The sequence below is a fragment of the Brachionichthys hirsutus genome, unplaced genomic scaffold, assembly GCF_040956055.1.
Source record: "Brachionichthys hirsutus isolate HB-005 unplaced genomic scaffold, CSIRO-AGI_Bhir_v1 contig_795, whole genome shotgun sequence".
NCBI lineage: Eukaryota > Metazoa > Chordata > Actinopteri > Lophiiformes > Brachionichthyidae > Brachionichthys > Brachionichthys hirsutus.
In genome coordinates this window covers 1-125,000 of record NW_027180477.1, presented here as the reverse complement: position 1 = coordinate 125,000, position 125,000 = coordinate 1, and the positions used below count along the sequence as shown (strand labels likewise).

Below are 125,000 nucleotides of genomic sequence, written 5' to 3'. Positions count from 1 at the left end.
AAGTTATATGTTAGAAAATGAATGAAGTTGATTCCTACATTTGTTATAGTCAGGTAATAAAAATTCATAAATATAACAATACAGCAACCATTAATACATACCTTGAAATGTGTCCAGGTGAAATGTGCCCCTCAAGACAATATAAACTGGGTTCCGCAAAAACCACGGAGAGAACAATTAATGATAACGAGCAGCTATCCCTGTCCCTAAACCATAATGAGATGGATTTAGAATGCATGATTCCAATCTGGAATTCCACAGAATCTTTAATTTAGCATGGCATGCATTACGTTCCAATAGCAAATGAACATATTTTGCAAGTAAGAAGTCATTTTCTTTGAATTAGTGTGTTAGAGGTTAGGCAAATCGCTTCACGCGCAGGAAATGACAAAGTAATTATTGAGACAAGTGCAGCATCCTGAAGACCTGCTTTATCTCAGCATTCAGCTGTAAAAACAAACAGGCTCAGCCCCCAAATATGACTTGTCATGCCTTTGTTAGAGAGCATGCAACACATAGGACTATAAGTCAACTCATCATAGTCAGTAAGAGGATTTCCTACTATAAATCCCACCCGTGTATTGATTTTTTGCTACACATAGGACAGAAAATAAGTTTTGAATGTTGTATCAGATGCTCCAGATTCACGCTGTGTAAGATTTATAAGATTAAAAACAAGAAGACCATAATGATAATTTATAAATGAGTTTTGTCTGCTTACTTTAGCTCCCAGGGAGTTTGCGTAGCCTGTTTAGCACTGCTGCTGCAGCATAGCTGTGCTTGAGGAGTCTGTTTTTTTGTTGTCAGCAGGATTTTTTTTTCTCCACTGCTGCATAATTCATAACTCTGTCCTTCACTTTCATATAGTTCTACTTGAACGCAAGTCAACCCCCTACACACAGACACAAAAATAGATTTTAGTTCACAGCATCCTTTCCCTGCGATAGTGCAGCTCAAAAATACTTGTAAACTCTACCATAAGGCTGTGTTAATTGGGGATAAAAGGTTATGGTAAATCAACTTTTCAAATATGGCATGCCTTCAACATTTGAATGTCTTTCACATTTACCAAAATCAAACAAAATCTGTGCCGTTGGCCTTAACATGACTGTGGTGTCAATCGCTGCAGTTACTGTAAAAGAATAAACACGAAAGTAGTATTCTTATAAATATTATATAAAGCAACAATTGTGTAATTTAAGAATAATATTATTTTCTTTTTTCATGTTATGACATCTTGTCCAGCATAGGAACCCCAATAAAGCCAAATGCATTGTCCATCTAAATATATTAAATCTGTCATTGCAATGAATGTGTTCCCAGAATCGGTCAAATCATGTTGCCATTAATATTTCAAAAACGCTAAATGGAAAAAGATGTTCATATGGTCACAGTGTCCAAATAGCTGGCCTTTTTTCTAAACAGGTAGTATATATGAGAGACAATGTCCTATATCACATCGGGAAGATGGCTCTATTTCTTGTTGAGCCATTTATCTTACCAAAATTGTTGAATTCATTATGGTGACAATTCCTGTCACTATAATGAAATGCCACCCGAAGATTGGCCTCTGGTTGGACTAGAGTGCAGAGATATCTAACTTAATAAATGTAAACATTTCACTCCTGAGGAAACCCATCCTTCTTCTGCAAGTTCGTACTATTCATCGCACTGTTGTGGCTGCTGCTGCTGACGTGCAACCACTTTCCTTTAATTGTGCCCTTTACACGTTTAGAAAAGGATATGAAACTTTGATTAAACGTCATTATGGACCAAACCTTTATCTTAAGTACCAGTTAATGTTTCCATTGTAGCATATTATCAGGTTGAATTGGCTATCGGTTTTAGATAAATGAGTTTCGAGAGAAAGGCCGTTATTGATCACAAATATATACCCTGATTTGTTACCGTTTAATCACTTGCATTAAGAAATTAACTGGAACCATCCCCAAATTTTGCTTCCCTATATGATATTTAATCAGAAAAAAATAAAGATGATACATATGAAGTCAAATCAATCCTAATGAGATTTGAGGAATCAATCTATGTAGGCGTTTAATACATGAAGCTGCTGTTACAATATGAGTACAAAAGCAATACATTCACAAACTGAATTGGAAAAACCTCCTCAATGCATTCCTCTTAAGAAGGTCCCAACACGTTTTGTCACTCTCCATTGCACAGTGCTGGAAAGGTTTTGATGAGATATATGTCACTGGATTATCTCACCTACATCCCTCCAAGGCTTTTACTGTAGGTCTGTGACATGGACACAGACATTTAGTGCAACTCCCAAGTGTCGCTGGCAGCACAGCAGGGCCTTGTAAGGCTCCAGGAAACACCATCTATCACTGTCGTAAGGCCAATCATCCACATCAGCAGGCCCTCTCTTTCAGCGGGGACCATGACACCCATTAAGCAGTCTCACTGACCCTGTTCTGGTATATTTTATCTCCCTGTTTTTATTTTGCTTTGCCATCTGTGGTTGCAAAGATTACAGTAAAAACATCAAGTGTAAAAACTATCAAATTTGTTGCTTTTTTATTTTATGCTTCTATTTAAAAAGACTATGCAGAAACAATCACAAGCCCAATGTAATTGCTCATGACCCTAGGACATGCTTTAAGCTAAGTGGTAATTGCCTACTAGTGTCAAGTTAGATTTGGATACTTAATGTAGCAGTTGAGGTCATTCAGAATCGCAATTGCATGAATAAATGATCTGTTTCTGTGATAAGATATATTAGACAACATAACTTCAATACATGCCGATGATTGAACATTATGGCTGTGACAAACTCTGGAAAACTATACATCGCATTGTGGAACCCATAGGATTTTTTTTTTTCCATGTGAAGACAGACTAATGAGGAGCAAAGAGGACAGTGTCCAATATTTATAAGCATAGAAATGCATATATTACAAGGATGAGATGAACAGAATACACTGGGATGCTTTAAATCTCTGACTAAGATGAAATACAATGATAAATCAGGCCTCCAAAATATTTATAAACTTATCTGCGAGCGACAGCTGGCGTGGCAGCTGATTAGCTCAGTATCATGCTGGTTTAATCTTAATTTTATGCAGTAAACACAGACCCAGTCATCTGCGTGTGTCTCGACTGCACAGACAGGGTGGTGGTCAAGATAAACAAAAGCAATCCAGATACCAGTTTCATCAACACAGTTAAAAATGTCTGATTCAACATAGTTGTGCACATTTATGAGGCAGTTCTTGACATGTGTTCCCTTCACAAAGCTACGTTTTTTTGCTGCCTTCATTCATTCATTTGCCCAACCGCTTTATCCGAAAGATGGGTCACAGGTGTTGTCAGAGCCTATTCCACCTGTATATGGGCAACAGGCGGGGTACACCCTGGACAAGCTGCCAGTTCATCACAGGGCCTCACATTGACAAACAATCATTCACACAAACACTCACAAGGACAATTTAGAGTAACCAATTCACCAAAGCGGCGTGTTTTTGGTGGTGAGAGGAAGCCGGAGAACCCAGAGAGAACCCAAGTAGACAGGGAGAACATGCAAACTTCTCAAAAAAAAGGCCCCAAGTTGGATTTGAACCCGTGACCTTCTTGCTGTGAGGTAACTCTACCCACTCAACCCAATCTAATTTGTCTAAGCATCATATGGTGAAGCCACCACAATCTTCGATGCTTTCTTTATAGTTTTAAAAAAAACTTGGCTAGAAAATTTGTTAGCAAAAGTTGAAAATCACTAGCTGGAGTGCCTAGTGAACCGGGAAATTAATTTAAAGCCATGTTGGACATACGAAAATGTAATGCTGCTCATTTTGGTCATAGCCTGTATTTGTTGCACGCTTGCATTGTACTTTCAACAGCCGGAAGCGCAACCATGAAATCCAGATGCAATTTTTTTTATTAGTGGTCAATCAAGGTGGTCACAAGCCTCATAGTACAGGCTGAACTTCTGCCCACACTGTTCCCTCAGCTTGATAATGCAGATTCCAATGAGGGAGACCTCAGGTCTTATCATCTCGGTGCAGATCATGAAATAGAACGTTAGTTCATTCAGTTTGATGGAGCTTGATGTTCTGGCTAAGCTGGAGAGAACACGCCTCATTCAATTTCTCTGTTAAGATGATCTCTGGCTGCATACGTCTGGAAATAGTCCTCTACACCTCTGGACAGTGGTTCAAATCAGGTCACACAGACATGTATTTGTTGACCCATGTCGAAAACTGCTTAAAAGCAGGATCATGCATCATTTTCTTTGGTCGTTCACAGGGCAAATGGACATTGTCGTCTTCCATGTGGATGGTCATGCGTATTTCATAAAAAAAAAAAAAAAGATCCCAAATACTTCCTATATATGGGACATATTGTCCTGTTTTGTCATAAAAATATTTTACAATTTAAAATATATCACCACTGTTTAACTGAATAAATAGTAACTATTTTATTCATCTAGTAACATTAACTTTGATGGATTGTGTACATTTTTCATAAATGAGTGCATGACTGCAGAAGACAGCTGCATTGCCCCAAGCTGAAGAATAAATGCTCTCGCGCCGTCCCTTTCGAAGCATTGGCTGTGAGGAACTCTGTCAAACAGCAGCGCAAGAAAACATCCTCAGGCCTAAAAACCATAAACAGGATTGATGTCTGCAACTGAGACGTTTGACTTTATCCGGTCGAGCTTGAGACTGATCATTCAGCTTCATCGAGCTGAACGGAGGCTTTGACCGAATTGTTTTACCCCCTATAATATTTGCTTTACCCGTTACCAGCCGTTATCAATGGATGCTACCGTTTGTCCCAGGAAGATCAAATCAATAGCATTATTATCTTAAAGCTACATTATGAGGTGCCATTTAGCCTGAGGTGATAGTATTTCTTATTGGGACAGAGTGAAGGTTATAACACAATTTTCTGTACGTTTGGGTATTTCATGGAGAGGTCTGATCCAGGCTCACACCCTCCTAATGGGACAGCATCACTTTATTAATCTGTCAACATATGAATATGGAGGATTTTCCAAAATCAAGATTTACTAACAGATTCCAAAACAACTGAAGCGCTGTACAAAACATGATCAAAGATAAAGGAACACAATTGTGTCCAAGTGTGCCCCTATTCCAACGTGTCTGAAACATGTTGCTGCCATTAAATTTAGAAGAATATAATTTCACAATTTGTTAAAGCATAAACTGCATAGGATTCCAAGCTAACCCAATAGATATGCAGAATGGCAGTCAAAATAACGGCTCAAATATAAAAACACAACTACAGCGCACAGCTGTTTACACTGTGGGTTCTTCTTTATTTATAATAATGAATCAATCATAACGTGAATTTAATTTACGCTCACTGGTGTTTGTTATTTTAGGAAAAGTAGGACTCATCCTAAGACAGTTGTGTTTGCTTAGCACTGTGCCTGGAGGCATGAGAATCCAGCAGTATGAATTTATCATGAGTTGTCTCTGTGCTCCATTGGATGGGTCTGGTGAAATATCTCATAACATCCATGATACCCACTCAGTCATGCAAACTGTTGTTTGCCATGAGTTGGATGTTCATACTTGATTATGTTTAAGTGCATTCATTGCAAATTGAATGCTTTCTTTATTTTTTACAGACTGTAATCAATCATAATTTAGAAAATAGCCAACCGACAGTACCTCTGCTTCTTTTCTGGATTTTAGGAGTTTGCAAATTTTATAAACATATTATTTGATTGAAGCTGACAAAGAAAATTATTTTTTAATGGCTTACGATTCTGGCAATTATGCTTATCATTTGGTGACAATGTTACCAAAGAAACACATTTATTTTAATTCTTATGGTTCTGGCAGATTATGCAATTTAATAGATTCATATTTTCATTCACAATTCGTTCATGCATTTTAATTCCATGTTATTAAATAGAGGGCAACCATGCATCTTTAGAACACCCTCTATTTTGCTCTAAGTGAACAACAATCTAGGAAAAACAAAAGTGTATAACCATAAAAGCACTCAGAGAGTGCAGACTTCTGCCAAGCAGCGTATTCAGAATCAGAATAGATTTTATTGCCAGTGAAAAGGATTCCTAGGAATCTTTTTCCTCTGAACCAATGTGCTACATGAAACATAAAAAATCGGATGAAAATAAACTAAGATAAAAAATATCTTAGTCTATTATTGTTATCTTATAGTTATCTATAGTCAACATTTGCATGTGTGTTTCAGACTTCACCAGTGAGGGATACATCTCAAATCTAAATATGCAGTCTCTGACTCAGTTTCCTTACTCCTTGGCAAGCTGTGCTTCTGGGGTGAGCATGGAAATGAGTGACTGTTATAATCGGCAGCAGTATGAGCATACTCCCATTCCTAGTCTCTATTTATACAAAGATATTGGGCCTACCTGCCACATTCATTTACCATCTATACAAGAAAAGAAGAACTAGGGTGAAACCATTTATCCCAAAGCTGAATTTTTAATACATAATTAACCCAGATTCTCTGTGTTACTTCATCCTATTATTCCCAGAAGTTGGATGTAACAGAGAAGCATTAAAATAAAATGTTTCACACTTTCCCTGATTCATTACTTTGTCATTTCAAATATTATAAAAGTTCTGCTCAGACTTGATTCCATCTGAATCATGAGATTTTCAATGGAAATGAGGGCACAGAGACTTCAGAAGCAGAAAGGAAGTCAAATCAAGAAGAAGAAGAAGAAGAAGAAAATTAAAATGCATGACCATGTTTCCCAGAACCCTGGAACACCACATACATTATATAAAGTCTACTATGTAATGCACTTTTGTTGTGTGCTGTTGCCAAAAACCTTCATCCACAATGATGTTTGACAGTTGCACCAACTGTCTTTCTCTGTGTCTCATTACCTCATTTTATTTTTCATTTCACACAGGACCTCACAAACAAAAGAAAGAAGAAAAGATTTAATTGCCAATAAGTGCACAAGACAAATTACTGGATCATCCTGGAGGACGGAAGACTGAGACCCTGCTGTATTTAATTGAGTAAATGTTATCTATCTCTGTTGTAGTAAATGTTGATTGCTGATTCCATGTCCTGGGTGAATACTTGGATGTAATCAAAACAACCTTATCTAATCATTAGTTTAAAGATTACAGCAAATTATGGCAACAGGCTTCAAGAGGAAAGGCCCAGCAGTCAGGAATTACACTAAGTGTTGCAAAACACATTGGTTGCAATAAAAGCAAAGAATCCACTGCTGCTTTGTGTTGTGGACATTTAGTGAGTGATAGCAGCAAGTACAGAAGCTGATCATGGAGATTAAACAGAAACAATTACAGTATATGTCTAACCATCTACGACGTGTTTACTCAGAACCTCTGAAGATTCATGACCATCACTAGTGTGCTGAAGAATCAGCCACAATCAATAAGGCAGCCTTTGATACAAAAAGGGAAGAAAAAAAATAGCTTTCATGTTAAAATGTACATTTCAAGCCTGGTGATTGTGTTTGCAGTTGACCTCACATAAAGGAGCATTTTTTGTAAATTAGTTAATACTGTAACTTCATCATGCCTCAAATAGATAAAGAAGAATCAAGAAATTGAGTCAGGTATTTTTCTCAGCACATCAATACTAAAAGGTTAATGAATAATTAATAGCTCCATTTAATGCTAGAAGAATGCAGATGAAATACTGGACCAAATACCTAAAGTCATTTATACCCTACATTAATATAAATTGGAAAAGGAGTGCATTAATAAAGATTGGCATTTTCTGTTCTGGTCAGTTTAAATGGTCAAACAGCATTCATGAAATCCAGGATTAGAAACAGCATTGGCCAGTTTCGATACAGACTTTGGGGTTTCGGTTCATTTACAAAACACAGAATCCAGATCCTGTTATAGACATGTGACACAAATCACTGAAAGCAGTAAGTTCAGTGGCATTCATTTTAGAAACAACAACTATGACAACAACAACATAATAAATAATAAGTAGAAAAGCACCTCCGGCTCCCTATATTGTGATTTACATCAAAAATAATGGCTCTACATTTATTTGATCTATATATTTTGATTCCTTAACCATGAAAACAAACCTTTAGCATTTGTGTTCATGTTGATATCATTATTAGTTTAGAAGTCTTTCACAAAAAGCCCACGTTCAGTAATGGCAGATTCTTCTGGATCCGGATCCATAGCTTTTGAAAATGCAGCAAATCCATTTGCCCACTACTAATTCCACAGTGTCTTGGTAAAGGCCAGCAAAAACAGAACCTCCTTTGTGGAGGTAGTAAGAGAGAGATCATTGAAAGTGTCCAAAAACAAAATTGTTTTGTTGTGAAAACTTACCCCGATTTCAACTGGATCTGTCTCCTCAGGTATTAAAGATAGAACTAGGGAATACGGGACGACGGATAGAATGTTAGAGCCTGAAAATACTCAGGAAACAGAGAGGCTATTCTGGCAGAGGCGGGAGCTGATTAGGTGAGATGTGTAACAGGTGCGTCTCTTTCAGTTCAACAACATAGCAAACCTCACTAAGAGGGTTTCAATGTTAAACTTTCATTCTAGGGGTTTGTCAACAGTCGTTAGCAGGCCTCTTTGTATGGCATCACACAAATAAATACAAGTCGAATCTGTGAAATTGTGAACCTCACATATATTGCATAGTGTCATGTAATAAACCTTGATATACAATTTAAAATAAAATTTGCAGAGAAATTATTATTACTCAATATATTTACTTTTTTTTTTATTCTTACCATTCTCATCCCTGTCATGGTGGTTAAAAACGCCTTCCACCTACCCAGTGGTTATGTGCCATATCTACCCACGTTAAAGCTCCCTGTACAGATACTTAAAGGATATGATCACATTCGTTACATTTTGAAAAATGGGGAGATTCCTTCTTTTTCTTTATAAAGCCTGCTAAAGATAATGCACTTCCCTATTTTCTGCACTTCCTCATTGAGGTGAGCATTGAAGTGGATAATTAAATGTAAACTGCCCAGTGTAATTTGTCATGTCATGTGAAGGACCCAAGGCATTTTCACAGCAAGCAGATGCTACTCAGCACTTCGCTAACAAAATCTTTCATGTGGGTCACAGTTTTCTTTTGCTGTTGTTTGTGCCAGATGGCTAAATTAGAGGGATTTGCCTTTCAAAAACACCTTTGTTCACATTTTCATAGCTTCTATGTGTAACATTAATGGGACCCAAGCATGTAGATTTGTTGCCTGGATGCACCAAATGTTCAGTTATCAACAGTGATGTTGTGGTTATACTGGATAAATAATGGGCATGTCTTGGTTAGGATGAAGAAGACAAAAAGAAACGCTTGGATACATAAAATGACAAATACGAGTTACATGTTTTTCATCATGATATAAAAAAGGTTAAAACATAACCTGCAAGTATACATTTTGTACCTGAGCAGTGGCTGTAATTATAGATTTTGTTTTCCATGATTCCTTCAGTTAAAATGCCGATCAGTATGTCTTCCATTACATAAAGAGTTAACACTGTTTCCTTGGTGCATTATGCAGGCACATGTAGCAGATGCAGAATGTGTCTTATGAATTGCATCTAAATGGTCTGTAGCTGCCGTTCAAGGTATATCTAATATTTATGTGTAATTAATTTGACTATAAACATGGAAGTAAGGGGGGAACCAAAATTTAGTTCCGCATGTTCGTGTACCCCCACGGGATAAGATTATTTGCGCGCTCCATGAGCAAAACTAGGCACGCAACCGTCGATGTCTGCAAAGGGGCAAGTCAAAAGAACTGGACCAAGAAATTGCAAAGTAATCTCTTTAAGAAGTCGTTAAACCTCATCTTTACTCCCCTTGAGTCTATGTGGCCAATGAGGTACAGTTTGTTTGCTTTTCTGTGATAATTAGTGTTCATGTGAAGCCAATCTTTAAGCCTGTGATTTTATATTTGTGCTGATTTGTTTAATGCGCATTTATATGTCATTTGTTGTCAGTTCTAATCCGTAAGTTAATTTAAGTCTTTATATTGTATCTTGTTTTAGTTCTGACGGCATTGTTTGGGCATCATTCGACACTATTGGGACAAGCTCAAGACCTGTTGTCCAAATAAATGGCAGTTAAAAACCAAAGAACGAAGTTGATTTTTGATTGAACTCTGAGGGAGTAACATGGTCATCTCGTATGTTATTTTTCTATATGCTGTTCTGTCCTACCTGTTTGTCAATGTGTGCACGCCTGTTTGGTGACGTCATCGCGCGGCTGTATTGTGCGCGCTCCGACCAGATATGCTTTGGATAAGGTCGGAGGAAAGGTGTGTTGCAGGAGAACGAGAAGCACACACTGACTGTATTTTGTTTAACAGCAATAAACGACTGAAGCTGAGCACGGTCTTCTGGTGGTCCTTGAAATAACAAGAACACAACACAGAGGGAACAACCACAGACGGGTTACACACAGATTAGCTTGTGGTAGTTTCATGTCTTGATGGGGGGGGGGGTTCACACACTGAAACCAGGTCCATAATACTGCTCAATGAGCTGCATTGTACTAACCTGCAAAAATCAATAGCCTGAGCTATAAAGCTGTTAAATAATTGGTAATAAATAGACTGATCAGCACATTAAGAGTAAACAGGCAAACTGCCCATTAATTATCCACACCCTAATATAAGATGTTGAAATTGGCCTTTTCTTATCAAAGCTAATGTTGTAATAATAATGATGTCAAGTGTACATTATTTATGATACTGTTTTCATTCATGACATCCATTTTAGCATTCTGTGTTTATTCCAATATTATTGAATTGAAATTGTAGAATGTGAAATATGGTGTACATGTGGCTTCCCTATTTCCTCAACATTGTGTATAGTATAAATAGTGAAAACGCCTTCAATTAAATTATTCCTTGATACTGTTGACATTTGCTTGGGGCTTTTATGTGTTAAGCCATTACTGAAAGTGTGAAGTTTTGTTTTCAAAGTAATTTTGATATAGTAAAAGGAGATGCAAAAAAGAAAAACCTCCATTGCTCTTAAAGGTAAAGGCTGTCTGGTTTAGCCCACAGCGTGGCTGCTACATATTGGAGTTTATTCTGTGAATGCTCTTTATATGAGATAATAAAAGCAAAAGCTGTAGCCTGCAGTAAAACTCATGCAATCTCTTTTGTCACCATTTGCATCAGCCTGAAATCACATTTTGACCACTTACTGCTTACTTTTACAATTCAGCGGGAAACATATAAGCAATATGGGCTCAGAGAGCAGACTTATTCTTCTGCAAACTCTGTTCTGTGAACCCACTGAATGAGATTGTTCTTCTAATTGGTCTTCTTTGGCATGTCACTGCCAAAATAACAAATGTCACTTTAACCCACAAAATACACCACATACAATTTACAATTTTTTCCCACAGTAAGAGACACTACAGTTGACTTCAATATTGAAATTGAATCTTCTTCAACCATCCAGAATCACAAATCACATCTGAAGAAGGCCTGTGTGCAATGCAATGTCACAAAAGAAGAGGACACATTGTGTAATGTAATGTGAAATCTACTCACGTTTGTAATGCTTTCAGCAGCACAAGCTAAATTGTATTTAAATCAAGAGAGAATAATGGTGGAAATGATTCAGAATGTTTATTACATTGAATGTCATGTGTTTAATAGTATGTCAGAAAGTCTTATACTCGTCCGATAGCTTGAGATCGGAGAGCATGTGTTCTGAGAAGCAGCAAGATGATTATCCCCCGTCTGGAGTCACGACACTGGTGGTGGTGGTGGTGGCTGATGACCCTGGTGATGACACAGACTATGATAGCAGGAATATAAAATGAACCACAGAGAATGAATGTGAATGACAGAGAAGGAGGAGAAATAAATTATTTCCTGTGTGTCAAGATTTATTCTTCCCTACTGACTATTGCAGTAGGGAATCTTAAAGATTGGTGGTCGTGCGCAGTCAGAACAGCTGCCATTATTGATCCACTAGACTCTAATGTCCTTCTGATCCGTATCACTGTAAGGCCTTATCAGTGACATACAGGAATTTTCTTTGATGCTTATAGTCTCCACTAAGGTTTTGGATATAAATGCCAGAATGGATCAAGAATATTAATAAAGCTTCTTTCAAGCCCAACTGAATAAAGATAGTCAAGTATAACCATGCAAGACTTAGTCATCACATAATCATTGTATAATGATGTAGGATTTGGCTTTGTCTTGTGCAAGTGGCCACATTTTGTATTTTTAAATCAAAACTTCATAAATCTTTAAAAATTAAAAATATACCTTTTCCTCCCGTCCCTTCAGCTGAAGTTTCCAAAAAGAACTACTTCTTCTAAAGATATATTCATTTAAAACAACACTGTCAATGTATTAAAGTTCTTATATATTTCTGACTTCATTCCCATTATTCATTTGCAGGTATATTTGGGTCAGGACTTTAACAATATCACAATATTAGAGAATCTGTGGTCAGATGCTCTGCTCCTTCTCACAGCAACTCAGTTTGAATGAACAAGATGCAGCTGTTCCCATGGCAATGCCAACTCTTAATTTTCCTTTATATGTATATGTTTTGTTATGTCTTCATCCACTTGTGAGCTGAAGTATTTCCGCTGATTAGCCTGTGAGTTTTATTGTTATTTTAGTGCAGAAACCTGAAGCCATCTCTTAAAATATAGAAAGAGATTATAGAAAATATTAAAAAGATATCCAGTATAATTGCCACTTTAAAATTTGTTTTATATTAAAAAGGCATGTATAAGCAAATATGTGATTGGTCTTCTAGATATTCCAAAGGGGAAAAAAACATAAAAAGTAATATATTCCTGCAATATTCAGACAAACAAGTAATTCTTGAGTAATTATTTGAATATTATGGAAAAGATGCTTTTCAAGATATGAGAGGAAGAATATTCTTCAAAATATCATCTGTTAAATTGAATAGATGATTTTACAAAATGTTATACAGATGCAAACTGAAGTGAGGCGATTTGATAAAATGTTGTGTTTCGACAGCAGAATGTTTCAGATGCCGTCGTCTTGGTCGAGACAGCAAACCTTACTTTTTGTGTAGGCCAACTCCTTGCATCAAAGCTCTGATGCCTTGAGACAATATTTTTAAGAAACCTAATCTAGCCCATTTAAACTTTTGAAATCAATGCTAGAGTTTATGTAAATAGTTAATGATCTTGCATGGACTCAAATCTGCTAAACACTCGCAGGATCCTGAAGCACAACACATTCACCCATTCAAACACAGTTTTGTACACGACTGTCGTGCAACGTGCCGATCTGCTCGTCGGGAGAAATACAGTGCTTACAATTCACAATTTACGCCTATTATCACACACCATTGAGCTGCAATTTAAAGCTTAAGAGGTTCAGTATCCTACACGGGGGCATTTCAACATCCAGTCTGATCTGAAACCACAGACATTCCAACAAGTGAACCCCTTTAACTCATGAGCCTCAGAAATAAGGCCCCATCAGCCACTTACAGTATAGCCTTAACGCACGTTGCCATCAAGTTCTGGTCATGGCTGTGGCCACATTGCATGCTACCTTCTGTTTGGCTTCAGGATAATCATAGCAGTTCATTTCGATTACAAAGAAGCTCTAGTTATCAGTTGATTATTATCTATGTTACAAGTCAGGCTGTTTTCAATAAAAACTGAAGTTGTAGGCCTACATACTATTTGCATAATATACTGTTGTCTTTTGTCGAAGGCCAGTGACTCATTGGCAGCATAGTATATAGATTCATTGAAAATATTAATGTGTCTCTGAGCCTTTTAAGTCTCGCCAAGTTAACACTTGCAGAACACCTAACCCCCCCCGCCATATCAAACAGCAGCTGCAGAGAAACCCAAAGCCACCTCAGCCTAATCCAATTTGAGTGGCCATTGCTGTGGGCGATGCTGGATGGAACATTATGTGAGGTGGATAGAGCTTTTTCCTGCGCATTAGTGGAAAGGGACTTATCATTCCACTTTTGACTTTTGCTGTGAAAAAATGAAATGGTCAAATGGTATGGTAATATTTTTGCTGCTATGTCCCATCACATGGCAATTTGAGTATTGAATTGAATAGTCAATCATTCATCAGTATTAGTGACACAGAGAAGATAAGTCATATTTTCACCCATAAATGAATAATTAACAACAACAAAATAGTTAAAAAAAACTATTATTCATTATTATTCAAGCTCCTTGACCTTGAAATAGAATTCTGCATTTCTTTGATGCGCATGATGAACAATCTCAGTTTCTTTTGTGCTTGACAGACTGTGCATAATTTAGAAACTGATGAATTGTCTGATGAGTCTGACTTCCAATGACAGATAAGGTGCAGAAATAAGCTTTTTACTAATCCATGCGAAATATAAGACATCTGTCACTTGCAGTCGCTGCCAGCTTTCTGCCTCACAATCTCATTTGGCACCCGAAACTAAAGATTTCTGTGACAATCTTTAGATTACTCTGCTGTATTTCTGTGTCTGCGCCTTCATGGTACATGCACTTTATTGTTGCTGCCAACATATCAGGGGCTCCCTGTGGTACAAATGTCAGGTGGATGCTCATTCCGTCCGACAGAATTAACTTGCAGTCAGCTCAGCAGACAGTGCCTCCAAATGATAGGATGCACCATCAGGAAATTATGCTATTCACCTGAGCTTCAGTACACTGAGTACAGCTCAGATATGAACAGAGGCACTCCGTGGCATTGTGATGACCTAACAAACATGTCGGAATTGTCGCGTGAGAGAAAATAAGGCACAATATGGAATCCTGTTTGACAAGACCAATGACAAAAAAAGCTTGAACAGGAATCATTAATTTGTTTTCACACTCTCAAAACATACTTTATATTCTCTCACCTCTTCTCGTTGCCCCTCTGTTTTCCCTTCTCTCACAGCAGATGGTGAGAGGGATTCACGCCTGCGCCAGATGCAGACACAGAACAGGTAGCATTGAACGTAGTACAGTCATTCAAAACAATTCACTACAGTTTTATTGATCACATTTCACCAATGCTCAATTTCAAGAACAAACGTTTTCTTGCACGGGCAACCTGCAATATTATCACTACTTGACACTTTTGTCTTATTGCAGCAACTGCTGCTTCACAAGTGAGTTCTAATGATCAGAAATAGATGCATTCAGTGTCTTGCCAACACGTGGCAGCAATACAAGTGTCTCTGTATGTGTAGCGCTGAGGTTTTCCTCATTGGAATACTGTTTTGAAATTAGTCTGGATGACAAAGAAATGGACTCACAAAGGAAGAGGAAATGTAAGACGGACAGCAGAGCATTAAGTGCACGGTAATAGGGTAAGGGCGTTAGAGCTCCTCAACAACAGAAACATCCCATTATATAAACAGAGGAATAAGTTCGCTTTTAAATGATCTGGGAATGAAATATGCTGAGAGCAGCTCGCAGTGATTATGTAATGTGTTGATGGTTTGTTTGACAACAATTTGTTGAGAGAGCTCCGGTAGAGTAGATTTTTTTTTCCCCTTACATCACCCCCCCCCCCCCCCCCCCCACCCAATTAAGTCGGTTCAGTTGGTTTGATTGAGCAAATCGTATTTCTTTAAACTGTGAAACGGAAGCCTGAACTCGTGACTAAATTGAGAAGTTTAAAGGCGATGAGATGCAGTCGGACTCTAAATACAAAACTGCAAAGCTTTGGCACCCTCTGCTGTTAAAGGGATTTCCAGATGGCAGCTATTCACACAGACCTGTTGTAGTACTGCAAACGTAGCAGAGGGCAGGAAGAATGCCCAGCATCTTGGCACAGGCAGATGAAAAGACAGCTTCTTTTATGGGATTTTAGGACACATTTATGCTCTATTTTGCCCTCCTGTTCAGATGCTTTTGAATCAGCTGTTCTTTAGGACATGAAACCGAAAATACTAAAACGGTTTCTCTAGTTTCGTTTCTGTTGTGCATCCTGTGTGATGACTCCCAGGGGAATGCCAGACTAATTGTTGTTGCTGATATTCACCTATTACCTCCCATCCCATGCCCTGGAACACTGCATGTTTGATCTTACGTGTTGGCTTTGCCTGCATGGTGCATAGTGTGCTCTGGATAGGGAGAGTGAACAAAGGCAAGCATTAATTGGTGGCACTGGATCCCCAGCTTTGTACCTGCTGTGGGCCCATGCCATGCACCGGTGTGGTAAACCCATCATCTCTCCAATCCACAATCTCCTCTGACAGGGCCAGCAGCACCAAGCTCCTGCTTATCATTTATCATCCCTGCAGATTGGCTCGTGTAAAGCACAACAGGCTGATGGGTCATCCTCATGCTGGGGACCTGGCTGAAATAAAGCCGTGGTGAGATGTCGGCATGATTGGAGCACACTTCTAATGAATCTAACACGTCATCGTTCTGCAGTATAAGTGCCTCAGACAGTTCCAATATCGTATTAGCACACCTGCACAGGCCTCAGGAGGGAAGAATAGGACTTCTTAGTGGTGTTCCCCACTAATTCCCTTGGAGATGTACACTAGAGATTACCCCATTAATATATCCCACCGCTCACTGGGGGGCGGTTAGCTCCCCTCTAATGCACAGCTGTAAGATACCACAGGTGGTAGCAGAAAGCACCCTGGTTGTTTTTCAGGACTAATCGGACCAGTTTTGTGGGTTTTGTTGGCTGTAATGACACACGTGTGGAGTGGTGTGAGCAAATCATTCGTCCCATTCTGAGTGAAATGCTTGTGTGCTGTTAAACCAACACTCCGCATCTTCACCTCGGTTCATTTCTTGTGGCTGTCTGGAGTTGATCAAAGGATGGTGGTTGACAAGCCATGATTAAATGATTCTCCTTTGTAGTTCTTATGATCTTGGGCAAAGCCATAAATACACACTTATGAGCACAGACTGTTGTCCTGAAAAGGTCAAACCCACCATGCTAATAAATTATAAGGCAAACAGAAATGAGCTGCTCTATGAACCAGGGGGTGACTTTGTTGACTCATGGGAATATTTATTTTCTCTTCTAAAGATTAATTAACTTAATTCCATATAAATCCAAAGATGTCAGATTCAATATTGGCTGGTTTTCATCTGCTCCAGAAGAAATATGGCATCAAACACAAGACAGGATTCACTGTTGAATTGTATAGAAGTAATATGCAACAGATTTTAAAGTGGATTTTTATCTTAATAGAAATAACTTTTGTATTTCCCTCTTTGACATCCGTCAGCTCAGCTGTCTCTGTTACTCATCTCCCGGGATGGACGGACTCTGAAAGGTCCTAGTAGATATTGTGAGGTGAGTGAATCGTGCCAGATACTGTATTTCACCGGGTTTATTAAAGTGCACAAATAATCATTTGAATGGCATTGTTAAATAGCACCTGGAGGATTTCATTATTACAACCTTTAAAATTACAATTTAATTCATGCTGCTGCCAAATACTTTGTGAGTGTTTAAAACCCCAGCTTCCCTCTCTAAAGAGCAAATTCAAGAGCAAATTTTTTACCAGAAGGGAAACACGCAAGATTCTCTAAGTTGTGTGGTGTGACTGAAATGCGCTGTCTGCTTGTGTTGACAGAGGCACAGTTTACCATTACCATTCATGCTGTTGAAAGCAGCTCTCTGGCCAGATGTGATCAGTGGAGGCAGTGTCTCCCTCCAGCCCAGATTGACAAGCCAGACCAGACTCAGGAGATGGATATCACAAGGGACAGCTGAGCTGCCGGAAACCAGTGGCACAGACAGATTTCAGCCAGCCTCATTACAGTGGACAGGTTGATTCAGGCAATCGCTTCTCACTGGAGGTTGACTCCTGAGCACTATTTGCGTAATACAGTGTACAATGATGATTATAATATAGTTCCCTGGCATAAATGTTAGGGGATGTATGAGTTGTGACTGAACAAGTGTGAGGATTTATAGTTAGATGTAAACACATTTCCATTGTGCATTATTTCAGACAGGCAACATTAATCAAAGGTAATGCAGTGACGCAACAAATTGCAAATTCATTTGAACTTTGAAGACTTCATTCTCAAACTGCATTGCACGTTTAAAAAATTATAAATGAATAAATGCACCAGATCAATTATCATCCATGCACTTTGTCTGTATTTCAGTATGCTCTCATGTGTCTCACTAACCGTGAAAAGACCATAATCTCGCCACATTAATCTTTATTATTCAGTAGCGCCACAGAAGAATTTAAATCACCAACCATATATTCAAGGTCATGCAATAAAAAATAGAAGGAAAAATAATAACATTTTACACAGTTTAATAAATCATAGTGTGTGTCACCGATCAAAATGTAAGTGGAACACTCAATATTGATTGAGATATCTTTATTTTACTTAATAAGACCATACTGAATACATATTTCATAACACATCCAAAAGCACTAAACGGATTCAGATGAAAAATGTTGCCTGTTCACTTCCTACATTTTCTATGAATCTGGAGATTACGTATCCGAAGGCAATAGTTTCCATCCAGTGTACATTGGGAATACAAACTACACAAGACAAGTAGTCTTCCTCAAAGCTGCTATGGGAGGAAGCAGATCACTGGTTTCAGATGAAATGCACATGTGCACTGAGTTATAGAAGACAACCACATTACACACAAGACAAAATTAGGAGAGATGTGTTCCCTTACATTGACAACATTAGCTTTAATTACATTTTTAGTTTCCTAATTTCTCCCTTTCAGTCATCCTGTGCAACTGGGCCAACACTGGTGGCATAACCTCCTATGACTCACTGAGCTCCTCCTTCTCGATCTAGTTGTTCACGTTATAAATATATCAATAATTGCTCTCTCATCCCCGTAGTCTTGTGCTCTTTTCCCCCTCTGTTTGTCCCTCTTTGTGTCTCAGTTTGCAGTTCCTTTTATTCGTGGCGATGCAGAACCTGGACTGTCAATCGCTAGTATTAGCATTTATAGCTTTATATAGCTCCTTAGTCAGTGGTTTCATCAGCAGCCTATATGTTGTACATCACTGGATGGAGTGTAAATACATTATGTTTTTGCTTGCTCTCGCTCGCCCTCTCTCTCTCTACCCAACAGGCCCTAATAGTCTTAAGTTCTGTTCAAGGTTTCTGCCTGTTAAAGTGAAGTTTTTCCTTGCCTCCGTTGCCGAAGTGCTTGCTCTTGTGGATCAAGTTGGGTCTTGTCTTTCTCTGCAGGTCTTTCCCTGCACCTGTAAAGTGCCTTGTGATAACTTTCTGTTGTATGGCGCTATAGAAATAAAAATGAATTAAATCGAATTGATTAATGCAAATATAACCCTGTCACTTTTGCAATCTGGAATAATTTATTTTATTGGTCTGCATAACATACCAGTAATAGTGTCACAGCAAGTTTTATTAAAATAATAATAATTATTATCTTAATAATAATAATAATAATAATAATAATAATAATAATAATGATAATAAAATCATGTCTGCTAGTGAAAATTAGAGTTGCGGTTATGATGACAAATTATTCAGTGTTTGAAATGTTTCTTATCAGTTCATTTGAGCGATTATGAAATAATTTCCATCTCCATTGTGTGCCAGGGAGGCTAATTATTTTATCATAGCAATTTTAATTAGCTACATCTCAGAGCAGTCCAAGGAGTTGCAAAAGCTGGCCTGTATGTGATGCTTTTCACAGGAAGCTTGACACGAAATAATGAAAAGACACAGACTGTAGAGGATGTTTATTCCATGTTTTACATAAAAAGGTGTCTTAGTTACTCACATTATTTGATATCTGAAATATATCTTAAAGGTATAGGATTATAGAGCTTCAAAGATTATACAATTAATCAATAATATGTCTATAGCCTGCATCAGTCTGTGGTTCCATTAATCTTCAAATTGCAATTTAAAAAAATATATATTTCAGTAAAATAATAAGGAAAAATTACAAACAAGTAATTACAAACACAGTCATATCTTTAGTAAATCCAGCTCTGCTGAAACTGAAAAAATACCTGAAATTTATGGTGAAGTCAATTTCATTTCAGTAGAGGAGGCATTAGTGCTTAAACTGGATGTGAGTAGATGCGGATTGGAAGGAGATTGTCTTGTTACTCATGATTGAGCTTTCACTGCATCCTATAGAACACAATAGACATGCTGATGACAGCGACAAAAATATAACATCTACGACTTCAAATTGTTAGTGTTTCAGTTCCGCCCCATTTCTTGATCACAGGGAAAAATAAATGATAGATGGACAAATGAATGTGGCTGATGATTTCTTTGAAATATAGTTTTCTATCAGAATTGATCATTACCAAGGTGATCAATGATCTCTTTGATTAGCAAGGGCACAGCTCTATATTCCTGGTTTTTCCAGAGCTCTTTATCAGCATGATTTCTCTGTTTTTTCTACTAAATGAATCACACAGATACAGATCAGTCATCCGTAGTTTGTCCCCTGTACAATAAAGAACCCTCATGAAATGATGAAAATTATGATTTTCTTGTCCTGAGTGGGCTGTTTCATGTTAATTGACACCAGCGCTTGTAAAATAAAGCTTGAGTGCGGTAGGTTTACGTCTGCCATTCAAAGTCACTGTTAAAGATGGAGTTTTAAAGTCAGAAGGATTGTCAGTATGCAGTAAGTAGGCAGTGGCTCATGGAATATTTACACAGCCAGGGATGGGAGTTTGCTGGATTCTAAGGCATGGTGGTTGGAACTGCATTCAAAGGAAACAGATAAAGGCCCTGAGGATTCGTGTGGTGCAGTATTGTCTCTAAAAGAAGAAGAAAAAAAACCAGGAACAATACTGTGAAAAAGGCATGGAAAAGGCAAATAGAAATGTGAGGGGAATGTAAAGCAGAGCTGTATGCACCAGATTGCGATAGTTTGGGTCACACATGCATGACAGACATTAGATATGTTTTCTGCAGGATAAAGAAATTGTGCGTGTTGAGATATTTACATACATGCATACAGGCATTTACAAAGCTCAGTAGCAGTTTTCCTCACATTTTTCCTTTCTTGTTTTATAATAATCTTCTTGGAAGTTATCTGAATTTTGCCTGGTTTCCACATGTAACCAAAATGAAACTGGTTTTAATTCATGCTTATAATGAACCATTTGGTATAAAAAAGTGATTCTGTTGCAAGGAGATTTGGTCTGGATCAGTGATGTCAGCAGTATCTGTTTGAAGTGAGTAAACAGCAAGCTGTTATATTTAACTTCAAAAAGACCTGAGAAGGAAAATCATGAAAAATACTGATAGGAAGTGCATTTTTTTTTTATCACGGGGATTACGCGACTCTGTCAAAGTCCGATTGGCTGTTTTGTGATAGAGCAACCACTGATGACGCAAAAGTCCAATGGAATGTTAAATTAAGAATATTTCTTCTCTATTATAATAATTATCCATGTTATGAAGCTCATTTTTCATCAATAAATGTCAAAAACATGATCAAAACAACCAAATGTTTATTTTCAAAAGCACCAGGCATTATAAGAAGTACATGAAACAATTAAATTACAGACTTGAGCGCCTCTATTATCCTCCAGGCCTCCCTGTGTATCAAACCCAGCAAAACCGTGAACCTCCTGGCTGCTCGTGTGTGTTTACATTGAAGAATCAGCATTATTATTTCCGCCTGAACATTCTGCTTATTCCAGACATATTTAAAGCCTCTGAAGCAAGACGACATCCATCTCCCTCTGATTGTGAATACTGCATCCACTCTTGAGAAGCTCTGCTTATTTGAATGCCGGCCGCTTTGAATGGGTGCCTGCTTGCTCAGCTGTGCAGTTAAAATAACTTTACAGTGATTAATTAAAGACAACATCTACACTATTTGAGCACCCAGACTCATTTTAAGCATCATCATCTTTACTCTATAAACGCTCCATTGTTGGCAGGCTGTCATCAAGTAAGACAACATTTATTTAGGCATAAAATCAAATGGAATACAAATTCCAGTCATCCAAATTAACAAGCCACCTTCAGATAAAACCGGACTCCGATACAACCCCTGGACTTCATTTTCTTTATAGACCCATATGCATTATCAACGTCACAATTACCATTTTAGCTTTCATTTCCTTGCTGTAAGATACAACTGCATGGTTTAAAAGTAGTGCAGTGGAGGTGATATCACCCTTATACATCATTTTTACACTGTTGACTGACTTCGGATTCCCCTGATTACTGCAAAGACGCTGTAGGATCAGCAGTCATATTTCACCTGCAAACACCACGTAAAGCAGACTCTGATTGGTGTCTCTGAGAGAGATGTTCCACAGTGGACATCAGAGTGCAGCATGTCAGCACACGATGTGTTTCACTTCATTTATCAGGCAAGGTTATCCCAAAGTTCAAGTCGGGTTGTAAGTCAAAAGATTGTGGCGCAGCTAAAGTTCTTTTAATGGCATGTTGCATTCCTAAGTGTCTCAGAGTTTCTCACTCGATGTCACAATGAAAGCAAAGGATTAACAATATTAATGTCATTTTTAGAAATGTGTGTGAACCTTTTTAAGCTTTATCGTAAAATAAAAAAAATGATGTTGCTAGCAAAAAAAAAAACATTTTGGTTCGTAACGCATTTGGCTTGCAAGGATTACCTGGGAGTCGAACACTTTTTGACAGTCATTGATTGCATCATACAGTAAATGTACATTTCCCTTTGCACTCATTTGTATGCCATACAGGAAGAACTGCAAGAATGGCCCTCAGCACTTAACCTCATCTCAGCATCGGTACACTGCAATATCGGCTACAGTTTTTAATGAAATATGAAAAGAAAATGGAAAACAGCCCATGAAGGGATGCAAGAGAAGTGGCCACACTTTCATTTGTTAATAAAGTAGCACATCATTAGTGTAGTGATTGAATCGAACTGTAAGACCCAAGCCTGCATACGCTGATAGTGACATCAAATTGACGTGATGCATGAAATACATTACTGTAAGCAGGAATCCATAATGCAAATAGTTTGTGTGAGTATACGCAGTCATACTCACAGTGTTTGTTGATATCTGTGCTGATCTTCACTATCTTTGTTTTGTAGACTTATCATGCTAACATTGTTAACACTGTTTTAAATGCATAAAATATACAGGTTGATGGGAATGCAATTCGTTTAGAAATTTGCTTGTAAACAAAAGCATAATCCGTTTAACATTTAGTTATCATATATAGCATAAAATGTAATCTGATGATATCCCTGTATGTGAGGTCAGTGGATTACCAGAGATTTAAAAACTGTCTGAGGTCACTGTTCACCTGTGAATTCTCTAACCAGTTGTGGAGACATTTCAACTGATCTCAGCTTCATGGAGATGCTGGAGGAACAGTCATTGAATTAATAAATTCAACACAACTCTATGTTGAGGGAACATTGTTAACTTTCTATGTTATCTTTATCAATTTATCTATATTTAAATATGCAAAGCTGCACCAAAGGAACAGCCTTCAGAATATACAAGCCGGTGTATAGCATATTATGACAATTTATAATTTAATTTTGTTTTATATTCAAATTTCCATTTATGAAGCCACCATGATTTTGTTGACAAAAAACATTAAAATGCCACTTTAAATACACAAGTTCTATTTATGCATTAATCGTTCGTACATACAGTTGGGCAGATGCACGCTTCTGCAGTGCAATGTGTTGGAAGGAGAAAAAAATAAGAGCATCGCTTTAATGATAACAACACAGCCTCGGATCTGACTATTAAAGAAAGATACCATTCACTGGAATACCAATTTATTCAACTACAGTTGGGGAAAAACACAATAATTCAGTACCTCATGGAAAATGGCTTTCAGATGTGCTCGTCTGGAGTTTTCCAATAACTCATCCAGCAGTGATTAGCACAGAGAGGAGCCCATTATTGTGTCTTCTGACAAATGTAACATGTGGACTACCTGGTGCTGGCTGAGTCTGAATGCATTTGACTGCTGTGAGGAAAATCTCCCTTGTCTGCCTGCTCGTGTTGAGGGGTCTGCACTGCCTGCATGCACCGCTAACTACAAAGAATAGCAATCATTCTTTTTCTATCAGAATGAGGTTCATATATTCTTAGAGCAGTTATGCCATAATGATTCACAATGGTGGGTTAGAGCCAATAAACCAATGTTTTACACATGATCAATAGACTGGTGCTTATCACGTTGCATCATATTTTGTCATGGACGCGAGCGAGTACACTGTTTGACTGCCATTATATCAAACAGACTGTTTTCCACACACATATCCCACGCATACACTTGTAGCAGTAGCAGGCAGTAATGGCACTATACTTTATTACTTTATATGGGGTCATGAATAATTCTAAATTTATGTGCTCAAACAGATTCTTCAGTTGACAGAATAATAGGAGACTCTACAACTGCTATTTGATGAGAAATAACATCACTTCTTTTAGGGATTCAAGCAAAGGATCAATCGATGTGTTGTGTGTGCCTCGAGTAAACTCTGAGAAAGACATGCCATAAAGATATTTCAGAATATCTGAAACATATTAATCTATCTATAGTGATAATTGTCCATAATTATACCTCACTATTCTTGATTTAAACATGCTGTCCCTTGGACAGACCATGTGATGTTATTTGAATCATTTTATTCATCGCAGGGATTAAATATTTTACATGAGACATCACACTGCCATTGCACTGCTACGCACACCATTCCACCTTATAGCTGACACATTTCCACATGAACTTTATCTGTTAAACTACTTGCAACCATTCCAAAGCATGCATGAAGGGTGCCATTTAGATTCTGGAGACATCTTTGCATGGGAGACTGATGGCAGGATTTCTAAATCTTGGCAATTGGCCTCCCCAATAGTCAGTGGAGATATTCTTAGGGTTTTCACTGTTCAATAAGGCTTTGCATGAATTTTTTCCACCTCTCGGCTTACTGAGCCAAAAGCTCCCGCAGCACCAAAGTCTTCATTATGGCCATGGTAAGTGGGCTGGCTCGAGGTCACCCCTGATGTTCCACTGGCTGCCAGGGGAAGACCGGAATTAGAAAGCTACCGCTGTAACAGGCCATGACGACCAACTGTGCTGAATGACTCCAATCTCCTTTAAAAGTTTGGCAACAGATTAACAATGTTGTAAACATTGCTTGGAACAGGATGTTGGGGAAATAGACATGTTCCTTCAGATTATTACACTGCTGTGGCGGATACTGATATTCTGGAGCATTCTTTGGGATGGCTGGCTCAAAACAGTTTACAGTGAAACTTCTAGGAAATAAACAAACAAACAGGCTCTTCATTGCAGCATCTGCTCAGATGGAGCAAATTCAGTCAAGGCCGGAAAAACATGGCCCGGCTAATGAGAGTAAACTGCGTACAGCAAAATGAGTTGTGCAGCTGGCCCAGCCTTCCAAAAGCAAAAATAAAAAAGTACTTTTATAGAGTCAAATCGTGTTTTGATCTGAATTAAGCAGCGTCATGCCTGCCTTTTGTATACGCATATATTTCTAAATGTGGACCTCCCACATGTGTGAAGGTCATACACATGAATTTCTCACTCAAAATCGTAAAACTATAATTGTGAATCTGATGCTGTATTTGCACCTGATAAAATTGAGCTTTCACGTGAACAAAGACACCCACATTCCCTAACGGGAAGGCTGTGCAATCAACAGCCAATTCTGGTGACTGTGTAACTCCCCATATGTCCATCATGTTTCCATTCTTCCCGTGAATTCAACCAGCAGGCAGTGAAGGATGTGACACGACTGGTGCAGTATTGTCAGTGACCGACTAAAGATCCGAGATTAGTGGATTTAATAGACTCTTGGTTGTGAAAGGAATGTCTTTTTGAATGTCAGGGCAAGGAATGGGAGGGAAATCAATGCTGAAGCTGACAGGTTTCTTTTAGCCTGTCAAGTAAATGCATTTTTCTTCCTACCTTCATTAGAGTATGGCAAGTGGGCAAAAATAAACACTAAACAGGTCTGCACCTCATAAAGTGCAAGAACTTTAGAACACACGTTGCCCCATAAGCATTTGTTCTTCCAGCAGCATGAAGCCGAGGATCAGGAGAGCCTGCACCCTCCAGTGAAGAAACCCAAACAGCGGTGGTCGCCCATCAGGAGAGGAAGCCAAAAATGAGGAAACACACCAGCTCTCCTCTGATAGGTCACACGGGCTGTAAGGATGCCCCATCTCTTTCTCATGCACTTCCATTTCCCCTCACAAAAGAAAGAAAATAAAAGTCCATGAAATGATATTCCTGTGTTGGAGACGTGCGGCAGCAAAGCCCGGCGTGGTCTGTGCGCAACTGAGAGGGTCCAGTTTAGGGGGTTGGGGGGGGGGGGGGGGGGGGGCTCTTTAGAATCGCATTAAGTATAGGCATCGGTGGAGAAAGAAAGAAAGGAAGAAAGGAGGAGGGCAGGGAAGAAAGTATTGGCGGTTCCAGACGCAGCGGCACTAAGACGCGTACGTGCGTGCGCTCTCTGAGCGGCTGACTGCGTGACGTGATATTGCAGCCTGCTGCTCCCGGAGCTCTGCAAGCACCGAGCAAAGCGCGTCTATTTCTCTCTCTGTTGTAACTCACAAGCCTCCACAACATTTTACATCCACCCACTACAGATCTTTTTTTTTTCTCCCCTCCCCGCTTTTTTCAGAGGGAGGGTGCGCGACTTGCGGGAGAAAACAGAAGTCTGTCGTGGGAACAGCGACGTGGATTCAGCCGAATTATTTTTCATGGTCATACTGTAAGAATTGTTATCTTCTTTTCATCACTCCAAGAATTATTCCGACTCTTTGTGTGTCTCGGTTTTCTAACCTCTCTCTCTCTCTCTCTCCCCCCCTCTCTCTCTCTCTCGCTGGCTGGTGTGTGTTGTTGCGCTCCGTTTTGATGGGAAAAACCCAGAAGAAGAAGAGGAAGACGGGGGGATATGAGCGGGCAGCCTGGAGTGTAACGCATTTTATTTTCATTCATTGAACCATCTTGTTGCGCCGCGGACTTCTATTGCCAGGAATGGGGAGCATCGATTCATTGGAAGGCTGCAGAATTTATTTATAAAGGATGTGGCCAAGTATGTTGGAAAAATAGCCATAGCTTCCGCAGTGTAAGGTAAGGTTATTGTTATTATTGTAAATATTATTGGTGTCATTATTAATACATGGAGCGAGAGAGAATTCACCTGTCAGTCAAAGTTTACCATCCCCTTTCTACCGTGTCTGTTCAACGTGATGCCTTTGAAGCTTCCGTCCCCTCGTATTTTTTCCAGGGTGATGCTTAATAGACGATTTTTTTTTAAGTGTCGATCTCTCTAAGAGGCAGAAATCACTTTAAACCACTGCGCGTTCAGCCGCCACCGCATGAGATTTAGACAGTCTCCAGATTCTAATGTCCCCTCGAGACGAAATTGCTTCGAAAAGCACCGGCAGCAAAAATCAGCATCTCTTGAAGAGCAGTTTCCCGTCTCCAGAATACTGATTTTCCTTTTATTTTTAAGGTCTTGGGCATGAATCTAGAGAAATCCCTCGGATTCCCTGCGACCAGAAGCTTTTTACCCGTCGCTGCTTCTAAAGATCTTTATGTAACACGTTTTATTATCCTATAATGCGGCGAGGAGCGCAGCTTTCACCACCCAGAGGGGAATAAGTTAGGAACATGCACATGTATAGAATCTGGATGATGTCTATATGCAGTTTACTTGGGAAATTAACGCCCCCACACACGCGCACACACAGTTTTAGGGCGCGCACGTACATACGCACGTTGTGCTGTGACACTGCTCACAGCTGCATTGCCTGTAGGATTAAAGCAATCAGGACATCGCATTGAATTCTCTCTCTCTCTCTCTCACCCATTCTCTCGCTCGCTCTCGCTCTCTCTCTCACACACACACACAGGCGCGCGTGCAAGCGCAATGGCACATAGACACACACACACTCACACGCTGGCTCTGTCAAATTGCATTGTCAAATATGTCAAGCCCTGAATTTCGGAGACGTGCAGGTCGTGTTGCAAAGACGCGCGGGAGGCGAGGAGGACAGACATTTTCAGCAGGAATTCGTCTTCCTCATATTATCTACGTGCCGTGTGAGGAAACAGATCAAATCACGAAGAAACAATAATAATTGGAGAAAGAAAGATGCGAGATTCTCGAGCGTCCCCATAAACTCGTGAAATCCGCACGGACTGATCCAGCTTCCCCCGTTTGCCTTAGATATTCTAATCTGCACGTGAACATCCCCAAGGATTCTAACATATCAAATACAATCTAATTCTGACTAAATGACTCACATTATTGCACCCACCTCCACTAAAAAAACAATGCATAAATAAATAAATAACAGCTGAAACAACCACAAGGTGGCAATGTTTGCACGAAATATAGGAATAACGACCGCAGGATGGGGATGCTGAGGCCAATGTGTCATATTTTTTTGTTTATTCCCATCTCCCCAACCTCTTGGTATTACCTCACAATACATGCATGAAGCTCATCTACCATGCTTCCTGTGTCCCTTGGTTTAAATATAAATCACTTGTGTTATTCTCTCCATCTCTCCATCTCTCCTTTCAGGCCAAATGACATAGGATGAAGGCTGTTCGAAACCTGTTGATTTATATATTTTCCACCTATCTTCTGGTTATGTTTGGATTAACTGGTGCCCAAGATTATTGGTGTTCCACTCTGGTCAAGGGGGTCATTTATGGATCATATTCGGTGACTGAAATGTTTCCCAAGAACTACACAAACTGTACATGGACGCTGGAGAACCCAGACCCAACCAAATACAGCATCTACCTGAAGCTATACAAGCAAGACTTGAGCTGCTCCGAATACTCTTTGCTTGCTTATCAGTTTGATCATTACTCACACGAAAAGATCAACGAGTTGCTGAAAGTCAATGAGTCTATAGTGTACCTGTGCGACTCCAAGAATATTTATGTATTTTTGCTGTATGACAAGAATTTCGTTCAACTACGAAGAGTTTTCCCATACGATTACAATGGATTGATGCCGCAGAAGCTCGATGAGGAGGAGAAGTCGATCGTGGAGTTTTTGGTGTTGAATAAGGCGAGCCCCAGCCAGTTTGGGTGTCAAGTCCTATGTACGTGGCTGGAAAACTGCCTGAAATTGGAGAAAGGGACGGTGGAGACGTGTGGGATTGTGTACACAAAATGCACATGTCCTCAGCACTTAGGTGATGGAGAATCGGAGAGTATGCTCCTGCTCAACAATGTGGTTTTACCCTTAAATCCACAAACGGAAGGCTGCTTGTCACCACAGCTACAAGCTGGGCAGATCTGCAATCTGAGTGCAGAAGTGAAGCGGCCCCCTAAAGAAGGTGAGTATCACGTCATCTTCCTTCTCTCTGCTTAAATAGAAGTACTATATGGATTACTGTGTAATGTCAGTCAAATGTGCATGTCAATCACTCCCTTTCTCTGCCCTGATTGCATGTTTGAAGTGCGATGGCCCATGAAACAAAGAGCACACATAGTTGAATAGACGGTAGTTGGCCCACAAATGTGTCAACTGCCAGAGGAGTTGGGTGTAGTAAAGTTCGCAGCGGCACAAAAACCAAACCTCCGAGGAGGCTTTCATTCAGTTAGACTGAATTCAAAATGCCACGTCATTGGTGTGAATTTAAAATGGCTGTTTTGTTTTTTTTTCTTTGTTTTTTTTTGACATCAGAACCAGGATAAAATGGCTGCAGACACAAATATATGATCTGTATGTTATACAGTGTCACCCACTCAAAGCCAATGTGGATATCATCTGTGTGATATGGGGTGAATGCCTGGGCTCATGGGCATAGTTATATCACACTGGGTCATGTTGCTCATACAATGCAACTTTTTAAATTTGTGAAAATGACTGATTTCAGAGTTTAGCAATCGCTCAAATCTGCAGCAACTGATCATTAATCCCAGTGTTCACGGCTGTTCTACTATACGAGGGTGCTACTTAGCCAGAGGAATACGACACATTTCACAGTTTGTTTGAATTGAGCAATCATTTATGTGTAGTAAAGAGAAGATGTGCATTACAAGTAGACCTGCTTGAAGCTACACTTGATGCCTGGGATTAAATGCATACATGTAACTCCTGCACATAACATGTGTGGTAAATGAGAAGGTCCCAGGGGGGGGGGCAGTGAGGTTACAAGGAATAGACGTAAAGAAGGTGGATGACTTCAGGTACCTCGGGTCAACAGTGCAGAGTGATGGAGAATGTGGAAAGGAAGTGAAGAATCATGTGCAGGCAGGCTGGAACGGGGGGAAGAAAGTATCAGGTGTGTTATGTGATAGGAGAGTGTCAGCGAGGATGAAGGGAAAGGTCTACAAGACAGTGGTGAGGTCATCCATGATGTACGGCTTAGAGACGCTGAGGAAAAGACAGGAGCTGGAGCTAGAAGTGGTGGAGATGAAGATGCTGAGGTTCTCCTTGGGCGCGACCAGGTTGGATGGTTTAGAAATGAGGCAATAAGCGGGACAGTGAGGGTTAGACATTTTGGAGACAAGGTGAGAGAGGACAGACTTCGATTGTTTGGACATGTCCAGAGGAGAGACGGGGACTATATCGGTAGAAGGATGCTGAGGATGGAACTGCCAGGGAACAGGGCTAGAGGTCGACCCGGGAGAAGATACATGGACGTAGTGAGGGAGGACATGAGAGTAGCTGGTGTTGGGGAGGATGATGCAAAGGACAGGGTGAAGTGGAGAAGGTTGATTTGCTGTGGCGAACCCTCATCAGTTAGTAAATGCTTACGTTCAGGTCAAACTGCTTCTGTTTATAAGTGTCACCATGCAGCAGGGGGGGGTTCGAGCAGCTCACACATTTGTGTAGCTTTTTCAATTACAACCGGGGCACTTCTCGATACAGAGCAAGGAGGGAAAGACCCAAAGGAATATGCTGTATATTTTAGAGGTGAGGCGCATTTACGCTGAGACACAGAGGAGGGGCATTCATCATGACTTACTGAACAAAAATTATGAACCAACCTTTATTTTTATTTTTTTAGGGAAAATAAGGATAGCTATCTAAGAGTAATGTGGAGAACAGGTGGCAGTTTTCTAATCAATAAGAGCAGGTGCACTTGGATTGCAGTAATTCAGTTTGTTTTACTCCTGCTGAGTGTTGCTGTATCACACGGTCCGAAGGCAGACGTATGACTGAACTCCATAATGTCACCATTTAATTTAATTCCATATCCGAATAATAAATATCACTAGGAATATAGCTTTGATTATTTTTACAGAAAGTTCTACAATCCTTTATAACATTTGACATTTTTCTATCAGGATGTTAATGACAGTTTAAGAGTACAGCTTATTTCTCCCCCCCCTTCTCTCAGAAGATTTTCCACAAGCTTCTATTTATAGGGTCAGTTGATGGGGGGTTTGAATAAATCCGTTTACATCTGGATAACGCGGCGGGGGGGGGTCACCGCTGGGTTTTAAAAGAGCACAGTGTCTCTTGCGGCATCCTGGTGATACAGAGTGGGTGTTGCCTATGAAGACCAAAGCATTACTAACCGTCGACAAGGGCTCCATTTGATAAAATCTGGCGCGTTTGATCTTTTGAGTTCCTGTAGAGGATGGCTTCAGACGATCAAAAGAAGCAAGGCGTGAGGTTGTAAAGTGTGGCCAAGCCACTGAAAGGCCCCGTCAGGGTCTGACACTGACTGACACAAACAGCATTTAAAAGTTCAAGCCCTTGACTATTTAAGGCAATTGTTTAGACAAAGAGACAGGCCTCAATCTTTGCGATCGTGGCATCTTGACAACCGCAGTGACACAACGACATCGTAAACTGCTCAGATGAGACATTCATGCAGTTGCATTTTGATCAAATTCAAGGATTTCATGAATCGAAGTTGCCAAACGTGGCGACACAGTGGTACTCACAGCAAAGCAGACTTCATTGTTTGTGTTTTGTGTATGCGTGGCTTTCCTCGCACGTCCCACACATGTAAGTCAAGTGGGCCGATGACTCTGAGGTGCCCACGTGACCGAATGGCTGTGCGTCAGCACCGTGATGTACTTGAGATGCGTTCCGGTTATTTTCAGCCTAATATAAACTCAGATTGGCTCCAGCCGGCGCTTTTAAGGTACACAAATGAAAACAACTGTTTAGGCAAAGTAAATGTTTTACTGATTCTCTACGCTGTCACAAATGTTAATTTCCCTGGTGCATTTAATTTGAATAGATTTATCAAGGGCATGAAGAGGCATTAAGTCACCATGCACATAACCACAAGCAGAGATTTTAGCGTATGCTCTCACAGAGATGCCAGCCCTTTCCCTCCAAAATCCTATGCCGATTATATTTTATAATCCTTAAACTCAGAATGTACTCTTCACATCATCCAAAAAATGTGCTTGGCTCTGGGAAGTAAGCATGATGATGTTTTGTATCTAACTCTGGGAGTTTGAACTTGCTTGTCTTTTTGAAGGATCATGTTTAAATATATATTTTTTTCATTTAAGTAAAAAGTACTTTCCTTATGTCTTTCAAGGGATTCAGTGTAAATGGAGCCTCAAAAAGTGGACTTACTTTCAATATTGCTACGAAAGAGTGTAAAATCAAACTCTATGTTCTCTCTAATATCGCCACTGAAAAGTATTTTGCTAAGTTATTTCTTTTATTATGAGGAAGGTGTTGTTTTGTGCAAACATTATTGTCATTCTGTCAGATATCTCCAATAACTCATTTCTGGCCACGCTTCCTATTTTCCAAGTTGTTATCGACTTGGAGTTAATAATAGAGAAAGATGACACATTGTGACAGTGACAGTAAGACACTTGCTGGAGATAAGTATATGTAATTCATTTCAGACCCGATAACGCTACATAAATCGCAAAGTATTTAAAGGGCGGGCTTCTAAATTCATTGTTAGTATAAGAAGTAGGTCAGAGAAAACTGTGACGTTACAGATTTGAGTCCTGTTCCTTCATTTTTCACTTAAAAACAAACTTGAATTGATTTAACATGCACTAATACATAATTAAAAATACGATATAAATATATTTTCTTTATTCCAATTATCCAGCATTATAGAATAATTTTTCAAGTTGGCCCCCATGAAGTTGACAAAGCGGGGCAAGAATACAAAACCTATTTGCAACACAAATCATTTATCCAAGAAAGAGCCTGAACTCAGACAAATATTTGTGAAACTACAGATGTGTATCTGATCATTACACTTTGTGATGACATAACCCATGTGCCATGTGGCAAATGGCAATAGGATTATATTGGCAAATGAAATGTGTGTGAAGCGTTCTAATGCACTGTCACCCTCCAACGTTCTGAGCACTGCAGCAGCTCAGCCTCGCTGCTGCACATAGTGAGGCCTTTTATTCACTTTGGATCTCAGTCAAGTCACTCAGTAGTCACACTGCATTATACTCGGCCCCATTGTTCAGTACACTTGGAGGCCATTTTAGTTCCAATTCAGTGAAGGAAAGAGTTCATCTTAACAGCTCAGAATATGTTTGTTTTATCTTAGACATTCATTATTTGTCTATCTTGTCTTACCCCCCCTAAAATCCCACGTTAAATTATTCTACCTTGTAGCCTCTGTAAATATCATTCCCATGCAAAGTGGTTGGGTTTTATAATTATCTTCTGTGTCTTTTCTTTTTTCTAAATTCAATTTTCCGAGGCAACTCTGCTGAAAAATGCAAACGAAAGTTGCTGCTGAATGACAAGGTCAACACGAAGAGAGTGATAGAATACACGACCCTGAAGAATCAGTGTGAAAGTGCCAGCTATCTTCCTTTCTTCAATAAGTGCGTATTAAATTTTGCCTATTAAAAAAAGAATGGTGCAGAGTTGAGAGCTATTAAATTTAATGCTTAAATCAATTACACAGCTTCAGTTTCCCCAAAAATGCTAAAATGAGGTCAAAATTAAATCAGAATATGCAAGAATGTGATTGTCAGGATAAGATAATGGAGTCTGGATGTGAGCGAGTTCTTTTCTGTGCAGAGGTAAAAAATACATATGTAAACGGTGTATTCTTCTGTATTGGCAATAGAATAATTACTAAGCATAATGACAATTATATAAATTGATAAATGCAAGAGCAATCAAGTAATCATTAAGTGGTGATTAAACAATGTTAAGTAACTTTGATCTACAGGGACGGTTAGTAGGACAATAACTGTCTGCAGAGGTTCCCATTCACACTTCAACGAAAAACCTTTGTGTGCCGCAGATTTTTTGTGATAAACAGTTCTGGACTGCATCTCCGTGTTTGACACTTAGAAATTATGACTTCCTCCCACATTGTTACTTAGAATTTCCCTTGTATAAACACCTGCCTGCTGTTCCAAGAACCAAAGAATGTGTGCCTATATAAGCGAGATGTGCTCACTGCCCTTGGCTTCAGCCGGCCAACCGGTGTTCTGCTTGTATGACTGAAGTCCTAGAGCCCTCGTAAAATAATTGGAGACCAAACTAACATGATCATGTCTTTATTATACATTTATTTAAATTAAAAGAAAACTGCCAACACACTTCAAATGGCCCAGGTCCATTCCTGGGGGTTTAAAAAATCATGAAGGTATGATGTGACTGTCATATTACACAGGCATAACATCACAGAAACTGCTGCCATGTTTAGAGTTCAGTTTAATCCACTCGTTCTGTCACACATGGATGCAAATTGGCTGTTTGGACCAAGAAATATCACAGTTTTCCAGCTATTACAACATTATGATGCAAATGGAACTACCACAGGAGGCCTGATATGGTTTTTATTTTGCACATCAATGCAAGTTAACGGATTAAGAAGATAAAACTTGTGCTTCTGCTGTCATGTATAATATCAAATGACACTTTCTGTTAATTGCATCATAAAAGCCCCTAAAAATCCGTTCTTCCCAATTAACTTCCTCGAGCAAAATATGGGGTCTGAAACAAACAGCATCGGCTTGAGGACTGGTGATAAAATAAAAAAGAGATTCAGATGCAGATAACGTGATTTACTGAGGTTCATTTTGCATGGATTTATTACTAAGAGCTCCGTTTCTGCTGTGTGACAAACTCGCAGTGATAGCCCTCCCCAGTCTGTTGAACTACAGACAAGGCAATTCATCGATGTGAGGCTGGAGCAAAATCTGAAATAGTATTTTAAAATAATTTACTTAATTAATGGCTTTCAAACACAGCAAGCTTTATCGATAGTACAAGTATTGTTGACTGTATTGTAAAAAAAAACTGCACTAATAAAATACTTTTCTTTTTTTTTTTTTATGTCTCTCAAATGCACATTTGTTATGTTAATTTCTGAATTAAATAAAGTCAGATTTTTGAGAGCTAATTTTGTTAGGTTCCGATTAGGAACAAGCAGGAATCAGGAGCCCAAAATGTGGAGAGGCACGAAAAACAGTTTAAAAGTCTTTAATAATGAATGACTCTGAGAGGGGACAGACTGGAAGTCCAAAAACCAAAAATGTCAACCAAAAATCACAGTCGAGATAAATATACAAAAAAAGGCACCTAACCTTGGCGGAGACTGGCATCACGGAGCAAAACACAAGAATCATGGCACGGGGACGGCACAAGAGACTAAGCATAATCCGGTGAGCGGCGATCGGGTGAGCAGTGATTTTAAAGCAGTCGGATTATGGGAAGATGAATCACAGGTGTGTCTGCTCCGCTCTGCCAACCTGTCCTCCGCCACTCCCACTGCTGAAAGAGAGAGAACAGAATGAATGAAGGGAAATACCCGGAACGCAAATGATCAAATAAAACTATCAAATGCATAACCCTGACAAATTTGAATCTAAATAAAGTTAAAGGATGTCAGTATTATTTATTTAACATATCTCTAATAGTGTAGTAAAATTGTACATGTGAGTCAAACTGTTCTAAATTATGATCTTCTTTTATCCTATACCCGATATGTCATAATTTAGGTCATAATTGATTAAGTTTGAGCTCATTTTCAAAATGTAACTATTTATCATTTTGAATAAATGAATGTCTGAAGAGCACAGAACAGTAGAGTAATATTCCCTAAATATATAAAATATTATTTAAATGTAATTATATTAAATATAATGGAGCGAGCAGGTATTTCACGTTTATACATAACATAGGTGTCTTGAGTAAATGTAGCTGATGTTAATTTACAGCACACCATTGAAAATTACACATTAAAGCAAAATAGAAGAAAGACGTAGAACTGCACTGTCCCCATCTGCACCACCTACGTTTTTAACTTTGCATCCTTCAATAGATTGAATTATAATAAAAACTCTAACACTGTCGTCTCTCATCTTACAGCATGAATCACAACCAGAACAATGGCTTATGTAATGCAGGGTTTAATTCTCTGTTGTAAGGCAGGTGCACCCCTCCGTAGCGCTGCCTAAGCCACAATGAAACATGAATGTATGATTTATTACAATGCATTTCTCACCTGTATGTATGTTTCCTGCAATGAATTCCAAACAATGCTGGGTTTATATGCTCATATATCCGTCAGATGTGTGCAGCTTAGACATAAAGCTGATAATATATATATTTCCTTACAATGAACGGTGGATCAAGGCCACTATCCAGGAGGAAACTGCATCCCTCCAAGAGTACATCAAGAAAATGGAAAAGGCAGGACCGAAAGATGGCACAGAGGCACTAATCATGGCAGGCCCTAAACACAAGATCAATAGAGGCCGGGGTCTCCCACACCAGACAGGATCCCAGGTGCAGGCTGTGCAAAGAAGCTCCTGAGAGAGTGCAGCACATCACAACAGGGTGTAAGATGCTGGCAGGCAAGGCATACATGAACATAACCAGGCTGCGGGCATAGTGTACAGGAACATCTGTACCTAGTACGGACTGGAGGCCCCAGAGCCAAGATGGAAGACACCTCCAAAGGTGGTCGAGGACAATCAAGCCAAGATCCTGTGGGACTTTCAGATCCAGACGGACAAACTGGTGACGGCCAACCAGCCTGACATAGTGGTGATGGATAAACTTCAGAAGACAGCGGTAGCGATAGGTGTAGCAATCCCGAGCGATAGCAACATCAGGAAGAAAGAACACGAAAAGATTGAGAAATACCAAGGACTGAAGGAAGAGCTGGAGAAAATGTGGGCAGTGAAGGCAACAGGGGTGCCAGTATAGTGAACGGGGCACTGGGGGCAGTAACACCCAAGCTGGGTGAACGGCTCCAGCAGATACCAGGAACAACGTCCGACATCTCCGTCCAGAAGATTGGCGTCTTAGGGACAGCTACGATCCTGCTAGAACCCTGAAGCCTCTGGCAGAGGAACCGAGCTTGAAGGAGACACCACACCGCCCGGGTGAGCAAGACAACAATTTTTATTTTAACAACACAGTCCGCTGTCTTCTGATGTTTATCCACCACCACTATAACACAAACACACGCACATGTGTGTGGGAGGAGGTCTTGAACCATTTGTGTTGATGAAACTGGGTGGAAGACTGGGGCATGTGTTTAGGAACTTTTTTTACTATTCCAATAAAGGGCTTTTTTCAGCATATTTTTTTAATTGCACATTAACTGCTTGGCAGGTTTTCTTGAAGCTTGTTAGATTAGGTTAATGATCGGAATTTAGATTAGGGTTTAATTTAATTAAAAGAGACAGTTAGGCCTTCACATCTTGCAATTTAAACTGAAGACCATTGGAAAGAACTTGGCCATCTCATTGTTGTCACACTCATGCGAGTCATTGTTTTGCCCTAACTTGTGCATTGCATGAAAGTGATTTTTTTCTTTGTCAAAATCTCCCACTGTGCCGTTTCATCACCAACACCACCAACACATGCTCATCGTGAAACATTTCCATATGTAATTACATGTTTTGCTTTGACGTTACAGCTTCCAGTGTCTATTTTGCAATTTATGAGTTAAAGATAACTGAGCCTTGTAAATCAAAGGAATCACCACCATTGTGCTCGTATTTCCTTTGACCTCAAAAAGGTTTCTATGTGAATGCAAACACAATAATGAGTCTCTGTAGATGAAGAAGACTGTCTCATCTTCTTATTATACAAATTAGATTTTCTTTCACCACCGTCATATGCATAATTCAGTAGTAAGCATTGGCATCATTTTTGATTTTCTTAATTAAAATAAAATAAAATTATATTGCATATGAGAAAAGAGGGAACACTATGAACTTGTTTCCATTCAATTCAACTACAACAGAATGTTGAATGACTGTCTGGTATCCTTGAGTGACAGCAGAAAAAATGGATCCAACTCATTATAAAAAACAAGTCTGGACAATGACAATAGTGATTCTTATATGGCGAATTCATTAAGAATCCTAAACCTTTCAGTGCAAGCTCATTCATCCTTCTAAGGAAACATTCATGTCAGTCCGTTACTGATTTACTCACTTCTGAAATTTGTGTCTTTTGAGCTCTTGCTGTGGATGAATGCTGTCAGATGACTGGAACATTTCTGCAAAAATGTTTTTTCTTTTTTTTTATTAAATAGGCACAAAACAGCATATTCTAACTTTTATGCGGCCTTGGATAAAGTGGTACATATTCATCCAGCCCCTGCTGTGCGGGGCTACAGACGTTAATGTAAATGATGCGCTGCTTTCAGGCTCTCAGTTGCATGTTCCTGCATTTCAACCCAGTTAGATTTGGCCTGTCACCGCCATGGCTATTTCAGCCCACAGAGGAGCGGCATTTGCATAAACATCCACCCACAAAACCTGGCAAATGACTCTGTCACTCAAAGACACTGTCTATGTGGTAAAGTGGAAGCAAAAATCAAATTTCTGTCCTCAAGGGGCTTCCATAACTGCTCCCACTGGCAGTCTCTCTGCAGAGAATGGCAAGTGTCCTCATGTAGCTGTAATTGATGCTGCCTTTAAACTCACATGTTATGCTGTGATCTAGGCCAGCATGCATACTTAACCAGTGAGAAACAATATAATGTAGTTAATTTCTTCAGGAACCTAAATACTGTAGTACTTAAGAAATTAAAACAGAATATTTCATTTAGTCAGTTATCTCAAGCACACGAGATAAAGGTGAAGGTGAATATTCAAAAATTCACATGGTGTTCCTTTAATCCAAGATTGTATGGATTAAACAAATACTTTATCCTTACATCACAATGAAGGGAATCCAGACTGGTTTGTCAGATTCAGGAAAATCCAGACTGACTTTTATCTATTTTTATGTCCAGGTCTACCGCACACATTTTTATTCAGTGCCCTCTTTTCTAGTAGATCTGTATTTGCAGGGTTTTTTCTTCTTAAATTAGAATACACTAGAAGTAATGAGGATGTAAAAAAAAAAGAACAAAATTGAAGGCTTTCACTTTGATGTAAAAACACAGCCGTAAACAACTAAGGATGAGTGAAGATGAAAAACAGTAAATATAGTAAGACCACAAGAATTACATCATCCAAAATAGGACTTACGAACATTAAAATGTTTATCTAATCATGTTAGGATTTTGGCAAAACGCTTTTGTTACAAGAAAGGTGCATTATTCATATTGTATATAAAGGGGGGACTTTTCATACAGCAGCACAACTGTTGTTGTTTTTTTTACAAATGGCAAGTATAAAGTTTATAAAGTCGTATTAACTAAGTTTGATGTGAAATAGATCTCACTTGTAACGGTACAGATAGAGTGAATGACAGAAGACATAAAACACAACGTATACAAGCCTTTCTGCTGCTTTGCCGTATTGACATGGTTTATTCAAGCACTAAAGTTTTTGGGTTCTACAGAACTGAAGAACACGGTTACAAATCACTCCAGTGTGCTGCTTGATTACTGCTGTTGAAACAGCCACTTAGCTGAAATCAAGCGCAGGACTTTTTGGCAACCTTTGTTTTTCAGCTGTTCTTTAATTAAGGAGTACAGCTGTTAATTATGAATTCAGAACTCTGAAGGAGGCGCAGCAGAAATGCTTCACAAAGCCATGATAGCATATTACAGCAACGGCCATCACTGTGATGGCTGACATTTGCTTGTGCATGGTTCCATGCAGCATGTGAGGTTATTCCTCTCCGCTCACTGTCTGGGGAAGTAAAGTATTATATAATATGGAATAAGAACCAGAAATTAGAACTGCAACAATCTTGTGCCAGATTCGCAGCTTGTTTACAGCACTCTGTCCTCCATAGTCTTCTTCTCCTGACTGATTCTATTTGACTCTTCCCCTGCAATAATTGTAAAATACTAGAACCTATAATTAATTCCACTTGGTAACTATGTTTAAAATCCTACTGTAAATAGTTATTTGGATACTTGGTCACTCAGTTGGAGTTATATTTATATGTCACAGTTAATTCCATGTAACATCCATTTGTTTTGCATTTTTAATTCTTATTTTAACATCCTGCTCTCAAACAGGATACACAGGTCTGTTTTCAGGCAAGAAATATGAAAATTCACAAATTACTTTCAGTCCTATTTCTTAATATCATGTGTTAGATATTCCTTGAAATCATCCCAATATCCTCATCCCGTTCATCTCATTTGTTTGTTATGTTGATGTTTATAAAGAACAGGAGTCACAGGCTTCGGCAGGGTTCATCTTCTGGGGATAATGAATGTCTGTATCAAATTTCACTGCAATTCACTGATTGCTTGGATATATTTCCTCCAGGACAAACATAGTCGTTGCATCATTAGACACAACGAGACAAAAATCAGTCTCAGTGTGTGGCGTTAGCAGCAAGAGTGGTCTAGTTGTCGTTTTAGAAGATTAATGCTTTGGCTGAAGGAAACCAGCATTAAATGTTAGTGATAACAAACCATGGCCTCCAGCATCAGAGTCGGGTGCTTTGTTTTTGGACCTGGATGTGAATGTAGCTCATTTATCCCTACTTGAACAAACAAGGCATGCTTTGTTTGTCCCTGAAAGGACAGGCTCTTTGTTTTCCAGTATAAATTTAGCAGCAAGCTGCAAATAGTCAAGTGAAGAACTAGGTTTTTTTTTTGTTTATATCATTGAGAATGTGTTGCATACGCCTTCCTAATATACTCTCAATGGCTGCATTAGTGTGGGGTCTTTAATCCCAGCAAAATGTGCAAATCACTCTCCCCCAACTTGGTCAAATCATGCTGCAGGGAAACCTACATATATTTTCTGTCAAATACAGAAGACACATCAGATAGCTAGATGTTCTCTGTGGCATCATATGGAAGAGAAAAGGCTTACAAAAACAGGAGTAATCATGAAATGTGGCAGATAAATCAGAGGCACTCAGAAGACAGCCTGAAATTGCTGAATCAATAGTCACGCACCACAGCAGGTTCCAGACTGCCCCGACCGGCTCTGTCTCAATAGAGCATCAGTTGAGTTTTAGGTTCTTTACTTTATGGCATCTGGTGTGAAATTAAATGTATCTGCAAATAGATCCCACAACAAAAGAAACTACAGCCTATCTGAAATATAGAAACAAATATTCAAGTGATATTTTGAGAAGGTATGTCAATCATATTTTCATAGATCACATAATACCTTCCCAGAAAGTCTACAGGAGCTCAGGTTTGTGTCACTTCACGTCTTCATTTTGATGTAAAGAATGTCCACAGTTCAATGGTTGCTTGGAGGAAAATCAAACCTTAATCACGACGAAGAGCTGACTTTTATGTGAATAAAGCCTGTGCATTATACTGTATTCTGACATTGCAGTATCAAATGAGACTTTAATTCTGGATTCACCTGTCGAAGACAAGAACTGGTTTCATAAAAATCTCCATCTGTTCTTTGCTGTCCTGTAAAATGTCCACCCATGACTGGAAGATGCAAGAGGTTTAACAAGCATATGATGCCAACATCAATGTTCCTCCTAATACGAGGCACAGCTTTGACTATAGATAACTATAACCATGTTGTTTCAAGTCAAGTATTCATCTCCAATAGACACGGCACCTTGACACAATAACTGATGACTAATTGTTGATTATAGGGATTTGACATCTCTTTCATTCGCCAGCTGCTGATCTGCATTCATTTGATCATCTGCTGACAAAATCAAAAGGAGAATGTTGGTTTGATTTGATATTCTATTTATCCAACATTTATAAAAACTGATTCTCTTTCCTCCAGTTTTGCTGTCTTGTGCTCAGTGTTTGCCACTCGGCATATGATGAAAAACTAACATGACTGCTATGTAAATTGTGCGCTCAGGTCATAATCGATTTTGTGTTTGATTTGGTGCATTCAAAGACACCTTTGTTTCCGAAGGACACATAATAGATTATCTCTCTGTCTGAGGCAGTTCTGCAAGCCTTTGATTTTGTCTCTTTGATACGTCCGTTTATAAAAAAGAGGTCATGTCCTCAGCTGATGTGTGTGCGTGTGTGTGTTTGTGTTTTATTGATATACTAATCATTGCTGTAACTAATATTTTTTTTATTAAGTAGATTTTTTCAAAAGTTTTATTGCAAATTAAAAATAATTACATTTGGAATTACTAGACTTTATAATGGTGAAAGGTCAAACAGTTACATGCACGTGTGCAAATGGTATCCAAGGAAACCATTTTAGTAAAGGCATTATCATCCAGTGAGTGAAATAGTACAGTCTCTTTAATTGTAGTTCAAGATGAAGGATGCACAGTTGCTACACATTCCCCAATCCTCTCTTAATAAAGCAAATGCAACCTCAGGAATGAATAGGAAAGGTGAACTTGCACTTATATCAAAACCTGTAGAAATGAAAACATTTATTTTGCAGAGGACTTTTGTCCAGAAGAACAGATAAAGGGAAATATTCAAGGTTAGAATCACAATATGAATATAAACTTTATTTCTGCCTTATATTTTTCTTTTTTGTATTGTTAGGGCTTAGACTTGCTGGTACATAAAAAAGAGTAGTATCCAACACAGTTCTACTTTTCAGCCTTGACAATGCCAAACAAACTTTTTGCTTTATGTTTTGGGTAATACTCCAAACTCACCTATTTTCCTTTAGTTGTTATGCATATCATGACGTAAAGAGATGAATGAGTCCATGTTTGCTTTAAATGGATAATTGGGCAACCACGAAACTAAATATTTCATCGTATTTCACATAATGGATGTCAGACATGTACCCTTTAAACCAGAAAAAACAATGGATGGGGATTTTTCATTCATTCACATACATTTTTTGGACAAACAACATTTTCACTCGACAAAAAAGATATATATGTCTGAAAAATGAGGGGCAGTCACAACTATACTTGGTTACTAAGCAGCGATGGAGGCACTTTGGGTTTCTCCAGGCATCAACATCTGGAATAGCTCTTTAGGTTGCCCCCCTATGGGCACATTCATATGAAAACAACTATACCCTCCGGTCGTCTAACGCAGTGATTTAAAGCTCTCATTTAGCAGGTGTTATGGAGCTGAGATCCTCCTGTTAGAGAGCTCTGTGCCCGGAAGAATGTTTTGTCCTGGTGCCTCTGCATGTTGCGTCCAAGCCTCAACTGTTGTGATATTGTCTCAACAGTTACTGCATTAATTGTTGCAGCTTTCTTCTCCGATTTGAGGTGACGATTGGAGGAAGGGGGGAAATGCTTTGCTCTTTCAGAGAGAGGACAGATAAACACTGATGTGCAAGTTAAATCTAAGGATTTTGAAAACATTGTTCTTTGGGGGTGTAAAGAGATGCAGCGTAGACAATTTTTCTCCGAATGGCTCTCGATAAGTGATAAGGCCCTGAATACATTTTCGTAATAACACACAGGCTCCTGGTGTTGCCTTTTGTCTTTCACTTTGGAAATTACATTGCACCTTGGCGATGTGGCTGTAAAGTGTAAACAACAGCTCTAAGGTCATCAATGCCTCGTATCTTTGACCGAAGAGACATGCGATTTTGTTATCTGTGTCCTGAACAATAAGCAGCAGAGGTCAGGGTGAGTTTGGGACTATTTAGCCCAGCGTCCACACTTATCACAGCACCTTGCTCAAAAGTGTCTTTGTCTAAGCGACTCTGTTTAGGCTCCATCAATTGGGCCTTGTTGTTAAGTCCTTAAGGTGAATTTCACCCTCCTTTTGATGCAAACTATGAATCAAAAATATGTAATTGAAACAAAGAAACAGAAAATAATTAAAACAGAGATAGAATCATCTCCTATTCAGAAACCTATTATTCCACAACATCTTCAATCAGTAAATAGATATTTTTGCCGGTTAATTTTGAAAGTGTCATGTATTCAAATATTAATGTTTTTCAGAGATATATGCAAGATCGCAATCATTCAAGCAATTACAAAGTTACTTCTACTGTTCAACAGTTTAAATGAATGGAATAATAAATAGCTTGTTTTGAAACTATTCTTCTATCAATTGATTACTCAAATAATCTTTTTTTAATCAGTCCACCGAATATTAATTAACGGCAGTTCAGATAGTCGATTAATTATTGGAGATATTATTTAAATGAAAAACTATATGTTCATTCAAGATTCTAAAACAAGATTTACGGTTTTTCTCTATTACATACTGTATCTCTGCTAATCAATATATTTTGGGATTGTTAATTGAACAAAACTCACTAAATTATGTCACCTTGAGCTCTGGAAAGGTTGGACTTGCCATGCAACCTCAATCGTCTCACCTCCAGGCTCTTAGCCACCTTACGGGTCTAGGGTGTTTCCCAGTTGACTACGGGCAAGAGAGTGGGTACACCCCGGACAAGATGCCAGCTCATCACGGGGCACTGATATGAGGAAATATCATGGCTAATGATGAGAGCCAATGGTTAATGTTAACATTATGATAAAGCTCTTACTGTGTGACATGGTCATATTTATGGCTTTAGAATCAGTGCAGGTATGTTTCATTGACAGTTACCTCCAACAAAACCCTGCAGCACTGATGGCATCTGAGACCATGCCTCAGAATCCTTACAACAATGTTAAAATCAACTCATGTATGTTTACATATGTTTACAGATATTCATATTTAAACAGATATAGTGAGAATTGAGCCGGATTCCATCCATTGCAGCCTCTATGGCTTGCATGTCTCCACACACTTACCTACTTGCTCTTGCTGAGGTAATACTGTGATTAAATAACATCAGAAATGTTCCTTCGGGTCTTGCTGAGCTCAGCGAACCACTCTGAAATGCATTTGACAATCTGGATATTATGCCAGGAGGTATTTTGACAGAGTAGGCAAGTGGAAGTGTGGATGTTACTGTAGTGCGGATCATTATATCAGTGACACTGAAACAAACAAACACATGAACATCATGTCAAGACAAATGTGGACATTGCAGGTACAAGTATTAAAGATTATTGTTTGAAATCTGCTACTTCGCAGTGAAATAATATTGCACCATGGCCATTTTGGTTGCACCGAGAAGAGACAGCAACTCAAAAACATTTTCAATGTTTAGATGATTCAAGGTTCCCCTCCCAACTCCAAAAACATGTTTGTTTGTCCTTTGTGTGGCCCTGTGATGAGCTGGCGTGAGAGTGGGTACACCCCGGACAAGATGCCAGCTCATCACGGGGCACTGATATGAGGAAATATCATGGCTTTTGCCCGTAGCCAGCTGGTATAGGCTCCACCCAACACTCGTGACCCACAAGGTGGATTATAGGCTGGCGAAACGATGATTTAGGTCATCTTGTCTACAAAAAAATGGATGGATGGATGCTATTCAAAAATTCACTTTCTTAACCAAGCCTTTCTTATTGTATTTAGTTTTTCTTAAAATATAATTTATCTGATTGTGATTCAAAGGGGGTGATGAATCTTCCTCTCAGCAATGATAGCCTTGAATTCTTTTTTTGTACATGTCTCACTATCATATAATGTGTTTTTTTTTAATATTCCAGATCAATTGCATTTCCCAATTAATGTCAAGAAACTGTTTGGAGGGCCCTCTTGTGATATATGTACACACAACACACATAACAAATTCCCGTGTGTACGTTACTCCCCAAGGCCAAATTTGTTAATCGAGAGTCAATGTTTTTTGTTTTGTTTTTTTGACCTTGAGGAGAAAGCATGTTTGGATATTTAGCCTGCACTTTATTGGTCCCTGTCCTAAAAAATGCCCTCTGTCAATTTCGTATTAAATTCATCTGCAAAACAGCTTCAATGCCTCACAGCATTTTTGGATGAGAACAGTGCTAAAAAGAAATGTCCTCTTGTTGGTGTGTGTCCATTGTTGCAGGTTGTCAGATGTGCAACACCAAGCCTGACTGAATTCCCAAACGGGCTAAAAGCCATCCCCACAGGCCAGGTGGATGAAACTAAAGCAAGCCATTTGTGTTTGAGTCTGCCAAACAGTTTTGGTGAAGATATTTGTGAAAGGGATATTTGGCGTAGACAGCGTCTCCCTGCACGAAACTGAGGTTTAGGAGGCCCCTCACGTCTGTGGGGAGGGCAAAGCCTGTGCAAGCAAGGGCTGTCAGAATGCCGCCTGTCTTAAACAAAAAGAGGAGCACCCACGTAATTATTCAGGACCTCAGACTGGTACTAAAAAATAAAGACCACCTATCGGACATCAGATACCTGCTAGTATTGTTTGGCAGCAAGAACACACACAAATGTACCTTGGCAAACCTTGCTTTATAAACTCTACATATTCTCATGAGAGTTTAAATCACGTGTGGAAAATATGTTTTTGTTTTTTGTGAAAGTTTTTGAGAATGTAAATTTTCACACACGCTCAGTTTAAAGGACTTTCCATCTGCCTGTTGTGCTGTTGTATTATACACCTGCCAGGGTCTCAGCCAATGAGCTGCAGAGCTGCTGCTTGAAAGCCACTCTCGCACTCTTTTGTGCTTGTTTCATGTCTTTTTTTTTTATAAACAAATTATTTGCATCAACCACGGAACAGAAATGAATAACGTCTACTGTATTTCATTGATTTGTGGCCAACTCACAGGCAGCTATGCTCACGTTGGAACCATCAGGGATGAATGGTAGCACTAGAAACACAATAGCCTTGACGTCATTTCACTCGTAAACTCATAGGTGTATTACGCTCAATTAAAAAAAGTATATTTATCCCCAGATTGTTTGTGAAATTAATACAAACCAAGTATCATTATTATTAGAGATGTGTCCCTCCCACACATCCTCCCCATTGTGCAAAAAGATAACAAATATTTTTTAAACAAATATCTTTGTATTTAAAGGTTTATAGGGTTTTAAGCAATATAATTTAACCATTGGCTCACGGGCATTGGTACTTTACATTATGCCCCCCATTTTAAATTGAACATCTCCCCATTAGCGGAACGTTTCAGCATCAACTATGTTGGTGTTGTACTAGTTTTCATCATTCCAAGGCTCACACTGTTTGACATAGCTTGAATCAAACAAAATGTTGCTGCTTGGAGTCAGCGCAGCAGCAGTGTGTGGGTGGAAGGAAAAATGGTTTCAGATGTAAGCCATATCACACTAGTTCTTGTTGTTGGTAAAACAGCTAACTAAAAACCTTTTAATATGTGATCTGTTTCTAAAATATCGGTTGTATTGATACGACCACCATTAGACCATCAGGTGTAAATTCCTTTCATATTCATTTCTCATGCTAGTCATTGCTACGTAGTTTGCTGGCTCATGATTTTGCAGATGTGGTCTGATGTGAATAATAATCATATAATTGTGGAAACAAACATGGTTGAGGCCTGACATTTGAATTTTGGTTTAGCAGTGGCTTGTTTCTTGACCGTCTTTCTGCTGCTGTTTTATTTTCCATTGTTATTTATACTAATTTCTCGATGAAAAATCATAAAGCTGCTGACATTCTTCACAAGCATCTATATGAATGCTCTAAACATTGCATGAAATGTAGAATATATGCAACGTGTGGTTTGTTTGGTTGGTAGATATCATGGATGTGACAGGAAAGAGGACATGCAAAAATAAAAGGATTGAGAGCCAGATTGGAAATCACACGGCTTGTCCCCTGCTCATTCAGTGACCAGAAACCCTGTGGCATTTTATATTTTGTTATTTTCATATGCATGTCCTATTATTAGCAAGTCCTCCAGCACTTGTGAGATCAGTCTGACTGCAGCAGTCTCCCTTCATGCCTTGGCTTTGCCTATTACACTTTGTCTGACTCACCAGCTGACTGTGCCTCCCATCTGGCCATAGGACTACCAGGAAGGCCAGAGATTGAAGTGAAGGTGCCTCATAGTTCAGTCAGAGGTTGACACCAATGGGTTGTAAAATACCTTCACCTTGGAGGACAACAGAGGAAAAACACCCGTATCAACCAGTTAGGCATGGATTTCATTTGATATATTAGATTGTATGCAAAAGATGAAATCACATGCTTTTCCATTTTTTATATAGTTGTTGTAGAAGGAAATATGTCAGATGCTGGAAAACAAATGAATGTTTATTCTGACAGGTCTGAAAGAATTTGTCTCTCCCTGAAAGGTGTCAGATACAATCCATGTTCACATGTATTTAATGCTACCACCGGAAAAAATAAGAAAAACAACAACAACAACAACAACAAATTGTAGGAAATTATCCTTCAATTTAAAATCATATTTTAAGCAAAAATTATTCCAAAATTGTCTGTGTGGCATCTCCACATATGTTGCATGTGGATCTGTAACTCTTGCACCATTTAACCAGTAACTTGGTGATAATGCATGCTGCTGTTTGTTTATGCCTGCTCTGCGCCCACTCAGCTTGTCATAGTTCAATTAATACTCATCATATATTGTCTTTTTTTCTTCCAATGTATGAAAGCGATAATTGTGTATTGATGTAATGATTCATTCTGTTTTAATGAGCTATGCAGAAGGAGTGCATTTAGAATATTGATTTGAGTTCAGGTGTGTCTTTACCACCTTATTCTGCCTTTCAATTCATTTCAGCTGTCATCATTTTAAAGGGCAATCTCCGTTATCAGACGGTTGTTTAGAGCGAAAGCACACGTTGACATTTGTTAGTTTCAGGTGCCAAGCCGGCGCTGCAATTCTAAAGACACTTTATTAAGGAGGGGCTGAAGCAAGCATTTATCATATTTCATGCTCAATATTTTGACACATTTGTCAGTGCGTTAATTTAGATTAATGGCATGGTGAGGGTTTGGGGTGATCTGCAAAGCTCTTGACAGCTCATCCTTTTAAAGTCAGATGGTTTTACTGGAAGCGATCTGTACCTCAGGCAAATGTACAATAAACCTTGAACACGTGAAATTATTTAGGCGTAGACTCTGTAAAAAAAAGAAATATCAGCAATACTTAACAAGCAGTAATTACAGCCAACTGCCCTGCACCCACTATGTGTGCAGAAATAGTAAGCGTAAGCAGGTGCTCAGTCTAAAAATAAATTAAAGAAACAATGAGGGGGAAATTGTTCTTCAGAGAAGAACAGACAAAAAGAGAAAGAAATAGGTTGGTTAACGAGGGAGCAGACAGCCTCATTGACCTCAATGCTCATCCTGATCTAACAATTTAAACATGCACTATTTGTTTCATTGTCATCAAAGAGCAGTGCAGATTCTCAGAGGTGATAAAAGCCGCTCCCATTAAAATGCTATTTCACCGAGCAGGTGCAGCTGCTTGGACTCCATCCATGCTGCCTTTCGACCGTCACCTCGGCTTCAGCGCCAGAGAGAAAGCCTGCATTATTCAAATCCATTTTGTGTCTGAGCTATCTGTCATGCAGTGGGGATGTCAACTGCCATAAAAAAAGGTGGGTGGCACTGTCATACGCGTCCCACTCGCTGCTGAACTGAAATGAACTTGACACACAGGCGAAAGTAGATAAACATGCAGTAGGATGGATATTTGTTGTGAGTGCGGGTGGGTGGGCAGGAGCGGATGCATTCAGGACATTTACATCCACTGCTACTCACAGCAGCACGGATAATGGGACACCTGGGCTCTTTAGGGACAATCTATCTTGTGTCAAATGAAATGAATTTTATTTGAATGTCTTTCCAAATTACAAGTGAAGAAAACGCCAATGCCAGTGACAGCTTACTGTTAATATACAGTTTTCATTAATTAGCATATATTAGCATAATTTAGACTTATAAAGTTATTTTGTGAAGTATTGTATTTAATGGAGAATGATCTATATTTATTAAATATACTCATTGATAAATGTTTGAGTTTTTAGGCGTCAGATTCTTTCAATCCCGGAATACAGAATAAAAATAAAGACCTCAGCGAAGATTTTAAATCCTTTCTTTTGCCCTATCCTCTTATTGTGGCTTTGTTTATACAGACAAAGGAATAGCTAACATGGCCCAAATCTTTTTCGCCTGCTCCTGTCTCGTGCTCTTCCTCTTTGCACTTATTTAAATCCCTCCAGATAACTTATTGCCCACACCATCACCACTGGCCAACTGCTACGGATTCATGTCACATTAATTCGGGACTCTCAATAATACCTCTAAATGAGCAGAGTTTTCATTAAAATAATTTATATCCGTTGGCTGCATCCCTATTGCTTTGTCCTTTAATGTGGTCTTTCCAAAAAGAGTGCTCAAAAGGACAAGGGAGCCTAATTCTCTCACCCTCCCTTTAATGTAGACTGAGTGGGATACACATTGGTTGACTTGGTTGCTTGGTAACCGGCAGCTCGTCATATAGTTCCCTTCTCTGCTTTTAATTTTTTTTTAAATTATCACAGCACTGACCCACTCTGAGTTTGCACACAGAACTCTTCATGTTTGGACCCAGAAGCCACACTTTGTGCTGCTTGTGGCATTGCGGTCTCCTTTGCCCCCCCCCCCTTCATATACTGCTGAATATATAGAGTCCAGTGGGGTTTGAAGCAGGAGGGTAAGGATGGAAAAACATTATGTACTGGTATATGCAGAAAATAAATATTAAGAGGAACAGCTATGTACGGCTGTATTTGTAGGTTTTATTAGCTTCTTTTGACTTTTAAATGTTTGATTATTGCAAATGAAGCAATCACAGACATTAAGCCAGCTCGGAGCTCTGATCAGACATGATTGCCAGCCTATTTTAGCATATTGACCTTCTAACGTGTTCACAGCTAATGTAGGTCTGGATGTCTTTGCATTTTGACATAGTCCCAATAAGGCAGATTAATATTGCAACATGTTCATAGCACCAGAAATGAAGATAGGGATCACTAAAGTTATTAGGATAAAAAAAAGACAGAATATCTGTACAAAAACATCCACTAAATGTGGAGGTGGAGTCATGGCATTGGGTACAAATATAATTTTATATTTCAGAATACTTTTCCTGTCATGTCAGCTGTTTTAATCTTTTTGCTTTTGTTACTTTCCCATTCTACTATAACACAGGACTTTTTATTGTGTATGAAGGACAGGCACAGTGGCAGTGGGTAGCACTGTTACCTCACAGCAACTAGCTTCTGGGTTCGATTCCTATCTGTGAGGAGTTTATATGTTCTCACTATGTCTGAGTGGGTTCTCTCCGGGTTCTCCGGCTTCCTCCCACCTCCAAAAACATGCATCTCAGGTGAATTAGTCACACCAAATTGTCTGTAGGTGTGAGTGTGAGCGTGTCTGGCCCTGTAATGAGCTGGCGCCTCATCTGGGGTGTACCCCGCCTCTCGCCCGTAGCCAGCTGTGCTACGCTCCAGCAGACCCGTGACCTGGAAGGATAAGCAGCTGTAGGCGAAAATGGTTGGATGGATGGATGGAAGGGGGAAAAAATCAGGTGACGTTCAGCATCTGACCTTTGTTGTCAGGTGTCCTATGGTCATGGCTCACTCATGTTTAGGCAGAAAATACCATAGCCTGGGTTAAAATGTCCTCATTGTCAAAATAAATACAATTCTGGCTTGTGACATGATTTAAAGTAGGTCAACACTAACTTCAGGAAAGACCTCAGGATGAAAGTTGTGCATTTGTTTGGCCCTTCCACCACTATAACCTCCACCATATGTGTACTTTCTTGCTCTTGGTTACTACATCACCTGCAATTTATTTTATGTTACATTTATGCTAAAATGGCACCTGAAAAGCTTGACATGATGATGATTATGATGAGGCATTCAGAGACATGCAAAAAGCTAAACATATTTGTTATATATAGCAGTAAAAGCTGCTCTAACACTGAGAATATTAGTCATACACAATGTGATGGAACTGCAGTATATATGTGTCGAGTTCATGAAATTCAGGGGATCAAGAACAGGATCCATTGTATGGACAGTAGCAAAGAACTTTTGACGGCAACCCATCCAATACATCGACATTTAATTTGAAACAAGGTGCTTTAAAAAGTGACGCATAGTTACATCAGATCATGAATGATTTATATATTCCAGTCACGGGTCAAGATAATGTGGAAATAATTATTTTTGGAAATCGTCTAACTCAAAATGAATGCTTAATGTTTCAAGGAAGTGAATTGTGACTGTGATGTCATTAAACACATAATATAAATACGTAAATAGATGAGGTGATGTCTGCTGCTCCTTCTAATCAGTGTGTGTTTATTTTTGTATTATATAATTTACTCTCTATTACAGTTTATTGTACTTTAAAGGGACTTTCATTACTTGTCCTTGTCCAAGCAAAAGAAAAGAGCAGGCCTAGAGTGAGTATGAAAATGAGAATGGGGGATGAAGTTGCAGCCGTGAATAACTGTAGCCTGAAGAAGAAAAGATAATGAGAGATTCTCCAGCCAGATTCTTTTCCTTTGTGGTTATTCCCAGTAGAAGTCATGCTGCATGTGTCACAAACTTAAGATGTGAAAGGAAGTGGGCGTGATTTTCGTCTTCCTTTTTTTTGCAGAGTAAAAGGATTAGGCTCATCATAGGTTCATCGTTGAGAGGATCACTCAATTCAAGCTGCCTAACCGCAGTTGACCAAGAGATTAAAACAAGAAGAAACAGGAAGGGTTCATTTGTGATGAATTATTGAGAATGTTATAATGAAACCTGTCTCCTGTCGCTGGAGGGTGCCTGGAGACGCTGGAATTGCGGAATGCTCTAACATCAAATGAATGTACTGCATTTTGCATTATCTTATAAATATAGTCATGGAGAACGTGTCCGGGCTCATTAATTCTAGCTGTTTATATGTCAGTGTGTATTATATAATATGTTGCATTTGTATAAATTTACAAATTGTTATCATCGCTGGAGAAAGGGGCAACATGAACCACAGAAGTGCCTTGTTATATAATATTGTGTATATCCTTCATGATAAATATAGCGATTAATCTGTAATCATAATGCATGGTTGTGGAAAGGAGTAACTTTTCTCGTTAATGCCGGCTCCGTTTGTTTTGTATCGTGGAAAACGATCCTTCACTTAGTATTACCGCTTTTGGCTGTGCTGCCACTTATGCTAATATTCATTTTATGCTGCTTCTTATGAAAAATATCTGTTCCATATCTGCTCCATGGTTAGAGCCCAGAACCTGGTTGCTCTGAGGCATGTTATTTCCTTTCATTTGTAAAATCTCACTTCTACGTCCAAATCTGTCTACAATCCCCCTACGTATGTAATACCAAAGTAAGACTGTGCATGAATGGACCCCAATAGTGTTGTCATTTTAGGGTTCATATATGTCAGCAAGTGGCTGAGTTACAGTGAAGCTGAGAGGGTTGGCTGAGCATGCAACTAAATGTGCATCTGTCATTTATTTAAAATTAAAAACGAATCAACATCTCACATGCTTGCATCCATGGTGGACAGCTGGCTGGTGGGGAAGACGAGACTTATCACGGGGTCTGGATATAAAGACTGCTTGGAAGACATGAGCTGTGTGGGAGGCGTTGGATCATTTCTACTGAGCATCAGATAAAAAGCCGACCTGGCTAGCGCAGCATTCCTGTGTTTTGGAGTAGGCTGCAGTCCTCGGTAGCATGTGTACAATTTGGACATTTTTACATTCACAATGCAATCAGTATTACAGTGAGAATAAAATTAAATTAAACAACCACAGCTCCTGTGAGTCTTGACCATATGGGGAGCTGCTGGATCCTCATCTACAGCGTTAAACAAACAAACAAACACAAAGAGAATAACCTGCATACCTTTGTCACCATTTGACAAAGTGCTTTGATTATACACTATCCACAGAAACACCATAGCTTGGTCGGTGTAAGGATAGAGAACCTATAATCACATTTCATTACAATGCTTGTAGTAATAGAAACAGGCCTTTGGTTCTCAGGATATGGAGGGAATGGCCAACAAACAACCCCCCCCCCCCCCCTCGCCCCTTGATGCTGCCCTATTGTATTTTGTAAATTTGACATTCTGAATTAAAGACTTAATATAGCAGCTAGAATCCTGCTGCTGTAAGCGTGAGGAAAAGGTGCCAACATCCAGTATTTCATTAGGTATGAAGGAATTGATCAACTGGACAGTCAGTCAATCAATCTGTTTCTGTCTATAATCTGCCACGTTACCTATAACCTCAAATGGCACTCACTCTGACTGTATTGAGTGATGCTTGCATGCCTATATTGTAACCCGTCTAGTGCATATCCTTTTGAAAAGCTCAGGCAAGGAGATGGGATGGGTTACTATCCAATACATCGTAATTTCTTGTCCTGAGGTGAAAAATACTGACAATCCTTCAAGGTTCATTATAAGTGCCCCCCGTAGCTGTTTAGGGGGAAACACAAGTTAAAGCGTTCCGTTCTGACCAACTGTTGTTATCGGTTACCAGTAGGGGGCAGTAATGATCCCATTACAAATGATCATGCCACAGCGATGTTTAAAAGAAAGACGACATGGAAAATTGCTTGCACAAGTGACACATATTACTCACTCAGAATTTATGTTTATACATGATGACTGTAAAACATTTAAGAAATCATATGAAGACAAAATTCATCAAACTGAGTGGAGCACTATGTTGAAGATGGTTCACCTCTTGTCCAAGAGGTTTTGTCAGTTCTGAAAAAGCCTCTTGGGCGAGAGGTGAACCGTCTTCAATCAAACTTGAACAAGTCCAGTTGATTACTCCTGTTTTGCTCTTCATGATTTACCTCGACCTGGATGACTGAGAAAATATTTCTTACAAATTACGTATGTTGGTTGTATGTAAGAATAATGTAATAATGAATAGTTTGTGACATTAATTTTCTATGCTCTTCATTCTTTTATTTTTATTTTATGTTTGTATACCTGTGTTTATTGAAATGCACAGGTTTTATCCAGTTGTATTTCATAATACCTATACAGTGTTTTGTAGAGGAAAATCCTCATATTGCATCCCTGGTACTCTGTAAATACAAGAATAGTATACTGCGCCCTCTGATTGCCCTCTATTTTTATATCATCGTATGTCCATGGAGATTCAATTACTGACTGAATATAGGTGTTGATTTATGAGGCTGCTCTTCTTCTGCTTGTTTTAAAATCATGAGAAAATACAAGAAATGTGCAGCCATCGGTGCCTCTCAATGTCATAATGAGGTGAAGGAATAGTTTGTGCTGAAATGCTACCTTCCTTCCCGATTTCTTCTCTCCAAGTGGCTAACTGTGTGTGTGTGGGAAAAAAGTCTCTACTGACATATTTGAACTCTTGCCTAGTTTTAATAAATTCTAATTAGATTAGAGCAAGAGAGTGCATGAAGAGACAGCTTTTTTTGTCTTTGCTGATTAGAGTAAAAAAAAATGAATGCACCGAGCTGATTAGAGTAAAAAAAAATATATATATGCACAGAGCTGAATTTTTCTGACAGAAATGCTCATTAAGGCTGCTCTCACACGAGTGCAGAAGACACAGAAGAAAGTTGTTTTGTCGTTCAGTTTCATGAGTAGCACACACTTTGTTATGTGATAAACACAATGCATAAGTAGTTTCGGTCATATGAGGCACCGCTGGAAGGTATGGTGTGAGCGTGGCAAATAATAAATATGCAATGATTATTTAATGCGTGTGCAAGTTATTCTGAGTACTTTTACGATCTGAAACACTTTTCAGGTGAAAGCATCCAGGCCAGATCCAAATAAACGGGTAATTCTTGTTGCAGCAGTGAAAAAATATTATCTGCAAATTAATTGCATCTCCTAGAATTGAAGTGAAGGAAGCGATATGTTTTCAATCAGGTCCCTTTTTCAAGCCGACAGCGATTTTGCAGAGAGGCTTACGACCCGGTAGCCTTGACTGCGTACCAGAGACACACATCAACAATGATGCCGGTTCGCCAACAGGAGGTCAGACAGGCTATTCAGCTAAAGCAATTGGGGAGCTAGGGTGTCGTTGGCCTTTTTAAACTCTACGTTCTTCTGCAGCAAGTGTGTCTTCACTTCTTATTTCAGTGCTCTGCGGAGCATAGCTGAATGGACGGCAGCCATTGTGTGCCCAAATAATGCACTTCAATCATGCTTAATGCATCAGAGCCATAAAGCCATGGCTCTTCAGCTGAGGCTGAATAAGTTTTATTTCACCACATCCAAAGCAAAACCTGAATTAATTAATAAAAAAAAAAGTTTTTTTTGGGGGGGGGGGGGGGGGTTATTTTATTCTTTATGCAGAGTAATTATACCAGCCAGCTGCACTAAGACCTGCTGTGTGTAAAGGGATGGCAATGTGAAATATGGCTGCAGCTCTTTTGAATTCACATTTGGTGGTTGCCTCTGGGTGAAAAACAATTAAGCAGTTGTGTTTAGGTTGAAGCTGATTTAATTTACTTTGTTGAGCTGTACCCTATTTTTTTTTTTAATAACACTTCATATTCTGGACATGGTTTGCTGCGGGGAAAGCTTGTGGTGTGATAATCAATTCCATACACTGGGCAACGGTAAAATGTTGGATGGCTAATTGACCGCAGTAATGGTCCATGGCTATGTGCTGGTGGACAATGGAGACATGCACATTAAAAACCAATTAATTTTCAATACTGCTATAACTCTTGGCTGCTTTTCCTGCTACATATAATAAGGAGCTGTCACAAATAAGTCATTTCATACTCCATCTCAGATTTAATCCATGCTATGTGAAGTTATGGTCTTTTTGTCAGATTTAGATACGTACCTTGCCTTTTTGGATCACTTCTTCAAAACCTAAGAGTCCGTTCTGGTTTTTGAGTTTATCTAAAATAGTTTCCTTACATATTTACAAAGCTACAAAACTCATTGTCTGGTTATGAATTGCTTTAGCCATGAATTAACCTCGTGTTTACATAATTTCATACTACAGCAGGCAACTTTTCACTTTATCAGCCTCACATGGCAATAAGATTTAATTATGAACGTTGTAATAACCAGAAATCATGAAACGACTAGTAAACAGCAAAGGCTGTGGTCTAGTTTGACTGCTAGTGGTCATTTTGCAGTCAGCATGTTTAGCCATATTGCTAAATACCATTTTCTGTTCGTGAAAAATGTGATTAACTGTGTACATGATCCATGATTTTTATTAAAAAAAAAAATTATGCATTTATTTTTACTTAAATATTTACTTTGATATGGTTAATATGTACTGTAAAGTGTGTATTTTACCAAATTATTGTGTCACAGCAATATAATGTCCCTGTAAAGGTTACCTAATCGAGCCACAGACAATACTTTACACACACAAACTCCTATGGACCTGTGTAGCCAATTCATGTAAGCTGCATGTGTTCGGTGGTGGGTGGAAGCCGGAGAAAGGCCACAAGTCGGATTCGAACCTGTGAGCGCTTGCCACTGCGCCACCGTGCCCCCCTGAATGGACCTATTTTCCTTTTTATTCACTTCAACATTTTTAAAATATTTTATATATATTTTAACAATGAAAACCCCATTTACAGAATCAAAAATCTGTTAAAAAATACACATCAACTCCGATTAAATTGTACTTTTCATGGTTGGTGTATAAAGATACCAAGAAAAATTTAGAACCTTATGGATGATGATCCAGATCACCATGTGGACGGTGTAAATCCAATTAAGAGGGGAATGAGCTGCTCGGTGGAGGTCTGTGCTCTCCGAGTGCTTTTCTAGTTGTTGATGTTTTTGTTTTTGTAAGATAAATGTAATTATCTATTTCAGAGGATTTTATAATGTTGGCAGGTTTTTCCAGCAGGGATCCCAGTTTCATGTGATATTCACAGAATTAGAACGAAAAAAATAAATAAATTAATTAGGCTAAACTAATGGGGGAAAAAGTCCTGAGGACAGACATTCTTATGTATTTGGGGTAGTCTTCGTTTGTGTCAAAGAGTGATATTAGTCTCTCAGTTCATCTGTTGAGTATCTGAAATTTGCCTTTTGAGACATTTATACAAGGTAAAAAAAATCTGCATTTGAACCAGTACATTTTCACAATGTGTGAGAGAACTGCCTGATGATGCATCCATGTGTTATGGGTCCTATAACTAAGTAGAATAATGAAAATATGATTAATACATTCCTGGCAATAAAAACCCTGATATACAACATACTGCATATAGAAAACATTTGTTTTTTATTTAATTTTAGACATTGTGCTAAAGTTGTTGCGCCTCCACTGATTAAACTGGCAAGATCATCTGCTTGTCATTTTTGCACGAATGGTCAAACAAAGTGTGGTTTTTGATTAAAAAATATTTTGAACAGAAAATACATTTAAAATTTTAATTAGCACTTACATATGAGCAACTGCAATCCAGTGCAGCCAAGCATGTCTCTGCGCCTCGTAATAACTAGGATGACTCTCATGTTCCCAGACATTGCATCAGAATCCATTAAGTGGAAATCCTATTGGGCTGCTGTTGTGCTCTTGTCTGAGGATGTTTCAACATCACAACTGTGTCCTTGAAATTATTCCGGACCATGTATTTGGCTTCAACATGAGCTTAACCAATGAGCAAAGACAGGGCATGTTGCAGGCATCTTCCTCATGACTAACTTGCGTATGACACAATGTTCCCTGTGCTGACAGATGCAGGGTGGCAGTCTGAAGCAGTGGGTTTTACCACTGCTAAAGGATAAGACATGATTGGTGCCGTGGAAAAGCTGACAGCATGAATTATGAAGGTCTCATTAGAGGTTGTAGGAAGTGATTTATCTTGCCACAGAAGATGGTCGTCCAACTCCATGCCTACATGGTTATATAGTCCACATTATATTTTGCTCTTTGAGTTTCCTTGGCGTATCATTTTCACTCTATTAGTGAGGAATTTCCATGAATGCCAAACCGTGACTGTATTAAACATAAGGTCATATTTGGTATGCCGAGCAAAATGACACAGAAAAGGACAAGGTATCTATGAAAATTGGCTGCGGCCGCAAAGGTGCTAAAAAATGTGTCATGTTTCTCAGTTGACAGATGCATTGCTTGGCATGGGGGCATTGGGTTTGGCAGTGTGCGTGGCTGCAGAGTCATCGACTAGAGTAGTGTCATTTCTCATGCCAAGAGCCCCTTGCCTTCAATATTGATTAACAAGAGCCTTGTGGTAAAGGATGCCTCATAGGGTAATTATGCAACCTTATATCAAGATCATATATTGTTGGTTTGTTGGTGTGTCGTCTCGAGTCCGATCAGAATTCACTGCAAAATATTCAATTATTCAATCTTGAGACAAGCTTCAGTATTCTACACAGCTTATAATACGTACGTTTCCATACTGTTCCTGTAACCTGACTAGGCTTTCTGAAATGGGTTCATTAGTAATCTGCTTCCATCCCTGTCTGTGTTGGTGCACAGTAGTCCTTTCAGACGTATCCCTGCAGCAGCCCCACTTTCAGTCACGGCTGTTCCACAAGTGTTGCTTTTTTGAAAAGGATGGTGATTTTGAAAATTGTAAGCTGCAATCTCGGCATTACTCTCGCTTTAAAGCGGTCCGTTTTCAGAGAGCATCACGCAGCTGAGCTGAAGACACGACACATTGACCTCATTACTATTCAGAGGTCTACATCTTTGTGAAAAACAAAATAATTGTTTCCTCATTTGTTGATCTTTTCTTTTGTTCTTTCTCCACTTGAATTTAGATTAAAATAAAACCTTGGTCCCATGAATGATGAGCAAGCATTTACTTATTGCCACAACAACATCGGTGATGTCCTTGACCAGTTTTTGGTAGCATAATTTAGATTAGTAATTAGACTCTGGAATATGCATCTTAACTGCGCAGTCTTTGACAAAAAAAAGAGATTCCATCTGATCATCTTTGCTGCACCCAGCAACAGGGATTTTTGATGCAGTGCTTTGATAACATCAGAGCTCCATCTAGGTTACTTTCTGAGGTACTGCTCAATAACCTTGTAATTTATCATGGTGCTGTAGATTATCGATACAATCTCCAGTAGACCCTTTTTTTTCTGCATAAATGCAAAAAGCTTTTTCTCTACTTTACAAAAAGCTGCAAACTGAGCTGTTCTCTTCTCATTCACTTCATTTTTAGGTGAGTTCGCATGACTTCAATCAGGTGCAGCGGCAGTTGCACAGAATTCTAATTTGGCTGCAATCTGAGTCATTAGGATAGGCAACAGGAAGCAAACAGATGGCAGGAGTAATATGATGGATAATTGTACGTCTCAGAGGACAATTCGTAATTTGTATCTGATTCCATGCAACCCCCTCATTTTCTTAATGAAGGACTAATTGAGTTTTTTTAATTGGCTGAAGGATATGGTTCCACCAAGAGTGAGGGGTTAAAATAATGGCTATAAGAAGACACAATGAGGACATTTCAGTAAAGTATTCTTTATTTATTTATTCTTTATTTATTTCTGAATGATAGATTTTGATTGACTTTTGATGTGCATTCTTGATAAATGAGACATATCGGCATTGCATCATAAACATGATCCATATCATCTTCATCGTTAATTTCTATATCGACAGTGAGTCTATCGCAATTTTCACTAAAATAAAATGTACTGTCCTACCTCATAAGTGTTCGAATAAAGTACATAATCCGTATATTATTATTACACATTGTGTAATTTTTTTCTCATGGCATTTTTTAGCTTGTCATATACCAGAAATATCACTACTTATTACAGTTTTACAAATAACAGTTCACCGAGATTTTGCAACATCACCTAATCACCTATTCACAAATGGATTGAAGACAGACATCTGTCAGGGAGGAATGCTCATCCCTGTCTGTTTGGACAGTATTCTTATCTCTATTCTGGGAGCTTACACTACGCAGGTGCAGTGGCAATGAATTACCTCATCATTCGGGCAGGAATGTGTGGATGGCAGACAGCGGAGAGCCGCTGATAGAAGCTACTCATAAGGGCCTCTCGGTAAAGGTTCATTTCATGCAAGGTTAGACACATCAGTCATTGGACATGGGACTGGCTGTTAGTTCCTTTCAATTAAATTACACATGGAACGTGTCCACAAAGTGAAGATGAACCTGGAAATGAAATGTCTTCTATTGCGGCTGCTGATGTGGTCAGCGCCAGACTGAAGGCTTGCAATTCCCTGCAAGAGATAACGAAGAGCAGGGACTCAGGGAACTCTCATTGGCTTTCCTTGCATGCTGACTGAGACTTTATTTGTAATCTGTCCTGCATGTGCTTCGTAGTGGGACATTAATTAGATTAGGAGTAAATGCGACTACTTTCTAGCATGAATTAACATGGAAGCGTCAGTGTGCTGTGATGTGAGGAAATGTTTGAGCCCACCAAATCAGAGTTACATAAATAGAACTGGTCAGGAAAAAATTGCATTATTGGACATCTTTGGCACAACGGTGATCCATCTAGGTCACAGATCATAGCTGCTGCTGAAGACCATAGGCGATGAGGTTTCTGCACTTATTTCAGTCATTGTTTTGTAACACTTGGTGAAAAATTCCTATTATGTTGTCCATTTCAGCAGGCAGTGCTGGCTCTGCTAACAGATGCATCCCTTGAGAAAAGCTTCTAAAGCTGATTATAACAAAATACTTGTTTTCTTTTCCTTACTAGAGTGGCCAGACATATCACACGATAAGATCAACCTGCAAGGCAGCCTGGCTAACAAGGCTCCAGACACCAAATCAATTTCAGCTTCTAAAACTTGAGAGAAAGGTATCAAAAATAGCCTAATCTCATTTATCCTTATCTCACCTATTCCTTATCTCACCTATTTATTACTTGCTGATAATCCCTGACATGCAAGCAAAATGTTTGCCATTATCAAAGCACGGTGATGGCAAGTTGTCTTTGCGTGCACCTTTTAAAAGACGTATTTCTGCATTTACTGAAGGTAATTGGATATTGGGTGTCGAAAAGTACAACTGAACAGGGTGCTAATTCAGACACTCCAAGTTAAGAACTTTAGAACTTTGAGAAAGAGTGTGTGTGTGTGTGTAGATAGATATATAGATAGAGTGTTGTTGCATGGATTTGACCTTGTGTTAAGTGTGATATCACCGTTATATTTTATACCTCCTTCATATGCATTTAAACTTCCATGGTTATGTTGAGGAATAGAAAAGTGATGTCACTATTCCCCAATTTCCTAGCCTGCTGAAAATACTCACGCTACAATGTAAAAAGAAAATGTCTTGTATTGCTAGACCACATACTTTATAAAAGGGAATGACAAAGGGAATGAGGTTCTTCTTGCATAAAACAAATTTCTCTGAATGGCATCATCTCTGCTTTGTCGTTGAATCATGGCGGTTGATGGATATCAATAATAAGCATTCGCTTTAGTCCAGACTTCGAGGGGACCTCATGAATCTCAAACTTCATTTCCTCTAAAGAAATATTTCTAAGTAACAACATGCTTAATGCATCATCGGCGCTTCCTGCTTTCTAATTGACAACAAGCATGCTTTGTTTTTGGCTGCCTTGACAAACGCCAACAGCCTTCCCCTCCAGTTATTATAATTTTGGTTTGTCTCTCATGTGTAACGTCATGCAGGCTTAAATACAGCTCTGGTAGTTCAATCAAACCACTGTGCTTGTTGCTCAGTTCTTTTCTAGCAAGATGTATCAACACTCTCTCTTTTCCTTGTACCTCAGGCTGAAACGCAACATTAAGATTAACATTAACATTGCATCAAAAGAAGCTCCCGTTCCAATCTCGTTCTCGTGAAATCGAGTCTCCTTAAATAAATTAACCACTTTTCATTTATGCCCCAACACGGTGAGCATCCTTGCAGACCGATGCAGACACAATTACTCAACATCAGTCATAAAGAGATGATGAAGAAACGAAGTGTCTTACTGACGTGACGCTTAATGGCATTTTCAGAATCTATTTCATGTTGCAGTGCTTTTGTTGTATTGTTCATCATGAGCTGCCGAGAGCTCAATTAGATTAGGTGAGACCGACTCCAGGGCTAATATCACTATTTAATAGGCTTAGCTGATCAATGTTGTATGGAGGCAATTTATTTTCAAAGGCATGACAGCGTTATGATCAATAATTTGTGAAGCCAGTCATTTTTATTCACATTTAAGAATGACAACGTAGAATATAGCAGCCTCCAGCTCCTAATACGTCCTCCTTGATGGTGGAATCCAACGACTCTTGTACTAGCCGACATCATTGCTATGTTATGGAATACAAGGCAGGGAAGCATCTAGAATGATTTGTATGGTCCCCCCCCCTGCCTCCCCCCATTTTTTTTTATCTATTATTTATACTCTTGTGTGAGACACGGGAATGCTGCTGAACACTATTAGCATTTAGTTTCCTTTGCACGACTCCATTTAAAAGATGTGTAGCTATCTGCTTTTTGTATGCCTTCCTTAAAACTGTAGCAGCCGTTCAGGCTGACGAAATCAAGCCCCTTTATTCTGCTGCATGAGGTCCTGGGTTCACAATAAGCAACGCCTTGGGGTAGAGCAAACACACAATCAAAATGTAGCTTGTATCTACCGTAGTTACAGCCGTACATGACTGAATGTTAGTACGACTGCTTTCCTCCCCACCATCTGTGTACCTACACAGTCCTTGTCCAGTGTGTTCACACTGCCAAATGGATGTGGGCACAATTAAATAAGACAGGAACACCAGAAAGAAGTATATGTGCTGATGCTTCTTATACCTTCTTTTCCTGAAGCTTTCTCTCCTTTCATTGCTCCAACTTAATATTCTAGGCTTTTATCATAAGCAATAAGGCAGTTTTGTTGGTGCTACAGTTGGAGGTTTCATTTATTTGGATTTTTGTTATTGTTTTTTGAATTCAATCATATCTTGCATGGATCAGAGAGATCACAATTTGTTTTTTTACGGTCATGTGATTTACTGTTACTGCAAAACATGATCTAAAGAGATTTTCCTCTGCTGAACAGATCAGACTATTTATGGAATTTCCGATAGGGAAACTGATGTCCCCCTCAGCAGAAAGACATAAGCATCCTGCTTATCAATGGCTTGTGCATTATATTGTCTAATGTACTAACATAAGCTGTGTGTGAAATTGTTGCTGATGCATTACCTGCAATGCAGTTCTGCAAGATATATAATCCCCTCATTAGGCCACACTGCCAAAAGTAATGCACGCTTTAATTAAAGCATGACTTTTAAACTATAAACTGTTTAAATTATTTTATTTATTTATTTTTACAATGTGTGGGATTAAAGTCAGTTGATGCAAATTCTTACTAAATGTGATATTGCTTCACTTTTCTCAGTGTGGTGTCATAATATTGCACTCATTGTCTCTTTGTCCCTCACTGGAAACAAAGAAGACATTCATTGTAATGAATACAGCTCAGAATACATTTGTCTACTTTTCCAAAAGCTCTCAATATTCTCAACTGGGTAAACCAGAAATAAATCTCACAAAGATGACAAGCGTTTGAGGAAACTGTGGATCAATGGCATGTTATGTTCATGACCCCTTCTCCTCTGTGGCTTTCTGATGGCTTACACATTTTTACTTTAATTTGCTTTGCTTTTCTTTTCTGGGTGTGCAGAAGGGTGGGAGGGAGAAAGGGAGCTGGTCTGATGACGTGTTAAGAGTCTCAAAAAGACAATTGAAGTTTATTTGCATGTATGCTTTGTGTCTACACTGCTTTAGAGCTCAATACCTCCAACTCACCCTTATACATTTGTTGCATTGTTCTATGCCTTAGAGTAAAGGAGAACGTAAATACAAACTTGTGTGGTCTTTGTTTCGAGCCATGTACTGCTTCAAACATCCTGATAAACAGTATTGTTATAAATTTTTGTTCTCAGAAAATTATGTTTAAGACTAGCTTTCATATGAACCTCTATTTTGTCCCTTAGAATATGGAATGATCGGAGAGCATACAGTAAAAAGTCAGCGCCCAAGATCAGTTCATGACACAAAGGCTCTGCAGGACCAAGCTGAATCTGCTAAATTTATGGCACAAACTGGTAATACAATAGTTATGTTTCTTTACTTTATTCTGTTAACTTAACTTAATTTCATCATGCATGCTCTCTCTTTTACTGCACCATTTAAGTGGAAATGTTTTGTGCATTATTATTCTTTTTCATTCTCTATTGCAACATATGGACTAGGTAGATAAATCTCCCCATTTTCATATGAGTGTTTACATTGAATATAGAACATAAATGATTTTTGAAGGTCTGTTTATTTTACTGTCACACAGTGAGTTGGCAAGCAGATCACTCAGAGAGTATATTCATAGAACATTAATTAAACAGCAGTTTAAAAACTATGGCCCTGATGTAGTTATTCATTTCCTCCAAGGCATGATAAATTAAATGTCATCTGATTAAAAACCCACAGCTTCAGCCAAATGTGATACACATACAAATGTTAAACTGATGGATGCTGGCCTTAGAGAAACCAAGCTATGTGGCTGAATCTAGTACAGCATCCAATAAAGTCATAATGACTTACCACATAAGCCTTTGAGTAAAATTAGTAAAAAAAAAAATAAGGTGTTGAAATAGAAATAAATTAGTTTTAATTATTTAATCCCCTCTTGATTTACTTCATTTTATTAGGACATTTGTTTTCTGGAGATGGGTTTAAATCCAGATGCCATTTAGATTTTTGTTTTTTATTACTATTATTTGTTTTTTTTGGGGAGATGTTTTACATTTTTTTCCATATCATTTCATTTAAATGGTTGCCATTGTTGAAAAAAAAAATCATTTAATTACCATTATAATTTTGCAACACATGAGGTGCTAACATGTAATTACATCATTAACGCCTCTCCCTCTTTACACACATTGTAGGTTTGTTTGTTTCTTTGTCAAGTCCCATCACTGTGCTTTTTCCTGTTTCTCATCCTCACACAATTTAATTTCCCTGTACTGCCTCATTTAACAAATTGATCCACTTTTCAGTCTGTTTTATGATGTGCAAAATTAAGGGCAGGGCTATTTGGCTGATTCCATGTATCCTCCATACGAAATGAAACGAAACACCTTTAAGAGGTATTTTGCTTAAAATTCTGGGAAGATTTAATTACTTCAACTGGCATAAATGTATTCAGAGCTGCAAATGAAAATACTTCTAAATAATTATTTCAATAATGCACAATGCCTTGACAAAATGTAATTATTCACCTGAGGGTTTAACATAATGAAACAATTATTTTGTGACTTTTTTGTTGCAGGAACATTGACTTGTCACCAAATATGTCATTTAGCCATGACTTTGGATGTCATCCCAACTGCCTAACTGTAATAAACAGCTTAATTTAGCATTTCACCACTTCTTGACATTTAACCATTATGAATCATGAAGATTGAAATGTTTGATATCTTTTCTTATTGCTTTTCATTTGAATCAAAATAGATTAATGTAACTTTGAGAGTCATTTTCATTTATAATCTGCTACGAAGTACTATTTATGACCATTCAAAGACAATACATTTGCCTGCAGAGTAAAACAGTGTCAAAGTCTGCTCATTAAAGCGTTCATATATTCACAAAGACTTGGACAATGGACAATAGACAGACCCGACTCACATTATTAACTGCTACACTAGCTTCTGGGCATTCAAAATTGAATTTTGAATGTACTGACAACAGATGAAATATACATGAAAATGGCTGCGATCTTCTGAATATAAGCAGCCAACATTCTAATTTTCATCATCCCTGGGAGTCAACCTGCTAAAGCACATTTGGAAATTATTTCAACCTTTGTCTAAAACAGATTCTACTTTAGTGTTGTCAAGGAAACTGGATAGTCTGCTGCAGTGCGAGGGACAATTCATAACTCAGACCTTCTTCTGAACTAACACCCATTGAATTCCATCTTATTTTCTCACGTCCTTCTTGCATGTCACCCATTTTCTACAGTGATTTTGTTTGGTAAGGCTGATTTTCTCCATTTGTTCAAACACATTGTGTTTTATTGAAATGTATGAACTATTTATTTTTTAAAGGTGAATTGAACAGTTAGATTAAACCCTGATGTATTTTGTTGATTTCTAGAACCATAGCTGTGGCCTCTCTGTGATCTTTGCATAAATACGTTTTTAAAGATGTTGTTTTAGAATGCTGATGTCTGCAAAAACTATAAAGACACACTTAATGCAGCCACTCGCTGTGTTTGTGGCTGCAGATTCTCTTATTTGTGCTCTATATAATTCAGTATTTATCAAAGATCACATAAAGGTAGTGTAGTCTGTGCAATAGTGTAAATAGACCCCACTTCATCCCTGCGTGGACCCTCCACATTTGACTAAACCCTGCCCCCTCTTGCCTCGCCTCACCCCGTAAGCCCTGCCCTAGGACCATATTGCTGCATTTAACTAGTGTCACCCTTCTCCCACACAGGTGAATCAGGTGCAGAGGAGTGGTCCCAGTGGAGCTCATGTTCTGTAACATGCGGTCAAGGGTCGCAGGTGCGAACAAGAACATGTGTCTCACCATACGGAACACACTGCAGCGGCCCTTTAAGAGAATCAAGGGTTTGCAATAACACTGTCCCTTGTCCAGGTAGTGTTAGCCGCAGATTCTTGAATATTAATGTTTTGCTCATTTGCTTTTCAAAAGGAGAAAATGTGTTTTTGTGCTTTAACAAACTTTGCAATGTCTCTCTTTGAGTATGTAGTATTAACAGTGTTGCAGGTATAAAATTATTTTTAATGTTTTGTTTTTTTATGTTAATTTGTGGACGTGCATTTTGTTTCCATGATCACATTTGTGTTTTCCATATCATGTCTTTTATGGTGATTCATCAGCATTCAGATGGTTTAATGACACATGCTCTCCGTGGAGCTCGGGGAGCAGCAGGTACTGATGCGCCGTCAGATTCATTTCCTTGAAGGTCAACCATGCATTCCAAAATAGCTCGACAGAATTTCCTCAAACACACCGAGAGGCATTTCTTCCTGATGGCATGGCAGATGAGTCACTGGCAGGTGTCAGCGATGGTTGCTTTTCTGACTGGCGATTGCAATGAACTGTTATTTTTGCTGTATGCATCTCATAGGACAGATTGTTGTTGTTGTCCGAAATAAGTCACTGTTATTCATTTTTGTGATTCTTGATGCAGACAAATATGTTGATTCTGTAGTCAGATCGTGAACTTGTGTTTTGTCAAGTTATTTAAGGCGTTGTGTTTCTGAGAAGGCATGACGGGCCTGTTAAGGATAAAGTGAGCTGTACTTTCTAAACTATGAGTGATGGTGCTTCATTTATTAGATGTGAGAAGCCGGAAATGTGTGGACAACAGCAACAAAAGAATTAGTCATTTAAATGAGAATTTACTTGAATCTAATATGGAAATGAATATTTAGCACATGATACAAGTTTAAAATAAAGAAATCTACAAAGTCTAATTCCAGTTATAAAAAAGTATGAGTTTTTGATAACCACAATTTATTGCTTTCCTGAATTTATCTCAAGCTCTGCAGATTTGAGACATTTGTCCCTTGGACAAATGCAGCTCTATTCCTCACCAAATAACCAGGCTATAAATGTTCGGGACAACATTGACACAACTGATAAAGATTAGGTCTGTGAGATGTAAATGTATCATATAGGGGTTTTAAGGTAAACTATTGCAAATTACCAGCAATCCTTTAATTGCATTGCTTCTAATATCTTTTCTCTTCACTTTATTAAAAACATTATACTGGGATCACACATAAATAGTTATTCCAAGTCATTACTAAAAAAAAGCTGCTGCTGTAGTCATAACCTTAGTCACAGAATGAAGACACAAGGAAAGATCATATTCGACGTGTCCCATGATGCAGTTAATAAGTGTCCAATAGTCTGCATGGCACTCAGAATATTTTGTTTTCTTCAGACTTTCTGTTTGATACGTGGGAGGATACCTCCAAAAAACAATTGCTTAAATCAAACACACATAACTTCCTGTCTGAAGGAACTCTTACCTCATTGTTATTACCATTGAAAACAACAACAAACAACAAATAATATTTCAAGCACTGCCTGCTGAGATCAAGCACACTTCCATAAATCTATCTGGAAAACCTCATTAATACTACATCTAGTTTGAGCTTTCCTCCAAATAAACAGCATTGGTGTATATCCTTAAAATGCAGTTATTCTGCAGAAAGAAGGCAGCTCTTAATATTTAATATTTTTAGCCAATCCAGAATTCTTTCTACTGTAATGTAGAATACAGTTAGATGAGGTTGCTATCAGCATTCAGCACTCTTACAGAGTGAGTTAATATTATACTGAGTATTTCAATTTATCAACCTCACACTCCCTGTCCTCATCAATACTCTTATACACAAAATGGCTTGCCTAATTACCGGTAAGTGAGAAAGAATTGTCTGCGCACCACTACAGGCTGAAATGGTTTATTGCTCTAGTCTATGTAGTTGAACTCCACCGTCATCAGAAACAGAACGAAGCCATGGATGTGGACTCAGACCAGGAATTTCAGTGCACACAGCCGGTCTATTTATTTTCTCAGCTTGTTTAGCTGGTAAAGCAAATGTAAACAACAAGCCACAACATGGTGCAAGGGCAGATTCATCCAACACTCTTTCTACCCAACAATACCTAGCATTGCTCAGCAATTTATGGAAGGCAATTCAAGAATGTTACATTAGCATGGTGCCATAAAACTTTGTCTGTTCCTTTCATGATAGACTATTTGGTATCACCCACAATAAAGTCTAATGAATCAGCTATTTTCCAAGATTTATCAATGTATTCAGTGCAGTAATTTAATGCAGCTGTGGATTTATTCATAAAAATAACATTTTTGTATTAAAAGAAAATGTTTTATCCCGGACACTGCAGAATCAGAAATATCATCCATATGTGCACACAAAAAAATAAATTTTGTAAAATGTAAAAAATAAATGTTCAATTTGACAACAAAGACAAGCAATTTTAAAATAAATCTTAAATCAAAGCCTGGAAGGAATTATTTTTTTCTTTAAAACCCATACAAACAATGAAAAGACACAATCTTATTATTATCTTACTGCTATGACAACCTGCTTTTAACTCAAAATTATGAAAGGAACTCTGGCTGCCGTGGGGCACAAAGGTGATATTATTTGAAATGCATCAAAGCAGCACCTGGAGGAAGAGGGTGGGACAGATGGCAGCCGGGCTCATTGTGGCCCATCAAGGTCCGACTATTATGTAGCGGATGTTCGACAATTGTGCTGCAGGATCTTAGACCTTTGCGCAAGCTGTGGATTGTGACTCCTCTGAAGGCCAACCATCAAATCCCCATGGAACAGGTTCTTATACATTTCTAAGGTTAAATTCCACAAGCAATCAGCAGATAAAAGAAGTCTGACACCTATGCTCTGGCCAATATTTATTAATAGTGTTTTTCTGTGCTTCAGTCTTGAATGGCTGAAAATGTAAAAACACATCTGCACACAAACAAACCTGTTCAATTGTGCCACTGCTGATTCTAAAAACAAGATATTTTCAGCTTTATTTTTGAAAGAAAAGCTAATAAAATAGATGTGTTTTGATTTGGGTTCAAATTCTATCCTTTTCAATACTTTTAATGGAGGCGTTTTGTTCAGAGAAACTAATGTCAGATGATAACGTTCACATTTTGAAACCATTCACATTTTCTTTTTACCGTGTACATTTAGTGAGAGAGAGGAGACAGCAGGTTTCTTATTTCTGTCAACCTTTCAGATATTCCTTCTCAAAAGTAAAAAAGTAAAACTTTGACCCAAAAACAAATATCCCCTGCAGTTGTGAAGACTTACCATCTGTCAACCAGAATCATGCTTCGCTTACACACAAGCCAAGATCCAAGAGAAAAGCGAGGCTATTTGCAAGTTAATGTTCAGAATTAAGTGGGGGGTGAAAAATATTTAAATTCTAAAAGTAACAGATTTTTCAACCACAAACATTCCTCCAGGTCTGTTTAGCTGGTCTGACCCATGCTCGACCCATCCCTAAAAGTATAATGGGAAATAGTTCAGCTGTTTGAGTAATTTAAATGAAATCTCTCACATTCAGGGGAAAAATAAATAAAAAAACAACCAACCATTTGCAAACAGGCAGATGAAAATCTGTTGTAACTGTATTCAACCATTAAAATAATAGTTTCTAAAATGTGTTTATACAGTTTTTTGGTTTTTAAATGAGACATCCCTTCTTTGTTCTTTTATTTGCCTCCAGTCAGGAGTTTGTGTGTTCATTTATTTATTGGATTGTCAACAATACAGAGTAAAAACTACTGATTGAATTTCATGGAACTTATTGGAGGATGGCTCTTGGGCTGGAATAAAATTTTAGATATTGGTGTAGATTCAGATAAAGAGGCTGGTCCACAATTTTTAAGAATTGCAGAGATTTCTTTTCTCAGGGAATAATGCACCAATCTGGATAAAAATAATAATAATAAATTAGGGAGTGGTTTCTCTCTGTGTGTATAATTAGAGCAGATTTAACTAACATCCAGTAGGATTGAATGCATTTTCACATGTTGGTATTTTCTCAGGTGCTAAGCAGAAACATAGTAATAGAAACCTGTGAATATCACCAGTTACACCAATATGTAAGGAATTACAGGATCCAGAAATAACAATGTGCTGTACGAGTGTGTCATTTATTTGTTTTCATTATAGGAATAAGCCATTGAAATGTTTTAGTCTGAATCGCTGAGGTACCTGATGAGAAAACATCACATGGAACATCAATGGATGTGCTTACGCTTGGATTTGTGCTGTTAAGGCTGATTGTCGCTCTGAATGGCCATTGTGTTGGCCAAAATGTTTGTTACTTAAAGTTGTCCTAAAACAGTTGTCAGGTTGTCGTGTTTGTGCATCAACACAATAATTATGCAGACCGTTAGTTAGCCCGTGGTAACTTGACGGTCTTTTCTATTTCTGTTAGCGAAACGAAAGAGACATTCTGCTCCTCATCCACACCTTTAATCTTACTGCCGTGACTCTCTCAGCTAGTTTGTGTTTATTCTTTATTAACATTCTGTGCATGATAACATTAAATCTATAGAGGTGATCGAAGCTGGAGTTCCACAGCGTCTGTGTGTTCAGTGTTTCATTTACATTAGTTTTGTTTTTAATTGTTTTTAATTGATTTTATGTCATGTATGGCTCACCAAAAGATTCATAATGAAATAAATAAATAAAAACATAATTTTGAAATAAATACCATTTTGATAAATGACAGACAAATATATAATATGGCCATTAAATTGTAAAATAATGTAATATTATTATGAATATATTTTTATTATTCTTTAATATCTAATTATTATTTTTTATTATAATTTATTATTTCATAATGATTATTTTAACAATGTCATACTTTTTAAAATACTGACTTGTTATTTATTGTCCAAGATTTCTTTTTACAAAGTCAATTTTTGTTTCAAAATGACCTTTTAATGTCTAGTGTCGTTTTTCAGCAGAATGACTTGGTCTGTCAATCAAAGCACACTAATCAATCATAAAGGATCAAGCAGAGGCCCAACCCACTAGCTTTGATTGACTGACCAAGTCATTCTGCTGAAAAACGGCAAAGGCAATTGCGAAAAAGGACATTATGAAATAAAAAAATACTTAGTAAAAACTGTTTTTATGTTATAAAATCTTGGGAAATAAATAAAAAGTCATTATTTATTAAAGTATGACATTGTTAAAATAATCATGAAATATTGAATTATAGTAGAATAATAAATATAAGAAATGTAATAAAATATTACCTTATTTTACAATTTAATAGCCATATTATTTATTTGTCTGTCATTTATCAAAATGGTATTTATTTCAAAATGGTTTTATTTATTTAATTTTGAATATTTTGGGCTTCCATACTCACTGCAGTTTATTATTGGTTTGCAAATGCTTTAAATCAGGGACAGAGACTTCGATTAGGCCTGACGCCGTTTCTGTGCCCGCAGTACACGGTGTATGGGAGGAGTGGTCACCGTGGAGCCTGTGCTCATTCACATGTGGCCGAGGTCACCGCACTAGGACTAGGATGTGTGCCCCTCCCCAGCATGGAGGCAGGGCCTGTGATGGACCTGAAACCCAGACTAAGCTTTGCAACATAGCTCTATGCCCAGGTATCATCTATTTGCTCTTTAAACACATGAAACAAATATATGAACAATTTCAACCAAAAGCATGACGATGAGCAGCGGTATAAATTGTAAAATTAAATCGTCATTAGTACTTTACCCCACAAACACACAGCTAAATACATTTTTACTCAGCGCTGTTATGTGAGGTGAATAAAGACGGGATGATTGCAGGCGGTGGGATGCATTTAAAGTAATAGCACTCACACGATGATTCAGTTGAGGAAACCTTGTCGAGAGTCAGCACTGTAATCCTGACGTCAAAATCACTTACCCACAATTGCCCGTGAATGCTAAGCAGATTAGTGATGAGGTTTTCCACACAGTAAATGTGGTGACAGACTCAGCAAAAAACATTCAATCCCAAATGCTTTCCCGCTGCCTAGACAGGGAAAATAGGAAGGCCGCTAACAAACAGCTTGTGCAGTTTCTGCCTTGGAAATTGAAGAGTGAAAATATTTTTAAAGCCTCTATCTGCTCTTGGCAATTTCTCACCTTTTTCCCCAAAAGGAAATCTTTAAAACCGGCTGTAGAATTCCCAGAATCTTTATATACCGGAATATATAAACAATTTGTTTTCCCCTTAATGTCTGTTTTATTGGCTGCCACCCAGGGAGAGACAAGTCATCTGAATATCTCCTCCCTTCTGTCTGCTATTTCTTTTCCCTTCACATGGGGCATATTTGTTGGGTTGTGGTTGGTGCCTCAGTGGACGGACAGTGGCAGGAGTGGAGTTCTTGGAGTGATTGCTCGGTGACCTGTGCCAATGGCACTCAGCAGAGGACCAGGCAGTGCTCAGCGGCCGCCCATGGGGGATCAGAGTGTCGCGGTCACTGGGCAGAAAGCAGAGAGTGCCATAATCCTGACTGCACAGGTAAAAAACAAAAAAAAGCTGAGCCTCTTGATGGTGCATCCACTTTGATGTCTAAATTTAAAATCATTGTTTTAAATAAGAGAGACAAACAAAAGCAGCAGATTCACTTTCAATTTAGGGTTAAACATACATCCTGCTGAACTGATTTCTTTTGTCGACCAACAAGCTCTGCAGCAAGAATTAAAGCTGTGTTGTGAGAAGCCAATGTTTAATACCCTGCTCTATCAATTGGATTTGTAAAATCCAGTTAGATATATTGTATGCCTTTCAAATAATTCAGGGTTAGCCATCCAAACTGACTGTCATCATAGATGTATTAGAGGCTCAAAGATGTCAGCTTAGTGGTCTCCACCAGGCTGTGATTATGTGAAGGGCCTGAGCACTCTCATAATCAATGCAGTTTTCACCGCAGCACCATAAAACAGCTGGGGTTTGGTTTTGTATTTGTCTGGTATGTGTGTGTGGCAAAGATGCTTCTTCTGGGTTTTAGAATTCTTTAATTCACTAATCATCTAACTGCAGTGGAATAGAGGTGAATGCTTGTAATGTGTGCTTCTTGATATCTGCTAACAGAAAGTGTTGTTTGTCTCTCATACAGGCAAATAATTGTACTATTCATACATTTTACAAGGCATTTATTTATGCTTTATTGATTGGCAATTTCATCCCAAGCTGCAAAATCAAACATTAGAGAGACAACACTGAGCCATCATTTAACAAGTTAGTTCATCATTAAACAAAGGTTAACGCAAAATGTTTTTATTCAGAACTAATCAGATGTGTCTGTGAGCAATGTGCAAAAAGCTTTAGTTTCACAAAAAAACAAACCACAACAAAGAAAAAAACAATTAAATATGCTAATAAGTACAATCAAGTTCTGCACAGGGTTTGAATCAGTTTTAAGTGTTTCAAAAATGGAAGTATTTGTCCCAGATTGTCAGGACAATGATGTCTTTGAAGCTCCTGACCGTGCATCTATCTGAGCAATCACCTGCTTTGATGCGGAGCAGAGACTTCAGTATCCACCGGGAGCTGATCAATGTCTTACTGATAGATTTAGCCAACAGGTCACACCGTTCTGTTATTTTTTTTTTCCCCTCCAGAAACAATCGTGATAGAGGTTAGTTGTAGGACATGAAACCGCTCCACATATGTGAAGGATGGAGTAAGTGGAGGTTAAAATGAGAGTGAATTGTTGCTCACAGGGTGTTGTACTTTTTTTTTTCCAGACAAGGGTGTGGTGATTTACTACACTGCTGAAGAGGAGCATCTGTTTTTTGGTGTAATCCACAATTTTACAGTGTTTATTACAAGGGCATAAAACATGCTGCTGGTTTTGAAAACTGAATTTGTTTTAACTTTTCAAAATTTGCAAAGTGTGGCAAATGAGTAGCAATCACACAGTAGCTTATCGAGTTATGAAACACACATTCTGCTCAATATGCTAAACCATTTGGTTTCTTTTTGGAGCACTACTCATAAATTACATCTACAAACTAAAAGTGGTGACAGCATAAACAAAGAAATTGATTCAAAAACGATATTTCTGGTGGCAGATACGAACTGGCAGGAGTCGCGCTTGTTTCTGATCAAGAATACGTATTCCTGTTTTAGCGAACGGCCAGTGGAATCCTTGGGGCCCATGGAGTGGCTGCTCCAAATCCTGTGATGGTGGATGGCAGAGGCGAGCCAGGGTGTGTCAGGGGGCAGCCGTAACTGGGCAGCAGTGCGATGGCAACGGAGAAGAAGTCAGAAAATGCAGCGACCAACGCTGTCCAGGTTAGTCGATGGGTGACTAGGAAAATAAGACTCCCAAAAAAGGAAATAATTATGTTTATTAGATGAGCAATTGGTCTTATTAAATAACAAGTTATAATAGCATCCAGAGAGGACATGCAGACAGACAAATGCAGAGGAGGGTGAATGGGTACGAATGTATCGTTCAAAATAATCTCTTTCCGGAACGAAGTCTCAGACATACTTCTTTTAATTATGCAGCACTACAGCATGTTCCTATTCACAAACACCATCCACCTTTGATCCCTGATATCTCCATAGTTTTATATTCAATATGAAGAAATTGTTGCATCATGCTGGAAATGCTGAGAAGCTCTTTGCATGGACTCTGTTTTTCAGCACCGTATGAGATTTGTCCGGAGGACTATGCAGTGTCAATGGTGTGGAGGAGGACACCTTCAGGAGAGCTGGCCTTTAATAGATGTCCCCCCAATGCCACAGGTAGGCGTCTTCACCTCCACCAAGGTTCATCTGTTTTTATTAGACCTAATTTCTAAACTTCAAACGCAACTAGGCTTGTCACCTTAGGGCATCAGTGTCTATCCTTCCCCTCACACAGTCCCCTGGATGTAAAATGGAAAGGCAAAATGCATGACATGGACTTTATCCATTGTTTGATTATACATCAAAATATTATTCATTTGCCCACATCATCAGGGATAATGATGATTTCTACCACCATAGTTACTTTTGTGGACCTTCCATCATCAAGCCTATCTTTTTTATGTCTTCTAAAATGATCCAAATTTCCCAATGATAAAGCTATATCTGAGTAACAAAATAATCTTGTGATGATAAACGCGTACTGTATCCATTCATATCATGTCCATACACAATGATATAACGCGTGTCTACACCCATCCGGACACAGTGTATGTGCAAAAAGAAAAAAGACATCTGTGATTCTGAGAGTATTGTCGAAGACAGGCACACCAAGGTCTTTCTTTCAGACAGTGAGCAGAAGCTTTAATATGCACGGTGAGAAGAGCATTAGAGCAGAGGATGCCAGCTCTCCAACAGTGCAAGGCTAGCACAGCTCTCAAAGAGAAAGGAAATCAGAGAGCAGGAGGCTGAAAAGGAAGGAATCTGATAAAGCTGCTCTGATGCTTTTGTTCTCGCTGAAGGTCGGATTAAGAAAGAGAGGACATCGTGCTGCTGTTAATGTCACAGGTTGGACATGGGAAGCTATTGTTGAACTTCAAGCAGGCCAACGTGTTTGATTGGCATTTGCTTCAGAGCCATAAAATAGCTGACTGGAGAACTAGCTGTGGTAGCGAACTCGCTGTCATTGACAGATGGCTAACCAGCGGCAAAGTTACACAGAGTAAGATTTAGTAGCATGACATTAGCTTTGTGACTTGACATTAGTTTTACAGCTCATAGCTGTTAGGCACTACGGAGCTGTTCCCCGCTTGTGATGAGGGCTATTGTCTCTCTTTTTCCATCTCCTGTAATAGGATGTTGTTTAATATGCACCCAAGAGGTGTCTTAAATTCAGGTCAGTCAGTTCAGGTGAGATATTTGCCTCCCTGATGCAAAGCATTTCTTTACTGAGCAATGCCACGTCAAATAAATACATTAAATAATTATAGAATCACATTTATTAAGACCATTAAAACCATTCATGTGCGTTGATGTTGCATAAAAAATAATTTCACCTTCAAATGTTTTCTCCTTTAACATTCACGGATACGTGGATGTGTAGATATTTTCCATTTAACATTCTCTCTCAACAAACTGGAGACTTCCTGTTTCTGCATTTATTTATGGTGAGAAATGCACCAGAATTGGGTTCCAAGCTATTCACATTGTTACAAATCATGCTCATAGGCCGTCAGATTATTAATGTGCACAAATAAATTGTGAAAATGTCCTTATATTGTCAAATTCTCCATCCATCCATCCATCCACCCATTGTATTCAGCTGCTTATCTGCCCTGTGGGTGTTGTGGAGCCTATCCCAGCTGACGACATCCCGGATGAGACACCAGCTCATCGCGGGGCCACACGAAAGACAGACAAACACACAAACGCTCCGACTCTCACAAATTAGAGCAATCAATTCACTTAAATTGCATGTTTTTGTAGGTGGGAGGAAACCGGAGAACATGGAGAGAACCCACAGATGTCTAATGGTCATAAGAGTATATCTGAGGGATAATGTTTGAGTTAATTAAATCTTTTAATAGAATTTCTCCAAATGGAGCTAAGAAATGTAATTTTTATGAGCCTGAGATGAATTTCATGTTTCTACAACATGCAACTGCAATGCTGCTGCAGAGATACAGTATATATGTCATCAATATTATTATAATTAGGATCCTTAATAAACAAACAGTATGTTCAAACAGCATTCTAGAATGTTGCAGTAAATCAGAGCTGAGTTCTCTATGATTATCAGTATATCTCTAATTCCACTGAACAACAGAGCCCACATCAAGATATTGTGATTCCATGTCACTTTATCATAGAACCACAACCTGAAATGTTCATGCAACAGAAGGCCAGTGCCATGATAAAAGGTTAAAATGACAGATAACACACAGATCAAGTGTAAGAACTGTGCATCCCCCTTCAAAGCTCACACTGACCACTGGACAAAGAGAACATGATGGACAGCAGTTCAGGTCAGGTCAAGTGTATTTGTAAAGCCATTAATCACAGCTCCAGTGTCAGCAGGTTTTACAAAGCACATAGTGAAAATAAAAATGAAAACAGCACCTCCCAACCTTTGACCTGAAATTAAATCAAGGTCAAAGTCACAAAACCCTTAATGAGAAAAATGTGAAAGGAATCCAAATGCCTCACAAGCAGCATCTCCTTCTTTCAGGGCAATGAGAGATGTAATTGCTGCAAGAGCTGGTAAACAATGATGAAATATTGATCAGCAAAGGCGACAGAACAGAAGGTGCATTGTGAAAGCAGGAGGCTGCTTGGTTGTTATCATGGCAACAGCGCCCTACTCATCAAGGCCATCATAGGAACCGTATACAGTCCATGGGCCCCCTCGGCCATCCTGGATGACAGCTATCAAAGGTGTTATCTGTGGATGTCGGCGCTGTATGAGGATACATCTAAATACATGAAGAAGACAACACTCCTATTGGAAAGTAAATCTAAATGTAAACAATTAGTGCACTTTATTATTATATATTTGTTTTGCGCCATTTTTGGTACGTATGTATGTATTAATACTCTGAAAATTATGAACAGATTTTAAAACAGACATATGAAATATATATATATATATATAACAGATGAAACATTTTGAAGTGGTTGCAAAAGGCCCAAGGAACAATCCATTAGATTTTGTTAGTGATCCAAATCATTACAGGCCATGGATTTGCTGTTCATGAGTTACTTACTTAAAAAAAAGTTGACTTAAAAGGAGCTGCACATACATTTACTACCAAAGGGGTTCACCAGGCTGCGGTAGACACATATTTGTTTAGGAAAGGAAGGTGTGCCACAGGGAGATTGAAGCACAGCTACAAATAATATTAAGAAGTGAACTTGAAAGAGGAAGCTTCACGGTGAAACTCAGCTGCTGTGATGAAGATTTGCTCCGAGTGCTCTCAAGTAAAATATTTAATTTAAATATTTACCTTTTTCAATGATATACGTTATTCAGTTTAATTATTTACATTTCAGTTTTTTTATTCTGCCGATATGTGGAGTTCCTTTGGACAAGGCATTTTTCATGCAAAACTACTGAGCATCTTTGTCTTAAGGTTTAGGAGAAACTCAATTAAGATTGAAGTTATTTAGCTGACTTAATGATGATCAATGATCAAAAAATATATTTTTTTGATCATTGAATGATATTCCACTTTCCTGCAACTCAGCCTTTATTTGTGTGTGTTCGGTTTACGTCAGCTCCAACCGCGTGTCCAAACTCAGAAAAACTGGTCGAACGCAGAGGCATTTTAAACTCAATTTTTTTCCCAAAAAACAAGTGATTCGAGAACCGAGGTCCCACTGTGTGTGTGTGTATATATATATATATATAATACTGTTTGCAACATCAAACAGTATTATAATAAAATGAAAGCAGACTAAAGGTCCTCAAGTGTCCTCTGAATGTGTCTTTCTGTCGCTCTTGATTTAAATTAACTTTTAAATCAATACGAAAACAAGTCATTTAAGGAATTTTCGAACTCTGACAGTTTTTGAATGTGACCTTGTTTTAGTACTCTGTCTTTTTGCCAATACCCTCTTAAAGTGCACAGTCTTTCTGAGATAACAATGACCTTTTAGAATGTCAGAAGCAAAACACTAAAGTGATTCCCTAATTTTTCAATAATAAACAGAAAACACATTTTCACCATGTTTTCAACTTGAATGGCAAAAAGATGATGGAAAAAAAATATGTGAAAATATTATTTTGAATCCTTATATCCTTAAAAATATAAGAATAGATTACAAAAGAAAACAAATCCACCTTTGTGAAGCCAATTTGGGGGTGGGGGTGCTCAGTATGGTGCCCTTTGGGGTGTCTCATGGCGCTGCATGGGCGCTGCCAGCGTACAGCAGTGTTTGGTGTGCACATATCACCGGTTAGTAACTATGGAGAAGGTGAGTGTGGGAGGTGAGGCTTTGATCTGTGTGTCTGTGTGAAAGACCGAGAGAGAGAACGAGAGATAGCGAAGGCTTTATTTGAAGCATTGATGCCAGGGGAAACGTTTTGTACCGTGGGAGGTTTCCTCGGGATGTCGGGCACCTGTGTTCGAGCAGAGGGGTGACGGTTGAAGCACGGTCCACCAGGTTGACAGCTTGGGAAAGTCAGATGCGGGACTTCTATGTGGGATGTGCATGACAATGTGGGTGGATGTCGAGTTGTTCTTATACTATTTCAAGATCGTTGTTTAAATGGCAGACAGCTATTGCAGCCATGCAGCTGCATGCTTGAAAAGCCCACCGTGAGCTTCAACAACATGGTACAACGGTGCATTTATTAAAAGTCATGGGACTGTCATAGTATGAAACCACTTCTCTTCAAATTGTAGCACGTTCTTCCCGGAAATGTCTCTCTCACTCTCACTTTGGGCACTCCCTTTCTCTCTCTCTATGTCTACAATGTGCCTCGACTCCACTTCAAAATTTAATGGCCGACATCAGATTTTGATGGGCAGCAGAAATGGACAAAAGGGAAAAAGATGAGCCTCTCTTGGAAACAATTAACATTCTTCTCCTCCCTCTCCTCTTTTGTCCTTCTCTCTTCCCCGTAACCAACTCCCTCCACTCCACTGCTTTCATCTGCCTCTCTTTTGGTCTTAATCCCTCACACACACACACACACACACATACACACCTCCCCCCCTCCATACGCCTACATCCTCATCTCCCATCCAATTCCTCCCTCGCTCCCTTCTCTTCTCTAAATCTGTCGCTCTCTTTCCCCTCCACAGGCACCACCAGTCGACGCTGCTCTTTGGATCACCGTGGAATGGCCTTCTGGGAGCAGCCAAGCTATGCTCGATGCATAACAAATGAATTCAGATACTTGCAGCAATCAGTAGGTGCAAAGTCAGCTTCCTCTCAGAGCCCCCATTTGCAATCCATCATAAATTACCTCCCAGTGATCCTCCCACCACGCACACACACAATGCAGCCAATGATTAACCAGTTTAGCAAGAGTAAATTTAATAATTATAATGGTCCTCATCAAGTTACTGAAGGATCTTTTCTGAGTTTGTTAAAGCCTATATATAAGCAGTGAGCTCGTACGCTAAATAACATCCCTTAAAATGTAATTTGTACTGGAGCAGGTCATTGAAGGATACAAATCTTTGTCTCAGAAAATGAGACTAAACCAAACAACATGTCATGAACTCTTATCATCGTAGTCCTGTCAAGTATAATGAGTACACAATCAACTGGGCTTTTGTTCACGATGATAGCTTTGTCACTAAACTGCATCATTTTAATAATCCTCCATCAGTGTTAAAAAGGAAATAAGTCTGAAAAGCACCTGTGAATGTGTATTTATGGTCATAAACCCTGTGTAATAATGTGAAATGTCATTCCGCTATGCAATTTCTGCCTAAAAGTGTGTCTTCTGCTCCGGTTAACTCCTTTATTCATATCGGCTCATTTCAAAACATCCGTGAGGCAAATTGCATTTCAGCCTGCCTTAGATCTAAGTGTCACATACAGGACCTCAGCGAGTCGAGTCTTTATTCTGATGTTTGTGGAGCAAAGTATACAGTAGCTTTGTGTGAGTCTCAAGGACACAGATGCCTCAAGTTCTGCCTTCTCCTGTTTTCGGAGGTTCACGGGCACCTTGCGAAGGGCCAGAGGATGTTGGCAGGGGATGGGATGTCGCAGGTGACCAAGAACCTGCTTGACCTCACCCAGAGGAGGAACTTCTACGCTGGTGACCTGCTGTCTTCTGTGGAGATCCTTCGCAACGTAACGGAGACCTTCAAGAGAGCCAGTTACGAGCCATCTTCAGATGACGTTCAGGTAAGCGGATAGAGGGTTTATTTAAACATAGACGGGCTCTGCAGGGAATAGATTGATTTCTGACTATAAAGTGGCTCACAGATCTGTTGTGAGTAAATAATGAGTTTAAATAGCACGTCCGAGACCAACAAAGGCTGACAAATGCACCCCGTGGCTCTGTTGTATGAAGAGGTCTTTTCCGCATCCTAAGCAGTCTCATCTCATCATGTTAGGGATAAAGGCTTGATCCTCTTTATGTCAATAGGATGATGGTGATTATAGCTAAAGCGCCGCCTCCATCAGCAATAAGATAATTTATGTCCTCAGAGCTATGTCACTTTCAAAGACACCCTTCTAGACCTCTGTTTGCATGCAGCCCGGCATGCGCTCCCAAAGAGAGCATTGTACGTTGTGTGAATGTGATGTTGTTTTTGTTCGTTTGTTTTAGAATGAACCTCACTTAATTACACTCTTCCACAGTGTAATATTTGTATTACAAAATGAAAGGAAAGTTTTCTGCACATTTATCAACAGTTTCCAGCTGTACGGTCTGCTGCTAATCTGCGGAAATGAAACCTAAATTTCCTGGGCATGGATGGGTAGTCCAGGGGCCATTCGACCATTTTCTTATAATAGAGAATCTATGCGATGAGGAAGGCATTCTGTCTCTAGTTATTGTGAGAGCCCTATGTTGTGTGTGTGTGTGGGCAGACCGTAGAGCAGCCAGGCAGCCCAGCCTCTCTGTGTGTCTCTGCGCTAATGCAGTGTTAAAGTGGGCACATTACCACCAGAGGGAGCATAAGCATTCAAGTAGAAAACAAGATAGCCCATGTCAAAAGAGAGAGAGCCACTCCCTCAGGCGCATTGGAGTTCAGAAGAAATAACAGGCTAAAGATCAGACAAGGGGTTCCATTACTTCTGCAGGCATGCACCTCGAGCATACCCTGCTCTCTGCTGCAGGAGGAGACGGCACGCACAGCTGCTCAAAAAATCCCTTTTATCTTCTTTCAGATCGCAGCTGATGCTTCTTTCCTCCAGCATTAGATGTTTGCTGCATGCTGCAGGGATATTCAAGTTGTATTTACGTCAGAGCCGGTTAGATCGTCTCTGATGCTTTACCGTCATTGTTTCAGTGGCAAATATCCCAGTGTGCTTTAGCGCTGCGCTATTCTCTGACAGAGATTCTGTTCAATGCTGTTCTCTGCGCACAAGTTCAGTCAAGGGTTTATTTGTCATGACCATGTTAAAAACACGACAGAAGGAAATGAGTTGCCGAGGCCCATTGATAGTAAAAAATATATATACAAATATGAATAAATCCTAGAGACATTTTGAGTACATGTCGTTTATAGGTCATGATTTAAAATAAATCTTTCTGCAGTGTCTGTAATGCTGGCGTGTGTGGGTACTTTATCGCTTCACCTTTCATCATATCTGCAGAACTTCTTTCAAATCATCAGCAACCTCTTGGAGGAGGAAAATAAGGATAAATGGGAGGACGCTCAAAAGGTAAGCATGAGGCTGCACACTTGGTGAATAATTCATTTTGCTGCACTTTGCCGCGTTACAGATCTCAAAAGTAAAAACACAGCTTGTTTCTTTATATGAACAACAGAGATTAGGAAAAGTCAGGTGAGTGTGGCGGTAATGTTTGATGTACTCAGGTATGACACCTGGCCTAATTTAAAAAGCTTGTTCCTTAGAGCTCCACTTGGTGGCAGCAACGCTGCCATGGAGACTGTCCAACCATCCACTCTGCAAGCCCCACTCCTGCTGTTCACATTTCACACAGTGGATACAGATCATTGCAACCGGTGTTTGGACATTTCCTCACTTGAAACACAGGAGCTAGTACTGTATGGTGTTCCATAATATAGAAAACCAGTATGGTATGTAGGTGTAACCGAATGCAGTTCTGCTTCGGTGAGCTGTAAATTAAACAATGTCCAATGTCTTTAACAATGGAGTCTAGCCTCTGTATGCCATCCGGCTGTCACATCTGTTTGCATTAGATGCTGCAGCGATTGTTTCCAAGATTGTCACTGGGGTCTGAGACCAGCTTAAACCCTGACATCAAGCAAATCCAGATTGAGGTACAATTTGCAATGACTGACTCCGCAAAGGGCATCTGCTCTGCTGTCACCTTCACTGGTAAATTGACTCAAATTAGGCATCATCTCCGCTGACGTGTGACTAAGGCAGCGTCTTAAAATCATTCAATCGTTTTCTTTCTCTCCGTTTCTCCAAGCGTGACTTAAAGTAAGATTGAAGGGGGGCGGGGGGGGGGGGGATACAGACAGTTCAGATTGTGGCACCAGTGCCAGTCCTGAGTGTCTATCAATAGTAATTACTGTAGGTGTTTGCTCACTGCAGCTTTAGCTTGGCATGCCCCAAAGGTACGCGGTCAATGAGCTCACAAATGAGCAGTTTACTAAGTAAGAATGCCTCAGAGAGAAATTGACTTATTAGGGAAAAGGAATAGGAAAAGTTGCATCTGTGATTGAACACCCAGAAGAGATATGTAAAGGAAGAAGAGAATGAGGAATAGTTGTTCATTATTTCTACAAATGTAAGAGGACATTGGCTAAACAACATCGTCTGACTTGACAGTGATCAAATTTCTCACTTCGTTTCTCCTGCATTAATGAGTTTTTACACGGCACCCACACTGCGCGCTGTGGACATTGAAAACTCACATGAAACACCTCACTGTGAGGTTTTTGTTACTCTGTTCAGAGATCACTATATATTCACCTCCTGTCACTGTTACCATGGCAAGAAAAGGAAGAGCTCTGTCTACAGGAGCTCGACTGCAGCCATTTCCCCGCACTGCCTTCACATCTCATGGTTGCCATGGAGACCAGCCGTATGAGCATGACTGCACTGTGCGTCAGATACGCCGGAAGGGGCCGACGTGATGTGCTTTTCTCCCCCACTATGTCTTTCACTCTATGTCAGAAGCTCTCAACTTCAGCAGCACTGAACTGCTCGCCAGGCTAAACATCATCACATGTGGAGGCATGTGCAAATAATCAGGACACAAGGTGTCAACGGGGGACGGAAAAGCCCACCTCAGGTGTTTGTCGAATACCAAGAGTGAGGTGCTAATTGCTTAGTGCCGCTCAAAGGCCTTTCTAATTGCCTGACAGGACTGTTCTGCGTTCACACATATGTTTAAGACCTGCCTTTGTGTTTGTATTAATGACTCATTTCCCTGGTACAGCTACTCAACCATGCAGTCCGTATTCACTCCATCACAGTGAACGGACAAAGCGTCTGGCCCCCAAATTTAAAGCCTCTTATTAAATTTGACCCATCACCACTAGATTGGCAGCCTGGACTGCTGTCCAATCATTTGAAGGTCACTTATTGGATTAGCATTTCTTTGATTTATCGACTGGAAGGAAAGAGCTGACCAGACTGGCAGAATCGCCGGATGAGCCAAGGAGCTGTAAACGATTCTGGAGTCCTTGTTCGGCATTCTCTCGCTGAACACTGTCTGTGAAGCATCACTTGAACTTAGGCAATCACCCTTGACTTGGCAGAGCCTTTCGGAGGAGAAGCCGACTATCAATCATGTAGGCTGTGGTTGCAGCTCTGATCCTGGTTCAGTTCTGGCTTCCACTATTTGTTCAATATTTTCAGGAAGAAGATGGTCAGTGATTTCATGTCTCAGAAAAGATAGATGCAAATAAAATGGAAGAATTGTTTCAACTCTTCATAAATGTAATTGAAAGTCATAAAATTATCTAGAAACAGTTAAAACAAATCCATCCCGTCTCTTTCCTACATTTCTCAAATGTGCTTTGCTTTTTAGTTGAATGCTTGTGTGCAGTAGACACAATAATCAAAATTATTGAATCATTCAAGTTTAACTAGGACCATGAAGCTTATTTCTGGTCCGGATTTGTTCACTTCAATCCATCTAATGAAGCCAACTAATTCTGTGACAACAGAAGTGATTTCTTATCTTTCTATCTTGTCTAGATCTACCCCGGAGCGGTGGAGCTGATGCAGGTCATAGAGGAATTCATCCACATTGTAGGACTGGGCATGAAGGATTTCCACAATGCCTATTTGATGACTGGGAACCTGGGTAAGTATCAACCTTCTTTTCCCCACGAACACAAACACACGATCCCTGCGCTCTGCTGACTCCTTGTGTCAATTTCTCTACGATCGTTAATTCAGGATAAATGCGTGGCGAGGTTTGGGAGCAAAATTACTGCAAATCAATAATTTTGATTGAAACTCATCTTGCGGTCTTAATGTGCTACATTATGAAAACACCTACAATTCAATCCAGGATAACGAGCATGCAGTGCAGGAGCTCCCACGAGAGGAGCGCTCTTTAACTGGAGCCGTAAACTGACAATACTTTCATACTCCTTTATTGATATCACTGTTCTCCTCTGGTATGATTAGCTGTATGGCTTTTTAAATAACCCATTCATGGAATTTAATCACCTAACTTATCAGTTTTACTTTTTTTTATGCAATAATCAAATAAAATATTTCCAATATATTTGAAGGTGAAACCATTCTTTGCAATGCTGCACTGAAATACATCCCTTGTAGAAAGTCCTGATTAGCAGCGTTTAGCCTGAGGGGTGTTGAGCAGAAGTGGAGTAGCATAAAAAAAAAGATTGTTTGTCACTTCTTAGCGAGATTAGCACTTATTCTAAAAATACGGTGTGTGATGTCTCTGATAAGAGGCTATAAAATTTGAAGTGTAATTACATGTTATTGTTTAATGCAACTTTAATGAACTTGCTAACATTGCACCATTGATCATAGTCCAGATTAGAAATCCCCCTCCATTGATCACCAAAAAAAGAAGTAGTGTTTCTCTTCCCCAACGTTCTCATCGGCTGTTCCCGCTCCTGTTGCACAGCCTCCGCTTGGATGATCTAAGGTCTCTGTGGCATTTCATTTCTTACTCAGCCATGAATGGTGTCTTGCTGGAATGGAATAATAGAATTGCATTTGTGATTTATTCATGAAAGTAAAATGTGAACACATACAATGTGCTGGTTGGCAGTTGCTCCGGCGGCGTGAGGTTTCTTCCTCATTCTCACTCATTCTGTATTCTCCACAATAGCTAACATTTGACCCACTTCCAGCAAACACTTACTCTCAGTATCTCTTCATAGCATATCATTTTCATAATGATGAAAAGGTTGCCCCCCAATAGTAGCATAGCAAACATGGTACAATGCATGCGCCCGTCAGAAAGCAGTCACAAAGCACTGCATGAAACAAATTAAGCAATGGACTCTTGGAAATGAGGCTTGGATGCATTTCATAATGCGGACCGCTAATGACTTATTTCTTATGTGAGAATATCCCAGTGTCCTACTACTTCATACTTCTTCCAATTTGGCTTAATGGCTATCGTCCAATCTAATTTCATTGCCTCCTCTTTGTGCCGGAGAAAGCATTAACACATGACCTCTGCTTCATACACAATAGGCAATCTCGTCTGTGAAACGGACTCTAAATTGAGGGTGTTAAGTGTTTCATCCGGTTTCGTACAAAGTCCTTGAAGAGCAGTGGGTATTTCTCAGCTAAGCTCCATTTGTCAGACATATGACAGACACAAAATCATCCAGTAAATATAAAGTGATCTTGCAATGCTGCACTGTTTCAGCATTAAGGGATAATGAGGTATATTGAGCATCCATTCTTTAATGACCACACTCACATTATTACATGTGTGTTTATTTTACCATCTTTTAAATCGCATCTATTTTCCATGGATTGTTTTCCAGCAATGTTATAATTTTTCACAATAAAGAAAATTTTTAGGCCCATTAGTTTCTGTTGAATTCAAATCAGGGAGTCACAGAAGCTTAAAAACTTGACACGGGCGGTGCACTACAGCATTCATAATGTCTGTGCTTATTTTATTAAAAGTATGATGTAGGGTTATTTGGTACAGAATCCAACTGGAGAAACGGGTTTATCTGGAAAATGTTTTGGGCACCATTTACTGACATCAGAAATGTTTTGTTTCCTCAAAAATACATGCAGACATGATGCACATTTTTATTGATAATCTAAGGGCTCCTCCTTAATAAGGAAGCTACACACAAATTACAGCAATATTAAGCTGCAGCTACTTAAAAATATACTACTGTACTTTCGGCTTGTCCCTTGAGGGGTCGCCACAGCAAATCGACATTCTCCACTTCACCCTGTCCTTTGCATCGTCCTCCCCAACACCAGCCACTCTCATGTCCTCCCTCACTACGTCCATGTATCTTCTCCTGGGTCGACCTCTAGCCCTGTGCCCTGCCAGTTCCATCCTCAGCATTCTTCGATATAGAATCTACTTAAAAATAATAATTGAAACTTAATTGAACAAATAAAGTTGTTTTTGAAATACTGAAATACTTCTAGGCATTAGAAGTGCTGATCATGATGAAACTGGATCACCACATTCAGCTCAGATAATATTGTCTGACTTCTAAGAAGTTAAAAATCAAACTTAAGAGAAGAGGACAAAGAGATTTCAGATTTGAATTTCCTCTCATTGAACAATGTGAACGCTGGCACCTCTACATTTATGGATTAATAATTTGTTAGAAGTAATGTAATTACTTCAGAAATAGTCACTGCAGTAAATAGGAATCTGGCTTTCAATCTCAGAGTACATCAAAGACTGGGAATCTTTTGATAGTAAGTGGTTTTCAGTCATCCTTTTTGCTTCTCCCAGATCTCCGGTTGCGACTGAAGTCTTCCAAATTACTGCGCAAACGGCGTTAATGAATTTCAGCCACCGTGGCTCATCAGCTTTATTGATAAAGCCTGCACAAAGTCCTTCCTAATTAATCTGAAACACTCAAAAGTGACCACATTTCCTGAGATTGAAATTCCCCCTTAGTTCCTAACATTTTACCTTGGTACCTTATGTCCTTTACATTTTCTATTCACAATTGAAATAAAATAGAAAATAGGTTTTTGATTTAAGCGCTTGTTTAATGTTTAACGTGAGAATCTTGAGAGAACATGTGCGTGAGGGAATATGAATGGCAGGAAATGCAGTATGGTCCTCATTCCAGGGATACAGAACCATGAGAGGCACATTTCTGAACCATCTTCTTGGAAACTCTTCGCACTCGGGGCCATTTGGTTTTTTGACCGTTTATCTGAAGCTTTGGCAGTAATGAGCTGCCTCTGGCTAGAATACCCAGAAGCTCACTGACTACTGGTGGAAAAGTGTAAAGATTGAGAGAAGCTTTCAACATAACCGCTTTACTTTTTGCAATAAATTTCATAAAAAATAATAATCGGCCCATTATAATCGTTCCCATTATAATACAAAATCTGACTCGGTGACAGTTGCAATTTATATTAAAGGTTCATTAATCAAGTCAAATTGTGACACCTATTTAGAAATATACCAAACTGTATCTTGAAAATATACAAGCCGGACATGTGGCATGTTTATTTTATTATCATTTCACTGCCGATCACCAGCTGGAGTAGACAAACACTCAGTAAGTTCAGCTCTCAAAGTAGCAGCCAAGTAACCCTTTTGATTAAAGGAATGGAAGTTTTGTGGATCCTTTGGTGGAAGCCAAGTGGAGAGCATTTGGCTGAGTAAGATAGTGCGGCATCAATTTTCACTAATTTATGGCAGCCTGCTGACACCTAGATAAATACTGGCTCTCACCGGAGCTTCGTCCTCTGTCCTCCTACTTTTAGTCAAAATAACCTTGATTGAAAAATGCAGCTTATTCTCTGTTTTTACATGGAAATGCTTCGAGGACAAAGTGAAGCACAGGACATGTTAGAAAATTAAATTCACTCTGGCTGTCTGTTGTGATCCTCTGCTCCGAGGGTTGAGAGAATTCTTAGATGTTTAATAGTGTAAATAGGAATTAGACATTAACAATGGCTGATAATAGTCATTCATTTATTGCTATGTATTTTTGACTTAATTCTGGAGCTCAGAAGCACTGAGCAATGCTATAATTCCTTAATGCATTCTGCATGTCTCATTTTCATAGAGTTGATGTTCAGAAGCATCACACTCCGAGGTGATCACTTTATTTACGCCGCTTAAACCCCCATTTACCTGCAGAATTACCCATAAATCTGAGAATCTTCTTAGCACCCCGCCGTGCGCCACAGTGTTCCCAACATCTGGTTCTGTGAACGTGCCTCTTTGCAAATTCTGGGTCTCATGATGCTCTGTGATTTCATGTCTGCTGCTGGATCATCCCAAACACATGGACACACCTTCTGTTGCCTATTTCACTCAAACGTAGCATCCAGCCATGATTCAAATTGTGTTACTGGCAGAGCACAAGGAACAATAGAGCTTTTGCATCAATGGCAGGATTAGCCTCAAATTCCCCTCTGAAGTGCCGCCTGACTGGAAGAAGATGTGAAACCAGGTAGAGAACAGGACATCTTTATCCTTCCCTTGTAATGCCGAGTCCTTCTTAGTTGATCCTGGGAATTCTGTTTGTTGTTGTCACGGTAAATGCAGGGACCAGGCTTGTAAAGCGCCTCAGTGGAGAGGTATTAAAGAGCTCACCTGTCAACAGATTGTCAGGTACCAGGTGTAGGCACATGTTAAACCTGCAGATGAATGCATTAAAACCTTTGATCTTAGGTTTTCGGGCTTCTATTTGGGCTACATTTTGTGTTTCATAATGTGATCCGAGAAGAGAGAATCTTTTGCAGGTAATGAGAAGTTGCATTCAGCATCTGGTTAGTTTATCTTAGCAACTCTGTGTAATGACAGCCCAGTGCACGAGCCTGTTAAGACAAGACAAGAAAAATGTGACAAGACAAGAAAAATGTGCAGTATGCAAACTCCAATACTGTGTATTGAAGATCACTATTTCTTCCCTGGTCTGTGTGTTTGAATCCTGCAGTTGCCAGCATCCAGAGGCTTCCAGCAGTGTCTGTGATGACTGACATCAACTTCCCCATGAAAGGACGTAAAGGCATGGTCGACTGGGCCAGGAACTCGGAAGATAAAGTCGTCATCCCAAAGGGCCTCTTTGTTTCCCAGTCGACAGGTATTTGACAAAATCGATGTTATGTAGCCATCTTCTTGTCCAACACAGCAATCCAGGAGCACATTTCTTATAGAAGTAAACATTTTTGTGCATATATAGAAAATAGAGTAACTTTAATACAGTCTGAAGTGGAAGCTGTGGTTTAAATGTAGGATTAATGCCTAGTGGCCACGCTGCACTGAAGTGAATTGAATTTATGGGGTTTAATACATTTGTCTGAATTTGAATTCACTGGTCACTGTTGAGTAATAACAAAAGATATTTCACATCTCAGCTGCTTGATTTTAGTAGAAATAGAGTCCTCTGCTTCGGATAATGATGCCAGCCTATAAAATGACGGACTTCTAGCCTGTTCAGTCGTTGACTTTTCTGTCAACTCAGTATTGAGCATCCATTCAAACAGTGCCAGTCACCACCGTATATCACAAACCAGAGCCAGACAATTTGGTTAATTGGCGTAATCAGTCTTTTCTTTAATAAATCAAAGATAGCCAGACAATTGATTGGGAGACTGTGCGGCGTGTCTAATCCCAGTCACTCTAATTTGAACAGTGTAAGACAGAAGCTGATCCGACTGGAGAAATAAGTATGTGCTTCTTGTTAAAGAAAAACATTTTGTTCTCACTGATAAGTTTAAGATACTTTATCAATCCCTAGTGAGGAAATTATTTTTACACTTGACACATACAGGTTGGAGCACACAAACACACACACACACACACAGGCCTGTAACCATGCAAATAATGGAGAGATGGTGGAGTGAACGGCCGCCATGTGGCGGTGCACTGGAAGCAGTTTTGGGGTTTGGTACCTTGCTCAAGGGCACCTCCGTAGCCACCAGTTCTCACTCCAGACATTATTCGACACTGGACTTGAACCAGCCACCCTCTGGTCCCCCCTGGTGCCTATATTTCAAGTCAAGTCTTGTTTGGTGAAGCAGAAGCTGCTTCGTGAAACTAGCAGGCTCGCTTGAGCAGAGTGTTTCTTTCAATTATGCAAGCATTTTTACAAATAGTTACATTTTCGTAGTGTTAATCAACATTACAGAAATTAAAAAGTAGATTATACCAGTTATGCCTCTCTAACAAACATTGCTACAGTGTTAACTGCTTTCATTTTTTCCTTAAAGATATGGAAGGATCACCCGTGTTTATTTTGGGAACTGTTCTCTATAAGACTCTTGGACTCATGCTACCTTCACCAAAGTAAGTGCAACACACCTTGTCCATATGTCCTGATCAGCTGGCAAGTGGAAATATTAGCAGCAGTCGAAGTGTCCATTTTTATTCAGCTTTATAGATCCACTCTTCAACACCGGCTGCGTCTGACTCAAATGTCCCTGAAATGTTCCAAATCAAACACATGACATTTAAAGTTTCAACAGCAGAAAACCAGTTACTTTTCCTGCACTACTTGTCGTGAATGTTGTCACGCATTAATGTGAATAGATTTTACGGACGCTTTGCACTTATACATCTTATTTTTCCCTTAATGAAATCAGGTGCATTCATTTATGAACCTTGGATAGAATCAGAATCAGATAAAATTATTTGGCAAATGAAACATATTGAAAGTAGCAATGTGGTTAAATAAGGACAGCGCCAAGAAAAGGTTTATTTTTTTATATATAAACAGGATTATTGGTCCAGATTTTAAAACCACAGAATGAAAAAAGACATTCAGTTCAAGTTCTTGATATGTGCTCTGTAAAAAGTCATTGTCAAACATCCTGAACTGGCGTTTTGACATCTAATGGGCAGCGTCTTCAGTTGTGTTATTTAATTTGCTTCAGTGTTCAATACAAACTGCATGAGATAAAATACTTCAGACTACAACACCATCGAGTCAAAGTGATTCAAAGATATTTAGCAAACTAGAGGAACTTGAATTCAAATATAATGCACACAACCCGGAAATTGAGTTTCAGGGCTGATACAGGTATTCCTCGTAGACCTCACCCGAGTCTCAATGACACATCTGAACTTAAGCCTCTGTGTTTATGCTCGCCGTATAGAGCATGAAATAAGAGACGTCTGGTGTCAGGAGTAAAAGTGAGGCTGTTCTTGAACGCTGGAAGTGTTATGCCATGATAATCCTTTCTGCCCATAAGCGCGGCTTAACATTCATAGTAATATGTTGAATGTTAAAGCTTTAAGCTTATATATTAACCATGAGCATCTACTTTAACGCTTTCATCAAAGTGATCTGCTTTTTATCCACAATTCCCAAATGCAAATTTATCTTAATAAAACATTTCAACTGAATCTGCATCTCTCTATTTTTTTTTATTAGGAACCACACGGTTGTGAATTCCAAGGTCATTGCTGTGACTGTAAGACCTGAGCCCAAGGTGACCGAGTCCCACCTAGAGATTGAACTGGCTCACCTGGCAAATGTAAGCATCACCTCTGCCCATGGATATTGCCTTGCCTCAGTTAGATTTGCTTTGACTGGTTAAAATGCCCTCCTTTTAGCTCCATAGGAGCTTTTGCCTGTTGACTGAATGCTCCACAATGAACACACATGAGCCAGCACACAATGGTGGTTAATTGGCTCGGTAATTCATTTGTAAGCATCTAAATTCAGAATGTACAGATAATTACATACACACTCCCTTGTATGACTTCTTTTTTTTTAACCACACAAAGACAAATATGCAGATTTATAATGATTGTCATGACGCTCGATCATCATCACAACTTGCCAGGTAAATATTGTCCTTTTCCTGTCTTTCAGGGAACAATGAACCCCTACTGTGCACTGTGGGACAGCAACATAATGTAAGTGGGCATGCATTCACACTCTACTTTGTTGTTGTCAGGTTTCCTACATTTATTTATTTACAGTTAGCAGTGCCACTTGTTATATTGCTTCACTGCTGAATCTTGGAATTTGGGTTATTGTGTATTGTCCTTTCATCAAAAGCAATCAGGAACATGCGAGTCTTGCACACATCTTTGTGAAGAACCTGGGTAAACCACTAGCACATACAGCAGAATGAGCTGCAGAAACTAAACCTGCAAGGTAAAGTTACACATTAAACCCTTATCAGGGAGTAGACACATCAATATGAATATATTTGTGCATAACATAACATAAAAGCCTAACATTGAATTGGATTATATTCTTGATCTTGATGAACTATAAATTTGGAGGGGGTGATATGTACAGTCCAGGGTGTACCCTGCCTCTCACCCATTGATAGGCTCTTGCATGACCCGCAACCTGATAACGGACAAAGCGGTTCAGAAGATGAATGAATATAATTGTAAATGTTAGGTGTAGCACTCCTGGGTCATGGAACTACACGTTATGTTCCTCGATGATAGAACGTGTGTTGTCAATGGCTTTGGTGGTATTGCGTAATCTCTGAGGGAATCACATTACATCACAGAATATAATTACAGATCGGCATTACATGATGGTTCTTGCCTTTTGGCATTCCCTTGCAATTAGCTACTTCAAAATCCTCAGAAACCATGTAAAGTAGTGCATGGAGCGCCTCATGAGTGTCATTTAGACATGATGGCAGCAGATGTTTTAGTGCCCCCTCTCAGATTATCCAACAGAGATTTAGTGAGGCTAAGCCATCAAACTGTGGAAGACAAGTCTCCTCATTAAATGCTTATGGAACCTGAAACAACTTCACATGAGGATTAACGGCATCTAGATTTGTCTGTCACAGATCTTCTTATACCACAAATCTGTCTTAGTCACTCCCGCAGTTAGGACACCTTTTTCTTACATAATTACTCAACAGAATTATTTCACCCATGTAAATCCCTTTGCTTCCAATTAGAGTTACTCTAAAAGAAATGTTGTATTTTGATGCTATTGGAAGTATCCTAGATTCCTTTAACAGTACAACATAAACAAACATATATTTTTGGTGAAATATGATCATATTGTCCATAAATGGGAGGTGGGCTGCAAACCATATAAGGTTATTTCCTAGTTAATCAGTACCTAATAGGATAAATGCAACTAACAACATTCACTCTGCACGAATGCATGGTTATTTGGAGAGAGGGGGTGAATATGACTTGCTATCAGTCGGAAACCTGTGCCTGTGAAGATGCACAAAAGTGCTGAGAGGCAGACTCGTACCTCCTGGTCCACAACTCTCAGTTGCTGATTCTACTCACTCCTAATTTATGATGCTATTCATTCCTGCTGGAATGGTGTGAATTATTGGCCTGTGGTTTTGCTGGTTGCAGCTTTCTTGCATTTCTTGTGGCTGTGGTTATAACTCAGGACATGTTGGGCTCAGTCCGCAGAGGCCTGATCCCATGTTCCCACTTCCACAGAGAGCTGTTCTCCTATTTGAACTAACTTAATCTAACTTAACTAACTTAATTGCTATTGAAGCTGTTGACTGTACAAACTGAACCAAAAATTCCTTGGGTCATCAGTTACATACCAAGTCAGAGCTCTGATGAATGGTTCTCGAGGTGTAGGTCAATAACATGATATATATATATGAGTTTTATTTGGTAGTATTATTCAGTCATGCATTGAGCAACATGCTGACATTGTTACCTTGATTAAGGGGCATGTGAGTCCAATTCTGATGCTGTATGAGGTGGGAAATGATCCGCACTTTCATTCTGAGTTCAATTTTGTAGAATTTTCATGTATGTGTTTTTTAGGTTTGGTTTTGAATGGAGTATGTCGACATACTGGTTCATTGAGTCATCATTACATTAAACAAATAAGAGTTTGCTTGGTATCTCTGCTTGAGAACTAGAATGATTTCTGCATACTGCTAAAGGGCATTGGCATCCAGAAAAGTAACCACGTGAGCGATGTTTACAATAATGATAAGTTTTGCTCCAGTGAGGACACAAACTGGGCATTAGCTGTCAGCTGGAGGTAAAGCTTTCAGCGACAAGGCAGGATATGATTTGGAGTCAACATCATCTGCATCCTCAGCTAGTACATGAAATAAATGATTTTGGTTGCTTTAACAGATGTATTTATTTGTGATCTTGTTGTAGCAACTTGTGGTATTGAGTCGTGTTGTTGTTATTTTTTAATCATTAAATTAAGAAACAGGCATTTTGCAACACAGGGTTAATATGAAAATAAAGCCACTAATTTTCCTTTCATCTTCTTTCAGTTAACACACACAGCCTAGCCCACAGGCTGATGTAAATTACTGTCATTAAGAGATCCAAGATAGATGGAATAATTCCCCAACACGGCCTCCACGCTCCTCTGCCAGTCATTGTGTCAGTCTTTCAAGAATGTATAAAATTGCCTAAAGTGCAACGCCTAAAGGACTCTTTGAGTCCCTAGCCCAGTGGCCGGCTAATCGGATGTGGACATGCAATGCATTTAAAGAGGTTTAGGGATTTGGTTTACCTGAAGAAACAGTAAATGGTGAGCAAAACAGTCTTATATGCAAAGCTGGTTGACGTGCACTAGAATGGAGCAATCATTTACTCTATGCAGCTGCATCCGCGTCATTGTTTGACTTGTAAGTGCACTCCTTGGACATCTGGATAAATTATGGGTTTAGCACTAAGATCTCAATAGCTGCAGGAACTCAATCTGTCAAACTCCTGAAAGAAAACAAACTTAATTGGAGTTTCATGCAGCTTTCTATCTCTCAGCTTCCGTAAGGCGAGAGGGTTTAAACACTGAATGTGTTTAAAACTTTTCTGACTTTTTTTATTTTGGTCTGCAGTCAATGGTCAGGATGAAATTCTGTTACTTATTCCAGTCCTCGAAGTTTCTGTAAAAAGTAATTCATATATCACAGAGCGAATGAAAAGTGGTCAACAAGTGTGTATGTGACGAATGTCACAGCGCCATTCTCGCTGTGGCTAACAGCACTACTCGGATATGATAGTAAGTTGAATGTTGAGAGGCTTGATTGGCGCACTTTTTTTTTTCTCCTGGATCACAAAACTCCAAAGAAATCCTTGAAATGGCACGACTCAGCTGCAGCTGCAGAAAGTTCCTCCACAGGCTGCAGAGAGTATGAGCTTTACATATGAGCTCACCATTATTGGCATCCCTTCTTTATTTTATTTTTATAATCTGTCCAATATCTTCAGAAATAAACAGAAATTTACCAAATATACATCGTCATCAGGATCTTTTAATCCGAGGTCCAAAGTAATTTAACAATTTTACATGTTGTAATGTCAAAGAAGTAACTGAAAAAACATCATGTGCAGCACACCCTTGGTTGCACATTCTTATTTGTGATTTAGCACAAGTGTATCAAACACGAGTTCTCTATAGAAAAATGTTCTTTCACTTGATTCATTTTTTTCAGGAGATATTGCACATTATCCATGGTAATCAATAAGGGTGAGCAGGTCTGCACAGTATGCCTTTGTGACTGAGTATTTTTAGTGTGTGTGAGTGTTTACTGCGTTTGGATAATTTATAAATGCATATTCTAAGTTTAACGTGGGTATTAAAGAAGGTGTAGACGTGGAAGTAAAACAGAAACATTCAGCTGCACAAAACACACATCCCAGTTGTTGCAATACACAGCACACACTGCTCAGAAAAGGAAAAGCTGCCACACAGCAATAATAAATTATGATGCCATATTGATCAAATGGCTGAGCAGGATTGCTTCACGCAGCGAGTCTGCTTCTGTTACCAGTGTGCTGAATCTAGCCCTACAGTTAGCGTGGAATTAGTCTCGTCCCATGTGCAGTGAATACTGGAAAGGGTTTTGCAGGACAACAGGTGTTTGTTGGAGTGTTTTGTGACATGAATCTTAGGTTTAGGCGATGATATAACGCAGCCATGGCGTATATACACGATGTATTTCAACTATACGAGGATGTTTTACCTTCTTATTTTCTTTTTCTGGGAGACTGAAAATGAGGTATGGACAAAGAAAAAAACTGGAAGTGAAGCATTCTTTGCATTTCACCTGCTAGTGGTGAGAAGTGGGGGCTGGCTGCAACCATTTGCGCTCCCTCCGCAGGGTGGTGTTCAGTTTGCAGCAGGGGGTTCCAGAGCGCTCCGCGCCAACGGGCAACAGCTTTGGTCTGAAATGATTTTCTGGATTAATCGTAAAAACATCAATTATTCCCATCATAGCATTTGACATGCAGCCGAATAAACAAATCCTGCGACAGCGAGCGTTTCTTTTTTCACTGTATCAGCCTCCCCCACCCCCCACCTCACCCCCCCCCCCCCCCCCCCCCCCCTCTCGCCAGCAGAGAGGAAGAGAGTATCAATCTGATGCTGTCTGCCGATTCCAGGGTGAAAATCCCCCTTAGGAAGCAATCAAACCCTGCTAATTAAAACAGCCGAAAGGGCGAATAAAGCGGCAGAAAACGGACTTTGGGAGGGGAGTAGACGGATACAGCCTAAAGGAATAGGAAAATCACGCCTAAAGAGATTCAGGTAAATGCAAACGCTGTTATCTCTCAGCATCGGGAGGGAATAATGACGGTTTGGTATCAGTAGTTTGGTTTTAATCCGCGCACAGCGAATCAATCAGCACCGGTCGGCTTGGACAGCTCCGCGCGTCCTCCCGCCTCCTGCGCGTCCCTGCCGCTCTGCTTGCAGCTGAAATGCTGCTCGCAGCTCCTCAAGAGCTGCGCCGACGTGTCCGTTCGCCTTTTCTTTTCTTTTTTTTACGTAACAGTCTATATAGCTGCCCCGATTCAAAGAAATAATGAAATAAAAAAATGACGATGCCGATAAGTCCCGTGAAGTCTTCCCACCGCCGCTGTTAAACCTCTGCCTCCTTCTTTCAGGAACGATTCTTGGGGCGCCTGGTCCAGCAAAGGATGTAAAACGGTGCTCACAGATGCATCCCATACGAAATGCTTATGTGATCGCGTATCTACCTTCGCCATTTTGGCTCAGCAACCAAGAGATCTAGTAAGTAGGCTATTGATTTGTTATTCAGTGTTGGTTTTACAGGCCGATGAAAAGGAGAAAGCCGCTCGCGCGCGCATGTGTGTGTGCGTGTGTCTATTTGCGTGTCTATACTGGAGCGAATGGAGATGTAATATTTGTCGTGCTGATCCCATTAACAGTTAATCAGCGGTAACGGGAATTTTTAAGGTTATTCCTATAGTTTGCACGTAAATGTAGGTAACTCTGCGTTTAGGGGCGTGAACATGCCGATGCGTCTCTTTTTCATCAGTAAGATCAATGAGGAAGAAAGATTTCAGATCTGAAATTAGCATTATTGGGTTTTCTTTACTGACATCAGATAATCTACATATGGGGGGGGGTTTGTAATCAGATTACTACCGAGGAAACAGAAGTGAGAGAATAATCAACATTGAGAACATGCTTAGAAACATGGATAACTTGCAGGCATCTGTTAGCTTCAGCTCAGGCCTTCAGCGCCACAACACCACTTTTAGCCATAAAAGTGCACTTTTGGTAATTATTCGCTCACTACTATAGTGTTTTATGCTTTCACCACATTAGTTTACATTACTCTCCAAATTCAGCCTTATGATTGGCAAGCTGAAGGGATTTCAAAGGGGAATAAACACATGCGAAGCAACAGATGTCTGCCTCTGCCATGAAAGCATATTTTCCAGCACAGACAGGTGGAAAGTTCTGGCATGCGTATACAAATCTTTCAAGCCCACGCATGCAATTCAAACCTCACAATGTATTAAGGAACCCACTGTGTGCTATTCGGATTGGTGTTTGTAGTTTTGATTGGTTCCATCACAAGGCAACAATAAAGGTTCCACCTCCCACTGACTGGCTGGTCTTGCTCTGTCTCCCCCCCACAGACCATGGCGTACTCGGGGGTCCCATCTGTGACATTGATAGTTGGCTGTGGTCTGTCTTGCCTCGCCTTGATCACGTTGACAGTGATCTATGCCGTGCTATGGAGGTAATTGTACTTTAAGAGGATTGGCTGCAAACGCTCGATTGATGAATGTCGTAATCCAACTCTAAGTTTTAAGAAATATCTGATTTTGGTCATTCTTTTTTTTCTCCTAGATATATTCGCTCGGAACGATCGATCATCCTGCTCAACTTCTGCCTGTCTATAATCTGCTCAAATATATTGATCCTTGTTGGACAAACTCAGACCCATAACGTGGTAAGTGTCTTCTAAGAATCTGTTCTGCGCAGTTCAAAATGTTTGGAGGATTTGTGTTTGATTCATCTGTGAAAGGGTTTAACTCAGGATGACGTTGCAGAATGCAGGAATGATTCGAGTAGCACCTAACTGTGGCCTTGTCTAGTTTGAATAGAACTCAGTACTTCAATTTGGCCTGAATGAATCTGTTGCCAAATCTATTTGAGTCCAATTCACTCTTGACACGTTTCATTTTAGTTTTGATCACTATAATTCTCATCAGTAAAATGCTGTCTTTTGTGTGCCAGATGTTGGTTTTGTCATTGAGAGTACAAAAACAATGATGTAACGGTTACTTTATAACTTTTGTCAAGCAAGATGCTCTCATTCGTTTGTGTCTTGCACAGCAAAACTTCTTAGATTTCATCCAAAAAGGAAAATAAAGAGTTTTTAATTTCCCTCTAAGACGTAGACTTCTGTCACGTTTGTCTACGTATACAGGCGGTCTTTACTCAGGTGTTGCCATGTCTTGGGAAAATCTACAATCCGTTTGCATATATAGATAGATCTTAAATTGCAAATAAATAGTGTGCACAAAATAGCAGTTTGAATAGTGGTTCAAATGTGAACTGTTAACAATTCACAATAATGGACGTTTTTCAATGGAAGATTTTATAAAAATGTTGCCATGAAGCACATTGGGAGCCCTGGTGGACAGCACAACAAAAGTCCGATGAGAGTATTGTGATATTGCCCTTGAAAGGGTGCAATAATGGAGACAATGAAGTAAAGGGAGGATGGGAGACAGACTTTTACTTAGATTACTCAGCAACGCAACTTTTACTGAAATGACTGAAAGTTTATGTTCAGATGACAGGGAGCGCTGTAGTCCAAATCAAGTCATTAGAATTCAAAGGGTTAAGTGCATTAAATAAATATGTATCACTTCCTTGGTTTCATAACAGTCCAGTAAACAAGTGGCTAATGTATGAGATTGGTTGGCAAACTGTATTTGGGATTTACAAGCTGCCCACTCGGACGGCCTGCTCAATAATTTGGCAGCTCAACAGAATGCCACATTGTCCATTTTATCAAGCCACGTCATTCTCACTGGACCTTTGCCTTTTTTAAAAGGAACATATTGTATTTTTTTCTCACTCTATTATGACCCACTGTGTTATAATACAGTGGATGTGTTTTAATGGTACTCAACTGAATATATAAGAGAGCTAACAATCCTTTAGAATGACGCTTCCTGTCTATGGAGGCATCAGAAACGCCAATGCTGCCACTGCTGCTGCTGCTGTGCATCACGGCTGCTTTCACTGTGCTTACATGTATGATTTGCTCTTAGAGCAGATGGCCCTGCAAGCATTTAGGGGCTCACATTGGATCAGGCGCCGCTCATTAATCAAGCCGTTCCTCCATTAATTTTTTCTGAGCTCATGAAAATTGGATCATTAATAATGAATAAATGAACAAAAAGAAAAAGCATAAACTAAAGATGCATTGATTCAGTGACACTACAGATTAAACATGGACAAAATGCACCAACTCAAACATTTGAAAATTTCTTAATCCCCCATATTCTCTTCTATTATTATCCTTAATAAATGAATATGTTCTCATTCTATATCCTGCTCATGGGAGAGCATTGAACGCTGATTGAAAGCTTGTCAGATGTAATCAGCGCTCCATTTATCTCCAGTCTTGATTATGAGGACCACCACTCAACAGAATGCTCCTCTGGCGTGCCCCTAATAAGATCTGTCTCTGATTTGCAAAGAGCTGAAGATGTCATTTCAGCATTTCTCTGCTGGATTTAACAAACCTTATACAGTGAGGTATGTTTGACATAGCAAGGCGTTCTAAAGCCCGCTGAACCCCCACTGAGAGATTCTGAGTACAACAAAGCTCGCCATCGTTCTGATGGCGAGCTTTGAAGAATCTCAAAACAATATATTAAAATATGTTAACACGGGGGGTAGCATGCTGGCGCAGTGGTAAGCGCTGTTGCCTCACAGCAAGAATGTCGAATCCGACTTGTGGCCTTTCTGTGAGGAGTTTGAATGTCTGTGTGAGTTCTCTCCGGGTTCTCTGGTTTCTGTCCATCTCCAAAAACATGCAGTTTAAGTGAATTGCTTGCACTAAGTTGTCCGTAAGTGTGTGTGTGTGTGTGTGTGTGTGTGCATGTGCGTGTATGTCTATGTGTGGCCCTGCGATGAACTGGTGGCTTGTCCAGGGTGTACCCCGCCTCTTGCCTGTAGACCGCTGGGATAGGCTCCAGTAGATCCCGCAACACGGATTGGATCAAGCGGTTAAGAAAATGAATGAATGAATATTAACACTAGACAATTCCATGGAAGACGGACACAGCTGAAGTTCTACTCGCTGTGATATTATCAGTGTACATGTCGTGGTCTGTTGCTGCTGTGACTTCATCAGTCTTTTAGTGCATCGGTGAAATACCATAAAATGCGTTGGTATTACAAACACACTTTAAATAAAAGGTTTTATCTTTTTTCAACTCATTGGCTTTGTGAAGCTTTCCCTTTGTGGGTCTATTACCAAATCACAGACAAACACAGCCATACGATAACTGGAGACAATAAGCGAGCATTTTGCTTTTGTTTCAGGAGTTGGTAAAGATAAAAATAAAGGTAAAACATCAGGTGATGTGCACAGCTCCAGATAGGTGCTAATGCTGCTCTACTGCCTTTAGTTGTATAATTATGTAACTGTTTTTGTGTATAGCTTGTCACCAAAAACACAATCGATGCAATGCTAGTGATTCATTTCATCCATTATAGATGCTTAAAACATGGTAGCATCAAATGTTGCTTCTCATTAATTGCATAAGAATGATAAAGTTGTGGTTCCCTTTTTTAAATCTTGTCCTCATGAGCAAGAAACAAACATTAACCATGTAAAATAAGACATTGAAATTCTACTAAAATATTTTCAATAGCTAAACCAGAATTCTGCGTATTTGCACACACTCAATGAACACAGTTTGTAAGCTTTGATTAGACGACGTAAAAGCAAACCGTCCCTTCTGGCGTCCATCGTCCTGCACGGAAACCAAGTTAGCGCTGGTTTAAATTCTAAAGCTGAGAATGAAAGTTCACATTTTACAGCTGTCGCCCCTTACTTCTCTTGACTACGTCTCCGTTGTAAAGAAATATATGAGAAATAATTCACTCGTTTGGATCAAGCATACTGGAGAAGTCAGTGTTTGAGGGGTGGGCGAGCAAGAGGAGAAAACAGAGCCCCTGTATGGGTTTAATTGCCGTGCTGCCTGACACTGCCTTACTTGTTTTTCCCGGCATCTCTCGCAAGAAGAGCATATAATTGGCGCCACTGTTTGTGGGTTCAGACTCGTTCATTGTCTGATAGAGATCATTTCTTTGGTGTGGAGGTGTCCTCTTGTAGCAGGAGGTCAGTTAGTCACCTTTGTGCTTTTCTTTTGTCTTCTGCCCTCGTTGGTTTTTAGGCGTACAGAAAAAGAGAAGATGACGCAGACATTGCTGGTCTCACCGGGGAAGAACCTATGACAGTTTCCTCTAATGGGCGACAATGTATTAAATACTGAGTGGATAGAAGTCTAAAGGCTTTTTTTTTTGTTTACCCTTCCTGACACTATCGAGAGACAATTAAATCATCAACAGAAGCTGGTTTGCTTTTCATGAAACGAGTGTCACAGCCGGTTAATCGTGTGAGCTGAAGCACTTCTTCAGACAAACTGCCTGTAGGTTTAGCGTGTAAACCTCCTGACGCGTCGCGAGATTGATGATTATCGACCTGTATTAAAACACTGCGTGTCGCGCATCAGCACAGATGGCTCATCAAAGCTGGCATCTTATCCAAAACCAATCATGCAGATCAAAAATGAAGCGCTTGTAAAATCTTCTTAAATTAAATTTTACATTTAGTTCCCATGATATCAGTAAATTCGGCCTTGCCATATGTTACGGTAGTACTTGGTCAGAATAATAGAATTGGTCAAAGTCTTTTGATGAGTTTTAAGAAAAGGAATAACAAGAAGATATATGCAACCTAATTCTCAGATCTCCTTGACGTGCTTTATATTTGGGAAAAGTTATCCTGTTAACTGGACTGAAAGTATAAATAATGCATATAAAGTTTAGTAAATACAAAGCCCAGAGCTCAGAGAAGAAAATAAAAGTTTAATCATCAAGTCAACATTAATTTAATCCAATTACGAATAGGAATTTCTACATGTCATAAAATCCTTTTTATGTGTCATTTCAACAATATATGCAGCTCCCCTTATTCCATTTGAGTCATTGCAACGTAAAACAAATAGCAAAAATACTCGCAACCACGCTTTCAGTTCTTCACACCTGAGCGAGCATCGAGCCTCCCAGAGTTTAGGCAGACCACAGCAAATTATCCTGATATTAATGTGCCAGCATTGAACCAACTTGAAATATTTCCCATCAGTCACTACTCTTACCTTCATGTTGATCAGCTCTGTAATACTGTACTTCAATGGGGTTCCTTCCTCTGTTTCCATGGATACTGACACAGTGCGCTCTCTCGCCATTTGCCTTTCTAAAGGGCAGTGTGAACTCTAGGCTTCAGCCGTGTGTGTTTTTTTTTTGTTTTGTGTGACCGGGGCTGCTGTGGTTTCCACATATTGTCTCTTTGTCTCTGTTTAAATGAACAGTTTTATATGCAAAGACTAATGAGGCCAGATGGTTACACGAACCCAGGTGAACTGAGAAACAGAGCAGTCGTGTGCGACCTGTTTCCAACAAACGAGGCTCTATTTTCAGCACCTTTCATTAACTCTTTAGCAACAGCAACTCTTGAACCGGCCTCATGTGTAACTCCAACCAGTTTTTTATGAAAGCAGCTATGGGCAATTCTAGTACCGATACTTATCATCACTAAATATGAGGGCATTTTTTTTACCTTTTCCTGCAGGATATTTGTATATTGAAGGCTTCTCTTATGAGATGTAAATAAACCAATTAGCCTAATTTATACAGTGAAGTACTACTGATATTTTTTACTTTATTGATCTAACATAAAACAAGCTGACTCTCGCTATGAGCACAATTTAGATTTAGGAAGAAACATTTACATTTCAGGAGGAAGTTGTTGTATTTGTATCAAAAAGTATCAGAAAACTACAAATATGTTAACTGACTGAGCAGAATGTAAATTTTATTTTGTTAAATAAAAAAAATAGCAGCGGGAAGAAGGTTGAATAGCTCAGTAGAACACAAACTTTTTTCCCCCCACACAAAAGACTATTTGCAATGTCAACTGATTCGATGTCCTGAATAACATCCTGTGTTAGAGTTTACATTTGCAAATCAGAAACGTTGCTTCAAAGTTCACCACAGCTTGGCCTAAGAAGCTCTAGTTCATTACAGAGTCGCCGCCACCATCCCTGACTTGAAGCTCCCAGACAATCTCTCTGCTGGGATTTGAAGAAGGTGCATGTTTGCGGTGCCTAAACCGAGCACCTCGGCAGAATTGGAGGCCTTTGCCCATTAAGAATGAGCAGCTAAAAGGTCCCTACAATGTACTAGAGGCTCTTGTCATTAAGCAGCTGAGTCATCTTGAGGCTGTTGAGTAAAAATACATTCTTGTGTTTTTTATATAAAACACATTATCTATGGAACTGACCTACTTAAATCTAGTTATGAGCAAAGAGCTGATAAATGATATATTGAAATAACTGCATAACTTTGCTTCCAATTCTGTGTTGCACAATCATGTTACCGATTTGCACCGGAAACTATATCATGTACTGTATTAGTGTATTTGATCAATTTTAGCAAGAGGGACAACTCTTTCTTTCTCTTTATAGATCATTCTCTGAGGAATGAAAAAATCAAAATCCCTGACAAATATAGTGACGCACCTCACATTTAAGTAACTTAGACATTAGGCATTTTGTGGTTTAACATGAGTACTGCGCCAGGATGTACCCTACACAAATTCTAATAGTTCTCGTGAAACATAAATATAAATATTTTATACCAGAATCTACATTGACATCATGATCTGCCCTCCTTAGTGTAATAATGTAGTGTAATAAACAGAATTCCCCACGGCTCATGCAGGATTACTGTCTTGTGCAACACTCATGAACACCACAGGTGACAGATGGATTTAGCATAGTTATCTCAGTGGGGGGAGCATAAAGAGTACGGGAGCCCTCGCAGCATGGTGGAGACGCCCTGGGACAAGATGGTGCTCTTCAGTTTCTCCCTCTTTATGAAGCACTGCTCAGATTGCCACACCTTCACAATGGAAACCAGTTTAATGTCTTCACAGAATGGCAGGATTCCTAAGTCTACCTATTTATCGCTTAATCGTCTCGCAAACGTGTCTCTGGGTGAAACAAAGATGGAGGCGCTAACAAAGCCGAAAAGAGCCGGTAGATTACCGAGCCTGAATGCAATCTGCTACCTCCGACATGGGCTTCCTGTATTGGTTAGGCAGTGTTGTGGATCATTCCCCTTCTGTCTGTGTGGAACAGCTGACATCAACACACATGCCTCCAGGTGGATTCCCCCAGCATACTAATGTGGGATAGCAGAGGCGAACGCTTTGCCGTGGCTTTCTGCGTCAGCGTCTGTGATCATTACTACAGTGACTCCCTCTGTTACTGCAGTTGTAAAAGACGCTCTTTTTCATTTGCTGCGCATCAGTGGATGGTCTGGACACACGAATATTGTCTGTGCTTCAAGAATAATTCAAGGACATAAGTAAATAATAATAAGCAATCTTGCTGTACAGTTAATTGTGGTTGAGCGACTGACACCCCTCCACGTATATATGTCTCTCTCTGACCGTTTGCACTTCCATCTACAGGGGGTCTGTGTCATGACAACAGCCTTTCTGCACTTCTTCTTCCTGGCATCGTTCTGCTGGGTCCTCACAGAGGCATGGCAATCCTACATGGCCGTGACGGGAAAGGTCCGGACCAGGCTCATCCGCAAGCGCTTTCTATGTCTGGGCTGGGGTGAGTTAGAACCATGGTCTCCATGCAAGGTGGTACTTTAACAGTGCATCTATTTATTTGTTGCCCCTCTCCCTCTTTTCACTGATCTCATGCTCTGTGAGGCAGCAAGATCGTCGTGCTGCCAGGCTCTTTGTTACAGTGCTTTTGTGCTAAAGTCAAACCCTGAGGGGCTCGCTAAATGGGCTAGCCTGGGGTGGGGTGGGAGGGGGGGGCAGCTCTCCAGTAGCAGGCTGGAGAGCTGACCTCATGTCTGATAAAGATGATTTAGACTGCAAAGAAAAAAAAACATTTATTTTGAATTCGAAGGACAGGAGTGAGTGTTTAAAATGTTAATGTTAAGTTATTGATGATGAGAATGGGGTTGGGATTAACTAAGTTTTTTCTTCTTCCCACTCCTTTTCGAGTGTGAATGTATGATTTGGAATTTCTTTACTCGCATGTATTATTTTGTTTGTGAATGCTCGAAATAACCAAACTTCAATCAATCAATCAATCAATCAATGTTTATCTGAATCTGCTTCTAAAAGGTTCCTTCTCACAGACTACTAGATCTCTGCTTTAAACAAAATCAATTTGATTATGAAAGAGCCCACACTCATTCTTCGTGTTACCTAGCAACAAACAAGGCACTCTTAGTCATTGCAGCAGTGCTGCTTGCTGCTGCAAAGGGGAAAAAATGACAAGCGCTGTTTTACAATAAAATTATATATATTCATTCGTCCTGTTTGGAGTGCAGCGTCTCCTGCGTCATGGATCCTGACATGCTTGTGTACAATTTACTTCTTCAACACTGCAGACATGCCCTGCATGACTACAAGGTGTTTGTCATGTGCCTCCAGGAAGCACAAGCAGATCGCATCATGGCGACGTGATGATTATGTCCTACACCGGTCCTGACTGGCTTTCCATGACATTTCTCATAAAGTTTTTTTTAGATGCACCAGCTGTTCTGGTGAATGATACTAATGTGAATGTAGCTATTGCTAGCAATCCAGTCACTGAACTATAGTTAGCCTACTGTTTGATGATATCATCACTTATTTGTGTTTAAAGTAATATACTACTGTGGGTTCTAATGACAAAAGAGATTATAATCATATAGTTTCCATTATAATAACAGGAAAAACTATTTTTTAAGTAAAAGAGCCAATTATTACATCTATCACTAGTATTTCTTGCAATCCTAATTTATGATTTGCATAAATGAACCAAATAAACAGGTTTCTGAATGAAGGTATAGCTGATATGAACAGGACCATTGTAGGTAGGTCATCCCACCACCAATAGCTAAAAGAGTCTCTGTGCTCTATTGCTGCAGAAAGGAGTCGGAGACAACTGCTAGTTTTTGAGGAGCAAAGTGCTCAAGATGATGAATAGAGTGGAATAGATGAATAGCTGTTTAAAATGGCTCGTGTCACACACTCCCTGGGATGCGCCGGCGACGCATTCGGGTACCCCGCCTCTCGCCCATAGCAAGCTGGGATAGGCTCCAGCAACTCCTGTGACTCGCAAAGCGGAAAAGGGGCTATAGATGAGAGATCTCAGCTACAAGAAGAAGGATGGATGGATGGATGTTAGCACTCATTCATTCATGAACAGTTTTGATGAATCAACAGCCTCTGACTACTTATTCTAATCAATGAATGACACTCTGAATTACAAAAAGTATATGAGAATAATTTTGAGCAAATTCAAGTTACCTCACCTACCCTACATGTGGAAACATTGGACAGTTAGAAGAAATAATGATTGACAGGGCATCGTCGTGCCCAGCCAATCAGAGCGCCGGGGGGCGGTGGCATGTCCAAAGAAGGATATTTTGAATTTGCCTCCAATCGCACCTGCTTGCGTTGGCCTGAAAGCAAAATCATTAATATTCTGAGCACACAGCAGTAAAGATCGACTCATTGCACCAATCTGTGATGAAGAGCCATACAGCAACAAAAAATAAATCCCTTCATGTAAAAGTTTTAAAGGGCGGGGTGAATTTCAACAATGACATTTTATATGTATAGGTTCCTGCATTTGATGCACTGTTGTCATTTTATCAAGACAGAACAGGCTGCTTCTTCAGCTTCATAGAACGCTGTAAATGGACTGTGTGATTATCTCACACTCACATTGTGGCTTCATGGAGTCTGGCTGCACTGTGATGCTGATATTTTCTGCACTGAGGAGAACTTGCGCTGTCAGGTCTAAAATAGAGGAGATCAAATGACTATTGATTTGTTTCTGTTTTTTTAGGATTGCCAGCTTTAGTGGTTGCAGTTTCAATGGGATTCACCAAAACAAAGGGATATGGGACACCTTTATAGTAAGTTTATTTTTATTTGTTGAATACATTTGTGGTATTTGTGGTATATTTCACAAAATACCACAAAAAAATACTTAAATATTTTTTAAGTTCTTCATATTATATAAAGACGTCACGTTCGGGACACAAACATGGCTCATATGAGTGGGAGTCTGCTGCGCAAACCTTTGGACCATCCGGCGTGACACAGTCACATCTAAAATAAACATTTTCATTGTTTTACAGTGAAAGAAAGAATAGAAATGCAGAACATTTGTAAGGATGACACTTATACTGGAGCCAATCCATTATTCTGTGCACACAATAGGATATTGATGATATTTAAGAGCAATGATTAAGTGCTTCTTCAGTGGCTTATACCAATCCTAAATCGTGCCATAACCAAAGTTCCCTGAAACCAATCAAATTTCAAAATAACACGGCTAGACGCCAATTTTGTGTGAGTTGAATCCCTGCTGGAAACCAAATGCATAAACACTGCTTAAAATCTCTTTAGCATTTTATTACCCTGTAAAACTTTGGAAATAGAGTTACAGCATATGGCACTCCTCCCCTGACAGTTGAGGAAAATACAATTGTTTGCTGGTGTGCACCATTAACTTGGAAGTTAATGTCTTTGTTTTAACAGTTACCTGTTTTCTCCTGCTTCCCCCCTGCAGCTGTTGGCTGTCTTTAGAGGGTGGTCTCCTGTATGCCTTTGTCGGACCTGCAGCTGCTGTTGTTCTGGTATGTTCAGACATCAGTTTTTTTTTAACTGCTGAGGATAGGAGGTAAAAGGACATTTAAAAATTTAAAGTGAAAAAAATACTTGAGGCATTTAAGAAATGTGCAGGTGTTGACATTTCTATAATCTATAGTTGTTAAATTTACTTTAGCTAATATCAAAATGCAGTTAAGTCCCCAAATTTTGCAGCTTCACAATAATTAACAGAACCTAAGGCTCATAGCGGGCAGCATTCTGTCTTGACCGGTTGGGTTGAGAATGAGAGAGAGGTAGAAAGACAGAGAGACAATGACAGATCAGGGGGAGCAAGAGACAAGGACAGGTAGGATGAGAGTCAAAAACAAAGAGGGAGAGATAGTGATAGAGAGACAGAGAGCACAGAAGCAGGGACATTCTTTAGTCTACTCTTGAACATAAAGATGGTCAAATAAAATTAAAAGGAGCAAACAAATATAATGATGCTTTAGAGATGATATAGCATCGGTTTAGTACAACTGCACTATACTAAAACGCGATAGGATGCTAAAATTTAAACACCTGACAAGAAGGAACAGTCAGATTTCAAAGTCAAAGTAATGAACTCAGGTGGTTCTCTTGTATTTAATGGAAGGGTGCACCTACCAGCTTGAGACCAGAAAATATTTTTATATCTCATATACTGGGGAATTTTATTTGCATTCTCTTGGTTTTAAAATGAAAATGCACAAAATAAATTTGAGTATGCAAATCCCTAAGTGTGTCTCAGCTGACGGCGAATGTCCCCCACTGTAAAACCGCTGATCTGTGGTGGGATTTGCAATAAAGTAGATTGAGATATTCCTCTTAAAATGTGACTAAACGTCGGGGTCTGACTTGCCATCTCGTCCCGCTGTGGTTCTCTTTCGTGATGAACCTCAGAGGAATGGAAACTATTCTTTGGAAAAATGGCAAGAACAAGCCTCTGCAGCGAGATGGAACAGCAGACAGCGGTTATCACGCCTTGATACTGTGACATCATAATGAAACGTCTCCTGCTAACAAAGCTCATTGAATAAGAATTTCCCCAAATGTATTTCTATAAATACATAATGAACTCTTTATCTCAGCTAGAGGCATTTCAAATAGAGAATGCATATTTGAAATCATCTGTTTCCCAGCTAAATCTGCCTCTATTTTCTGTTGGGCTAAGAATAGGGGAAGGTGCCTTCGAGATGTTTTTCTTGTCAGGCAGAGCTTTTCTTAAGGCTGCCATGCTGGACTGAGCATCCAGGGCATGCCTCATCCATTGGCTGGAATGTCACAGATGTGCAGACAATATATGCTAGAGGTCAAAGCTCAGCACATGGGAAAATCAAGAAGAGAAAAGAAATCCCTCTGCCTCCCCCCAGGGTAACAACATTAAATCCCAGCTGCCTTTGCGCTGTTGAATGTCAAGATGGGAAATTAAAGATACGATTCCACATTTGTTTGGACATAATCTCAGAGGCTAATATTCCTTTCCCCTTCCTCTTCACAGGTGAACATGGTGATCGGTATCTTGGTGTTTAATAAACTAGTGTCCAGAGATGGCATACTGGAAAAGAAGCTGAAGCACCGCGCAGGGTATGACAGCACGTCCTTGTTAGTACCTCCAATTTCTTCTTTACCTTCATGCAAAATTACAAATGTAATCTGATATATTTATTTTGTACATGTGAAGATTCAGACCTCCTTTTTTATTGCTGTTAAAAGGGGAAATGAAAAGCACAAACATAAAGGGGGTCATAACTCTCTCGGGACCGTCATGGCTCTGCACTTCTTTGGCAGAATCAGTCCACTGTGGAAATCAGTTAAATCGCCCACCCACTAGCTGTGTCTGCTGTAGCTAATGTGACAGGGGAGGATTTCAAGTCGGAGGAGTGGCTGTTTGTGTTGTTTGTCATGCTGTTGTCTCTGTGTCCCACAGACAAATGAGTGAGCCGCATACAGGATTAACTCTCAAGTGTGCCAAATGTGGCGTTGTATCAACAACTGCTTTATCAGCAACTACAGCTAGCAATGCAATGTAAGTGCTTGTCAGTGTCTGAATCAATGAGACGATGCAACGGGGAGTTTCTGCATGCACAGCGTGTTCAGCTCCACAATGTAGCCCACACTACAGTCCACACTCGCACCCCTTATGCATCAGGTCAGCATAGGGACCTTTTATTGTAAGCATGTCATGTTACAGGCTTCTTTGAGGCTCTGCTGTCAGTGGAGTAAAAAAAAAAGAGAGACCCATATGGAAATGCTACTTTTCACTCAGAACCTTATCATATCACCTTCACCAGGTTAGCTGGCTTTTATTTCCTCTGCACCCTCCTTCATCCCTCCTTCCAGGGCTTCGCTGTGGAGTTCCTGCGTTGTCCTGCCACTGCTGGCTCTGACCTGGATGTCGGCGGTGCTCGCCATGACAGACAAGCGCTCCATCCTTTTTCAGATCCTCTTTGCCATCTTTGACTCACTGCAGGGTTTTGTCATCGTGATGGTCCACTGCATCTTAAGGAGAGAGGTAAAGAAGTTTGTTGACTCGGAAATAAATCCCTTAATACTCAACACGCCGTTGCCCATAAAGTTGGAATAAAATATCTTTACCTCTTCTCATGAAATGATTGTGATAATATAATTTATTCTTGACAGCTAAATGTTATCGATCAAACTCTTCCAGATGTATCACAGTGAAAATGTAACTGCAATTGACCATTGAAGACTGTGCATTCAGGCTTAAGCCAAATTGAGGCTATTTGAACGAAAGGATTAAAGGCTTTGTTTTAATTTTTCTGACCTTGGTCAATTTAACAGGAAACATTTCAAGGGGATTTCACGCATAAGAATGTTCAATATTATTTATTAAAATATCACTCAGTAACTAATATTGAGAAAGAAGCAGCCCCACTCCTTGGTCAGATCCTGAGCTTGCTGTAGGATTTACAGTTCAGTTTACAGTTTGGCAGGAATCATTGATTCAATGGTAACTTCTCCACAAACAACAGTTTGCTGTTATCTCCCAATTTCTATGGATTAATCAGATTAATCAATTGCCAATCATCTTGTCTGGTAAAAAATTGTGGTCTTTCTGGAGATTTTCTTGCCTTCAAATGACTAATCTTTTGATGATGTTTGACACTTTTTTTTCAGACCGCATTTCCAAGGTAATCCAAACTGTTAGCTTGTTTGTGTCTGTTCTGTTGGAATATAGAAACTCTTTGATGTAATGCCAGTTGCATCGGGCAAGGCAATAGCCTGGCGAACGTCTTTGAAATTATAGAGCCAATTCTGAAGACATGAACTTACTGCATACAGGCAGGACAAAGACAAAGCAGTGAATGTCTTACCTCTTATAGCCAAACAGATGTTAAGCAGGAATGCATTTCACTGGGACTGAGCGTGTAATAATTGCACCTGCTGAAAGGTGTTTACTGGTGTATAAATAGGAATTAAAAAGAAGAATGTGTCTGAAAAAAGAATTATTACAACTTTATGGGCAACAGTGTAATAATGCAGTAATGAAGTTTCAAACGTAGTTTGTGACATGCAGTGTAATGGACACAATGACAAACTGACACCTTCTGTTTTAAGGTCCAGGATGCCTTCAGATGCAGACTCAGAAACTGCCAAGACCCAATCAGTGGTGATGCAACAGGAACCTTCCCTAATGGGCATGCTCAGATAATGGTAGGCATGTTATTTGCAGCCATTGGATGCTCTATAATTTAAGCAGACATTGTCCCTGGTTATTTATAAACGCATTCAAACTGACTTTTTCTCCTCTGACCTTGATTTAACTTGAGCTCTTTGTGCTGTTTTATTCTGCTCATCATTAGTTTAAATTGGCCTCTGAAATCTAAGGCATTGTTTTTAATGGGTTTATAATTTCCCATACATCAATTTTACAAAGCAATTACACACATGTTGGAGAGTTGGCCCTTTGATAGATGGTATTACTGGCCTCTGGTTTTCTAAACGCAATTCTTTATTTATGTTTGATTAAACTCACTGTCCCCATTTTCCATGCATCTCTCTCATTTCCTCTCATGCGGTATCAGAGGGCCGTTCCCCTACCTGACCTTTCGAATGGGACACCCTCTTTTCATCTAGTAACACCCCACCACTGGCACATCTTAACAATGATCTGCCATTAGTATTCTAATACTCCTCGCCGTGAAATTGTTTTTGCAATAGCAGAATGGTGTCATGCCCCCTGGTTCAATACAGTCATTAGCAGCAAGCACAAAATACATCTCAGCTGCTGTAGTTGCATTTTTTTCTCCCCATAGTGATTTTAGTGATATATTGTTAGGATGAGGCAAAAGGGAAAATGGCTGGTTTGTGTTTTTCTAAAGGCTTAGGATGAAATATATATATATATCATTTATCTCAGTCTCGATGTTTTTTAAAGAGGAGCATGGGTTTTGCATAAAAGCAATATGTAGTAGATCTATTCAAGGATTTACATCTTAACAATCCTGACCATTTGACTGTTTTCTGTCTACAGACGGACTTCGAGAAAGACGTGGACATCGCCTGTCGATCAGGTAAAAACCTAGATGGGATCTTTTACATTAGCATCTCCAATAAAAAGCAAAAACAAACTAAGCCAATGACAATGAAAGGTTATCAAACACTGACTTTAAACTGAGAACAGAGCAGCACTTTATATGAAAGCTGCTGCATATTTACTTCATCCAGTTTCCAACAACTTTATTTTCCGGATTTGATTCAATGTGACTAAAAGCAGCATCTTCTGCCATGAAACTAATTCAGTTGCATTGCTTGATGTGCTCATTGTAGAGGTCTGAATGCTTTTTATTCATTTTAGAAGGATTTTCTTCCTTCATTTCCGGCCATCATTCTATTGAGAAGTAAAATTACGTCCAGACCCCTGCATTAAACTTATCTATTCAAATGAGCCACAGTAATTATTGCTAGATAAGTGTATGATTTAATTAAACGGTCTTGAATAAATGCTCCTTGGAGACTATGCAGTTCCACTAGTGGTGGCAGCAGACAGAAGCCCAGAGCTTCATCTCTTTATCTCAAAGTTTTTCCAAACCGATGAAGAACATATAATAAATGGAACTATGGGAAATAACCAAGGCAACCGGAGACACTCCTCTTAGCCATCTTATCAAACTAAGGTGGGCAAAAGATAAAGTGACTCTGATGGAAGCAGCGGTCTCGACAGCCAGAAAGGTTCTTTCCAAAAGACTCTGTGGACTGATGATGATGAATATATTTATTAGATAGAATGTTAGAGTACAAGTACAGTCAAACAGTAGCATGTATTACAGTACAAATACAGTCAAACATCCTGTCTAAGAGGAGCATTTCAAAAAAGCCCTTGCGGTCTTGTTTCCGTTGAAAGTCCTTAGTACATAAACCATCGACATTTAACAATACCAATAAAATAAAAATAAATTACTCCACAGATGCAAAATAACAATAAATTGAAAAGACACATAATATGTACAATGTAGGGGCGGATTGACCAGGAGAGAGTCGTGATGACTATCTCCGTTTCTGCCCCCCTGAAAGGTGAATTTGTAGGGCCGTTTTGAATGAGGCCAAAGAGGTGCATGTTTGCTTGCATGACTCAAGCAATGGTTATCATCAGAGGATGAGGCAATACCCTGCAGTGTCATCCTACAGTAAATGAAAGTAAGTTCCAGTCAGGGGATCGTTCTGCAGGAATACCAGACTTTGTTGTTTCCTCCACGTCCACCCTGAGCATTAAATTAGATTAACACAAAAGAGCCCAGTATGAAATCTCATTAGTTGTCCTTGGGATCTCATTGCAGGCCTTTTGTGAAGGGAATATAGTTTATAAATCAAATGTTAAAATTCTCTGGTGGGGACACAACAGGCCGCTTCCATAAGTGGTCAGTATTTTATGAGCGTGAAGCTTTAAGCTTCTAGAACATCAGTCAACTTTCAGTGTCATCGCCAATGTCTCAGGAGGGTTGGGATAGCACAGAGTGAATTTCAGGGAGAGAATGAGCAATGTCACGTTATTTTCTCTTTCTATATTTTGTTGTTCTTTGTAATATCAGATTTAATCATGTTTACAGGCGCTTGTCTTTTCATTACAGTTTTCCCCTGCAGCATAAAATCCTTTGGGAATTGTTTTATATTGATTTGACGTCGCTTATTCTTTTAGTCATATAATGGTTTCAATACTGAGAATTACCAACTAATCTGTCACTCTGCTCCACAGCACTCCACAAGGATATGGGCTCTTGTCGCGCTGCCACCATTACAGGCACCCTGTCGCGCATTTCTCTCAATGATGACGAGGACGAGAAGGTCCCCGAGGGACTCAACTACTCCACTTTGCCGGGCAACATGATATCCAAAGTGATTATCCAACAGCCGTCAGCCCTCCACATGCCAATGGGAATGGGTGACCTAAAGGAGCAGTGCATGGCCGACAGCAACGCTGACATGCGGCGCACCGTTTACCTGTGCACCGATGATGCCATGCGTCAGAGCGACCACGACATGGAAGGCCACTCGGCACAGGGCCAGATGATGGAGACGGACTACATCGTCATGCCCCGTGCCTCCGCAGCGTCAGTGCCAGGATTGTGTAGCACATCCACCCTCCTTAAAGACGACACCAAGATGAACATCACGATGGATACGCTCTCTCACGAGAGGCTGATGCATTACAAGATGAGCCCTGACTTCAATATCAGCCCGACAGGCATGGACCACATGAATGTGAATTTGGAGCAGCAGTATCCTAGCGCTCCAGAGCAGATGCAAAACCTGCCCTTTGAACCGCGCACAGCCGTTAAGAACTTCCTCGCTGAGATGGAGGAAAGCGCTGGGCTGTCAAGGAGTGAGACAGGCTCGACAATATCTATGAGCTCCTTAGAGGTACATATGCTTGAGTGGATGTAGAGCAGCGGGCACAGAGCTGTAACACACAATATCTCTTCTTTTTATAATGCATGTGACTCAAAGTTAAAACATTTATGTTTTGTTTTCACAGAGACGAAAGTCACGATATTCTGATCTGGACTTTGAGGTACGTGAATTATTTTTTTTTGAATCCTTCCAAAAAACATGCATGGAGGATTTTTATGCAAAGAAAGCCATTTTTCTTATTTTTTTTTTACAGTTGTGTTTGTCATTTGATTTACTAGTATTTGTTGTGCCTCTTAAGCCAATTGCAGCTACACAGCCTTGTCTCAAAGACATTTATTGACATGCTGTGATGTTAAGGTAAAAGCAAGGCTGTCAATTGACAAACAGAGCAACAGTTCTCATCGACATTTTGGCCTCATCTCCTACATGCATTATCAATATGTTGATTTCCAAATGAATGTCATTTGCACATGTCACATCTGATTTTTTACCACTGCTTTAGATTATAATTATATATTGGCTTGCAAACACACATATCCAAACCACTTTTAGCATTTCCTCTTCATTGTAAATCAGGGCTTTATTGCATATATATTGTAAACGCTATCAAAGTGAAGGAAACATGAGACATCTGGCAGATATTTTGGTGTGGATTGCATTTAGCATGCCAACAATTATAATGGAAGATTAGTGGCAAGTTTTGATTATAAATCAACAAAAACATTTTAATGAGGTAAATTGTCACTTAAAATTATACTTAATCCAGAGACTTGAACCATTGCAAATTAAAATAGTTTCAGGTTTGTGTCACCCTAATTATAATTATCTCGGTGTTTCCTTTATTTTGGCAGTCACTTACCGGTATACAGTATATGCAAAGACCAGTAGATTTGTTTCAAAGCTGGCCTATAAGTAAACTACCATCCTCCTAACAAACTGATCAGAGTTGGAGGGGGTGGAAAAGAAGTTGCATTACCATCATTGGCTGTTAATACCAAAGAGAAAACCCTTGCCATTGCAGAAAGTCATGCACACCAGGAAAAGACACATGGAGCTGTTCCAGGAACTGAATCAGAAATTTCAAACCCTGGACCGATTTCGAGACATACCAAATATGGGCAGCATGGTGAGTAACAGGAAGCAAGGGGGGTGGTGGTCAGCCAATCAAAGAGGGCAACATCCAAATACTCAGATGTGCAGGACACACAATGTGCATTTGTGCAAATGAGCGGTTCTATAGCTGAAGTATTCTTGTGAAAGTGAACCCTCCTAATGCATAGTGAGCCTGCCAGCAGCTGGTGAGAGATGAGCGAGGGAGCCACTCCTTAAAGGCACAGAAGCATTTTCTCCACAAGGCCAGGGAAGAAAGACCTTCGGTAATTGCGTTGCAATAGAGTGCATCCATTCAAATGCAAGGCCATGAATGCACTTTTATTTACATGCACATTTATCTATTTAGAAATCCCATCATTTTTCCATTAATGCATGGCAGATTATTTAATCAACATCTATACAAATATTCCCTTAAATTGACTATTCCCTTACTGCAACTGTATGTGTGTATGTGTTCGGGGCGAGGGGATGGGTGTCTGTGTCGGGGAGGGAGGGAGGGCGGGGCTTCTTCTTTGTCATCCTGGAACTAGAATGCAGGCAAGTTTTGAAAATTCTGTCTGACCTTGGTGCAAATCATATGTCCCGCTATCTGTCTGCACACCTGACTGGAGCTGCAGACAAGCCAAGCTTTATCCAATGTTCTCAGAGAAGCGGCAATGTTTTCTGTATTGAATGCAACAAATAGAATTTGGGCTGGTGACCAAGCACAGCCAGACTATTACACAATGTCGTGTTACGTAGCAGCATTTTGGTTTCGTGTCATTTTATTTTTCACTCACATTTCAGTCACCCCTACAGCACAAAGTAATTTGAGGCCCGTTGCTTAGTGACTGGCGCAACCTCATTTGTATTGAAAATAACAACAGCAGTACACTCTCACACAGTCCTTCCTATTCATTCCAGAGCTGGCGGCAGATATTAGTATCTAATTTATATCCCCTGACTGGGAGTGTCTTTTTCTTTTCTTTTATTTCTTTACTCTAATATATTTAGGAATATTGGTGTGGGCACATTCAGATGAAGGACTCACACATGAAGCCTGTATAGAGCTTTTGCAATGACTCCACAGTAACATTTTGCCATTTGATGCTTTCCACTGCAATATTTTCATATAACAGTGGTTCTAAATTGATATAATGCCATTGAATGGAATGACTTCAATGGAAAAGTACAAATAAGGTGTAAAAACGCCAGTTTAGATGCAGAAGATGTCATGCCACTAATATGACACCCCACTGACCGTGTTCACAGGACAAGACATTGCCAATGAAGAACCCATGGGAGAGCTATAATCCAGCCTGCGAGTACCAGAATTACGCCACTATGAATGTACTAGAATCTGACGCCAAGGACACACTGGAGATGACGCCTGCAGAGTGGGAAAAGTGTGTCAACCTACCCTTAGACGTCCAGGAGGGAGACTTCCAGACAGAGGTCTAGAGGGTGAAGAAGGAGAAAATGGAAACTGGGAGAGGAGCAGAATGGGATGTATTTTGCACTGATGAAGCAACAGACTTTTCTCACAGCCTTGGCATACCGGTACATATCTGGATGATAGGACTGTGGCAGGGACATTATGTGCCAATACAACATAAGGACTGAGAGAGAGACAAAATAAAAAGGTGGAAGAAAAAAAAAACCCATCAGTGTTATTTTTTGTATTCTCACTAGTGTTCTTAGTGTGGGGCAGCCTGGTGTACAATATTTACCATCATGTGTTTCAAATTATCTGTTGAGGAATTTGGCTAAAAAAATCCAATCTCTCTAGATGAAACCTCACAAAGCAAATGACATGCCATGTCGTCCCAGCTTCCTTGGGTCCAGTTTTGATTTCATAGAACTGGATCCGGGAGCACAATGTATATATTTATGCAGGTTTTTAAAAAGTTTATAACAGTCTGTTTGGCCATTACTACACTTTTTACTTTATAATATAAAACATGGGAGGCATAGAGGATTTTTTCTGTCATCTTAAAATGAATGTTTGTCCAGCTACATTCTTCATTGCTTTAAATGCAATAAAGATAATACTCACTTTTATATAAATAATATATTTCACAACTTTAATACTGCAGAATCGGCTTGAAGGATCCCAGCAAGCTCTCTCATCTGCAGCTCTGTATAAAATATTTAAAAAACAAAATGTTGTATGGTGTAAATAAACTTTTGTCTACATATGTTTTATTCGTGCCAATTTATTTTATGAGAACAAATGCCAACCTGATCAAAAGTTATAGCGGAAAAATGTTAACATTTGAAAAGGAATGTAAATAAAAGAGGAAATATGTTCGTACAGCTTCAGAGCCCGTGTCAAGTTTATGTGGTTTGTTGGTTGGGGGATTCGTTTCTTCGGATGGTGGTCATGTGACTGACCGGGAAACTACAAACATCCCGGCATGAGAGCAAAATTCTGGAACATTGTATTTCTAAGATAAACTGTTGATTAGCAGTGTCATAGTTATCTAAAATTATTGCTCAGACTTGTGTTCAATGATCTTATATTAGTCTAAACGTGTGTTTCCAGGCAGATAAATTTATCTCCGAGCTGATCGTGCAGCAGCTCACAGACTGTCCCGTCAGTGATTCGTAGCTCAGGTTAGTCATTCCCTTTGTGTAAACCTCCATATAATTGCAGCTAAAGGTTAGTACAGAAAGTTCCATGGCTAACCCCATAAATCCACCCGCATATCTGATTTCTATATTTGGCTTGGAATCATTCAAACTCCTGATAGGCTTCTGTGCCTCCAGAAGGTTCACTTGATAAGATCAGTGAAGACTTTCCTGGGCAGACAGCGCACAAAGGGGAGGCGGGTGTTAGAGCTTAGGGACTGTCTCGTTTGTCCCGTCTCAGAATTGGTAATATAAGCGTCAGTATGAGTGGGTGCTCTGGGGAGGGACAAATGGATGAGTGCCACTGGATAATGTATGAGTTTACATATATTCAAGTGTGGAGCTCTGGATATGTCACATACAGATATGGGATCAGTCATGTCATTTTGTAAACCCAAAAACAGAGCGACACACTTAGCATGTAAATTAACTGAAAATAATAATTCTGTACCTGTAATTATTTTAAATTACTTATGTTTTATACTTTTTCCTTTAAATTTGTGATGAATCATAAAACACAGAAAAGGCTTTAAAGGCCGCGTGATTAACATTCTAGGAAATTCTCGTAGCTCAATTCCCAGTTTTTCATTTCAACTCTGTGGCATTTTTCTCTGAGAGCACTGTACCATATATTGAAGTAAAACACAATTCCATCTTTATTTTATCAGCCTGCTGTTAAGTACTCTGAATAAGCCTCCAACAGTTCCTGTAACTCTCTAATTGAAAACAACAGTATTCTGTTAAATTAAATACGATTTTTGAATGTAAATTGAAAACAGTGCAACCACAATTTATTAATACTTTGCCTCATAAATTAAGGAAAATTGCATTCTGTAATTTACATTTCGCAGTGTCTAATCTATTCTGTAATGCAAAAATAACATTCAAGCATTGATCAGCAAGTATATTTACACATAATTCCTGCAGCACTCTGAGGCTCTTATGAGTGAATCTGTATATTGTGAAAAGGAACTTTCTTTTTTTCCAACAGCATGCTCATCAAGTCTTCTTTTGGGAATGAGTTGAATCCCATGGGCCTCTGAGAGCTCCGAGGTCAACCTGCTTTTGGACTACAAACACTGGATTGACACGAACCAATTCATTTTGAGTCACTTTTATCCCCTAGAGGTGTGATTGAGGGCCGAGGCAAATAGAATGCCTATCATGGGCCTGTCAGATAGTTTGGGAAGGGGGGGGGGTGTCACCCAATAATCACAAAAAACATGTTTCAGAATTACAAAGGGAAAATGCTTCGACAAAAAGTAATACATTGTTTTATAGCAATTCTAATTTCACCAAAGAAGTCTGTAACTTTGGGAAATATGAAATCAAAGCATTACTATTAATGCCAATTTCAGATTAGGGTAGTATAGGAATTAGTGTAGCCGTTTCCCTCAGCCGTAAGACTCATGAACACTTAATAATTCTGTCCCGGACTCCTGAACATTTCATAACTGACAACTTGCACTGTTCCATTTGCACTGCGTGATTACGCTAGTTTACTGCTGCTAGTACACATCTGTGTATCCACTCCTGCTGCTGCTGATGTGTCTGTACTTGTATGTTTTTTGTCATTACTGTTAGATGTAGCACGACTTCACCGAGAAACATTCCTAGTCTGTGAACCCTCACTGACAATGGCAATAAACTACTTCTGATTCTGATTCTGATAATGACAAATCTAAACTCAAATATTTTTTCCCCAGACTAAAAAAAGTTACTGTCATCCAACCGCAGGGAGTTTAACAGTAAGATATTAAGGAGACGTAAAGCTATTGCACTGTGTGATTTCCAGGATAGTTTCAACAGAAAAGAAGAAAGCGTTCTCAAACCATTAACACAAAAGGAACTTTGGAAGACTTTGCACCGCAGGTACTTACCATTCACTGTATAAAGTATTATGGTCTTTCATCCTGTGGAGCAGTAAGATAAATGACAAAGGGCCCCTGGCTGTACTGCTCTGTAATTCCTCTTGGAAGCTTCAGCACTTCATCTAATCATCTCTTCCTCATTTGAAAACAGGGTCTACTTCAGTAAAGAGGTGCTTTCATCTATTTTTATTTCTTTTATTTGTGATATTTAATTATCACATTAAATAATGGCAAATCATTTTAACAACTGTTTAATTTTCACCCAATAGTCCAGTCTGAAACAACTTCGTATGTAAGATGGAGCCATGTCCATTTCCACTCTGTTGGTGTCGTTTATTTGTGTCTTTTTCCATTCCAATGAGGATCTTAAGCCACAAGTTCCCTAGCAATTGTCACATCATGGGGTCTGTCCCCAAGTTTGTGAGCCAAAGTAATCAAATTTAATATGTATGTAAACGTTAGGTCTAAGGTTGTGATCATTTACATTTGATCATCTCCAACACAAACGACACAATGTAGTACAAAAATTTAATTTATGTTCTATGGCCATAAGGCAGATCTTTAGACTGTTGTTGCCTGTAAACTACTTTTTTTCCTGTATTAATACATTCATTAATTGATTAAAGTGTGTGTGGTTTTAGTTTTTTTGGGTACCCAGGCAACTTTAAAAGTGAAGCCTGAAGGAACTACAACATGACAAGCCTGGCTTTTGAATAAGGGCTATGACAAGACAATGTTGTATGGTGAACAGCCAACATCCTCTGGTCTGACATGCTATCCAGTCACTCTGCTGGTGTGATAGAGTCCAATGTTTTTGGCTTTAAGCTTATTCGGTGTATTAGTGTACGTGGGGGTGGCTTATCTCTTAATGACTTAACTCAGAGCAGGATTGCAAAGTTGTAATGACAAGGTATGAATGCTATTAACTCTAATTGGACATGCACTCTAGATTTCATGCAAAGCCATTTAAAATAAGCACCGATTTATCGACTTGTATCGATGTATTTCAGAGTTTTATTTGAGTTTTTGCATTACTTTGAACAGAATTCCACACAGAATTAGAGACGGGTACCTTGTACCTATCTGTTAAATATGATTATTATCTTTCAGTTAAATAAAAAAATAAAATTGTCAAACTCAACTCAAAATAAATGGTACCATGTTTTATTCATTCAATTTAAATACATGTATATATATATATATATATATTGGGAAAAAAAAAACACGGCAGCTCTGTTGTCAACGACATGAGATTCAGCTTCTGCCATCATCTGATTGCATCTCCAGCCGCTGGCACCACTGATCCTCACCCTGTATGACAATACCTCAAAGCAAATAACAAAATTCAGGCAGATTTCTTTTTTGCGGAGCTTAATGATATGGACCCATCATGTTAATAGACATTCACAAGGCACAAACATTCAAATCACAAAGTCATAAATGTTTAATTAAAGCAACAGTTTGTATTAATTTTGACATGCTATGATAACTAAATATGTTGAAATGAAATAAAAACAACAGAAAAATATATAATAAAACTTTGTAATTTGTAATAATTTGTAAAGCACTGGTAAAACATTTCATTTCTTACTTGTGTACTCCGATTATAGGAAAGAAAAGAAGCCAAAAATACCCAAAACCTTGAAAACATGTTGAAATTGGTATTTTACACCGTCAAACTCAAGAGAGAAAGCTGACAAAAACTAACAAACTAAATTACCACAATACCTCAAGAAAATAGCAATATCCCTCAGCAAAGCAAGCAAAATAAACTTGATAAACTGCTGCAACCAATTTTATACCAAATAACTTGTGCACGTTCAATAATCTTCACCTCATTTCATCTCAAGTGTTATACTAGATATTGTTGCAAAGGCCATTTAAATAGTCCAGAAATGGTTAAGGGATTTTGAAAATCTGTTCAGGCCCATGCTGTTTCCAAATAAAGTTTAGACCAAGTTTTGAGCAGCATGTGTCTCTGCTGCTGCAAAATCGGATGCAGTAGAAAAATGGCAAAATTTGTGTCTGGTTCAAACTGTCAATAAATAAGTTCTCAAGGTAGGACTGAGTTGGAAAATGCTCCTGGAATCCCAACGTCATCAATAATATCGACTAAGAAAGACACAACAATC

At 39.3% G+C, this 125,000-nt stretch overlaps 1 protein-coding gene across 1 annotated transcript; it reads left to right on the top strand.

Annotated features, from left to right (window-relative positions):
* The first annotated feature begins 28,504 nt into the window (after positions 1-28,504).
* adgrb3 (adhesion G protein-coupled receptor B3) lies at positions 28,505-119,827 on the top strand. The gene is made up of 30 exons (XM_068758676.1): positions 28,505-29,258; positions 64,934-65,044; positions 67,437-67,598; positions 72,994-73,158; positions 73,883-74,047; positions 75,662-75,826; positions 76,184-76,285; positions 81,253-81,359; positions 82,115-82,309; positions 83,729-83,797; positions 86,276-86,384; positions 91,180-91,326; positions 92,456-92,531; positions 93,619-93,721; positions 94,063-94,106; positions 99,063-99,189; positions 100,068-100,171; positions 100,282-100,384; positions 107,219-107,369; positions 109,614-109,683; positions 110,343-110,409; positions 111,903-111,988; positions 112,332-112,430; positions 112,745-112,916; positions 113,984-114,079; positions 114,900-114,939; positions 116,619-117,283; positions 117,399-117,434; positions 118,296-118,400; positions 119,639-119,827. The coding sequence occupies exons 1-30, from the start codon at positions 28,505-28,507 to the stop codon at positions 119,825-119,827; spliced, it is 4,584 nt and encodes a 1,527-aa protein (XP_068614777.1).
* Positions 119,828-125,000: the final 5,173 nt, after the last annotated feature.

What these genes read in the sequence shown, in the direction of transcription:
- adgrb3 (XM_068758676.1), top strand. Translation starts at nt 28,505, where the DNA reads ATGAAGGCTGTTCGAAACCTGTTGATTTATATATTTTCCACCTATCTT. An exon ending in TAAATTTATGGCACAAACTG is followed by an intron (nt 65,045 to 67,436) that starts GTAATACAATAG and finishes TCTCCCACACAG; the next exon opens with GTGAATCAGGTGCAGAGGAG. An exon ending in ATGGGCATGCTCAGATAATG is followed by an intron (nt 114,080 to 114,899) that starts GTAGGCATGTTA and finishes TTCTGTCTACAG; the next exon opens with ACGGACTTCGAGAAAGACGT.